General features: G+C 41.4%; 4 protein-coding genes across 7 annotated transcripts; 1 reads left to right on the plus strand and 3 right to left on the minus strand.

Annotated features, from left to right (window-relative positions):
• Window positions 1-11232: 11232 nt before the first annotated feature.
• Window positions 11233-52887, plus strand: nhsl3 (NHS like 3). Of its 4 annotated transcripts, none has more exons than XM_065471193.1 (10): window positions 11233-11321; window positions 11901-12302; window positions 44238-44396; window positions 44597-44640; window positions 44750-44885; window positions 46816-46923; window positions 47016-47179; window positions 47290-47460; window positions 47593-51028; window positions 51425-52887. In XM_065471193.1, exons 2-10 carry the CDS (start codon window positions 12071-12073, stop codon window positions 51463-51465), a joined length of 4491 nt encoding a protein of 1496 aa, XP_065327265.1. In that variant the 5' UTR covers window positions 11233-11321; window positions 11901-12070; the 3' UTR covers window positions 51466-52887. The 4 variants fall into 4 exon arrangements, with proteins under 4 accessions (XP_065327265.1, XP_065327267.1, XP_065327268.1 ...); XM_065471195.1 differs by having other exon boundaries at window positions 47293-47460; XM_065471196.1 differs by lacking the exons at window positions 11233-11321; window positions 11901-12302 and adding an exon at window positions 24364-24768.
• A 113-nt stretch (window positions 52888-53000) lies between these two features.
• yars1 (tyrosyl-tRNA synthetase 1) lies at window positions 53001-58508 on the minus strand. The gene is made up of 14 exons (XM_065471198.1): window positions 58398-58508; window positions 57729-57802; window positions 57499-57645; window positions 57235-57410; window positions 56988-57117; window positions 56765-56845; window positions 55210-55302; window positions 54957-55092; window positions 54758-54843; window positions 54534-54669; window positions 54326-54444; window positions 54043-54236; window positions 53803-53944; window positions 53001-53687 (listed from the first exon to the last, which is right to left on the minus strand). The coding sequence occupies exons 2-14, from the start codon at window positions 57783-57785 to the stop codon at window positions 53577-53579; spliced, it is 1608 nt and encodes a 535-aa protein (XP_065327270.1). The 5' UTR covers window positions 57786-57802; window positions 58398-58508; the 3' UTR covers window positions 53001-53576.
• A 5189-nt stretch (window positions 58509-63697) lies between these two features.
• On the minus strand, window positions 63698-64922 carry LOC135932386 (SOSS complex subunit C-like). Its single transcript, XM_065469860.1, has one exon. It carries the CDS (start codon window positions 64726-64728, stop codon window positions 64417-64419), a length of 312 nt encoding a protein of 103 aa, XP_065325932.1. The 5' UTR covers window positions 64729-64922; the 3' UTR covers window positions 63698-64416.
• Window positions 64923-68185: 3263 nt separating this feature from the next.
• Window positions 68186-82585, minus strand: mfsd2ab (MFSD2 lysolipid transporter A, lysophospholipid b). Its single transcript, XM_065471199.1, has 14 exons — window positions 82349-82585; window positions 79203-79325; window positions 78114-78238; window positions 74284-74407; window positions 73881-73959; window positions 73622-73797; window positions 73412-73502; window positions 72929-73047; window positions 72610-72693; window positions 70991-71074; window positions 70744-70856; window positions 70495-70638; window positions 70037-70213; window positions 68186-69944 (listed from the first exon to the last, which is right to left on the minus strand). The coding sequence occupies exons 1-14, from the start codon at window positions 82436-82438 to the stop codon at window positions 69890-69892; spliced, it is 1584 nt and encodes a 527-aa protein (XP_065327271.1). The 5' UTR covers window positions 82439-82585; the 3' UTR covers window positions 68186-69889.
• Between the last annotated feature and the right edge of the window lie 36353 nt (window positions 82586-118938).

Genomic DNA, 118938 nt, shown 5'->3' on the forward strand with positions numbered 1-118938 from the left:
CAAATGAGAGGAAGTGCAACAAGATAACAGTATAGTTTGATTTACACAAATGCGAAACAGTGTTTTGTTCATAAATAGTATAAAAGATGGATGTAGGTAGCTACTGTGAAGTCCATCAATATTCATCCGTCAACTGAAGTACAACTACATATTCAGTGGGACGGCTGCACATGTAAACATAATTTTGGCACAAATAGGACCCCATACAGGACAGATAATGGGCTTTCCAAGTAGAAATGTGGAGTTTATTAGTTCTCCCATTTTAGACTTTTTTTTTTTAAAGTTGTAGCTGTTTTATTTTCTTGAATTATTCAACATAATCTTGAAAAAGTCTGCCTTATTTTTATTTGCTGTTGTATAGTAAAAACAAGGCCACCAAACTCCCAGGAATCTCTTAGTCTTGACACCTTAGAGATCAGGGAGTGTAGATGCATCCGTTACGGCTGCTGAGAGGCGTGGGCATGTGTTTATGATGAAAGAACACGGCTCCAGGATTCCACCCGTGCCACCTCATTATCGAAAAGTCTTTAAATAGCTGCCTGCATTTTTCTGGCTGTTTCCCAGAGGAGGATCGGTTTCCATCTAAACTCCTGACCCCCAACAATCAACTGGCGGACAGGTGCTGCTCCGGACGAGCAGGGAATGACATGGATACAGATTATTTGAAAATATGAGGCAGATGAAGAAGAAATGAGATGATGGCGATGATGCAATAAAGAGAAAGACAGTGAAGAGCAGATATTACTGTGACCTAAGCAGCAAAGAATTGTTTTGTGGTTTTTTACACCAAAAACTATTATTTAAATTCCCTTTGAGTGACTTTTCTTTTTATCTAGCACTTAAAAAATTAATTCCCTTTATGAGTTTTTTGTATACTGTTTTATTTTGTCAGATTTTATATCTTTCATTTTACACTACTCATATAGGAGTACTTTCGTATTACAGCTAAACACCACTAGATGGCCTCATAGCTTAATTTGAACTTTTATGACCCTGGGTAACATTATAGAAAATATTTAAGATTTTCTATTATGTTAGGAACAGCTGTTTTATGTTCTTTAAATGCAGAAATGTACTCCCAGCTGCTACTATACCATACTGTGGTTTTTCTCTGTTTCTCGTTTCACATCATCTCAGCTTGCTCAAAACAGCCAGAAGAAAAAGATGGACTCAAACTGTCAAAGATTAATTTACCACGTATCCCCCTGTGATGTGTATTTACTTGACCCTGTCTACTAAATATACTTCATGTGCAGTTAACACCCTGTAAAACAGTGACGGTCGTTCCTCTGAGATCGTGATTCAGTGTTTCCATTGCAAATGTATGTCCCCTGTGCTCAAGAGAAGATGTAATGTTTATCTAATTCACCCTCCTCGACCGCTTCAGCTCTGTGTTTTGGCAAGTCCCGGCTTAGGGAAAGAGACGGTAATTTACGTGACGTTATGTCCAGGGCTGATCTGTTTCAACACATTGTTTAACACTGGGATGATGCACACCCACGCAGCCACTGGGAGAGAGGCTTAGTGGCGCTCCCTCTCTTCCTCAGTTCCTTGCCTGAAAAATGATTAGAGTATAGATGGAGAGGTGATCAGTGTGTGTGTGTGTGTGTGTGCGTGGGTGTAGAGTAAGGCAAGGGGGAAACCAAATATTCAAGGGGGTGTGGTGGTTGGAAGCCCACTGTCCCACTGAGATAGGCCATATGCTGGACTTGCTGCTCCAAACTGCAGTACTTTCCAAACTCACCAGAATATCCTGTCAGTGTGTCGTCCTCTTTCTTCTGTTTCTCCTTTCCTTCATCTCTTTCATTTTCTCACAAACAGCGGTAAGGTGTCACTAGCAACAGAAAGCTGAACTAGCTAAATATACCTCTTAAACAGCTGTTATATTGTTATATATTTTATTTTCCAGGGTTTCTGGAAGTACATTTTGTTCTATTTCCTAAACACTGATGCCATTTGGAGGGAGCAGTTCAGTTTGTTTGGCTTGCATACAGACCTGCAGGACCACCTGTGTGACACGAGCACAGTGGAGATCACCTGCTTTTAGGTTTTCTCACTCCTGCTCCTGAACTGCATTAACTTCTTCTTTGTAATACACCCAAATGTGCATTGTCAGCTGTTAAAAAAAAAAGGAAAAAAATCAGGACAGTTTGGGAAAATGTTTCCTGGTGTTTCATGTTGAAGTGTCCTATATAGGTCATTTGTTTGTGGTTGTGCTTGTGTTTGGGGGTCTGACCACATTTGGCATACAGGGAATTAATATTGTTCTTGTTATAAAGTCCAGATTGAAACAAAGCTATAGCACTGTGCAAAAGTCATGAAAAGAAAAGCACCATCAGATTTTGATCCACCGTGTAATATCACCTGGTTGCATTTGATTGGCAACAGCTTCGTTTTTTAGCACGATAATGATCCCAAACACACTTCCAGTGCAGTAGAAGCATGCCTGGATAGAAAAACACACAGTGGAACACTATCAGTCATGGATCGGCCTCCGCAGAGCCCGGTCCTCAACATTATTGAAGCCATGTGAGATCATCTTGACAAAGAAGGGAACAAAAGGCAGCCAAGATCCAAAGAAGAGCTGTGAATGTCCTTCAAGAAGCCTGGAGAGATATTCCTGAAGACTCCTTAAAGAAATTACACGAAAGCTTTCCTTTGGAGTTCAGGCTGTGTTGAAGCATAAAGTTTATTAGAACTGTTCAAACTCCGTTTTTACCTTATATACTGTATTTCTATTTATGCTAGCACATGTTTCCCATTTTCCAAGCAAAACTGAAGAAATAATGGTGGCTAAAGACTTTTGGACAGTATTCCTAAACCAACCGTTATAAGTAGTCACTGTCAGGCTCCTTGGGTTTTGGACCAAAGGTTTTGAGTTTTTGTGAGTTCATGATATATTTTGGTTTTATAGTCTTCTTTACAGTCTTTTATAGTCTTATCATTCGTTCCTTTATGCTTTTGAGTTTTATTGTCTCCTGTCTTAGGCCTTTGCCTGTCTTTGTATCTTTTGTGATCCCTGTCTGTTTTCCTAGTCGTGTCCTCGTGTCTGTATGGTGTCTCTGTTTGATGCCTTACTCGTGCCTCCCCAGTCATTCATGTGTCCATGTTTATTTACCTTTTCCCTGTGTCAAGTTTGTATGTCCTAGTCTCTGTCTGTGTTATGTTTCCTGTTTTACTTTGGTAGTCTCTTGTCACGTGTGTGTTATGTTCAGTTTTGCTTCCCTTTGTCTCATTTGTGTCGACCTTTGAAGTTACCTTTTCTCTCTGGAGTCCTGCACTGCTGTGTGGTAGGTGAGACTACACAGCTGAACCATGACAGTCATGGTGGTAGCTCAACAAGGTTTCATTTTGGAAAATATTTAATTAAGAAGACAATTTGAGTGGTTACAATTTTGTTTGGGTGTTTGTAAGCACAAGAAAAATTCAGCTGTGTAAAGCCAAAATAGAACCAGACATGATGCACACTTTTATGATGATAACACTTTTACTCAGAAACTGTTTATGAGGAACTGCCAGTAATGATGAAGTGAGTAACTAGTTGCTGCTTTGCCGGACTCTTAGTTCAGTGTCTTAAAATAAAGTTGCATAATTTGTTATTTTGTGGCAAAGAAAACTCAGGAAATGATGGATCCACTTCTCCCAATCTTGCCGTTACACATGGGTGTTCTCCTGAACATCCAGTCAAAGTGAACTGCTTTCTTCAAACGCACTTTAAAAATGTGTTCTTTCACAGCCGGTCTGGAGAGCTAAAGCGAAGACTATCTGTTGACAACCAACTGCGTCCTCAGGTTAGACTCCTGACTCGTGTTGTTCCTGCCCATCTGTCATGTCTTATAGTTGTGTCTTACTACAGCTGAGTGTGTTTTAATGACAGTGACCTTATGTTGTGTTTACTTTGAACAGAGTGCTTCCACTACGTAATTGTCATCTCTTTACCATCTTCAGTCACTCGCCGTTTGTACCAGTAGGCTTTTTATGGTCTTAAAGCATCACTTAATATGATGAAGTAGGCAGCCTCGTGACCTTTTTTCAGTGTGTTTTTCCACTGTTCTGGATTAAGCATGTTTCCTCCAGTTGAAGATGATGAACATGCTTACCTTTAAAAAGGCACAGAGCAGCCACGGCTTGTTTGACCCCTTTATTTATCTCACCCCAGTCTCCCTTCAAAGACAATTACTTCTCTTTCAAACAAAAGCAGATATTTTTCAGTATTACATCAGCTTGTTGTGACTGTCGTTCAGTGTAATCCGTGTAGGCTTCTGCACAGGCACAACCAGTTCCCATGAAGGAACGCTGCAGATGAAAACAGCTGATATGGAAAGATGACACAAGCTACGCTCATGTTGACAGTCAGGATCATTCAGTGGCGTTCAGTCACCGGTGACGGAGCTTCGGCACAGAGTGAACAGAGTCAATAAAGAAAATCATTATAGGATATGTTCAGCGCAGGTCTTGCGTTTTTAGATTTAGAGATTTTGTGTGTTCATGAGGTTGTTTGTCTGCTTGAGCTTGCATGTCAGCTTAACCTTTGCTGTAGGTGCGTGGAATTTTTAGCAAAGGAATTCATCTGATAAGAAAACATTTCTTTGAAGTGATCTGGATCAGCGATGGAAGGAGGTCACTCTGACTTATAGAGATGATGTCGCAAGAACTGGACTTGCAGCTCATTTGTTTTAGGGAAGTGTTTTTGTACTGTGAGCCGTGAAATACCTGAAGCTGACAACAGCAGCGCGTCTTAAAAAAGCTTTCAAATGACGACTTGCTGGGATGTTATCTAAGGGAGAGCATCCTCTGTTTGGACTGAAGTGTCATAACAGCAGTTAGTGCTAATACTACTAAACTACGACTCAGGATATCACTCATCTGCTCTCGTCACAAGAGGCTCAGTTGGTGCCACTGTTTTTCACAACTACAGTCATTTTAATACAAAAAAACCCCTCCCGCCTTTTAAAGGGTTTACATTACAGGACATAATAAAAATAATCTGTCCATAACAGGTGTTAAAATTAGATGACTACAAACCATAAAATATGACATATTATGCTGTGTTAAAATTAAACTGAAATGCCTAACAGTGTGTGGAAAGTACTACCTTACTGTCTCCATTGAAATTAAGAGGGTAGCAACCACGTTGTGCTAATCAAATGCAACTGTAATGTAACTGATCATCAGCAAGTGTGAGCAAATCTATAAAACAAAAGGTGTCAACAATCACCTTAGAGAAGCAGTTGTTGCTGGCCATCACAGCAGTCCATCGTTCTGCAGTGAGAAAGATTACTCAGAAGTGGAAAACATTTAAAACGGCTGCTGGGAGCAGCAAACTCACCTCACAGTCATTCCGCACAATGCTCAGAAAACTGCAACAAACCCCAGAGCTACATCTCAGACTCTACAGGCCTCTGTTATTGTGTTAAATATTAAAGTTCGTCACAGTACAATTAGAAAAAGACTGAGCAAGTTTGGCTTGTTTGGAAGGGTTACCAAGAGAAAGCCTTTTTTCTCTACAAAGAACATGGCAGCATAGCTTAGGTTTGTCACGTTGCATCTTGAACCACAAGACTGGAACAATATGCTCTAGACAGACAAGACCAATGTGGAGATATCGGACCATAATGCACAGCACCGCGTTTGGAGAAAACCAAACACATATCAACTTTCAAGCACGGTGGCAGAGGGGTGATGATTTGGGCTTGTTTTGCAGCCACAGAACCTGGGTACCCTGCAGATATTGAGGCAGATGTGAGGCCATCGCTCCGACAGCCGAGACTTGCCTGAAATTGCATCATACAGCAAGACAAGCACAGCAGCAAAGAATAACCTGATTGAAATACTGTGGACAGACCTTAAGAGAGCTGTGCATAAACGAATACCTGCAAACCTCAATGAACTGAAGCAACGCTGTAAAACGTAGGCCAACATGCCTCCACAATGACTGAAAGTCACAGAAAATGAGTCCTTTTAGTTATCCCTGCTAAATGTGGCTCTGCAAGCTACTGAATCATGTGGTGTACTTTATTTCTCACTTTTGTAGTTTTTGTTAAATAATTAATGAAACAGTGTAATATGTTATGTACTGTTGTTCATCCGAGGTTGTATTTAAACAACCTTTAGTGGGTGGTAGAGGCTAGATGATTATTTTTCAGTCTTTAACGAAACAGTTTGTTGTTTCGAGGCATTTAATGGTGCATATGTAATGCACATGACAATGCAAAGGTTAATAAAGATGTTGTGCAAAAATCTATTAATCCATATTTTTAGATATGGATTTACTAGAGAGTGAGAGACTACTGTTTTCAGCTCTCCTAATCTGATGTTGAGCAAGTGGCAATCCTGTTATTTTATTAGAGAACTGGCTGAGGTCACCTCAGGTTTCCTGTTGTGACGTCGGAGCCTCATCTGAACGACCCCCAGGGGACGCTCAAAACAGGCAGATGGGGAAAGAAAGACAAACGGGGAAAGAGAGACACAAAGAAAGAAAGAACGAGGTGGATGGAAAGCTGTGGCCTGTTTCTGTCCAGCCCCAACAACCCAGCGGTGACCACACCCTCTCAGGAATTCCTGCTGCAAAAATATTTCATGGCATGTTTTTTAAAGGAGTAGTTCATCCTTACAAATATGTCATTTAAAAAGCCTTCATATTGAGGTAATGCTGCCATATTCTGCATGCAAAATGTGATGCAACAGTAAAAAAACACAAGAAAAAATGAGGACAAAAATAACAGTAAAAAATTAGTTTAAACAAACTTGATGGCAGAAAATAAGGAGAATGATAAAGAGTTTCTAATGTAACTCAGTTAAAGTAGCGTGCTCTTGGGGCAGTAAAGCTGAAACAAAAATAGAACAAAAAGTAGAAAATTGGGTGTTATTATTTGAGTCAATTCTGCGTGTAAGTGTGTTTTTCTGTATGTGCGTTTGTATGAATTGCAGGCCAGATGGCTCAGTACACAGCCAGTGTGTTTTGGCTCTGACTGCTTCCAGATTCTGAGAAATACTTTGAAAACTACGAAAACAGCATTATCCCTGACGTTGGACACGGAGAGCTTTGTGTGTTTGCCTGGATCGTGTTTTATTATTTTACCATCTGCCTTTTATTTTATTTGCTTAACCCATGGCCATGTTTGTGTATTCAAGAAGGGTCATGTCAGCTTAAACTGGTCATCTTTACATGCTCCCTCTCACCTCCTTATCTTTATAAAGCATGAAACAGAAGTAAAGATCTTGGTTTAGTCACAGGTTTAGTGACAGTCATTTATAATAATGACAATACAGATATCCACACTGCAGCACTGAGAAACTGATTTCTTTCAGTTTCACTGTTTTTCGAAATGACCCCTCTTTGACCTGACTGTCTCCATCATTCAACTCTAAAAAAGTGTTTCCCAGAGGCACAATAAACTCTTCCAGCTTCATTTTCAGTAGGTTCAACCCTGTATGCAGTTCACCTCGTCTCACTTAGACCTCATACATGACTCAGTGATATTTCTGGTACTTTCCTTTTGCATTTAAAGGCAGTAAAATGGGCAGCTTCCTCTAGCTTTTACAATTTATAACCCAGTCTTTTTTTGCCTACATAAGAGTGGGGTAGTAACAGCGAGTTGTCCAAGAAGAAAAGTGACATGCCTGGAGAGAGAAAACCAGCATTTTTATTACATTCTCCTTCTTTTTCTTTGCACTTTTCTCCTCTCAGCTTAAATTTCTTTATTTCCAAAATCCCTTTTCAAACTGAACTCATTGCCAACAGAGTCTCTGACTTCTATTATAACCATAGACTGGTTAGACAAAGCTTCCTCTGTACAGAGGAATCCCTTCTGCTCCCTTCACAGCTGAGTATCAACCTGGAATCTCTCCCCATGCTTTAAAACTATTATTACTTATCACAATTCTCTCTCTGTCCTCATGGCTTAACATCATCTTAGCTGGTTGATGTTATAAATAATTGGACTGTGGAATGTATTTGGGCTTTTTTTTTGGTCTTTTTCACTTCTAAATTAATTCCTAGAAATGTATTCCTAGATGACGGAAATGCACATGTTAGATTAGAGTAGTTAAGACCTATTTTGGTGTTTGGTTTTATTTTGTGTGTTTAAATGTTGTATATGCCTGTTTGAGAACTGGATAGAAACAGAGAAACAGTCGGTGCAGAAAGAATGCGTCTGTCGCAGGACAAAAGCGGGTCGAGAATGATAATGCCGGGTCGAGAGAGCTGGGCTTATCCCAACCGGCAGTATGGATTTCCTGCCTGCAGCCTCCTTTCAGTCACATCCAACACAAACACTCGCACACATACACACAGGTCACTCACAAAGTGTTGTGCAACTGTGAAATTAGAAAGTAGCTTCCAAAACTTTTTCCAATACCTGTATACTGCTATAGTGTTTATTAAACTTCTCCTCTTGGTGTTCCATTTCTACAAAACAATTCAACAAAATAATTTACACTTAAGTTGCATATTTAGAAGTCATTTTGAGTAAGATGCAACTCTATACCAGTAGCATTCTCTCAGGGCAAGCAAGGAAAGCAGTACTTGTCCAGTGAAAGCTAAAAATATACATCTATTTAAAGTACCAGAGTGCATCTCTTCTCATCACATCTCAAACTGCATTCAGAAACCGTCTCACCTGTGTCTATCCTTTAAGTTACTGCCACCTTGTAGCCGGCAATTGGCTATTGTCTCAGGAAGCAGGCTTAACTCTGCTTCACTACAATCCTATTGAAATCTGTCTGTTGGGATTTTGTGTCCTATTAACAATGGCTTTAGCTTGTCACACTCACAGGCCGGCAAGCTGTTTGTCATTTATCATCTTAACATATTAACAAAATTTATTTTATTTAGTTATTTAATAATTCTTTTAGCAAGGAAACACTTGATGATGGCGAGGGGAACTCCTTTGTCCTACACCATGCCCAGTTTAATAAAAGAAGTAAAATAAGCAGGCACAGGTACATAGAAAATGTTGAATTCAAGGAATGACATAATTGTTATTGTAATGTAATTAATACATCTAGTAAAGTAACGAGCGAGTTAACTCCCAGCACTGGGGAGGAGTACAGAAGTGGATTTACTCTTTCAGCATATATAAAAGAGTAAAATGAATTGTAAAAATATTACATTTAAACAAATTGTTTCAACTTAAGCTTTTTTTGCCCTTAATGCCATAACATTATGAGTTTTTGAGATGTCGAGTAAGACCATCATCACTTCACTTGTCTCTTGTAATGATTGTTAAAGAATAGCGGAGCGTATGTAGCTGCAGTTGTTACACAGAGAGCTACATATGGGAACAGAATGAGGGAGGATAGGTGACACATTACCCAGCAGGATCATGATGTTCTCGTGGTTAATGATTTTTACTGCACATGCACATTTCACGCAGGCGCTCCGTAGCCCGCTTGCAGACATATTGAGGGTAACTGTTTTCTCTTGAATTGCCATAGAAACCTTAAAACATTTCAATCTGTTAGGCCTGAGTGAACTAAATGATGACTCATTTTAACCCCTCCCAGGACTCCAGCACACACATCCTGCATGGACCCCTCCACCACTCTCTCCCTCTCACACACACTCACCAAGCAAAACCTCATCATGAATCATCTCACATTCATAACCAGCACACAGGTCGAATTTTTGAGAGCAGCTAACCGACTGCCGCCCTGTCTTTACTGCAACACAAGTGACACGGTGCCTCAAAGCAAATTCCCTCCACATGTTTTAATTTACTTTTGGCTCGCTCTTTTCCATGATGTGAGACAGAGAAAGACCTCTGACGAGCGCTGACAGTACATGATCGGCTTGAGGGATGACGGCCATTAAAGCTGTTAAATATGAGAACCATGTGCTGAAAGAAAAAAAAAGCTGACTGACAGCGATATCTTTAGATCGTGTGCCAGAAATAACCCAGGAATCCTAAGAGACAGGTAATTCAGCTGCCTCATCTCAGGAGCTAAATCAAGACCGTGGCCCACAGCTCATGATGAGGCCGACCATGTGAATAAGAAAGACTTTAATCCCGTGTTGTTGGGCTACTTGCGTGTACACGTGTACCTGAGGAGCCTTCTAAGATCTGCATCACAATTATACCTGCGTTTGGCATGGGATGTATTAAGTGATGTTTTTGCTGGATCTCTGCTCTAACCAGCATGTTTACTCTTGATGATGATGAGTATTTGTGTGAGTTACAGGCTACAAAATACAAAAGGTTGGTTTGGGTGCTCATAGTATAAAATGCCAAAATTACAGTAAACTCCCTTGTTGCCAATTAACCAGATGCATGCAAGACTGCAGTCACAGGCTTGCCTCAGTCTGTTCCCAGAAGGCTGTGACACCACCTCCTCCACCACCTTCTGCTTCCTCTTCCTTACCCTACTGGGTCTCCTCCACATTCAAACCAGACGAGCCAGTCCCACAACACAACAACATGCTGTTGTCGGCTCGGCTCGTTCCCCACCACAGTGAATTTTGAAGCTGAGGTCAGGTTTCTGAGGTGAGTACAGCTGAATGCTGCTTAAAGGTGCTCCCCTGTGACTTGCCTTATTGCCCTAATTTCTGTGTGTGTGTGTGTGTGTGTGTGTGTGTGTGTGTGTGTGTGTGTGTGTGTGTGTGTGTGTGTGTGTGTCACCTTTAACAAGTGGTGTCAAGTTTCTACCTAGCCAGAAAGAGGTAGAAAAGAGAAACCCTGTCTTTCATGTGAAACGGCTGAATCACTTCACCCTTGACAGGTGACTGTTCGGTAGTCTCCCCATGGAGCTTTCCTTTTCTCCAAATAAATAAGACAAAATGAAGCCCAGGAAGGAGGCACAGTAGTGTAGAGCGCTCTATTTATGGTTACACGGCTCCAAAGGGTGTATTTTTGTTTCAAAGCTTCAATGATGGATCATCACACCAGGGTTCCTCTCCAGAGGGAGACGACTGAACCTGATCCACAGAAACGAGGCTGGGAGGAAAGACAGAAAGAAACCTAACTGTGCAGCTTCAAGTAAAGGACTCAACACGAGAGCTAAAATGTGAGAGCCGGCTATGAACATGAAGAGGAACAAGCAGCGCTGTAATGGCTCACTCCTACCAGCACTGTAAGAGGGTGGAGGAGAGGCTGGCTCCGATACAGAGGGAGGGACTGAGTGTTCAGAGAGCATGGAGCTTCATTCACTGTGCTAAACACACACACACACACACACACACACACACACACACACACACACACACACACACACACACACACACACACACCTACACACACACACACAGACACACATGCTCTGTGAAGCTGTTCTCAGGCGGAGAGAAAGGAGTGGAGCAGAGGAGAGGACAGCACGCTCACGCTGTAAGTTTACAAATGTTTGATTGTTTGTTAATGTGACAACACGTAGAGGAAGCTTGTGTGTGTTTTTTGTGTGTATCTCTTTTTAAAGTAAAAGAAATAGTTGACTTTTAAACTTTTTCTTCCACTGAGCCTCTTTCTCTTCTCTAACTCAGCCGTACGCACTTTTCTGCTGATGTGAACCACATGGCTCACATGCATGCACACACATACAGAGACGCTGCAGAGGTCTGGAGCTCCCGTAGGGCCAGGACATATACAAGAAAAGTGAGAGAATAGAAAAGGGAGAGTGGAGGCAGCTGAGTAACAGGAAAACTATGGGAGAACAGCGTAGAAATACTCTCGGTACACGGTTATACTTTCTTGTTTTCTCTTCTTTTCTGTTTATGTTTTATTTCCATTCCATTCCTGATCATCTTGACTGGGTTTGGATATTCTCATTAACCCAGCCTTAACTTTGTTCCTCTGTTCTTGAGTTCCCATGCCACTCTGTCCTCCCTCTGACTTTCATTTCCAGCCTATTTATATATATTTCTCTTCTGCGCTCTTTCTCTCATCCTGCTGATCTCATTGTTGTCCCAGGTGGTGACAGACGGGGGAAAAAAGGATAAACGGACACTAAGAGAGGCCAAACAGGGACGGGAGGTTTCATCAAACCCGACATACCAGGGAGGTCCCAGATCCTGTGACAAACAGTAAGACTTGATCCAGGTGGAGGTACAGTTCCTTAGCCTCCAGGACCAACCTCCAGGATGTCCCGGAGGAGGTCTACAGGTGACCTGGTGCCCAGGGACATCACTGAGATCTTAGCCCGTGAGGCGAAGGCTCAGCGTGGGCAGAGGAAGCCAGGAAGCTCCCTTGGAGGCGCTTTCAGCTGGTTAAAGGGGAGCCGGCGGAAAAAGAACGCCGGCAATGGACTGAACCGTAATGGGAGTGCTGTGACAGATGCCAAACTGGGACACCAGAACCATGAGCCTGCAAAAGGTGAGAGAGGAGTCATTTTGAACTTGACCTTTTTTAGGTGCTGCCAAACACAGTAAGACTAGAAGATATTCTAGTTCATAAACAGTTTGCTGGGGGACATTTAAAGACTTTGAATATGTGTTTTCTTAATATTTCATTGAAATAGTTTAAAATTGATTATTAATAAGGGCTAATTAAGTAAAAAAAAATTGTTCATCACACGATGACTGATAGCTTTAAATCAGAATAATTTCCTGTTTCTAGTACAGTTTGCATTTATTATTGTAAGCAGCATTTATACTCTAATTATATGTTTGCACTAACAGTGGATCAGATTATATTTCTGTTGTTCGATTATAAGATGTTGCTTGTCGTGACTAACCTACACAGACTCTGTAGTTCCCCTCAAATCTGTGTAGTGTTTTATCATCTTTTAGCTCGTCGTTTTGGTTTTACGGCATGCAGCTTTCCCTTGTTACCACAGCAACATGCTGTTTTCTGAAAAAAACACACCAAACAAACCCAGAGACAAACAAAAAACAAACCAAAAAAACCCCATCTGAAGATTGAGACAGTTAGCTACTAGCTTGTGAACTCCCTGTTCCTACCATTTGAAGTAGTGTTATTGTTCCTAAAAAGGCAGAGAGGACTGTTTTAACTTACAAGGACTAATAAAGTCCCTGTTTGGAAGCAGAGCCTTCAACCAGCAAAATATTAGTCCGAGTTACTTTTTCTTTCACTGTCTGTTTACTTTTGTTTTTACTCAAAGTCTGGTTAGCTTGAGGCACAAACCCCCTTGCTTGCTGATTGGTTAGTGCAAAAGCACCTTTCAACATTGCTGAACATGCCAGAAAGTGTCAGAGAAAATTCTTTACCTTATAATCTAAAGTGTGCTGAGATAACCCTCTTTGTGAATTTATGTGACGTAGGGGGAAAAAATCAAGGCTCAGCATCCTGAAGCCACTTTTGGTTTGTCTGGTGAGTCTGCCGTATAATTTTGTCCTGTTTTGTTTGTCATGACCGCAGACTTCGTGGTCATGATGTGTTTTTGAGGAATGTTGACTTTCAGATTAAGATGGAAAGTTACAAGAGATTTTGTTATCATCGGGACATCAGTCTGTAGATTTAAAACCTGGCAAAACCGACACACACAAAGTCTGACTCCGGGGTCTAATCCCCTCTCTTCTGTTTACTCACTGTTTGCTTGCTCTACAGCACAGAGATTACCCACAGTTCCCATTTCCTGTTTTTGTTCCACCTCTAAACCCATCCCTTTCTCCTCTGTCATTGCACTTGTGTGTGTTACTGTAGCAAGTCTTGGAAACCCAGATTCCGAGTCTTTTAAACTTTCTTGGTCACCTCCTTTGTGGTTTTTGTGCTTCTTCTGCCTAAATAGGGCTTCCACAATCCCTTACCGTGCCTTGCCTATGACTACTGGATGGGTAACAGACAGTGACTTCATTTGAAAGCAAAGATTAACTTGTAGTAGTGCTAATAATTCCCGGGCAAAGGATGTGGTCAAAGGCTGATGCGAAGAATGTGTGGGAACCCTGTTTTTGGCATCATGTTTTTTTTCCATTATAAAGGCTAAAAAGGGAGTGATGTGAATATGAGAAGACACAGATTGCAAACAGAAAATGAGCACACATATTGATGCAGCTTTGTGTTCACTGGCTGTGTTCTCTTTGACTTCAGCTGGTTAAGATGGACTACAGTGGGATCGTAATGCAGCTGCACATGTGTTTATTATCATCTGAAAGTTTCATTTGAAAGAAATCCATGATATCTGAAAAGCAGAAATTGGAGCATTGACAGGACACAGTTCCCTGTTCTAATCCTCCAAACATTGCTCAAGCAGCTGTTTAAATTAGTCAGCATCTATTCAAAGTTCACATGCATTCACCATGCACAGGGGGTCTGAGGCCTCTGCACTTCCATCTTATTCTAAGAAAAAAAAAAACAGTCATGCTGTTTCACAAGCATGAACCGCAAGTGCTTTCTGTCTCACCTGTGGTTGTGTGTGCATGAACACATCGTTAGGCTTGAACTGCTTTTGCTTTCTTTGGCACTTGGTTTCCTAACTGTCAGTAATCGGTGCATTGCACCTTTACTTTTCTTTCACAACAGTTCATTCTTTCAGAACCAGCTAGGTGACTTTTTCAACCTGAGGAAACAAAGAATCAGTCTCCACCAAGAAAAGTGCACTCACACACAAAGGGACACATGAATACATTTTCATACTGACCTTGTCCACTGACAGTGGCTTATACTGATGGCCATGCTACTAATTCTTAGTATGGTATGTATCTAACAATAATAACAACAACAACAATAGCAATAATTCAATTTATATAGTGCTAAATCACAGCAACACTCATCTCAAGGCACTTTATTTTATAAGGTACAGACTCTTCAATAATATTGAGAAAACCCCAACAATCAAACAAACCCCTTTTAAGAGGCCTTGGCGACAGTGGGAAGGGAAAACTCCCTTTTAGCAGGAAGAAACCACCGGCAGTGGAGAGGCGGAGTGGAGTGGTGTGTAAGCACAAGAATAATAATAACAGTTGAGGCTTGAGGTTTTTCCAACTCGTACTTTTGTGTGACTGTAGGGGTAGATAGCCTAATAATGATAATCTCAGGCACTCTAGTTTTTGGGTGGTGTAGCTGCCGTCATAGGCAACTCTCGCATTTAAGTTCATTTTATTAGATATTTAAGGTTGAAACAATTAGAAGTTGAAATATTAAGAAATAAGAAATAAATAGTAATTCATGTTTTGTTGATTAGATTTATATGTTTAAATGTGTTATTTGTGCTAATTGTGCAATTAGATAGGAACTTTTTCTACAGTTCCGTCTGTTGTTGCTAAGAGGGCATTTTTTTGGCTGTCACACTCAGCAAGCTAATTAAGAGACGAGCCACGAGGTTTGCACGTCTACAGAAAGATAAATAAAAGAGTACCTTTTTTGGACCTCCCCATGACGTAAAGATGAAAGTTTTATTCCCTTTAAGTGAGGCCAATGACGTAAATGTTTTATTTTGTTTATTATCGTTGTATGTAAATACGCGAGTGTTGCGTGATATTCCAGTGCAATTACTGCAGTGTGAAGTGTAATGTGTATTTTATTGATCCTTTTGTTGGAATGTTTCGTTATATATAATGCTTAAGGACTTTATTAAGAATATTCATTTAAGTTTGTATTTCTTTTTAGTTCTGACGGCAATGTATCGGCTGTGGTTGGACATCATTACATGTTAAGACATGTCGAAGAATCCTCCTGTCCGAAATAAATGTCAGTTTAACCGCAAAGAACAAGTTGAGCTTTATTAAGACTCGAGGGGAGTAACAGGTGGGTTTCTTTCTCATAAAAACCCCACCCAGATTGTGTTTGCGAAGAGCAGCCAACCAGAAGAATGTTGGCTTAAATAGGAGCTAAAAAGACTTCACAGAGTGGATGAAGTAAGCTGTGTTGGGGTCATTACAAAAAAAAATTCAATTCAATTTTATTTATACAGCGCCAACTTACAACAACAGTCGCCTCAAGGTGCTTTTTATTATAAGGTAGAGCCTACAATAATAGATACAGAGAAAAACCCAACAATTATATGACCCTCTATGAGCGAGCACTTTGGCGACAGTGGGAAGGAAAAACTCCCTTTTAACAGGAAGAAACCTCCAACAGAACCAGGCTCAGGGAGGGGCGGTCATCTGCCGCGACCTGTTGATAAAATAAAATAAAATCAATATAATACACATTACTTGTTACTTTTGTTATGCATCATGTTACTTAATTACTGCTTGTAAAAAATAATGTTACATTATGTTTGCATCACTATGTAACATGGCCTGTTAATTTAATAATATAATACTAAGGCTACAGTGCCACACACTGACACAAATTGCCATCTTAATGAACATGCATACAGTCTTTGTTTTAGTGTTTATGTCTGAACACAATGCAACACTGAATCCCAAAGAAGCTTTAAAGTGATCACCAGTGTAATTCCACTGTAGAAACAAGTAAGGTAAAAATGGAGGCTAGAAGCCTAACTGCTCTTTACTGCTTCTCTTACCTACTAAGACTAAACTCTTGTTGCAGGGCTGAGGTCCACATACATCCAGCATCATTCCTGGTTCTTCCCTGGCTTTGTGCTGGCATGCTGTCTGTTTTTTTTAAAGGGCAAAGAGTTGTCCTGTTTGTTTTTGTCCTGGGCGCAGTTTTCACGTTACTGTCGCGCTCTTGTTCTTTAGCTCACAAAAAATAAAAGTTATCTTTATATCTCCACTCCTGAAAAGTTGCACACCGCTCCCCCATTTACTTCATTTCATTTTTTCATTGGTGTGTCAGATTGTGCATTATGACAGTAAACATGAATGTTAGTACTGGTTTGTGGATGAACGTCTTGAAGCCTTGCGTCTGGCTTCAAGGTTGTCACAGTCTTGTTGTTTGGCCATATTTAGTTAAGAGGTTATCGGCTGATGCTAGCTAGCTTGATAGGCAAGGTACATACGTAAACTGCATAGGTGAATCGGACAGATGTCTGCTGACATGTAAATAAAATACCCTTTGAAGAGTTCTTAATGGAATTATTAGGCAAAAATAAATGTAGCTTGCTGTGCAGTGAATACTATAAACAGATCAAGCTCAAAGCCACCATGACATTAAAGCCTAAAAAAGGTCAACTTATTAAAAATTATTTGTTTTCTCAAAGGAGTAAATTAAGTGTAGAAGAATAAAACAGTTTCCTGAACCCGGTTGCAAACATCTTTTTTTCTGCTTTCTGCTTCTTTTTTTTTAGAGTTGGGTGCGTGGTTGAGACAAGGGAGCTAATGGGGAGTGAGTTGCTTTTGAAGCCAGCTTTGTGTGGCCGCAGGAGGGACTGAACGAACCAGTCTCACGTTGCGTCTCCACTGCATACGAACGTTTGCTTAAAATCCCACAACGTATTTGCAGTTCTTGTAAATTACAGTGTTTCCATTTGTCTTTGTTGATCTGCTGCACTTTGCGTCATCCGTGCACATCTTTGTTACGTCCCCCCGTGCGGCACACTTACATCTTTGTTGGTTTACATTAGCTGCGTCATCCTTGCATGACTGTTTCAGATCGTCTCCTCTGAAAGCCAGAGCCATTTTACAGAGACTCCTCTTCTTCTTAAAAAAACAAAAAACAAAACTGTCTTTGATGTGCTGAATTCCTGGGAGTCTTGTATCACAGCGGATTGTGTGTGTGTGTGTGTGTGTGTGTGTGTGTGTGTGTGTGTGTGTGTGTGTGTGTGCGTGTGCGTGTGTGTGTTAGCCTGGATGCCAGATTGGGCCTAGAGTTATGTGATGTAGAGGAGAGATTACAACGAATCACAAAGCTCCATTCAGCCTTGAGAGGACTCTTCGGGAACACTCTCTCAATGCTTTTTTAATTAGAGCAACGTCTCAGCACACACACATACACTCAGACACACACATCTCTGTGTCTCCTAGGTTTTTCAGCCTCTTTTCACACTCGTTAAAGAATATTTCTATCTTCTAATCAGTCCTCAGATTGCTTAACACTCTTTTCAGCACCGCTGTGGGTGTGTTGGCCTTCGCTGATTGTTACTGTGCAGTCAGCATGTGTTTATAGTTGGACGTCTGCTGAGCTGCGTGTGAGGGCGTGTGACCGAGAGCTGCCCTGTATCAGAGGGTATCTCTGTGTTTGTGTGTCAGCAGCATATTGCTGGGCTTAGGGCGGCGCCAACATTCATTACATCACCTCCACAAAGAAACACACACACACACACATTCGAGGTTGAGTAGAGCCCCCCGCAACTACCTGCTTTGTCCAGCACAGCCCATCTTTGGTTGCTGGCTTTTTGTGCAGTGAGGTCATTTTGCGCAATCCCCGGGATTCCACACGAGTGCGTCTGTGTGTGCAGTCATTGTTTTCTGCATGTGTACAGCCCCGTGTGAGCCTTTCCTTTTTCTTTTTCTTTTCTTTTTTTTTTTCCATGTGGCCTTGTAAATATGTTTGCAATGAATCCCACTCAGTACTTGAGTTTCTGGATCTGCTATGTGTGTGTTCGGCTGCCACATCACAGAACGCAGTCAGGGTGTGTAGATTCACAAACTGGGATGTAGATTACAGACCTAGCAGGGTAATAGAAGAGCAAACATCTCATTACATTGAGAACATTGTATACAGCCCACGCTTTATTACAGGCCACAACTCAGGGCTGGTTTAATGCAGTTTGACAGGATGAAGGCAGTGAGTGTCGGGCAACGAGAGGGTGTGAAAGTTTAATGCATCCCCACTGCGTCCCCCCTCGAACATCATTCATCACCAATGCGTGCACACTTTGATGAGTGTGTGGTAATTTCACCTGGGTAAGCAGATACCTCATCCATCACCACAGACCTAAAGCCATGTCGCTGAGGTAAACGTCTCCTAGGCAGCGACATTGTGAGGAACGCGTTGCTGTGGCAGCAATAATAGGGTGATGTTGTCGTGAAACATTAAGCATTTTCAGGTCGCGGTTAAGGTGAAGCGTACCTCATATTTTTTTTAGAGGTTCACATTCCTTGTGAATTCCCATGAGGGTCACATCAATGCATTTATATGTACGTAGGAAGAGGTTCCTAAAATTACTTGTGATCATTACCCGATGTGTTTGCAGGGGTATGTTTATGGAATAAAAGGTAATGGTTGTTTTATAGGACATGGAGTGTGTTTGATGTGGTGGGGAAGCAGCTGGAAGACATCACTGTGGACTAAGGGAGTGGGCGTCTGTATATACAGGGAAATACGACTGATTTACCCTCAAGAATATGCGTGTGTGTGTGTGTGTGGTTCCAGTTATGTAATGTGTTGTAACAGATACACCTGTTGAAAGCTGTTTACAGGATACAGCTGCGTCTTTGTCCATTTTTATTTCTGTGAAGAGAAGAAGACGATGATAGCACAACTCAGAACTCAGCGAGCCTCGAGTAAATTAAAGACTATAAAGTTCTGATAACTTTCACTTGATGAAAGACTTTGGAATAATAACTAATGTCACCAATGTTTGTTTCTAATCTAAGCTGTTGCCAGCCTCTTGTGGTGCAAGCTTAGATATTTACCAGGCTGCAGTGTTGTCAGGTTGTTATCCCACATCGGCACTTGTGCTTGGCAAAAGTTGATCTGGAAATACACTGTGGGGTCAGGTGTTTCTCATTGCGACTTTGACTAAGACATGCTAACTACTTAGCTTGCTATGCTGACTGCCTGTTGGTTTTCAGAGTGTAGCTTCTTTTTGCTGAGATTAACTCTCTTCATCCCATGCTTTGTTGTTAAAGTTAGCACGTGGTAGATGGTTTTAAACAGATGATTCATCAAACCACCTGCCAAGTATTTCTTTGAAACTCCCAACTCTTCTCAAACAATTTACAAGGCCCACTTCCACGACGCTTGTGTGAGCTTGATATTTACTTAGTATCTCCAACCATGAGGAAAGTAAGCACAAGTGATGAGAGTACATAAAATACTTGTTTCCTACATTTAAAGCCAAATGAAATTCTAATATGACACAGACTTTGTACTGGAGAAATCAACACCAGCATAATGTTGCTTTTGAATATTAAGTTCTGTTTGGTTCAATGAATTGTCAAAATTGGTGAATTTCATTTCTTTTTCTTTCACTGGTTTTCTTTGAGCAAACAAACATGTACAAATTAATCACTATACTCTTATCTCTAGTAGATGTGAAATAGCACACAACTGGCCTGGGCTTAACTGGGCTTAATATTAACCTTTTTCATTTAGTTATTTCATAAATTTGACCAAAGAACCAAGTTTTAGTTGTTTGGAGCTTTTGCTTCACCAACTATTCTAGCAGTGACGTGTGTTGACTCTTACAGAAAGGCAAGCAGAGACATTTGTGCTGTCTGTCTGTATGCTACATGGACATGTTCACCTTTCTGCACTCTTTCATGGCTACCACTATAGTTAAATAAATATCTAGTAAATTATCTGTTACCAGCACAAATCATTGAAGCTGGTTTACTTGCTAATGCTAGCTGTGTTTCCATATGAAGCGCAGGTCGTAACTTTCTTTAGTTCACAAAAAATAAAAGTTATCTTCATATCTCCACTCCTGAAAAGTTGTAGACCGCTCCCCCATTTCACTTTATTTCATTTTTGGGGGGTGTAAAGTGCTTTGAAAAATATTAGATTGTGCATTATGACAGTAAACATGAATGTAAGCACTGGTTTGTGGATGAACATCTTGAAGCCTTGCGTCTGGCTTCAAGGTTGTCACAGTCTTGTTGTTTGGCCATATTTAGTTAAGAGGTTATCGGCTGATGCTAGCTAGCTTGATAGGCAAGGTACATACGTAAACTGCATAGGTGAATTGGACAGATGTCTGCTGACATGTAAATAAAATACCCTTTGAAGCATTCTTAATGGAATTATTAGGCAAAAATAAATGTAGCTTGCTGTGCAGTGAATACTATAAACAGATCAAGCTCAAAGCCACCATGACATTAAAGCCTTAAAAAATTTCAACTTATTAAAAATTATTTGTTTTCTCAAAGGAGTAAATTAAGTGTAGAAGAATAAAACAGTTTCCTCAACCCGGTTGCAAACATCTTTTTTTTGCTGTACAGTTGGGTGCGTGGTTGAGACAAGGGAGCTAATGGGGAGTGAGTCGCTTTTGAAGCCAGCCTTGTGTGGCTACAGGAGGGACTGAACGAACCAGTCTCACGTTGCGTCTCCACTGCATTCGAAGGTTTGCATACGAAATCCTATAATGCATTTGCAGTTCTTGTAAATTACAGTTTTTCCATTTGTCTTTGTTGATCTGCTGCACTTTGCGTCATCTGTGCACATCTTTGTTACGTCTTTGTTACGTAAGCGCAGCTCAAGGCTCCATGCACACATGCACACAATAACTAGCAGGCGAGGAGCTTTATGACAGTGATGTCTGAGATGAAAGGAGAGAGATCGCTTTACTTTGATAAGTTTCCAATTATGTCTATTTTTAGATTTGACACGGCAAGCACTGCTTACCTTGCTTGTCCCGTTGGAATGCCAATGAGTCTAGACACTGGTTGTAGTGGAAATGAGGCAGGTGTAGATTTGAATGAGGATCTCTAGGTGACCAGAATAAGGTGAGGCGAGTCATTCCAGTCAATGTAAAAGGCAGAATGGCAGAAGAGAGCTGACATTTAAAACACACAGAATAGAGGCTGACTGGCTCACAGAAGGTAGGATTGAAAATGATTAGACCAGATTGATGACGACAGAATGAAAAGTGATGTAAAGAATAGACTGGCAGGAATGCAGGCTGACACAGGAATAGATATCTCTCTTACTTAACTTGCCCATAAGCTTGAGTTTTACATTTTGACACTTGCCATTCGGTTTTCTGTCTTTTAAGCTGGACATGGCCATATTTGGAGAAGACAGTAGAGCTAGGGAGTTACAAGGGAAAACATGTATTTCCCAACCAGTTGACAAAAACCTCCCTGATACTGCTAACACCAGCATATTGTTGCAGTTGTACTTTGAAAGGAAGTAGAAGACTTGTCAACAAAATAAGAGGAAAAATCTCTGAAAGCTGTAGTACAAATGTGAAAAGTGCTACACAAACTTTTTGTCCCCCTTTTTCAAGGTTTGCTACCACTTGGCTAGTAAGTGTTTGAAGACAAACATGAAAAAGTAGAGGCAACCCTGGCGATCTGCTAGCAACCAAAACAGTCAGAAGGAGTCTTTCGTGCAACACCTTCTTTACAAACGATTTCACCCAACCACATCCAGGAACCTCTGCCTGACAGTTTCCCAAGCAACTGGTGGTTGTATGACATCCACTATGGCAGACAACTCTTGAGCGATGTGCTCATGACACCAGCTCAATGCCAAAGAAAAATACTTCAGTTGCACCTGCTTTTTTAGTCAGCAGATGTCACCGTTTAGACGGGAACTTCAGGATCATACCTGAAACTGTCACCTTCGCTAGTCTGCAGCTCTGCAGCTGAATGTTAATGACAGAGTGCTTTTGCAACACCAGCGTTGTTTGTCCTCAGGGGTTTAAATAGTGATAGCAGAGCATTGCCACAAGATGGAAGTGCTGGGCTGATGTTGGCAGAATTATTGAGCGTGAGGATTTCACTCTAAATACTCGCGCCACGGTGAAGGGATAGGATCAAGGTCATACAGCGCAACAACGTATCATGACGAGGAGGCTTTTAATTTGCAACTTCTTTAAACAGATGCTGTCTGACGGGGAGCTTTTGATGGGACAGATATGCACGCACGCACACACACACACACACACACACACACACACACACACACACACACACACACACACACAGACACACACCAATAAAAATGTAAACAGTAACATTTAAAGAGAGATTCCTTAGTCCTGTTTTGAGACTCTGGTGATGGTCTCCGTGACAACAGCATTCCTCTACACAAATGTCCTTTAATGTACGCATGCGCACGTGCACGCACATGCACGCATATCGACTCCCCTTTGCATGTTTCTCTTTTTTCAGTTCCCTTCAACTGTCAGATCCTCAACTGTCTCCTGACTCTGACACACGCTTTCATCACGCTCATATTGAAATGTATCTAGGGCACGTTTGCCACTATGCTTTGCTGCTCACAGGTGAAGGCATGTTACAGAGCATCATCCCTGTGCGTGACCTGAGTGAGATCTCATAGTTTTATGAGGGATGAGACGAGGAGCTCAGTGTACTCTACCAGTGCAGATGCACTGGGTGTGGCTGTGTTGGGGATGCATTAGGAGGCAGCACATCGTTCTGAGTGTTTTAGTGAAGATCGTTTTACACTCTGCAACAGGAAGCTTGCTGATATCATGAGCGCACTTCTCTCCTTTCTCCTTCCTCTGTATGCAGACACAATCTAACACACATATAGCATGAGCATTCATATTTCATATTTGGAAATTCCCAGTAAGTCCTCCTGCTCCTCAGAGCCAAATCGATTCCTCTTGTAGAAAAAGAAGGGATTGTAAATTCTTTGCCCAGCAGCTCTCCCCATCCACTCTCCCCTCCCCTCCCCTGACAGTAAATCTGCTTTTTTCTTTTATTGGAGCCTTTTTTTATCTTCTTCTCTACACATCTGAAGGAGCAAGGGCTGGAGGGCTGTGCATGAACAGGGCTTCGCTCATGAGAAGTGCGCATTTTTTCTTCACCGGAATCTCACTTTCACCTGATAGGAGCACCGTGCTACGTGGTGATGGTGGTGATCATCATCACCATCTCTTTCTCTCCACACCCCTTCCTCTCTGACCTCCTTCTGAACAACTGCAATCGATCCACAGGCTCTGGGAATGGTGTCATTCCTATCTGGTGACAGCAGAGGTCATGACATCATCACTCCAAGACACATAACCTGCCAAATCATCACTCGGTGTTCATTTTTAGGGTTAGACGGGAGGTGGGAGGAGCCAGAGGGAAAGGGAGCACAGGGAACGAGGAAGAGGATGTTACAGGAAAAGATTGGACTCAACACAAGTGATTTAGTTTCCCCAGAATTCCCCATTATCCCTATTTCTGTAACTCATCTGTCTGGCTCAGCATTTGTATTTCCTCTAAGTGTAGTCGGAGTGATCTCATATCAAAACAAGCTTTGATCCTCTGACTATAGTTTTTATATTCGGTTTGTGTTTGTGTGGGATGAAGGGGAATTTCAAAGAGTGCCAGACAGAATATCTTCACCTGTCAAGATCGGCTGAATTATTAAGCATCCATATGCTGTTCTAAGCCCACACTCTTTCCTTTATTTCAGTATTTATTACTTATTCTGTGTTACTCATTCCCAGGCAGTAAATGCTACAGACCACCCTTCTCATCGGGCAGCTTTTGGTTTCTGTCTGCGTGTGAGGCTCGAAATGATGGAAATAAGTCTAATGTGGTGCTTGTGTGAATCCTCTGCTTTGGAGCACAGCGATCACAGTGGGAGGGGCACACACACACATACACACACGATTCCACGCATACATCCGTACACACCCACAAACTGAGGCTTGTCAGTGCTGAGTGTGTCTTCAGTGGCTGTGCTTGACTAGCAGTGGAGAACGGCAGATTTGAGTGGACATTTATGATTTATGGATTGTTTGTCGCACAGGAATGGTGTCAGTGGGTCTTTAGCAAAGATAGTCCACACTGTGGCATGTGTGTGTGTGTCAGCAGGACTGAATCAGCAGGAATGATTTGAGCTTTATTGACTTTGACTCAGAGTGTATGCTCATGCTGGAGTGGAAAGGATTTAAGAGTAAGGATACAGATGTAACGTCACAGTAGGAAAACATGGTAGACCCACTCTAGGGGCCAGAGGACTGCCCCCCTTTCTCAGAAAAAAAAGAAAAAAATGGGAAACGGTATCCAGAAGAAGAAGAAGACAGAAAAAAGCTCATCTTCCTCTCCATCCTCGTGCTTGAGTCCCAGTAGGGAGAAACCTAAAGGCGTCTGGCTGTTTGGGCACGCGGACAAACTGACAACAGGTAAGGTTTTGTCATGTGCTTATTGTCATTTTAAAACTGAAGGACGAGTTTGAGAAGAGATTAAGCTGACTTGTAGTTGTGGCTACTCATGCGAGGTTGTGCAAATTAGTTCCCAGAGTAAGCTTTTTATGTGCAGGGTGAATATTCCCATGTTGACTTCACCTTAGTCAGCTGCAAGGGTTCCTGCTTATTGCACAAGTGTGCACAGGAGGGCTGTGTGTGGGTAAAGTTGTATATTTGTGTTGTGGAGATTTCTTTTCCTGCTGACAAATGATCAAGTTAACAGAGCGTTTTATTTTAGCGCTAACTTTACTCTTTTTGTTCCTCGCTGCTCCTCTACCCCACCCTTCCATCCATCCTGAACCACCCTCAGTGTGTGTGTTATCTTTGGGCTGAGAGTGGGGATTATTTTATGGCTGTCTGACCGCTATACCTGCTGTGGAAAATAGAGCTTGGCCTGTCCCACGCTGATCGTTGTCTCTGTTAACTGTCCCCGAAGCAAAAAAAGGAAAAAACCCCCGACAAACAGGTTCAGCCCTGACACAAACAGATAGATAGTCAGATAGCGCTCTGCTACTGAGATTTGTTTTTCCACCAGGGCGCCATGACATAATCGTTTTATTTATTCCTCTGGAGTGGCTTTGTGTTTCATGCTTTCTTCCCTGAACCAGTCCTATTTTTATTCTGCTGTTTGTAATGGTGACTGATAAAATCTGGTCACTTTAGCTTGTCTTCTTCTCTGTGTCTGTATTTTTCTTTTAAAGTTAAGAACAAACTAGATCTGGGGTTGTTAGGTTACAACACACATCGTTTTATTTTGACTAAGCCTGGGTCTCCTTCATAGACTGTATATAAAAGATGGACACATCCATTGTGACATCATTGACTGGTGTCTGGCTCCACAATTTAGTCACCAATATGTTTATTTATTTATATTTTCAGACTATAAACATGTTTTTTGTGCTGTTTAACATGGGAATCTATGGGGGATGGAGTTGCTTTTGGAGCCTGTCTTCTTTTTCATTATGGGGAGATTAAATTGTCAGTGTTGACCTTGCAAGATCAGAAACTACAAAAAAAACTTAATGAAGGCAGCTGGCTCACAGTCTTGTAGACATCCCACTCTCAACAAACCAAAGTGTTTTCATGCTTGTTGCTTTTAAAAATTTGAACAAACTGTGTAGTTTACTGTGTGCTTGCATACACGTCTGCGCTCAGGGTGGTCAGTGTCTTTGCGAACGTGCGTGGTTATCGTCTTCTGTTCTCCTGCTCTCATTCATGGGGGGTTTATTCAGAAAGACTGTGAATGCATTCCTACATTCCTGCTGATTTACTTATGCATGAGCACTCATCCTGCACACAAACCCACAATTTTCAAGAGCAAGTCAAAATGAGGCTTCTGAGATGATTGTAGCTACCCTTTGCAACACAAAGAGGCAAAATAAAAACAGCCTAGAGAGAGAGAGAGAAAGGGAAAGAGAGTGTTGTATTGCATACTGTTGAGCTCTGTGTTGTAGGTGTAAAAGGGAAACACACAGAAGATGAACTTGGTTAACTATGTTTCTGTCTCTGTGGTTCTGGGTACGTTCCAAACCGGAGCCCTGCCTCGCTTTCATCTAACACCTGACAGCTTTATATCTGGGATTGTGGCACCCGACAGAGTGAGAAACGACTGGATGTCACACCTACACCACCTCACTTGTTCTGTATTTTTGATCAAGGTCATCAACTGGAATGTGTGATGGTTCCCAAGGCTGGTCAAACTCTGTTAAACATCTCATACTACATAATGTGAGAAAAAGCATTTGCCCCTATCCTGAGTTCTTAGTTTTTTGCTTATTTTTCAAACTTACATGTTTCAGATTGTCAAAAAAAAATCTAATATGATAAATTAAATAATCCAAATAAATATAAAATGTAATTTGTAAATGATGAGTACATTTATTGAAGGGAAAAAAGCTATCCAAATCTGCCTGGGCCTGTGGGAAACAGTAATTGCCTCATATTGTTAAATCATGAGTTAACTGTGACTAGCAACACCCAATCAGGAAAGGGGCAAATGCTTTGTCATGGCACAAGATAAATATATATGCACTGTCCTGCACAGCCCTCAACCCCTTGAGCCAGCTCATCACTAAAACTGGATATAGATTTACGAGTCGAGTGACCATCAGCCACCTCCTGTATATGGATGACATCAAGCTGTACACCAGGAACAAACAAGGCATTGATTCACTGATCCACCTCACCGGGATCTGCAGCAAGGACATAAGGATGTCACTCAGGCTGGATAGGTGTGGCTGAATGGTTGCAAAGAGAGGGAAGGTGATCCAGACTGAAGGGGTGAAGTTAGCAGAAAGCAGAATAGCAGACTTACAGGACAGCTCCAAGTACTAGCAAGCTGAAGGGTGGTAATAAGATTTGAGTTATCAATACAAATGCCATACTGGTCATCAGATTACTCTGCTGGGATGATAAGCTGGCCACAGGAGGACATAGATGTCACTGATGTCAGGACACCAAAACTCCTCAAAAGAGCCTACAAGAGGGCCTCAGGCAGCTGAAGACGGATGGTGATGAGGAATAGGAAGAGTAACATCATGGAAAAACAAGCCCTTTGTACTACCAACAGATAAAGTTCCTTCAAGAAGGCACCAGATCCACAGGGACAGGATCTATCAAAAACGAGAGGTTACAGGTACAGACTTTGTAAAGCTTTCCTGGAGACAGTCCAACAAATAGTAGCAGATGTAAGATCCATGTTGGGACAGCATATATTGAAGAATAGAGAAGTACCTGGGGCTGGAACAGCTGGAGCACTGGTGCAAAGTTGAGTCCAAAGTGGTCCCAGTGGTAGCAGGAGTGTTAGTAGCTGTAAACCTGAAGCTGGAAGAGTGGCACCAGCAGATTCCAGGACGCCATTCCTGAAGAGCGCAGTCCTAGTTACAACTAAGATACTGTTCAGAACCCTCAGTCTCCAGGCCTCTGGTAGAGGAACTGAGCATGAGGGGGCGACCATGGTTCAGGGGGTTGGGAAGCTCATCTTGTAACTGGAAGGTTGCCGGTTCGATCCCCAGCTCTGTCTGTCTTGGTCGTTGTGTCCTTGGGCAAGACGCCTACTGCCTACTGGTGATGGCCAGAGGGGCCGCTGGTGCAATATGGCAGCCTCGCTTCTGTCAGTCTGCCCCAGAGCAGCTGTGGCTACAACTGTAGCTTGCCTCCACCAGCATTTGAATGTGAGAGTGAATGACTAGTGGAATTGTAAAGCGCTTTGAGGGTCTTGAAAAGCGCTATATAAATGCAATCCATTATTATTATTAAACACACTTTGTTTCACACTGCCCAGGAGTGTGAAACAGAGGTTTTTATATACAGGAAGGATGGATATAGCCACCACTGCATCGTGTACTGGTTAGTAAAGTCTCACGGTGAAGTCTTGACCTGAGAAAGGGAGGGATACTGCAAAGTCACAGGGTAGTGACTAGTCAATTACGCACTTAAGTCATACCTTGTTCTACCTGACTTTTTGGTTTTAACAGGAATCATAATTTACAAAATAAATGTAGTGTTCTTTTCACTGGATTTCTTTTTGCAACCAGAGGACCAAAATAAACCATGTCGGTTTGAGGCACTTTTGCTTTGGTTTCATTTTTCACTCCCATCATTTAAATGCAGTCTGTGTTATTAAGTAATTCAATTATTTTTTTCTTGGCTTTATCAACCCTGACAGAACATATTACAAGAAAGCCGTTGTAGCAGATTTATGGCACATCCACTGTACATCCACTGATGTCAACTGTAGGGCAGTGGCTACAGTGGATTAGGTTAAATCATACACACACACACACACACACACACACACACACACACACACACACACACACACACACACACACTGACTGCTGATGGGCTTGCAGATGTTTCATATTACTTTCTAATAACTGTCCACTGTGCTGGAAGAACCTCACAGCTGGCTTTTATCACGGGGAAGTCTGAGTTCATCTTCGCTAGGATGAGGTGTCAAATAACACATGGAACAAACTGGTATTACTGTAAATTTCAAATATCAGTACATATCCTTGAACCACACCACTCCTCTGAATCTTAGTTCCGCTTTCACTCCTCTCTGTTTGGTTATCTTCTTAACCTTGGACTCTTGGCGAGTTATTTATCTTAGCATTGAACGGACAGATATTTACCCTGGACTGGGCAAAACGGGAAAAGAATGTGGTGTTGTGGCTGATAAAGGCCAGAGAAGTGAAATGACAAAATTAGGGTGGGAGAATAGAAAGAAGGTTATGCTGGTAGAGGATATAATTGGGACAGGAGAAGAGAGGAACACATTGTATAAATTCGTGACTAAGGCTTACAGTACATTTCCCTGCCATTCTTATTACAACTGTCTTGTGCGGGTAGTGATATTCCATATTCCATTATCCAGCCGGGTAAGGCTTGCCTAAGCCTTTTGATTTCTGTAAGTGGGGCTAAGACGCTTTCTTCCTGGTCCTCCTTTGAAGATCTCATTTACTGTGCGCCACTGTCAAAGTCATGGACTCCCTGCAGAGGAGCTTAGCAACACACAGTTGGATAAAGACTAGATGACTCTTCATCTCCACTATCTATCCCTCCTCTATCCTTCTCCCCATCTGATCCTTCAGCACTGATCGGTTACATTGTGCTGATGTTTCTGTGTGCATCTCCTCTGGTTTACATGCAGCTAAGTTACACAGATCAGGTTATATTTATAGTTCACATCTATTCACTTCCTTTCAGTTTCTTTCCTGCTCTCTCAGAAGCTGCGTTTCCCACCTTATGAGACAAAACAACGGGGAGAAACAGGCTGATATTGCCATTCTTAAATCTCTTTCCTCTCCACCTACAACTTTGTGTCTGCACGTCAGTACAGTTTGCAGAGACAGACAAACCCCCGTGTTTCATCACTGTTCTCCTCCTTCCTGTGAGGACCGAGGATTTTCTCACAGGTATTACCGCCTTTTAGTGTCTGCCCGTTTTAGCAGCACAGCTTCCCACCTGTAACATCATGTTTTAACTTGTTGCACAAAGTGTCACAAAAGTGATGAAAGCGGATCATTACCTCCTTCCTTTAGCCCGTCCTCCCATGCCCTATAACGGTAGAAACGTTTGTTTTCTCGCCCTGGAGGAAGGGACAGTTTCGGCAACATACAATTGTGGCAAGTCTGACATTTCTAGCCCTAGATGCCATTTCCAGAATAGTTTGAAGCAGGCATGCTAACTGATATAGAGCCAGTTTGCAAATGCTTTGCATGCAAAAAGAGAGAGGAAGTGCAGTTGGTTTTGATTTGTATCACTGTTTAGTTAAGTTTCTGCAGTAAAACTGTTTGGCTGGAGTTGAAAGACACTATTTATACCAGTGTTCTCTGTAAAGGGGGACGAGCACACATTTTCTATGCACTCGCTCATTCTCAGGGCTGCTAGCTCTCTGTAAAATACAGTTGTAGGTCCTAACAATACCCTGCACAAATACTGACCACTGCAGTTACTTTTAGGGGAAGATCATCTCGAAATCTTACATGAAGTCGAGGCACATTCAAGTCATTGCTAACTGATTGATGCTCTTCCTGATATTAGTATCAACACTGGCTAGAGCTGATGTATATCACAGTTGAAAATCTTGTCTTGTGACTACATGTCACACTGTCTCTGAAGCAGAGAGTTGAATAACGAGGGTAACATCAGAGCTTGTAGCAGAGAAAAATAACAAGATGTTTAAGAAAAACTAAACACAATTGTTGCAAATTGCATTAATAAAGTTTCACATGTCCTTAGATACAGTCCTAATTCATGAGATTCATAACTACTACTTAGAGTAAAGGACGGCACGTTACTGATGCAATAACACTCACTTCCAGAAGGGGGAGACAAAATTGGCTCTTAAATGCCGTCATTTCAGCCGTGCTAGCATTTTTATAATCACTGCTGCAGTCGTCTACAATCCTGCATTAATAATAACTAAAATGGTGTGCATCGTGTCTAAGAAGGCCCTGCAGTAACAAACCCACAGAGAGTTTTCACATGGCTCTGCAGTTCTTCACTGCTTAGGGCCCGTTTTAGTTTTCTCATAATTGTCTAACCTGCAAAAGTGAGTTGAAATAACACAGTTTCCTGAGGCAGCGTCTGACTGTTTGTTGTTGTTGGGTGTCTTTTTTTCAAAAACTTGCTCAGCACCGGCGTCGTGTTTCACGCGGTCCAAAAACACAACATTAAACAAATGCTTATGCTTCACTGTATCTACACCGAATGTGCGAAATGGCAATTATTCCAACAACGAGTGGTGATTAATGTAATGTATTAATGAGTAATTAATGTTGTTTTCATTTGGAGAAAGGGCAATACTTTCAATGTGTTATGAGGAAAAGCAGTGTTGACATTGTTGGTTAGAGCTGCATCTCTGGATTTTTGAGTATATTCTGAGTAACAATCATCGGGTTGCTAAAAATCTTGTAGCTTCAGTGCAGCTGAGTGATCCCTCTGTCTCCAATGCAGAAAGAGTTCATGCATTAAAACATAAATTCAGTCAAAGTGTCTTCATCTGCACAGACAAATGCAACCCATGGTGTGTGTGCGAGAGACATCGTAATTCAGAGGTCCGTGTTTCTGCTTCAGACGTGATTGTAGAATTGATGGTTTAATGATCACCTTTTTAAAATAAGAACAAACTCATCTTTTATGCTTTCATTAAGCCTCGCTTTCTGACATCACTGTGTCCGATCTTTAATTCAAAGCTTGCGACAGTTTCATTAAAGCTGGTCCTGCCGAGCCAATAGATGAATTTTCAACTTCACCACAGTGGCTTTAATTCAAGTTAATCATCCGTGAAAGGGGCTCTTTCATATAGATTTGTCCTCTTATGTAGATAAAATAAATCTGGTTTGTAAGCTGCTACAATTGCTGCTGGTGAATGTTCTGTCCAGAGTTAGAGGACTAACATAGAAACTTGGAGTTATTTTGCAAAAGCATCAAGAAAATTTCACCAGCAGCTCAAACAAACTTCAATTTCTTCTCCCTATCCAATTAAGTGTGGGCAAACATTGATAATATAAATGTTGCTGATGTTGGACACATGTGAGACAGCATGTGAAAACTACTACATTAATATGCAAAAAGTCAGATGTCATTCATCTGTTTCTGTGTATTTTCTATGAATTTTGAACTTGAAGATGTCAAACTGTGTCCAGTCTTTGATTTATTGTGGTTTGCCTATGATCCAAATAGATAAACATTCATTTGTAGCAACAAGAAAAAATGATTAAACCTTTGATAAAAGCATAACAAGGTTTACAAGAACCCGTTATCACACGGCATCATCAAAAGTTGCCAGTCTCAATAAGAGCGAGTACATTGGCTAATTTGTGGTGTGTGTGGCTGCAGTGAGTGTGTCGCTTTCCCCCTGATAACTGAGAGTTTTACTGAATGAGGATTTTGAACAGAAGTGAGCTGTTTGTTTTTAATTTATCCATCAGAAATTGTCCAGTAAACTAAAATTTTTCAGGCATAGTTTTGAGGGATATTTGCAAACAGTGAAAAACACTGGAAATTTTGGAAAGGACAGTTCTTTGTGATTGTGTCATTGCTTTGCTGTTTATTGTGGACAGTCGGGATCCTGCGTCTGAGTGCATCTCTTTTCCCTTGCTGTGCCACATATACAGAATGTTAGGATAAAAATTTACTGTTTTTACCCCTCGGCTGTAAAAGGACGTGTTGGCGGACGGGTGAGCGGTGAGGTCACTCAAGTTTGTGAATGAAAATAACTTGAGAATGAGGATAACTTCAGAACGATGTAGGATTTTGAAATTCATACCATAGATGCATCTACAAAAAATCTCAGACAACTTCGAATCTCAGTGACCTTGAACTCAAAGTCAAGGTCAGAGGTCAGGTCTTCTGAAAATCTTTGAATGTGATAACTTGTGAAGGATTTTCAAATTTACACCATATACTTGCACCTACTAGCAGGCTGACGGGAAGCACTGGCAGCTGCCAGCAGGGGCGCCACCAAGGGGGGACCGGCAGGAGGCACTTGCCCCCCCCGACAATACTGCCCTATGTTGATAATTTTAATAAACGTGAGCACAAGAGAGAGGGAGATACCCTACAATGAGCTGAAGCATTAGCTTATTCTTTATTGTTATTTGCAAATTTGACCACTTAAACAAGATGACGTGTGTGAGGCATCATTCTTTACTTCTAACACTTGGTAAAATAAAAAATAATTATTTGTGGCTGTAACTAAAATGCAAGCATTTTGTGAGCACCATCGCTTCATGCTCGGCTCTCGGGGTTCAGTAAAGCTCTCTTATTGCATGTTCATGGCGGCAGGATGGATGTTCACAATTAAATTTATTTCATTCACAACCAATTCAGTCTTCATGTTTTTGATCAAATTTTCCCCCGTCTGGTCGCCCAATTAAAAAATAAATAAATTCTAGAAATGCCCCGGGTCAGGAGACCTTGGATTCATGCAGGCACAGGCGTTATACACTAAAGCAGAAGGCGGTGAGGCGGTGCCAGCTTCAGCCTCTTTTTCTACTCCAACATTTGGCAGCAGGTTTACTCAAACGCCTTTTCACACACATTTAAAAGTGTTTTCAGGCCGATTCAGTCCGAGCGGTTCTGACTTGTTTACGAAAGGGAGGCTTAGCTCATCGGCCGTGCATAATGGGATTTCGCAGAGGAAGAGTGATGAGCAAGAGAGAGTGTTTCTAAGACTTTAATGAAGGCTCACAGCTAGCAGAATGAGCTGTTGTTCTCAGTGGCTAGAAGTCACTCGCAGAAGTTAGCAGACACATGCTAGACTCATTCTCTGCATGTCTTTCTCTCACACACACTCTTATATTGCTAAGCTTCCACTGCTGGTACATTTACGTGCGTGTTTATCACATGTGTGTTGTAGTGTACACTGAAAAAAGGCTGCGTCTGTTCAAGCCTAATGCGAACGGTGTGATTCGGATGACGTGCACTTAAATGAAGATGTCCGCCCCCTCGTTGCACCTCGCAGCCCTCTGTGCAGGATGTCAGCAGATCCTCTTATTTATTTATTTTTGCTCCATGTAAACTCTGCTTTTCACATTTGATGGTGGCAATACAAACAAGTTTATCTAAAGTATACCACAATGCCTTGGCATATTCCACAAGTGGACTTGAAACACGGCTATGACATTTTCCACAGCTTTGACAGCCTCTTTCACAGCAGCTACTGGCTAACTCTCATGCATTTATCCATCATAACAGACTGATGATCCATTTAGAGGAGAAAAACAAGGGGTGATTGTTTTGAAGAAAAAGAACTCCTTTAACTTCTCGAGGAAAATAAGTGCCTAAAATGATAGAAGTGGCATTTTGGTTAAATAGGAAAAAAAGAAAAGAAATGCAGACATAGCTTTTGTCAACCGATGAGTCAAGCCAGAGTTTGACATTTACATTTTGTGGCATTGCTGTCATTGAGAAAAAGGGTCGAAGAGGTTGGGAGTTTGAACAGCTGCTAAACGTCAAGCAGTTTGCTCTTTATCTCGGCTGAAGTTTTATTGTGAAATTTCAGGCAGGATCCTTATCTGAGACAGCGGTCACGTTATCCTGTGAGCTTTCCTTTTGCAAGCGAATTTTGGGAACGTTCCGAGGAAAATGATAAGCATGAACATGAAACACAGGCTGTGACAAAAATCAGTTTTCTTTGTAAAGCTTACAAATTCAGATAAAGGAAAACGAAAAGAATTATGCATCAGAAACCTGCGTAACTGTGGCCATACCATTGTGCAGGAAGATGGTGGGCTGCCCCCTACAGGTGGATAGCGAGTTAAGTTTACCACTTAAATTGATTTCTGGTGTCTTCGGGCAAACCCTGCAGATTTGGACCTTGGTTTTACTTTTTTGTTTTGTATTTTTGCTGATCTATTTCATTTGCAATCACATTTTACTGTACTTTGCTGCATTTGGGTAGGTTTAGCCATTAACAGTTGCTCGGTTAGTGTCCGGAAAAGGTCATGCTTTGGGTTAAAATGCACCCATTCACAACAGCAAACCACACTGAAAAATTATGATCCAGCCCTGCTCAGAGATGAGTCCTGACTCCTCACCATTACAGGTGTATGGGCTCAAACAATCTGCCTCACCTGTTTCCGTTTTCATATCCAGCTGTTTCTTTCAGGTACATTAGAAGTAATAACTCGGTTTCACAACACACGAAACTCTCACTTTATGTTTAGTTCAACATGAACTGAATTTTGATCTAAACAAAAAAGTGGGATGCCACTTGTAACAGTGGAAGAATTTTCCAAGATTTTAGCTTCTGTGCAGTTGTGGTTTTGTCGGTCCATTGGCATCCACCTCTGTGTGACTGCACACTGGGCATTATTATTGCAGTATGCTTTACACACTTGCACCCTTTTGTCTTCTCCCATGGCAGATTTCTCTGGAGGCCCACATTGCTCTGCAGGAGTCCGGGGTTCCCCTGCACTTCCTCCCACACACCAGTTGGAACGAGATAGATTTATTATCTTATTTGGAGTTTGTAGATGAATGTGGCAAATAGCAGGTCAACTGTGAGTGTGCTGTGAAACATCCATATGTGTTTATAGAGCTTTCAGTCTGACTCACAAAAAGCTTTTAAATGGAAGCGACAGGCAGCACAAACAGCTCACGACTCCTTCAAGAAATATATGCACAATCCCCTTATCTGGTTAAGAGAGACAGAGAAGAGACAGAGGGGGGAAAGAGGGATAATTACAAAAAGAGTGACGCTTTCTATTTTTAAGCACAGCGGCTGGTGTGGCTGCTAAGTTTGGTTCTGTGTTTGTGTACCCTGCAGAGGGTCCTGAGTCCAATCACCTCGGCTGAGGTTTACACCTGCTTCAGGTCGGGATTAGGAAGAGAAACAAATACAGGATTTATCTCCGGTAAATAGGCACCGGTGGGTTAAGACGACACATGAGCTAACAAGGCATCGCATTAATTTAATTGTGCTTAAGCTAAGTGCAGAGAGGGTCTAAATGAACCAATTTTACATTTCAGAACCTGTATTAGTATTTGTTTGAGATCTCACCTTTATTACATGTTTTTTTGTTTATCGTTGGCCCCTGAGTCCTAATTTGTTAAGTGATCAGTGCTGGTAAAGCACCTGGAAATATTCTATTACTGGCACTCACTAAACCTTCACTACAATATTTCAACTATGAGTAAAAATTTTGTTTTGTACATAAAACCTATTTACCAACTAAAATCTTGACGTGCAACGGCTGAACAGTAGCACACTATGGACTTTGCATTTTAAAGCACCAGCATTAGAGTCTTTCCAGCAATGATCACTGGTTGTAGTTCAAGTTATCCGTATTTGATTAAGTTTGGTTAAGTGTAAAGTTACCAGCTAATCCCATCGAGACTGGTTAGCAACCTCCAACCATAAACTGCCATAAGATCAACACAGACATAGATACTTACCAATTAGCGCTAACTTACAGACTAATAAAATACTAGAATTTCATGTACAAAAACCAAAATCCAAACTTCTATGGCAGGCAGAACCACACAACAAGCCATTATTTATCAGATAATTCCTTTAAAAATGCTCGAATAGGTACCAACATCACCAAAATAATGATAGCTAGTAAACCTAGCTGATAGCTAGCAAACCTAGCTATCAGTTAGTGCTACCTGTGTTGGTACACATGCTAGCTTTTAGCCTTAGCAAAATCCAAATGTTACAGAAAAAAAAATCACCCACCTCTTCTTCATAGAGAGCTAAATCATTGTTGTACCTGGTTGTAAAAATGCTTTTCTGTAAGTTAGTCATTAAACTACCTATCTCATATCTCTGAGTCACCAGTGATGCTGACAAATGGGAGTTTTTGCCTGCCTGGCATAAAACCTGGGCTCATTATTGATGTTTGTACCTAACCAAATAATCTGTAGTTAAATGATCTAGAAACTGTCATACTCTTTCAATGACATAATTTTGATCACAACTCTTCAGATCCTTGTTTGCTTCAGTGTTTCCTTTGCCCTTCTCATCCTCCTCACCACATCTATTCAACCCACTGTCTTCCTTTCATGTTCCCTCTTCAGCTCACCACCTCTGTTTCCCACCCAGAGGAAATCAGAAATGCGGGTGATTCATGGGTAGCGACATTTACCGTACACGGTGATTTATGTCCTCTCCATATCCTCCTGCCCTCTTCCCATTTCCTCCGCCCCTCTCCACCTTCCTTTAGTCCTATTTTCTTTCTTCTGCTGTCATCTTCACACAATCCCCATGATTTTTTTAGTACAGGTTTTCGTTTTTGTCTGTTTGCATTTTTTTTCGTACTCTCTGAATGTCAAATGTAATCAGATAAATAAAGTGATAAATGAGCACAATATAACAATGCAATGTTTCCAGACACATTATCACAACATACATGAAATATTCCAATAGATATGTGTGTAAGGGCTGTCGGGCTAGCCTTCATCTCTCCTTCGCCCTGGTAAATACTGCACAACTAAAAGCTGAGGGGAGCTCATAACTCAAGTCCACCACAACAACCGCTGAATACAAATCAGGAGTGTAGCAGCCAGCTTGAATAATGACACCTGTGTGTGTGTGCTCCTGTGTTGGGGTGATTGGAGGTTTATTGCTGGTCACACTTTAACCCTCTCTTCCTGTACTGTGGCAGCTTCATTTGTGTGTACAGGGATGGAAAGATTAACCTTAGAAGACTCAATCGACTGCAAACCTTACACTTTCTATCTGCTGATAATCACTAAACGCTGAATCATAAGACAAGGCAGGTGTCATCTAAAGTCCTGATTGTGTTACTCTGTGGTATAGAGTTCAGTTTTTGTCCACAGACTATTCATTGAAAAAATACAGATCCATGTGTTTGCACTGGCTGGATGCTGGGCTCTATGTAGTTTAAGTCACACACCACTGTGCTCCTGTAAATATTTACTACTTCAGCAAACGTATATTAATCTGACTGAAAATAGACTCCAACGAAAACTCTGTTTACTCCAGCTTGATTATCTCTGCTACAATCTACTGCTGAAAAATGAATGTTTTGTATCTGTAACTCAAAGGGAGCCTATCATGATCATTTTGAGCCTCGTGTTCTTGTTGTTGTTCTCTGCTAGCGTAGCTTTGTGTCATTCACATTTCAGAGTCATCCTTATTTATCCTGGACTGGACTTTGGAGCAGCTCCTTAGTTAATTCACTGTCTAAAACAATCCATTTTTAAGTCCATTGCTCCACCCTTTGAGCTAGCTGTCTTCTAATTGGTTACTTTTTGTTAAACAGAAGGTTTGAACAGAAAGTGGGTGGGGCTTCTGTGCTGACATCATACAGAGCCATGAGTGCAAAAAACTGCCTGAAAGAAAGCATTTAGAGACTCAGATCTGATTTTTGGCTAAAAGCACTTACTTTAGCACTTACCAGGCTCAATGCGCGTACATTGAGCCTGGTCCTGCAGGAGGTTTCTGCCTGTTAAAAAGGATTTTTTTTGCTTCCCACTTTCACCAAGTCCTTGCTCATAGGGGGTCTTCTGATTGCTGGGATTATCTTTCTAATATTGGAAGGTCTTAACGTTACAATGTAAAGTGCCTTGTAAAGCCACACACAACCAGTGGAAAACATTACTTCTACATGCCACTGTCACCTGGTGTCCCCCCCTCTTTTTTTCTAATGAGCTCAGTGTTAATGTAGTGAACCATACACCCAGTAATAAACAAAAGCAGTTTTGAAACCCAGCCAGGCATGAAGTGGAAACCCTGTACCTCGTTGTGGTCCAGTGGCCCATGTGCTCACCTGATACGGATTTTGAGGTTGTGACAAAAGCAATACAGCTATCACTTTTTAGTCTCTCCCTTTTTCTCTATGTTGTTCTCTTCTCCTCATTTCTGCAGTGTGCAGCAAATGAGAGGGTGAGCCGAGGATGTGTGATGAACCACTATGAAATTATAAAATTTTCCATCAAGGGTGTTTATTTCTGTGTGTGTTAGCATCCATGGTTGGGCTTGGTCAGCTCACTGGGAGTCATATTTTATATTCAGCTGCTTTTCTTTTGCCACTATCAATACAAAGTGGCCATGTGTATTTGCTATAAACATCCTCATCGAATGACCTGCTTTTTTTTGCAGTCTCATACTTGCAGTCCAAGCAGAATCAGAGCTGATATAGCACTCTCTAGTGGAGCAAGACGTTATATGGGTGTGTTACATGTTTACCAGAAACCATAAAAAGCTTATGTCTGTGTGCTGCTCTGAGAGATAAGGTAGCTGTGTATAGTAACATTGTTATGCTTGCAGCTTGTAAAGTAGGTCAGTTTCGAAGTTTTTAATAATTTATTGTCTGTTTTGTTTATTTTCATATTTGAAGTGATTTTTTTTATTACAAACGGGCAACTTTGGATAAAAAGTAGGGTTAATTAATCTCATTAGTTTGGATTTAAAGATGCGCTACAGTTGTAATACACATGCATTTCATTTAATTGTGATTAGGGCTAATCTATCTGCTCAGATTATAGACTTTACACACAATATCTATGAAAATAGAGGCTCTAATGATAGTTTGGGAATTGAAGGAGTCAATATTTATTATTTATTTTGTTCCCGACCTAAAACCCTGTGTAGTTTGAAAGCCTTGTGCACTTCTAGGATAAAAAGGAAATAATATTGCCAGGACTAGAACTAATAATTGTTTTCCTCTTAAATAATCAGTTGTTACATCACTAAACAAAGCTGCTAATGTAGCAGCTAACAGCCCAACTTAGTTTCCTTCCTTGATAATGTTATCAGTAGTTAAATATTATTTAAAGACATATTGTAATTCAGTGTTTCTGCCACTTTGGAGTTTGTGTTGGAATTGTTTGTTGATGTTAGTGGTCAGTACTGTTTCTAAGCTAGCTAGTGTTGCTCACTAGCTAATGTTAGCTAATGTTAGCTAATGCTGCTCACTGATTAATATTATTCATTTCCAATTTAAATTAACAAATAACACATTTAATTAATTGTTTGAAAATGTATTTAAGATTTTTTCATGTATTTTGTGTTAAATACATAAAAAAGCTGAATCAACTTTTTGGGATTTCTTTACCTGAATGATTGAGCATGCATCAAGACACATGAAAAATGTTTCACGTGGTTACACAGAGAAACTTTGAATGTGTGGTTTTATTTGATCAGCAGTCAAACATCTGTAAATAACAACCCTATAGGAAGGTTTATTATGACAAATGAGCGTGAGAAGAGATCTTAAAAACCATAAAATATTGAATTTAAATATATGAGTTTAAAAAAAATGGCATGTTCAAATAAACAAATAGACATTTTTCTTCCAAACTCCACACACTTTACCTTTTCAGCAGATCACACACCTGGCTGGAGCTCTGATACAAGATCAGAAGGCAAAAGGAAAATAACATCCCAAGTCGTTATCGTTATTTTAAATGTGACTGTTGCTAATGAAGCATGGGCTGTATTTTTGTGCCTGTGACTTTAACAAGCAGGTTTTGTTGGCTGTCTGAGCTCTGATTATTCTTTCACAGACTATTTGACCTGCAAACAAGCCCAACAGTCTGGCACTGGTGATTTATGATATTATCTTTAGACTCACAAAGACAAGGCTGTAAAACAACCTCTGATTGTCCCCTAAAAGGCACACCAGTTGATTTAAAAGTGCTGAAGGAAGTAGGCTACTTAGCTCTTTACAAGTAAATATTTGGCTTTTTTTTCCATCTTTTGACCTGACACCTTGAACTGATTTGGAAACCTGCGTTAGAAAGGCTTTAGTGTCCGTTATTTCATCCTTTGCAAGTTTCTGTTTTGTTTAGCTTATGCAGTGGAATGGTTTGTTGTGTGCACTGAATCAAAGGCCCTCGCTTCCCTCTGCCCTCTCCACCAGGACCAGATGGTGTCTCTTTAGGCATTCTAATGAATATTGATATGAGGGGTCTTAGTTAACAACAGGGGGAAGGGTGCATATGTTGGGCCAGAGACCCCCAAAACTGGCATGTAGTAAAGGTCTGTGGTGAGGGGAGTGGGTGTGCAGGGGATTTATATCTGAAGAAAAGGAGCGTTTGCGACTTGCAACAAAGCTCCTTTCTCATGCCCGTAAGCTCTCTCTTGTCTTATATTGGTAAGATATTAATATGGATTAGACAGTGATGAGACTGAATTAGTTGCCTGGTGATGTCATCCAGACACTTGAAGATGAGATGCAGAGCAAAGATGTGGTGCAAAGTGTGATATGGCATAAATGGGTAAGACAGAGAGATGACAAAGGTGAGGCAAGTGGGAGCACGAGGTGAGGAGACAGGTGAGGAGACAGGTTAAGCTGGTGGCAGAGTAAATCCTCTGGCACGGCTCCCAGGTCTAAAGCTCCTGAATGCCTCTGTGTATTCCAGCCTCGGCTCACCACACTGAGGTTGAACCACTGCCAGCACCCCGGGCTGGGCAGTCTGACCCCGGGGCACTGGGGTGCAGATTTCTTTACGGGAGAAGCTCCACTTTTATTTTACCAGTGCCAGGATTCCTGTATGTGGAGGGATAGCAGGTGAATGATTGAAGGTAATTGCATTACTACCCTCCAGCTGGTGCAAGCCAGCTGTAGCCCCCTGCTGTGACCCTGTTATTGGGGGAAAACACCCATTCAGGGGGCAAGAGAATCAAAGTGCTGCATCTTCACCAGCAGGAAAGCGATCCCAGGATGCAGTGCTGATTGTATGTTTGGCACCGAATCCACATTAACTGAGTTGTCCTGAAGCCGTGTTATATTTCATACCCTCTGCAGTTTGTCAGGAAACATTAGCAGGAACTCATCCGCAGACAGATGATGAACTGAGGCGCTGTCAGCTATTTATAACTCAAATTAGACCTTTGTTAGATATAAGGCTAAAGGGGCAGGCAGGAAGAAGGAAGAACTATAGAAAGATGTAAAGGAGTTGAGATTGGCAGAGACAGGCAGGGGAGTGAGGGTACTGGGAAAAAAGTGATGGAGGGAGACATAAGAGAATAAAACATACAGAACGCTGGAACGGCATAGCTTTTCAGCGTGAGGACACAACCTTTACTGTCAAATGCAGCCCCTGTAGCCCTTAGATAATGAGACACAGTGTCAGACACATGCATACTGCTGAAGGCTTCCAGTAGGGATGTAGAAGCTTCACAACTTTAGATTATATCAGTGACCAAGCGGGTAGTTTTAGAATCTATGGTAGAATATGCAGAAATTAGCTCTCTTATATTGGAACATTTTTCATGGGTAGCTTTGTTTTAATTAGCATAAGGAAGCTTTAACTGGGTTTGCACTGGTGGAGTGTGTGCACAAAGCTCCACACGTGTCTGTCTATACTGAGTGAAGTGGGGGGCTGGTCGCCTCCTGAAAGCCAAACTTTGACAGCCGTCTTGCTGGCGGGAGGGGTTCATCATTTGACAATGGTGAGGGAATAGCAATGGAGGGAGCCTGTGTGAGCAAAACAGACACGAGAGAGAGAGAGCGGCGGGGGAAGGGAGGAGGGTATCAGACTCGGGGATAAGGCAGCTGGGCTGAAAGCAGATCTCATTGTGCGCTTGTCCTTCCCAAGTCCCTCCAACTCTCTGCAGAAGCACCTGCGATCACTGCTGTCGAGCTCTGCCTCCTCAGTCGAGGCATGCGGATCTCAATCGCAGGTCAAATTGACAGAAGGACGACTTGTTAGACTCTGTTTTGCTTTACTCTGCCGTTCTGAGTTTGGGTTTTGTTATGGCACTGGTGTAGGCATGGTTGTTTACTTGAGGAAGAGCATCCACTCTCTGCTGTCCATCTTCAAGAAGAAGGGTGAGTGCCGACTCACGTGGAGGCTGCAGTAAATCTCTGTAACTTTGCTGTGATTGATTGTTTAACCAAGCTTTTTATCATACTAAATATACCTTAAAAGCAAGTACTGTTTTTCATTTTAACTGACATCTACCTCAACAGTTCACAAACACAGACACACCGATGTGTAAGAATTACTGTTGAAGGTAATTTGGAGGTCCTGTCTAATGAGATAAAGCTCTTTGCTGACTTTTTGGGGGGGAATCGTATTAATCAACCCAAATCCCTAAACCTCCTGCAGGGGTCTGGCAGAGTATCAGGGAGGGCTGCTTCTTCGGTTATTTGTTGCTACTGGTTAAAGTGTTACATATGTGAGTAATTGTCATGAGATGCTCACAGTTGTCAAGTGGAAGTTTATAGACTAAACTGAGTGTAGTCCATCCTAACTGGGAACCAGTGGGAGCAATAAAGGAAGGAAAAGGAACACCTCACGCTGACCCTTGCTCAGCTAAGATTTTAGCCAATTTGCATGACTGATTTCCCATGGAAATGACTTCCCAGTTCATACACAGTTGTGCAGATTTTCATGAATTTGTGGTTCAGAATCCTAGATGTAGCACTGTGATGTAGCTGCCATCACTGTGGTTTACACAAGAAGGCAAGAAGCCCCAATTTTATCCCACATGCCAAAGACATGCATGTTTGGTCAGTTGATTCTACGTTAGCTAAAGGTTTGTATTATTGCTTTTCTCTCTTTTTGTTTGCCTTGTGATGGACTGGCAACCTGTCCAGGGTGCCTCTTACCCAGTGTCAGCTGGGATCAGCTCCTTAGCTGTCCTTTGACGTTGAGCAAAGCAGTCCTGCAGAGAGACAGAGCTCGGTCCAGTTCCCACACAGGAGGTCCTGCCAGCAGGGTTTCTTGCAGCATCCTTGCATGCGGACAGATTATCTGCAGTAATCCCTGCGGGGTTTACAAGGAAGCAAGATACTGCAGGAGATTAGCCAGGCCATAGTTTACTGCCGAGGGCCTGGCCAGACTGGGATGTCTGCATGCCAAACTTGGATGAGGAGACTTAATAAGTGCGCTGCATTAAAGGTGCGCTGATAAACGCACATTCTTATCAGGTGGAAGTGAAGCAAGTTCTCTGTCAAGTTGATAAATGTCTGTATTTATGCTAACGCCATTGCTGTCATTGGGATAGTGCAAAGAGTTGATGTCTCACTATTGTTTTAATTCTGAATAATTCTGGATAAATGCTGTTGCCAAAATTAGTAGTTCTGATGTTAAAATATGTGTGAATAAAGGTTCTGTCACACAATAGGGTTCCACAACAAAATGTTCCACTAAAACAAATTGGTAGGTACTCGATATAACTCCAGTTCTGTGAGTGTGTAGCCCCTGCTCTAACAGGCATAAACCGGTGGTTTTGTGCCTTTGTTGTTAGCTGTGCCATCCGATTGACCATGCCCTTGAGCAGGACAGTGATGGGTAGACATCACAGTTGTTGCAAGACATGGTTGGAGTGCAAAAATCGTTTTTTATAATATACCTGGAAGTTTCAGTGCACGTTACAATATTAAGACCATTCTTTTTGGTGAATTTCAGGCATTTAAAGGTATAAAATACCAAATAGATTTGACCTTTACTATTTTTTCTTATTATATCAACAGCTGGTCCCAAGGTGAATGAAGACCAGAAGAGGTTGACAGTCCATTATACAGCCTCGCAGCACTACCAGGAGAATGTTTTCATTGAGGGCAGCAGGCCTCAGTACTTGGAAGACCTGCACACTGAAGCTCAAGAGGGACTCAAGATACAACAGCAGGAAGGTAAGGCACATTCATTTGATTCTTGATATCAATATGACATAACATAACATTTGGTTCGGTCCCAAACTGAAGATTTTTGTATATCCCACTTTTTAAAAAAAAAAAAAAATCTATGGTTACATAAATGATTTCATGTCTATATAAGAGTGATTGTATATGGAGCTTCAGTTTTTTCAAACTTGTCTGTTTGGATCTCTCAGAACACAAGAATGGAGGGAACTTTCCTGACAATGAAAGCATTGCTGTAAGTGCCCTAAAAGCTCTGTGGATCGTTTTACTCGTTATTCCTCAAAGCAAAGACAGCTACCTAACTACACATCTCTGTGTGTGTCGGTGTGTGTGTATCCCTGCAGTCCACAGACACTCTCCATCCGGAGGATATCAACTCCAAGGACGGAGATGCATCTCCAGAGTCAAGAGCCACCTCTGGGAATACTGATAGCACAGTAACCTTTGCTGCGGTGACTAGACCTGCACTTACCCGCCAAGGCAAGAAACAGCTCTGCTTGTGTGTGTAGAACTTGGAAAGGAGGGATATGTATTGCCTTCATCTTAGAGGAATAGGAGCTAATCATAGTGCCCATGAGAGCAGTTTGAGCTTTGTTCCTGAATTTACTGCTTTATGGTGAATCATAGGTGGGTACTTATTTAGCATGCACGTCTCATTCCAGCTGCTTGGTGCCTCTGCAGTTATGGTGTGAAATCAAAAGAGGAGGAACTCAATACACAGACACACACTCATACTAACATACTCTTATGCACAACTGAAGATTTTTTTCTGTAACTCAAAGAGTTCTAAACATCTAAAGACATCACAGCAGCTCTACACATCACAGCTGAAGGGAAAAGCGTGCCATTCTGTGTGTGCATGCAGGGAGTCTAATTGGTATTCGGATCATATATTTATAAAAAACCTTAAAAATTATCAAGAGAAGAAAAGTGCCTAATATATTTTACTTTCACTGCTCCCAGTATTTAAGCACTGTTCTTACTGGCCACTTTTTTGGGTGCACCTGTTCAACTGCTTGTTAAAGTAAGTATCTAATCGACCAATCATATGACAGCATTCCATTTAGGCATGTAGACATGGTCAATATGATCTGCTGAAGTTCAAGTCTCAATCTCTGCTGCCATATTAGGATTGTAGGGTCAGAATTTGGCATAAATAACATGGAAAGCGTGGTTCAGGTTGGTGGCAGTGGTATAATGGCGTGTTGGATATTTTCTTGCCACACATTCTTGCCCCCTAAGTACCAAATGATCATTGTTTAAGTACCACAGCCTCGCTGATTATTGTTGCTGACCATGTCCATTCCTTTATGACCACAATGTGCACTTCTTCCAACAACTGCTTGCAGCAGGATGAAATTCCATGTCACAAATCATTTAAAATGGATTTCCTTAATATAAAATTGAGTTCATTGTACTCAAATGGCCTCTAAAGTGACCAGATTTCAATCCAGTAGAGCACCTCTGGGATATGATGAAGTGGGAGATTTGCATCATGGCACATCTGCAGCAACTACGTGATGCTATCATTTCAATACTGAGCAAAATCTTTGTTTCTAGCACTTTGTTAAATCTGTGCCACAAATTAAGGCAGTTCTGAAGGCAAAAGATGTAACTATTAAAGTGTCCAATGAGTGTACAACTTTTTTTAGTCATGCCAGCAATCTGGCCCTAAGATTGATCATCTCCCTTAAATATGTCAGTACATACTGGAAACATTACCATTAATCCTATATAGATATTCATGGCGCCTACATATGTTGTTGAAACACTGACTTTTCCTTGAGTGCCATCATAAAATGTGCATACATATTTAGAATAAGCTGCTGAAACTGGCTGCCAGCTCGGAATATTTAGGTATTAAGTATTTTTCTTAAATTTGTTTTTATTTTTCCAGAATCTGTTATGTATTACTTGAAAAACTAATGACATTTCCATCCATTTTATTCATACTGTTTGGTACTAATTGTGACTCTAATGGGCTACACCAAAAAGTAGAAGATTTTTAACCGCATACTTGCATCCCATTAATATGCTAGGATAATCATTATAGGCATGCTAGCATGTTGGTGGTAACATTTAGCTTAGGTAGAGCCTTAAAGAGCTGCAAATATGAAAGAAGATTCTTAGGAAGGATTAGCATAAACTTGCTCCTTCTCCCTGGTTGTGGGAATACCTGAAATTTGCTGCCACATTTGTCATAATGACCACAATTAATCACTAAAAAGGACAGTCAACAGAATTTCAATTAGCAGTTAGCATGAACATGAGATGGGCTTTGTCAGTTCTACAGCACAACCTGCAAAGCAAAGAATTCACAATTCAGTTTTTTAATGTGCGGCGAAAAATCAGACAAGAATATTGAAGCCTGAAATGTGCACATGTGAAAGTTTTGTTTTTTTACTTACAGGTTCTACATTCAAGCCCCTGAATCCAATCAAAAGACAAGATAAGAGCAGGAAGAAGACCAGGAGGACCACCATCATGGGTATTCCCAACCAGGTCCAGAAAGAACTTGGTGCGCTCAAAGTATTGTTCTTTGTTGATGATGAACTAAAACTATATTACCATGTTACTAATGGTGCTAACAGTGATATACCTTCTTCACAGGCCTAAACAGGAACTCCACCTTTCAGCCGCTTGTTTCTACTGAGGTCTCTGCCAACACACAGATCAGTAACAGCCAATCATCAGGTGTCGTCACCATTTCTACAGATGATGGGACTCCAGTGGCAAATAAGTTGGGAGCAAGGGTACATGTTTCAGAGCTGGAGGTAAAGAGTTATTCAGAAAGAACCTATTCATTGTAAATAGCTTTGATATATGTTATAAGTTTAATATGCCTTTTATATTTCAAGAATGGTCCACTCCACTCCACTCTAAGCAGGCATTCAGAGGTGAAGAGCTGGTGAGGAAGCATCTCCAGGACCACCAGGACTTTGGTTCCCATCTCTTTCCCACCTCCAACCTAAGACCCAAGTCTCTTGCAGTACCTGGCATGACAACATCCACCTCTTTATCTCCTTCAATGTTTAATTTCCTCCAGGAACCCCAGGTAGGAATTAAATCAAGCTGTTAGATAAGAAAACTGTCTTTAAATTAGTTGTGTGAACTTTGTTTCTAATTCCTAGTTGATTATTGGCGATTTGTCACATTTACATGTGAAACATTTTCTGTTTTCTTTCAGGGGCCAGTGATGTCTATCTCTCCACAGGCCACTTACTTGTCTACAATCATTCCTAATGCTGTAATGCCAGCATCGATTGAATTCATTGAGATTGACCGCAGTACCAGCCGGACTCGTGGCAGCAGTATCAATCATGGCAGCAGTGTCAACCATGGCAGCAGTGTTCGCACTGTAAGCAAAAGCAGCCTGGCATCTGGGGACTCGGCAGTCAGCCCCTTGCTATCCAGAAGATCAGATGGTGACACTTCCCAGACAAACCATTATCACAATGACTCCACACTGGCCACATCAGCTTCAGGGTCAAACTGGAGTGAGTCAAAGTCTTCTGAGACCATTATTTCAAACTCATCCCCACTGTCCTCCAAGGGTAGCACACAAAGCAGTAACTCTTCACAGAGAGTATGTCTAAATGGGCAAACCAAACAAACTGCGGGGGATCAGGACCTTGTTAGTTTCCGTAGCTCAGTTCATGCGATTAGCAGCCCTAACAGTAAAGGTGAAAACCTTGTTACAAGACCAGCAACAGAATCTGGTGAATCGGGGGCGGTGGCTGCTGGAGAAGAAGCAAAGAATAAAAAGAAACGTAGCCTTTCAGTTATGAAGACCAAGCAACCTCCAGCACCACCACGTAGATCAAACTCTCTGCACAGTAATAAGATTAGAGGTAACTCCAGGGTGGTTCTTGTGGATAACAAAAGTCTTAATGACTCTGCTTCTGGGGAGGTGACATTTACTAGAGAAAATATTGTACCAGAGGATGAGACAAAGTTGGTTTCTACAAATAGCACTAAGATACCCGAAGATGTATCAAACTTCCTTAGGTCAAGCTCTCCAGATTCTTCCGCCAATCCTCTGAGTTCTGCTAAGGCATCTTCAAATGAAGATGGGCTATCTCCAGAATCTAGTTCCTCCCCACAGAAAGTTCCACCAGAGGATGGGAAATTTGAACGGACCATTTCTCCATCTAGTGGCTACTCTAGTCAGAGTGGCACGCCAACGCTTTCTCCAAAAGGGATCTCCCCAACCTCCCCAGACAAGCAGAAGAAGAAACCAGTCAAGCCGGAAAGATCAGCGTCGCGAGCCTCATCCTCAGCAGCATCTCCTTCATCCTCAGTTACGTCTTTATCATCTGGAACATCTGAGCTTGCCAATACAGAAGTTTCCGTGTGTACCCTAAATCAGCCTCCACAGGGATCTTCACCAACTGTTGCTACAAAAGCCCTTGCACTGAAGAACAATACCTCAACTTTTAGAGAGGAAGTAAATGAGCTATTGAACATCCCACCACCTCCTAAAGTCAAAGCACCATGTCCTCCTCCTCCAGAGACATGGGTCCACAGCAGACGCACCTTTGAGCTCCTCTGTGGGCCTTGCCCTAATGTTAAACAAAAAGCAGCACAAGTACAGGAAAGCACAAGTAACGACACAGGAACCCAGACTGAAACTAGGAAAGAGATGCAGGTTTTGGATCAAATTCAAACAGCTACAGACAAACCTATCATAGAACTGTCCAAAACTCAAGCAAAGCCTGAGTTACTATCAACAATGCATCCTGACAGAGTCCATGTGGTGCAGGAGGGTAAGGAATATCCAGAACAAGAAACACCTTTCGTCCAGGACAAAAGAAAGGCAAGCGTAGATGTTCAGCAGCAAGAACAGAGTAGTAGCTTTGTAATGAAGGAGCCAGAGAGTCAAGGGACAACTCCAAAGAAAGATCCCCCTCCTGTCATGAAGAAACCCATGACACTACTGCACAAAGGGGAAATGGTCTTGGCGGAGAAGTCAGTGGAGAAAGAGAACAATGTAACGAGTGGCACAGCAGAGGTCACTATATCTGTGGAGAACTACACGTCTTTAGAGAAAGGTGTGACAGCTTTATATGACGAGAGCAAGGCTGAGACGGACAGAAGTGAAGTCCAGTCCATGCAAACACTTTCAATAGAGGTCCCCAGAATCAATAAGTTTTCTCCGCCACCTACCCCTCCCCCAGCATACCACCCAACACCACCTCTATCAAGGAAAACACCTCCCTCAGCAGTATCTACACCTCCAAATGATTTACAAAGGGTACAGGAGGAGATCCACATTGTAGAGTCCTCCTGGCCACCTCCACCACCTCCTTTGGAAGGGGACTCTGTATTTGATGGAGTGGATGAGGTTGACTTTCCTCCGCCTCCTCCTCCATCCATCATAACCGACAGTGCACCAGATGTGCTGGCTGGTTGCGTCACAGATTTGGGCAACCCTAATGTGCAGACTGTACAGAGTTCGGATTTGCACCCAACTGTTCCACAACCAGTTATAAATGACACAGAACCAGTGGTTGACGTGCAGGTTCCAAAATCTAAAGCTTTTGAAGAGATTTCTTCATCTGTTTTAGAGACTGTCTCGCCTCCACCAGTGGAATCGCCTCTTATACCAAGTATGAGAAGAGCAGAGAGCCCAGTACCAAACACAGCTGTAGATCCTCCCAGCAGTTTCCAGAAGCGAGCTTCTCTGCAAATTGAAGATCCCCCTGTGTCCACCAGTACTCAGTCTTCAGCTCTGACTGTGCCCGTAGCACCTCCTCTACCGTCAGATAATTTAACCCATGGAGTTAATTTCAGAAGACATTCCAGCCTAGCAAATCGAGATGCCAGGACCAAGGAGCTCCTCTCCCGCCACAAAAGTGTTCCCATTCCCAAAGAGGATGCTAACATACCTCTTGTCACCCCTTCCCTGCTTCAAATGGTTCGCCTGAGATCAGTCAACATGACCGAAGATCAGGTGCAAAGTCCGCCAGAGGACAAGTCCACAAATGAGGAAGCACCAGTTAAGGATAATTCCCCAGTTTCTATCCAAGGATCTCAAAACATTCCTCAAAAACCCATTCGCAAGTCTTTGTCACTGAAATCTCCCCCTCAGGCCATTAAATCATCCTCTGTGACAATGACCAGTCCTTCAATGCGCTTACAGGAAGCCATACGAATGAAAACTGCAGCAATGTCTTCAAGAGATGGTCTGCCCTCCAAACTGGGTGTGAAATCACCGACATACAGCTGTGTCAGTGACCCAGGAGCTTTGTCACGGAAATCACACGAAGGATATGACATGCACAAGTCTCCAGCTTCTACTGCTAGCTTTATCTTCTCTAGGAGCACAAAAAAGGTTGTCATAGAGACTGCCTCATCCCCCGACGCTCAGGCAAATCTAAAGCAAAGCTTGGCAGCTGAGCTCATGCAAGTGTCCGATCAAGCCAAGGCTGCTGTGTTCACATTTGATGGAGTGAAGTGTGATAAAGTTCCTCCACCTGTAGCCAAGAAGCCGACGCAAAGCAGCATCAACTCTTCACCGAGTCTTCCGAATTCTTTGTCAAAGATGGAGGTCAACGTCAAAGGGAATGGAGCAGTAGTAGGAGGAGAACATAGGAGTGGAATAAACCTGTCTGAAACAACAAGTAAGTTTATCATTATATTTGTGCCTTCATTAGTGTTTTTGCTGCTGAGTTTGCAACAGCTTCAAGGTTTATTCTGTACCAGCATGAATAAATAACTCTTCGAACTCTTGCCATGAAAAAGCAGAATGCAATGTCCTTGTTTGTAACAGCAAAGCAGAGGTTGCAGAATAAGAGTCACCTCCTGCACAAGCCCAGTACAGATGCTGCTGGTTTGCCTACAGACTTTTTTTTCCAGTTAAATGCGCAAGCATGTGCTTTAATTAACCGTAACCTGAAGCTCGTGATCATGTCTCAGTAATTCAATTAGATTAGGAAGGAATACTCATCAAGCGTGTTCCTGTAACTGTATTATGGTGATACTATAATGTCTAACCACCACTTGTCTTCCCCCTCCAGCAACCAGAGTAACAGCGGACACAATTGAAACACTGTTCTGAAAGACTTCTTTGGTGATTAAACAAGAACCAGGCTGATACCAGAGGAACAGAAAAAGGACAACTCACAAGAGAGACTGACTGACATTAAGAGACATTAACTAAGTGTTTGTGTGTGTTTCCTCCAAAAAGCCTTAGCCTGTATTGGCCTTCCTTAATATTTATGCAAAAAAAAAAAAGTATCACTCCCAATTTCTTAAAATAGCTTTATTCTGGAGTATTTTTCTAAAAATATAGTTTATGTCCTACTGAGGCCCCTCAGGGTGAAGCACTGTACATTGGCTGAATTGCAAATATTTAGCTTGTGTTAGATCGCCTCCCAGAGGTTCCATTAGGTAGTTGTAATTTCAACTCAGAGAAAACGATTTGTCTTCGAAAAAAAAGCATTTCTGTACATAGATGGTCTGTTTCCCCCTCCTCTTGTATTATATATATTGCAATATTGTCTGACAAAAGCATCCACTGTAGGACAGGATATCCATTCCTTACTTAGACTGAGTGAAGAAATTACTGAGCTTAGCATCATTCCCGCTTTTTGGTGTGGAAAGCATTTGTCAAAAAGGGATGCAGCATACTTAAGAATTCAGTGTTTTTGTTTTCCCGAGATGCACTTTTGTAAACAACATATGCTAAACAGTTCAGACTTAACAGAATAAAAGCATCTAAATACGGGAGTAGGTGAAATATCAAGTAGATGCTTTTTTTTTTAACAATTCTCATCAGTATCCTATTTATTTATGTGTGATTGTTTTCACCAGTAGCACTGTCAGTCACCTTTTCCTACCAAATATGAAATATTTAAGAATCTATTTCATCTGAAAACCACCTTTAGGGCTATGACTGGGGTGACTGGCCCTGGAGGACCATTACACTGGAGCAGGATGTCAGTGTTTTCAAAAGCGGACCTATTATTGTAATCCCTGTGAACCAAAAGCTCAGACATCACGCCTCAGTTTCAGATGGCATTTTTTAGTTTTGGATGTTAATGTAAGTGAGAGTGGGCCTGTTAAGGAGCAGCCAATCAGGAGAATGTTTGCTTAAACTGAGGGGAAAGAGACAAAAACAACATGTTTCAGATGGTTGATGAACTGAGGGGATGAATTAAAGCCTGGGTTTAAAAAAAAAAAAGCATTATTATTTTGAACTGTGAATCATGCAAACTACTTCATCCATTGATAAAGACATGCAGCTGAAACTGAGCACGATGGGTCCACTTTAATACATGTTCTGTAACTCTGTAAGCCTTTTTATGGTGGAAAAAAAAATACAGCTCAATATATTTGCACAAAACTTTCCCCCTCTCAGAATCATTGATGAGTGAATTATACTGACTCCTCACACAGGGTCAAAAAAATCTATGTTTTGCTGATTATAGAGAAATATGTGCAGTTATTACTTCTATAAATAAAATTTAAGTGTATTAAACCGTTTCCTGTGTTCATAGTTCAAAAACTGTCTCACTGATCACTAATGATATTCTCACTCAGACTTCAACCAGTGTTTATTACACATTAGAGATGAATATGCATGGTTTGATTATAACAACTAATGTTCAGATCTGGATTTCTGTGCAACATTAGTCAAAATACAACCGTCATATAGTACAAGGCATATTGATTTTTATATACATAGGATGTTGGGAACCCATAAAACTATACTTAGTAAGCAGATTTGGCAGATTGGCCACAGTCCTGATGTTCACATTTACCATGAAGGCAAACAGTAAAACAGGTAACTAAGGAAACGTTCAGTCCCTTTTAGGAAACCTGAGATATTTTTCATTGGCTACTTCCACGAATGAGCTATAAAGACCAGAGTCCTTTAATTGAAAAAGGCCCTTTCTTCCCCCATATGTGTACTAGTAACACTAAACAACTTCAAAGAAAGGAAAAGTAATGAATCAGGTTGTTAATTACATAATTTTTATCTTTCATATGCTTTTCCATTGACGCGTGATAACAGAATTTGTCTAAGAGTTTAAAACATGTAAGACAAGGCATCATGTGCCGTCACTCTTCAGGAAACATCCAGACGAAGCTTGATGCTGCTGCCATGGCGACTTGATGAAAGTACTGTTGCTGTGGCGAGCGGGAGCAGCTTCAGCGTTTGTGTGTTTAACTGATGTTGCCTCCTTTGAGCGTCTTACATGTGATCTGCCCCAGTTTGGTCATCAGCTGCTTGTCTTTCCACTGAGCTATACACTCGTCTGATATCTTCAGGTCAACCTAAAATACCAGATACCACACATGATTTTATAGTCTGTACTTTAAATGTTAGATCTTTAGTAGAGGGGGAAAAATACAGCGGTTTACCGTTATAGAGATTCACAAAGAAACATACCTGGAGTTTCTCCCACACCTTCTTCTTTGGGTTAAGTCTATCATCTGGCTTGCCTGACTCATACCCTTCCACAAAGACCCTGTCCCCTGGCAACGAACCTTCTGGAGGATCCAGGGGCTCCACCTTTCTGGGCTCGCCCTCACTGGAAAACAAGCAGAGATCGGAGGAGTTGGAAATTGAAGCTAAATTTCACTTTGTACAAAAAAACAAAACAACCCAGCGCCCAAAAAGGAAACTCACATAGAGGCACACAGCAGCATGGCTTGAGACTCGATCCCACGCATCTTCTGGGGTTTCAGATTGCACAGCACCAACACCAGTCTGTCCTGCAGGTCCTCCTGTGAAATGTAGGCCACCAGCCCACTGACTACCGTCCTCGGCTCAGGCTCTCCTACATCGATCTTCTCCAGGTACAGAGAATCAGCGTCTGGATGCTACAGAGGGGGGAAAATTATTTTTAAGCTCCACAGTGATTATCCAATGATGTAAAAGTTCTGATTATAATGAAATGACAATAACTTACCTTCTCCACACTGAGGATCTTTCCCACTCTGATGTCCAGTCTGGATGGAGCCAGCTCATCATCCTCTCCTCCACCACCACCTCCTCCTCCTCCGGCCTTAACGCCCTTCCCTCCTGCTTCTAATAACACACAAGTAAGACAGCATTAAGTCTCAGTATGAAGCCAACTCCCGCTTTAAGCCACAGCAGCCACACGGTTTGACACTGACTTGTCTTTGAGGGATCGGGATAGGCGTTGCTGGTAAGTTTACGGAGCTCAGGAGACTCGAACTTCTTTCTAATTGGCTCCAGTAGCTCATTTAGTGCAACCTCCACAGAGGCCTTCAGGTCTCCAGGGTGGATCATCTATAAACAGCAGTTAACTACAGGTTAAATCAGAGCTCATTACGGGAAGACTTCATTGTTCAAATAAACCAGTTAAGGCGTCCTTCACCTCTGCAGCGAAGTCCTTCTCCACTTCCTCAAACACACTGTAAACTTTGTCTCCGCCCCACTTTGCGTCTCTCTTGATGGAGAACACTGAAACACAACAGTACAAATGATCAACTCATTTGATTATTCAAATTGATTTGCTGAAAAAAACAGGAAGTCTGAAGCCAGGTTGCAGGAAGAGATTGAAAAATAGTTTCTACCTCCTCGTAGAGGGAAGAGGACATATTTGACAAAAGAGAGAACTCCATTGTTCTGGATGTTGCCCGGCTCACAGAAAGCCTTCTTCAGCTTCTTCTTTACATCCTCTTTGGAGTCCAGGAGATCGATTTTTGATTCCTGGAAGCAAAAACAGATAATAAAATGAAGATAGACGGAGTGTTGAGAAAATTTCCCGTCGAAATCTTGAACTCCAATCACTTCCTTCCATGACAAACTAAGTTTATATGACCTTACCTCTTCTGAAGAGCTCATCTTAGCCCCTGTCAGCCCCGGCACCATCGGGTTCATCAGGTGGGCACGTTTAGCGTAGCCGAGAGAGGGCAGGTACTGCAGAACAACACAGGTTAAAAGCTTGAACAGCTGCACAAACAGCTGAATGTTATCAATTCTGTACTAGTCTGTTATCACACTTTCACATGTAACTGAATATAGAAGCTGACATGAGAGAAAACCTTAAAAGTCTCAGAAAGGTAAAGAACTGGATCTCACTCTCTGATAATAACAGAATAAATGTTCTACATCTTCTATAACAGAAAAACTCGTTTGGCTTTTTGTGAGAGCACCACGACCTTTGAAGCATCAAAGTCAGGCCAACTTCGGGGTTAAAAAAGTAATCCCTACAGCACCCTACATTCATAAGAGTGCAGGAAGAGGAAAGTAAATGAACTTCCCATTCCTCTCTGGATGTAAAGGACTGAATACTGAGCACGGGACTGCATAGCTAAGGACCTAATGAGTCTCAGCCTCCACAAAAGTCCGAGCAGGTGTAAGTAAGCGTGGCCAATGAAGCCTCAAAATTATATCACAATGATTCAAGGAAATTTGCTACTTGCACTGATGACAGTCTAACTCATTCAAAGCGTGCACCACAAGGTGCCGATAACATCAGCGACAGCAGTAGAGTGCAATAGCAGTGACACAGCATAAATTAAAACATAAGTAAAAAAGCAGGTATTACAAAATATGAGATTTAGCTCTAATATATACAAATAGCTCAATTATGAATATCCAGAATATCACAGAGATGAAATATATATGACTGACACTTAACTCTAACCAGTAAAGTTGGTTATTTGTTACTTTCACTTTAGAACATGTGTAAAAAGGGTGTAACTATTGACTTTGTACTGTGCCTTAGATGAACGAGTTGTACTGGGATATAAGCCACAAGCAGGAATGATTTCTTTTGTCACTCAGTGGTGCATTTGTGGAACCTCAGTCTCTCGTTGAACGTGCTCCTGTGACTAGCCAGCACGTCATGGAGTGGGTGGGAGGTATTGTCCACTATTTTCCTTATCTTATATAAGAGATATTTTTATATCTCTCCAGCATTTCCTCCTTCAACTTTGTCTTCATATTCTCAGTGCGTTTTTGCATCAAGTAGTGAAACCGGTTTGATGTTTACCGTTTTCTTTCATAGTTTGCAAAGTGTGTGCCTCTTACAGTCAAACCACTGCCACACTATTGGTGTACAGCTGCTCCCTTTTTAGGTAACAAATCATCATTCGAAGCTCACACACTGCTCTCGCACTCAGACATAAGTGGGCTTAGGCCATTGCTGCCCACACTAGCAAACAGAAATGCACCACTATATCACCAGTTTCACAAGATGACGCTTTTGTAATCGCGTGAAAATTATACCAGTGTTATTGTGGAAGGTATGATAAGTCACAGCACTAATGTACTGGATTTCTTTAGTCGTTAGCAGCTGTGCGCTGCTGTGAGGCTGCAGAGGACTTGAGCTAAAACTAAAGGAAAACCTCTGTAAATGTGCAAAGGTGTAGGATACCTTCTCTGCCAGAGTGAAAATCTTCCTCTGGTCAACACCTCCAAACTGAGCATCCACTTTCAAGTACTCCTCATCCAAAGCCTGAGGGCATGAGGACACACACAAGATACGGTTACTGTGATTAATACTAAGCTGTGACATGGACACATCTGAGAAACTTCAACTATTGCGTTGTCACAGTGTGATGACACCAGTGGCTCAGTTCTATGAACAGTGTTATTACCTGTAGGCCAGGGTACAGCAGACCACTCAGGAGAGGATGCTCCACCTGTTTCACCACCTCAGCTCCAGCCTTCTTAGCATCGTGCTCTGTCACCATGGAGGACAGGCGGTACACATCCAGAGTGTACTCCCTGGAAAACATGGTAACACCTACATGTTCAGTATGAGCTGCAGCTACAGACAAGTTTTAAGAGACTGTAAAGTTGAACGAGTGGATGTCAGATCAGCCTCTGAATCAGCAAACAGACCTGCTGAGCTGGAAGTCAGTTCCTTTGACAAACTTGAGTTTATCCAGAGGCACACTGATGCTCTCCAGCATGGCCTTGATAACCTGCTCGTAGTATTTGACCCTGAGCTCCAGCAACTCCCAGGGAGCTTTCATGTTGTCTAGGTAAGCATGCAAGTCTGCAAACAGAACAGTGACCTAAGGAAAGGTAGAAGAGGGGGTAAAAAGGCTGTTTTAATTTAATAGCAACTACAAATAAAACCACAGTGCGCTCTGCCACACCCACCTCACATCCAGCTTTGAGGAAGTCTGCTATCTTAGACATGGGGACAAAGTAAGCTACGTGGGGTTTGCCAGTGGTTGCTGTGCCCCAGTAAACCCTGAGCTCTCTCTCCTGAAGGACCTGCTTCACCTTCTCCTCTCCAAGGACCTCCTGCAATACACACACACGAGCAGAAACATGTGAGTGTGACCTGTATGCTCCAGTAACAATGAGCAGCTGTCTGCGTGTCCCACCTGGAGGTTCCTGGTGATGAGGTTAAATTTCTCATCTGGACTCAGCTGATCTGCCATGGCGCTGGGTGCTCCGACTGTAACACAAGCACAGAGGTCATCCTCCTGGGGTTTTTAATAAGGGAGTTCCAGTTAAATCGCTTTCGGTTTATTGTTGATCTTAGCTACAGACAGGTATGACTAACATTCGTCTGACTGCCATGTTTTTTCCATTGAAACAAAACAGTAATGCATATTAATTTTGCGCGTTTTACAAAGTTAAAAACACTGCAGCTCAGCTTGCGGTCTATAAGCCGTATTCATTTAATAAACTTCACTTTGTTGCTCCATAGGCTGTGCAGCCTAGCCAACAAACACAACGGTAGTTTTGAATAAGACGCAATTAGCCAAAAAATTAAAAAAAAAGCACATTTTTCTCTCCGGTAAATTTGCTAAAATTCAGCATGTAGCCTACAATTTAGCCAACTTAGAGAAATACTGGCTACCTCACCGGGCAGCTTCCACCGATGAATGAAGGAGCATATTAGCGAGAAAACCATGTGCAGCTAACGTTACCTAGCTCCTGCGGTTATAATCGATTCAGCTGCTTTTTTCTAATTGTTACATTTTTTTGTTTATCTCACAGCAATGTCGTTCTACTGTAAAAATCACACTGCACAGTAGCCGACTTACCTCAAAACCCGTCTTCTTTCAAAGAGTCCTGGGTGAGAGAAACCGGCTGAACAGACCTGTCAGTGTTGCATCAGCGACAGCCTCCGCTCTGCTATCGACTCTAGGCGGAAGTAATCGAGTTCAGAGTGCAGGTCCTACCGGTTAGTAAAACTTTTTTCTTTTTTGCCCTCCAACATCCTTACACTAGGAAATGAGATTTATTGAAAAACAACGATGATAAATCATTACATTTCATATAATGATCAGAGTGTTAAAAGTTAAGTGTTAAAAGGCTCTGTCCACTTGTTTTGGGGTTGTTGTTGTTGTTGTTTTTGAAGAATTGTCTAATCGTTGTCTTTAATAAACTGAAAGTTTAATTCCTGTCAGAGTAGAGTACTCACTTATATTCGAATTTTTCTTCTACTCTTGTCAAGCATTTCAGAGAAAATCTTGGGAGTGATCAGGTAATTATGATCTAATTACAATTGTGATACTTAATAATTTAAAGACAATGGCAAAAAAAACTTGTTAGAACTCGTTAGGTAGATGGATTGTTGGGGAAATGCTGGCAATAGTTCAATGCACCAGAAAAGAGTCGCTGACACCCAAGGCAATAGCAGTAGAACCTGAAAGATTCCTCCTCTTTAACCCTGGAGAACCCATGGGGTCAGAGCCGACCCCATTGGTTTTCTAGGGAAACCAATGGGGTTTCCCAAACAAACAAACAAAAAACAGTCCTTGTTAGGACTGTAGGAAGCTTTTTACACACTCACAAAGACAGACATATGAATGAACAGAGAAGCGTTCCAAGTAAAACTGGTCTACTAAAGTTTCTGACATCTGAATATTTGCTTAGACTCAGTTCTTTCTGTTGTCAGATAAGTCTAAAGGGCCTAAAGAGTTCAGTCTGCCACTTTTAGATCTGTGCTTGTAGTAAAATTAAGAACTCATTCTGCTGTTGGAATTTGAACTTCAGTCACCTCCAGGATTTCTTGGGTGCGCTTTAAAAATGCTCCAGGCCCTTCTGTCACTGGCTAAGGCACTCGGTGTGTTGTGTGTATGACCAATGTCACCCTTGACTTTTAGTGAACTGTTTCTGGAGTTCACCTGCAAGAAAGAGGCGGAGCCCCGACCTGACCTGAGCGTTATTAGAAGATAAAATGGGGGAATGTTGCTAAACAACACTAAAAGTGTCTTTGGTTTTATTGATTCAACATCTTTGTTAGACATACACCTCCGTGGTGGTACTGAAGTCTTCAGCTCATCTCTAATAGTGAGATGGGTCCATCTCATTTTGCTTGCACATGCCAAGTCTTACTGGAAAAGTAAATAAGCTTGTCAACAGATGGAAGCATGCAGTGTTCTAAGGCAGATGGCTGTGCTAACGAGTGATAACCTGATAAAAACTCAGTGGGACAATCAGCACCGAAACCAACAGATGCCATGGGACCCCAAATAATCACAGACTACAAAATCTTCACTGCCTTATCAGACAGGCTGGCAAGAAGTCAAGCTTCAAAGGTTAAAATAATGCTTTGAAATTTCGCAATTATAAAAGTTTTTCTATATTTTATCATAAATAAAAGGTAAGTTTGTCACTGCCGCTTTTTGCTCTGCGTCTATAGTGAAAGTGAAAATGCTTGAACATGAACCTCCTGGAGTAACCTCCTGCAGGTCCTTTCCTTTTTCGGTTTGGGCTGGTGTTATTTTGCTGGTTTGACCAATGAGAATTTCCCTTAACCTCAGTCGCCTTGTGTTACTAGCCAAACACAGATCTTTTTAGGTTGACACTCTGTGGCTCTCTGCAGCTTCCCACCCGCTCTCGCTCATCGTCACATCATTGCGCCTGTGTCACATCGTCACGCCTGTGTCTCATCTTTGCGGCTATAAAACTGACTGCATCACAGCGAGGGGGTGACGTGGTCTCATGTGGGAATGCGGCTCATAAATCCGCACCTCTTTTCCAGAATGCGAAAGATACACTGGTTGTATCCTCCGAGGCCGACGGTGTTCCAGGATTCATTACGCGCACTTTGCTGTCACATATTTTTCCCTGAAAATGACGGAAAGCTCAAGGAAAGCGACCGGGGAATACACTTTTAAACGTAAGTACTGGGTTATCGAAAAAGTCTACAATGCAAACAACAATCTAATCACAAAGTGACTTTCACTTTCAGTCTTGAGATGGACGAAGAGCAGATATGTGCGCAGTATGATGACTCATTTCATTAGAAAAAACAAAACAAAACTCTCTTGTCCGACAGCTTTTGTAATCAGAATCATGATCTGAATGCACTCTTATGCCAAACATTACTTTGCCAAGACGGGCTCTATAAGCTAATCTTTGTGGTGTTTCTTTTTCTTCTTCTTTTTATTTATTTCTTCTTATATAATTATTATTTACATTAATACACGTGTATGATGGAGTATTAGGGCCTGATTCAGAAAGAAATATTGGCTTTCATTTTGACATTAAACTCAAAATACTATTTTGAGTCTAAATGTGGAGATTTGTCGACCTTTCATCACGTTAGAGCGTTTATCTAATCCTGTGGGCATTTTATGGATATTGACTACAAACTCAATTCGAAAAAAGTTGGGAAGCCGTGTAAAATGTAAACAAAAACAGAATGCAATGAGTTATCAAGATTATATCACGTGTTTAAAGTGATGAAATTTACAAAGTTAAAAAAAAAATGAAGTAATTTAGGTTTTAATGACAGCATTTGTTAGTAATAGAAATAGCTGGAGAAACGCTAAGTTTTCCAGACGTAAAGGGAGATAAATTGTGTAACAATTTCAGAATAATGTTCCTCAATGTAAAATTGTGGAGACATTTAATGTGGAGACATTTAATGACATTTAATGCATCAGAAAACCAGACCACAGTCCTCGCCCAAAGCTCCAGCAGCTGGTCTCCTCAGTTCCCAGACATTTACAGACTGCTGTTAAAAGAAGAATGGAAATACCACCTGAGCCTGTAACCTTTGCTTTAAAGCCCCAGTACTTCTGTACATTGGGAATCTGTCCTGCCCCGTGTTTCCACCTTTTCTTATTTTTTTTCTCTGTAAGGTTTTTATTTAAAAAAAAACTACAAAGCATGCACAATTTGTTTTTAATCCTTCAGGTTAACAAACTGACGATTTCTGCCTTTTTGTTAAGTATCACGGTTGATTTCTCTTGTAGGTGTCCGGGGTCAGGAAGACTGGGTTAAGGGTGAAGTGTTTCAACAGGCGAAAGAAACACTGATGACACGCCGGCCTAAATTCAGAAGTTTGTGAGGAAGACGAGGAGAAGCAGGAGCCAACCGGCTGAGACAGAGCGAGACTGTTCTCTCTTTACTTGGTTTAACCAACTGCTAAATATATCAGTTATCATCTGCACAGGGGTCATTTCAGCCATTTCTTACATAAATCATAACAGAAAGAAAAGTGACAGAAGGTCAGGGCTGACACTATCAACATCTGCCATATTAGAAAGATGTTACATGGAAATAAAGCATTTTATTAATTAATAATAAATCGTGCAATAAAATATTAATTACAAATTAATTTACAAATGAATTTTTATTGTCTATTTATTTAGTCATTATTTAGCACTTAGTTCCTCCTGCGCCGAGCGGCGCATCGGACAGCTAACGATCTCCATCGATGTCGGTCAGCGGCGACTGCTTCAGCTTCGTCCCAGGCAATGTCGACGGTTCTGTTTAGACTACCAAAGTACTTACCAAAAGTAATTTACTGTTTGATCATTTAATGGGCAATAACAAAAATGGAAGATGAATTATAAATATTTCCAAGTCGTCTGTGCATCAATCAATCAATCAATCAATCAATCAATCAATCAAATGGAAAGCAGATTATCAAAACAAAACAAAAACATTCAACACTCAATAAAAACATCTAAAAAAAAATCAGGATTAAAAAAGTATATTTTCAAAATCTTTTAAAATGTGGTTTAAGAATAGAAATAGGTCAACAGATTCAAAAATGAAATTAGGAAAAGGGTCAATAAATATTAAGAACATTACGAATAAAAAAAATATTCACTGGAATGACTCTCTCTGTAATGTGATTCACAGCATCATGCTCAGTGAATAACAGTCAGGGTTATGGGTGATCAGGAATCAACGATCAGCTACAAAGCCAGAAAACCCAAGTACTGATCGATTGAGACAAACTATGAATGCCTTGTTCTGTGTTTATTATGGCGCACTGCACTACATGCAAACTCAACGTGCTGAACACAGAACACACAAACATAGAAACCTGTGTAAACCTTTACGATGCCTTAAGGCAGCGAAAGCAGCAAAACAAAACACTTAAGTATCGGCCTGTGTGAATAAAGAGGTTTTGGGTCTGTTTTTTAACGTGTGCACAGATGTAATAGATCCTTCCAAAGAACAAGACCACACTTAGATCTAATTCTGGGAACAGTTAAAACATCTGCACCTGATGACCTGAGAGGCCTGACTGGGTTGTAAACTAGAATGATAAAGAAGGGTACTGCTTTTGTTTCCATCTATTTTGGTTGTTGCCTTTTTCCATATTTTCTTTATTATAGAAATATATTTGGTTGCTATGATTATTACGACAAAGCCTCTGCAGCATTTTTTTCTTATCAGTATAATCCTACTCCTTGACAAATTTTGTATCTATAAATGTAAATTTGCAAACAGAGCATACATTTTTGTATCATAAAGAAATAAAACTGATTTCTTCCTCACGCACACAAGGAAAGATGGTCATATATGCAACATTTTTAATGAACTTGTTGCCTTGTTACGTTTTTGTGGTTCTGTACTCTGGTGCTCAAAAATGAAGCCAACAAGGAAGCGGCAAAAACGAGAACTGCAGTTCCTCTTTAAGCCACTTGAGGCTGTCTCAAAAAAGTGACAGTGAAGTGAGGGGAGTGGTTGCTTTGATTGACAGGTGTGTTGACACAGGTATGTGTGTGGGCACTCGCCCTCTCCATCGCCTCCATCAGTCTTCTCTGTGGCCCTGCTCTTTTCCTCCTGCCCGGAAGCTCCACCTTCAGCATCCTTTGTACCACCGCCTCTGTACACACATCCCAGCAGGTCTAACTACTATCTTGTAACAATTCCCTTTCACTCTTGCTGCTATCCTTCTGACACACCCACTCCACCCTCCCTTCTCTTCTTCACCTGTTGGACACTGTCCTTCACTTTTGGATATCCTGATAGTCTTCTGTGTTAGTTGTTATTCGAAGGTTTCAAATCTATTTCTTTGGAATGAACATAAAATGAGAAAATGCAAAAAAAAAAAATTGTATAATTAAACATACGAATTATGCCAGAATATGTTTAACAGTTTATTTAAACGTATCTCATGTTTGTGCTTCCATAGTAAGTAATCTGTTGAGGGATTCGGGGCAAATAACTGTTGTAACCCACACAGATCTTATAGATCGCAATTATGAGCCCAGATATTCACAAACCAGTCAGTACCCCTGGGCTGAAATGTGCTATGTTAATAATACTGTGACATATGAAAGTACAACACACATTTTTAAAAATGGCTCTAAAATACCAGGGACAACAAAATGAGTTGGTGATGCAACTGTATGCAGTAAACTTGGGGTTTTCAGGCTCTTCCAGGACGTCGGTAACTGTTTCCATCTGGTTATCCAGACTTGCATCTTCAGTATTCAGTTCCTTTCGGAGACACAATTTCTGAAACTCGTTTTACATCCTGTTGCTTCTTTGGATTTTTTCCGACTCTCATAGATGAGAGCACCTTCCACATAAAAGCTGTTATTATGCCAGCAGCAGACTTCTCATCCTGACTCACACTGATCTGAGTGAAACAGTCATAATCGCATAATTAAAGTAGAATAATCTGTGTGAGGGCTTAACACGGGTCATTACGCTCAAATATTTTATTTTGTCTGTGACGTGTTTTAGTCTCCCTGGCAGAATAAAAAATATAATATCAGTCATCATCAGATCAACGATACCATAAAATAACAGTTTAAATGTCTCTGTCCAGCTGGGCTTAGGGGTCGGGGTCAGTATTTAGAGTCAGAAGTCGGGCTCCAGCCGGGGGAGCACCGGGAGGATGAGGTTCCCAAACGAGGAGTCCTGGGTGATGAAGAACCCGGAGGAGTGGACGTGAGCGTGCTGAAGGGCGGCCTTCTGTTGGGCTGCGATGTGCTGCTGCTCGGCGCTGTCCCTCACCTCCTTCAGGCTGGGTCTGGACGACAGCGGGATGTTGGCTCCGGGGCTGTTCATGGACTGGCTCTGCAGCAGCCGCCTCTTCTCCTTGTCCAGCTCCGCCAGGATGGCCACACGGGTCTTGTTCTGAAAGCCCTGTCCCGGCGGGTTAGCAGCCATGTTAGCTAAGCAGTTAGAAAACACCGGTTTCACGAGTCCACGAAGCACATAAAGCCGACTGCCGGGATTGCTTCTTTAGGGTATGTGGTTATACAGAATGTCTTCGCTATGGAGAAACACAAAGCACGCCCTGTCAGAGATAAGACATGAAATACCGCCTTTAGGCAAAGGAACTGGACAACTTCCGGCTAATAGTTCCCCTTTCAAAATAAAGGTTCACGGAAACGACATCAGTTTTTTATCGTTTTATCTTACGGCAACACGCAGATGACAACGGTTAAATGTTTATTTATGTAATGATGTAAAAAAAGAAAATAGTATGACTTCTACCGGGAAGAAAATATTCATACAAAAGTCACCGTTTATGTGTGCGAAATAAAGCCAATGTTTACCAAACAGTTATTGCAATTTCGTGACTGAACACTAGATGGGATCAGTTCATTATGAATCATAAACTATGTGAATGTGAAAACTGGGTTTCACTAGAGCGACACCTGAAAATACGAGGACTCTCGTCATAGTTGGAGTGCAAAGAGTGCCCAAATTATATCACTAAATACACCATTAAGCAATTAATTAAGTGAATGAGAAAGTAATTAAAAATGGAAATAAATAAATAGTGTATTAAATACATATGTCAATTAATCTTTTTTAAAAACATATTTTATTATTTCACAATTTAATTGATTATTTCATGGCTCCTTTGCAATCTGCAATCTGTCAACCTTACCCATTAGAGCCAGGGCACAGGGATGACGCTGATCTGGTCAAATATTTCAGCAGGTGTTTCTCAATACTACAGGGTGGGCCATTTATATGGATACACCGTAATAACATGGGATTGGTTGGTGATATTAAAGTCCTGTTTGTGGCACATTAGTATATGTGAGGGGGCAAACTCCTCAAGACGGGTGGTGACCATGGTGGCCATTTAGAAGTCAGCCATCTTGGATACAACTTTTGTTTTTTCAATAGGAAGAGGGCCATGTGACACATCAAACTTATTGGTAATGTCACAAGAAAAACAATGGTGTGCTTGGTTTCAACGTAACTTTATTCTTTCATGAGTTATTTACAAGTTTCTCTTTGTTCACAGCCATTGACATGTCGAAGAGGTTAACACGTGAGGAGCGGATCGAAATTGTGTTGATATGTGGTGAACGCAGTAACCGGGTCATTGCAGCAGATTTCAATGCAAGACACCCTACGAGACCACCCATCTCCCATGCTACAGTTAGCAAACTGCTTGCTAAGTTTCGTGAAACTGGTTCAGTGTTGGATTTGCCAAAATGTGGACGCAAGAAAACTGTCACTAATGAAGAAACATCAGTGGCTGTCCTAGCTTCATTCAGCAAGAGCCCACAGCGTAGCACTCGCCGCATGTCACTGGAGAGTGGCATTAGTCGAACATCCCTTCGGCGGATATTAGCTACTCACAAATGGCACCCTTACAAACTCCAGCTACTGCAGCATCTCAACGAGGGTGACCCAGATCGGCGCACAGAATTTGCAGAATGGGCAAAACAAAAATTGGAACAGGACCCTCAGTTCACGAGGAAGATGTTGTTCAGTGATGAGGCAAACTTTTATGTTAATGGTGAAGTTAACAACAAACAAAACCACCACTATTGGTCTGACACTAACCCACATTGGATGGATCCCTCCAAGAGTGTTGGAACAACAAAAGTGATGGTTTGGTGTGGTATATGGGGTACAACAATAGTGGGTCCATTCTTCATCAGTGGAAACCTCAAGGCCACTGGATATTTGAAATTGCTACATGATGATGTGTTTCCCTCTTTGTGCACTGAAGCTGGCACGTTCCCTGAGTTTTTCCAGCGAGATGGTGCACCACCACATTATGGGTGCCAGCATTCCTAGAATTTCTTGTGACATTACCAATAAGTTTGATGTGTCACATGGCCCTCTTCCTATTGAAAAAACAAAAGTTGTGTCCAAGATGGCCGACTTCTAAATGGCCACCATGGTCACCACCCATCTTGAGGAGTTTGCCCCCTCACATATACTAAAGTGCCACAAACAGGACTTTAATATCACCAACCAATCCCATGTTATTACAGTGTATCCATATAAATGGCCCACCCTGTAAGTACACACAGTTTGTACTTGCATACTTGCACACTCGCTTCCCCGTTTGAGGACCGGAAGACACATCTTGGAGGCAAACAACACAGCTGATGACATAAGCTGGGCCTCACTGTGTACTTTACTCCCCTTTTCCCCTTATGATAAATATTTACAATAAAAATGGCAAGTAACAGCCTAATTATCTGTTATATTTTAAAAAATATGCACAATCATATGAGTACAATTCTCAGCTAAAAGTCTCATTGATGTCAAATTACTTTGAAAGGTCATAAATTGATTTGAAATAAGTTAGTAAAGAACTGTGTATCATTATATGATATTAAACATTACTGATTAATCAAGACGAGACGGTTCAGCAGATCTCTCTTAAAACGCTTAGAATACAGTTGAACAAATATCGAAACAGATCATTATATCATTTCCGGAGCAGATTTGACCTCATTCTTCAGCACCTAAACTGCAAACAGCTGCCTCGGGCTTCTCTATGCCCATCCACCCAGCTCTGGTTATTTTTAGGCTTCGCACTGTTAAACTGCCTAACGTTCATTCATTCGCCTGCTGACACACTGACTAACATTTTTCATGGAGTTTATGGTGTGTGTTTTTTTCCTTTTTGGTTAATAAATTAGTATAATTTTGACTGATGCTGTGCCTCTTCTGTTACCGGTTATCCCTCATGACTTTTTCCACTATATATAATATGGGACTGATTTCTTGTGCAGAGTTGGTAAATGCTCCTTGACATGTTTGACCTGCTGCTGAGCTGTGTAACCACTAGATGGTACTGCTGCATTGTGTTTGTATATGTGAACGCATCGTGTCAACACAGCTGGGGTGACTTTGTTTGGACAGAACTAGGTATTATAAATTAAACTTATTAGTGAAATGTTGTATGAAGGTATTGCTATCAATTCCACTGTCTGGTCCTCATGTTTCCCAGACCTGAATCCTTGTGAGAACCTCTGTCACATCTTCTGTGTCCAGTCCCCAAACAATGTAAAGCCACACTCTCCTAGAGCTCCCTGATGCTATAATCCATGTCTGGGAGGAGATCCCCTAAAACACCATCCACCGTCTCATCAGTAGCATGCCGAGGCATTAGTGGGAGTGCATCAGGTCATTATTACCAGAGGCCAAAACCAGTGTTTGTGCTAGCTGTAAACTTGTTTCAGCTCTACAAAACCTGGACCAGAAAGACCAAAATCCCCTCCGATCATAGAGGGAGACAACTGATCAGCAATGCATCTTGGAATCTCATCCATCCACATGGGATGTGTGGATGGAGAAGAAGTTCCTTATTTTTAATCCACACGAGGAAGTAAAGACTACTGACAATATTTTTTGCCCCACAGTGCACAACGCACATTTATCAATTAGTGTTTATTAACATCTTTTTCTCCATCACAGTATTTTTTTCTTAAATAGCTACACCACAGTGTACATGGGTTCATCCCACTTGCAGACACAAATATAACAAAGATATATACACAAGTTTACATAAAGTATATACATATGCACAGGAGGTGTCTGTGTGCCTTTGTGGGGATTAAAGCTTCACACATTTGGCTACAGCCCCAGTCAAGAGTCAATAATAAAAAACAAACTACATGACAAATTAAAACAAGACGGCATTTACAGGATGTACAGTTACTACAGGTTTAGTCCAAGGATGTACGTTCTCCGTCCTCTTCAGCAGAGGATAAAGAAAACAAGCATGAATGAGATAAACATTGGCAACTCAGTTGTCAGAATCAAATGACGAAGATGTAACATTATGTATAACATATGACACTGAATGTACACATTTCCATATCGACAGATATGAAACATAATCCTCGTGATGACAGATTGACATGTGCTTCTCCAATAAACACATATATACAGATAAACATAAACGCCCATCGATAAGAGCTCCGCTTTCCATCTTCTGATCTTTTTTCCTTCTTCTTTCTCCAAAATGATGTGTTTCCCTTTTATAAAATGCATATGAAGCAAAGACAGCAGAGGAGGTTAAACCTGACTGCCCAGTTGGCAACAGCTTTACAGGCCTTAAATAGAGTTAAATAATCCAAGAAGCATGGCTTTCTAGAAAACATGAATTTGAAAAGGAAAATTAAAACTAATAAATATTTAAATAATGATATCACTACATTACAGGTGCCTGTAGTAACTTAAATTTAAAGCAGTGAGAGAGAAAAGGTTTTTCCTGCCATCAGCAGCTGTCCTTATAAATAATGGAAATAATGCAGCTGCTGAATAAACAGACGTCACAGTTATGTTTTTGAAAAATAACTGCTTTCACTCCTATAGTGGTTTCAGTGTAATGGTGGAGTACTATTAGAAGCCCTTTAGAGCGCAGGTGTTCCTGTTTGGCCACAAGTTCAAACATCCCCATTATTTATAACCTCTTATAGGAAAAGCCAGTGGGATGGGAATAAGATGAAACAGGCTGGCTGATTGGTTTGTGTAAACTATGAAGTGAAAATGTAAAATTACAATTTGCATTTTAAAAAACAAAACAAAAAAACCCCCTGACATTTGCATCAGCTTTTTAAAGCCCCGTAAACGGGGGAACAAATTAAGGTTGTATCGCTGTTCAAGTTCCTCGTGTCGAACGCTCACATCTCAGAGCCTCCTGAGGTCGCTAACGTTCGACGTGCGTATATAGCACCATTAATACTAATGAAAACATGCTCTTAATGCTTTTCATGGTTCTTGTGTGATTTCGACTCAGAGAAAGACCAACTAAACAAAGAAAATGAAAAGGATCTTTTCACAGTACATCTAAAAAAATAAGGCTGTTTTTTTCCAAGAAAAAAAGAAACAGAAAATTGTGCCAGGAAAACGTCACAGATTCACAGATGGTAGGGTTGTCTTTAGAAAAGGCCTCAGGGTGGCTGAAACAATGACACTTGAGTGAGTCAAGTACTTCTGGAACAGCAGCAGCAACAGCAGCATTACTGGACAAGGCAGTGATCCGACAGGCGCGGGTCCGTTGGTCCCGTCCGGTGCAAAAGTGCCATTCACCCGACTGGTCTGTCTGGAAAATGAGCTAGACCACGTTGGCTAGTTCTGCTGAGTCCGTTTCAGAGTCCGCCTCATTCTCCCTGTGAGACAAGAGACTTCGGTTGGAGGGTTACCTCACACAGATGCAGCACACACACAGAAGACGGTGAAGCGTTTGGGTCTGTGCACTTACCTCAGGTCCTGTAGGAATTTGCGGTTAGCTTGCCTCTTCTCCTCATTGATCGGGTAAGAGTAAATTATGGACAGGCCAATCGCCATCAGAGCTATGGGTGCAGCCGAAACCAGCAATTTCAACGTCAAGTCCACTTCCTTAGGTTGAGAGCAGCCTCGGCTGATGTAACCCGCAAAGCTAAAAAGAAGAGAAAGAAAATTATTAGCTTTTAGCGCAGCATAGATATTGATGTGAAGGAAAAGTAACAAATTACTCATCAAATAGAAAACACTGCTGTGGTTAATCATGTGATATATGTACCCACATGCACTCTATAGCCTCACTGTAATCTAATGGAACAGAAAGGAACTCCTTGCTTTGATGTGGGATTTTGGGTGCTGAGAAATTCAACTAAACAAATAGCTGCAGAAACTCTAAACGAATGGCTGCAAATGCTTAAACTTGGTGTGAGTGCTTACTCTAAACTAAGAGTAGAGATGCCGAGAGAGACTCCAGAAGCAAACTTGGTGAAGAAGACGTAGAAGGAATAGAAGAGAGCTTCGTGGCCGGTGAAGTCGGGATTTTGCACTTGGAAGTCGTCGACGACATCGGGCAGCATAGACCTGAACAAACACAAAACGTGAGGCTTGGTCATTTATGTGCATTCCTGATAAGAAAAACATTTTTATCTATAAAGTCATCAAATACAAGCCAGTTGAGAGGCATACCAAGGTAGCAAGAAGGCGACAGCCACTCCAACGCCAGCAGCAAAGGAGCAGATGTAGGTGACAGCCAGGTTACTCTTCAGGGACACCACTAGGATCATGAAAGGAATCACAGCCTGGAAATGACAGCAGTGAGATTTAAATCCCAAAACAAGTCTCTTATTGACACTGCATCAGTTTTCCAAAGAAAGAAAAATTCCCCTAAGTTTTATGGTTTGTTTATACTTTTAACAAGATTTCAGGGACTTACCAATGTGCCAACGTAAACCGCTGTCTTCTTTCCAAAACGAGTCAGAAACCACTGCCAGAAGGGAATGGCCAGAGTAGCGGAGAGCTGAAAGAGGGGGAAAAAAAACAAAAAAACAAGTTTGGTTAACCAGCTGTTTTACCAAAATTCAGAGAAGTTCCTGTAATTTTCTCCAATGCCCCACTTTATTCCAGGACAATAACAGGAAAAAAAACCAACAAAAAACAAAAACCCCTCACTTCATCTGTGTTACATAAAAGAGGAGCATGTTAGACATCTGATGCCGTCACAAAGAACTTCAGATATCATCTGCCCTAAGGAGGACATGAAGAGGCGGGACTGCCCCTGGATCATCGTGGGCTTTGACCAAGGCGGTGAGAACACCTGGCCATTGTGCACAGTGTTCTCGGTATTTCCCCACCTTTTCTTCTGAATGCCTTCTATAGGCCCAAATTTCCCATCACCTCAGTCTCTCTGTGCAGTCATCTGTAGCTTTCAGACTTATTTCATGTAGTTTCACTTTAGTCTACATGCGCACACTCTGTTTTTAAATGTATGCACTTGAAATTAGTCTTGCTGTTCTGCAAACACTTCTGTCAAACCTTCGCCCCCATGAGCCTCGCCGTTTTGTTTTTTTTAGGAATCAAATATCAACATCGCACATCAGCTTTCATCTTCTAAACCAACTTTGAAGTGAGTTTCACACAAACTGACTTCATTGAAACTGAGCAGCACGACATTCTCATACAAACATCCTTAAGAACGACTGCAAGTGCTGTGCATCTAAGCTGGAAAACAGCGAGTACCTCACATGAACAGGCGTCACACAGGAGGCTTTTTCTGCCTTCCTCCTCCTCTCTCATGTTTTCATTACTTTTGACCTTTGCTTCTTTTGCTCCTTCGACTGACAGCTAGTGTGAGGTACATGTGCTTTTATAACGCGTGCCGATTTGATTTGGTTTATCTTATCATTGCCGTTATGAGATATGAGATCAACCTGACACATCATCAAGGATTACCATCTCTCAGTGCTGATTAAACAAAGTCACTTCAGCGACTGCACGTACTGGTTAATGGTCACTACATTGGCTACATAATCCTTCCCGTGAAGTAAAGGCTCAAAGCATCTAATCTCTTCACCCTCGCTAACCTGCACTTTCTCACCCCGTACCAGTTGTGCTGAGCTCACGCAACGCACATCTGTGGATTAATTAGCTTTAATGCTCGTCAGGAAGTTTGAGTGACTCTTTGATATGAAAACTTTTTGTTCCCCTTCTTCCACAGGTTTATATAAAAGAGACATGAAAGCAGAGGTGACTGTGGCTTCTTTACGGTCTGTGGGAACGCGGTGGCATTCAGGCCGAGCATTCACACATCACTGAAACAGCCATGCAGGTGCCTTTCTTTCTGACCGAGCACAGAATGGATTTTGTAATTGAAGACCATTTACAAGAGAAGGCTTTTGTCTGCACTCTGACGCTAATGGCTCATTTTATTCCACACAAACGGGCTGCTCTGGGTTTCATCTGCCAGGGGGAGCTGGAGTCATTTCTATGGGAACAGTGCGCCTAGCTGTCTGTGTCTAACCACCTCTTGGTCACCTCCTCTGTGTCTCTACTCACCATAATGACCAGCAGAATATTCTGGAAGTCGTTCCTGAAACCCAGCGTGGAGCTGCAGAACAGGGCAAAGTTTCCCTCCAGGAGCTGCAGGATGAGACAGAGAGGTCACTCAGTGTACTGCTTGAACACACAAACACATGCACACATGCATATGGGGCCAAGAAAACTCTGGCTGAGAGCGCAAACATGCGAGAGACTAAACAGGCTGAAGTTGGTGACTGAAAAAGGCAAACGTCACATGGAAAGTTATCCTGTACAAAAATTTATTTAGACTAAAATATAAAGTGAGTGTGCGTGTTGCTCTCTTTCATGTACGCACCATGAAACCTAGTGAGGTAAAGAGGAAGCCCATGACCAGTTTGGCATATGGTCCATACCCCATCACCAGCTTAATCCCCTGAAAGAAGGACATGGGCTCAGACCTGGGACGAGAAGACTCTGAAAAGAGAAAAAACACGAGGGAGTGAACCAAGATGCAGAATTCACTTTGAAACGTTCTGATGTCCCGTTTCTGAGCTTTTTTACTTTATATGACACTTTTCATGTGCAGCTGCCTTTAAGCCTCACCCTGAAATAGCCAGACATCTTATTACGAGGTCACAAGGCTTTCACTTTGAGCAAACTTTGTGTACTTCCTCAGCCCATAATCATAGAGCTACAGCTCTATGATCACACGAAGGAAGCATACATGTGCGGCCTATCGGGAATCTGACATCAATGATTTTGGCTTTGGATAAAATCTTAAACGAGTCTGTTAAAGGACCCAACGACAGAAGGATGGTCGACTCTGATAAACGCTCACCTTTTTGTTCTCTCACACCGAAGAACAGCACAACAGCACAGATGATGTAAATCAAGCAGATCACACCCGACGCGATCATGTAGGCCGCTCTCTGCACAGGAGGAACAAATGCGCAATTAGTATTCAGAAGATTTCACAATCCGCCGTCATCAGCTCGTGTCTAATTAGACGAACTTGTTAATTAGCCAACTAATAAATGCGTCCGGTTACCGTGTGCTCCAAGGAGATGACAGGTTTAGACTCATTAAGTCCAGCGGACACGGAGAAGTTGCTTGGCTCCGCCAGGATATCGGCGGGCCCTGGGACGCAGGGAGCGTTCGCCAAGCCGACGATCTGGCCCTGGATCGCCGTACCGAGCACGGTGCCCAAAACCTCCACCGTCATCCCTGATGAGGAGACAAAGAGGCATCGTAAAGAGGCGCCAGGAGGTTTATCTAAGAGGACGGCGCTTTAACATGCCGATACTCACTGTAGGCAGTCGCAGAGTCTCTCTCTTTCTGCTCTGAGCTGATGAACATGGTGAGGGCTGAGTATGGCACATGGAAGCACTGTGGGAAATCACAAAGAGTATGAAGGTGAGAGAACAGCTTCAACAAATGATCGACACTTAGATACCACAATCACTGCACGAAGACAGGAAACTGTTTTCTAAATAATCCAAATATATCAGACTTCTAAAGAAGTTGGGGTTGATCTTCCCATGAGGTGCTACATACTAATATTATATATACACGGAAGAAGGAAATACAGAGGGGAACATTCTTTCCCTCCGACATCACCAAAGACTACAGTTAGACTGCAGGCCATACTCTGAGAACCCTACAATGAAAGGTTATAGTAGACATGTTTGTGCGTGCACATGTGGTACTCACAGTCTGGAGGCTCTGGAAGAGGCAGTAGAAGAAGAGGTACCAGACGACTTTGCCATTCTCAAAGGGAGGAACGTACCATATGAGGAAGTAGGAAATCACAGCCAGAGGGGTTGACAGTACGATCCTGCAGATGAGATAAAGCAGGAGGAAGGGGGAGGGAGGGGAGTGGAACAGGAAAACATGACAACAGCAACAGCGTCAGTCGATGTAAAACGTGATCTATTCAAAGTGTGGAACATTTCATTTTGTAAACAGTTTCCAGGCCTAAAAATCTCTCATTGCGTAACTACTCGTGGCTTTTCTATTCTGCTCATGGCAACACTTCTTCAGTGATTCTGCACTTTAGTTAACCGTCTCCTGATGAATATCATGTATCTATGTACTTTACATGCAAGGAGGCTGAGCCTCAGATATGGCCTGATCTGAGGGTTACTAGAGGATGAATGACTTGGGAATGCTGCTGAACGACATTAAAGGCACCTTTTGTTTTCATGAATTCACACCTATATCTAACATACAGGAACTTTAACTGAGCGTAAAATCCCACAGAAGTGAAATTCTTTTGCACACTTCCTGCCCTCCAGTCACCTCCTTCCTATGGGCAGACAGCTACAGTCCAATGAGATGTGAAATTTCGCCCTGCAGTTACGCCTCTGTGGATGCGTCACATTCCAAGAAATACACATGGAATATGACACAGTTCGTGGCATCCTGCCAGGCCATTCACTCTATGCAAGAACCTTTTCAGACAGGATGCGAAATCATGCTCGAGTCAGAGTGGTCCAACAGCTAGAGCAGGCCTAACTTCTCTCCACAGTGCTCGGAAAGCTGAACAACTCGCTGCCAATCAATTCGAGCCCTCGCGAACAATTCATAATCATGCGCCGCAGCGAGAGTTTGAAAGAGAGAAAAGGTCCAGCGGAGCGACGTGCTGTCTGCTCTCTTGCCCATGTGATGTGATTAATTGTACCCTTGTTTGAACACAGTGCGGGAGTGTACAGAAAGGGTGGACAAGCTGGAACACATGATCCATCCACATGCAACAATGCGCTCAGGAATGCTTGCTCCTTTTTTTCCTCCTCCTTTTTTAATACAGTAATCAACTCCAGCCCATGAGAGATGAACACAAACGCAAGGAATGTCATCCACACAAGTCACCAGCAGAAACTGTGTTGCTTGGTTTGTTTGTTTTTTTAAGGCACGTGTTCACTGTCTGCAAGCCTAAGATAAGTTTTGCACCGTCCTTGCAGAACTCCGGAGGCACACTGGGCCATACAAGCATTGACCTACATCACATTTAAACATCTTCTGAAACAGCCGTGCTGACAAGAGCGAGCGTTATCTACTTTGTCAGCGAATTAACTCAGCGAGTGGCAGCTTTAAGTCTATCAACAGTTTAGTAAGAGTGAAAAGCTATCTTAAGAGCTCCTGCGTGTGAGAGTGACACAGTTATCTCTCCATTTTCTCATTTTTGGCTTGGCGGCTGAAGCAATAATAGATTTTAAAAATGTAGTTTTTGACTTTGTGCTTTCATAAGTCAGAAATCATCCCCCGCCCCCCCCAAAAAATAAAAATAAAAATAAAATAAAATATATCACTCTTTAGGTGAAAGTCTTCAAAACTGGCTCTTCATACTGTAGCCCACTGCAGAAGCTGACAGTGATATAAGATAAGCAACAGGAAAGCCCTCGGTCTGAAAATTCACTCTGCTAGAACTTGAACTCCAGTAACCTCCTGGATTCCTCAGGCACTCTTTAAAACGTAATACAGGCACTGAAAGCTGAGCAGCTATTGGCTAAAACTAGTGGTGTGTTGTGGGCAGGACCAATGAGAAGCTCGCTCAGCTCCGGTCACCCTCCCCCCACTGTGGCTTCCAAGCATTAAAGACAGAGCAGCTCTGACTGCATCTGCAGCTTCCTGCCTGCTCTCTGCACATGTGTCTGAAATGAACTGAGCCATAATATAACCAAATATGCCAAACCCACCCCCGCTACAACCAAAAGCCCACGCCCCATTTCTGACGAGAAGTGAAGGATGCACTTTATCCCTCCCCCCTTCCTCTGTGACCCACTTTTGAGATTCAAACATCAGCATCTCAGCAGTAATTACAGTAACGAGATAAAATCCATCACCCTCTTGCACATTTGCTTCTCAGTCAAATTTTTTTGACAAAGAAATAACTCTTAATATAATTTTTACATCATCAAGTTCAGCACTCCTTTACAGGAACTCCCATTAACGATTTCATCACTGGAGAGGAACATTTCTATCACCGTCAGCTCTGCGAACCTCAGTCTCGCCAGTATGACATTTCTTCTGCATCAGTCATGCAGGTCTACTTGCGACATACACGCCCACGTAGGCTGCAAGATTAAAGCTGAAATTCACAGCCACAAATACTTAGATTATTTACCACAAACCTTCTTTGAATGAGCTCTAAAACCATGGCCGTTTAACTAGAATTCATTTGAGCATCAAATTACAAAAAGAAACTGTCTTTCTAAAACATTACATGGCCTTTACCTCCTCTAGAAGATATCATTTCTACAGGCCCGAGCTCAACTACGCGGTGACAAAAGTAGCTGCGCTCCACTTGTAACAAGCTAAAATTAGAGCTGTACAGGAAAAATTATGGCAAAAAGGAATTTTATCCTGATTATCTGCTTTCATAGCCTTTTGCTTAATCTCACACCATTTACCAAGAGGTTGCATTAACACAGGGAAAGACACTAGTGGGCAGGCAGGGGACCCTCTCCTCCCACTCGTGCCACTTCCTACCCAACGCTCATTTCCTAACCAGCTTGGGAAATTATACGTTTAATCAAGGAGGCAAGGGAGTAAATACACAGGTGCAGCACACACCCCACACCTCCTCGTGGTGGTTATTAAAGAGATGCCTTTGCTCTCTGACACATGTTGTTCTTGACATATCCTCTCTCTCTGATACCCTTTACCTCCGGTGGCTTATTTCTACCCTCGTCACACTACAGAGTACTGCATGTACTGAAGGGACAGTGGCTCTAAAACGTCTTCTGTGCTGACAGCTCTATAACTAGCAGCTCCGCTGACACCCCAGTAGTCTCTTACATCAGCGGAATTATATGAATTACATCTCCGTTGACACAGACCACAGGTGTGTAACGGTGTGGGGAATAGGGGTTTAAAAGTCATTAGACTTTAGAGCTGATAACACTGTGCAAGATGCCCATAGACAGAACAATGTGGTGGTGGGGGGTGGGGGGTGGTGGGTGCGGGTCAAATCTGAAAAGAAAAAATGATCAGCAAGCCTTTTCAGGCATGCTTCACAGCCCTCCTACACAGACAAAGATCCAAGCTGAATTCAAACCTAAATACAAGATGGGCTTTCATATTATTCTCTGTATATTTAAGGTTTTATGTCAAATAACCACACAAATATGACTTCCAAAGAGTCTTTGTGAATGAGAGACGGGGGAAGGAGAGTTTGAATGGCACATGCTAGCAATGAGGAAGTAGTACTGCAGCAATAGCATGACGCGTAGTAAACCCTCCTGAGAGAAGTCTCTGGCTTTTCAAAAGTAGAGAACAAAGCCCCGCCCTGCCCCTCCTCCCGCCCCAAAAACACTGACATCATACGGTTGGAAAACTTCCACCAGGGCTGATGGGAGACCCTGTGATCACATGCTCCAACAGCAAATACGCAACAAGTGTTTGAACTGCGTAACCCGGCTTTATCAGTAAGGTAAAGGAAACAGTTTGTCAGAGACCTCACTAAGGAAGTCTATTTGTTATGTACATCAAATCAAATGGACTGTGTAGCACCACGAAACTAGGAGGGAGTAAAAGCTCACCAGGGCAGCATGCGTCCAAAACGCGTCCACGGGCTTCGAGAGACCAGGAAGCCCACTGTGGGGTCCGTTACGGCGTCCCAAGCTCGCCCAACAAACAAGATGATGGAAGCATAGAAGGGATCGATCTGTAAAAGCACAAGAAAAAGATTAGAGATGTTGACACGTGGCTGTTATACACATGTACAGCTCAGAAACCACATTAAATGTTAAGCTAATAAAGTCTAACCTGTGCTAAATGAGCACAGGTTATGTGGTCGTATAGTTAAACAGTAGCAGTGAAGCTGTAAAAATGGGCATTACACTTCGTATTACAGTGTGAAAGGTTTAGTCACTATCTTTTTTTAAAGGCAGCAGTGAGAGGGTAACCCTTAACACAAATTAGTTGCCAACTGGCTGTTAACAGAGGGGACAAACTCGGACAGGGTGATGAATGTGTGACTTCTAAATGTACAATCTGTACCACGCTGTGTCACCCCATAGACTGTTAATTAATAGCCATGGAAGGCGAACAAGGCCGAACCCTGGGAAGCCTTTGACTATCACTGCCATCATGGCTATGACCATCAGATTACTGTCAGAGCTCATTAATGCGAGCTCCCCCCTTTATATTGTGCCACCACTGTACCCCTCCCAAAGCTTTTCAGAACAAGCTCCTGTAAGCCTCTTAATACACTGGAGCCCCATCATCGAGTCAATAATAGCAACAAGGCAGAAACTTTTTCCACAACTTTGCTCTGATCTGTGTAAAGTCCTGTATGAGGGCTTATAAGAGCAGGGCTTTAAGGCTCAGGATTACTACATTACAGAGAACAGACTGCACACTTTGCTCTCAATCCCATTTAACCTTGTGAAGTCTAACCTTACTCCTATCCCTTAATGTTTTGGACACATATAGGGTTAGGCTTTCTTACTGGAAAATTTAATAGTATTTAATGTGTGTTAAACTGAACATATATGTATTTCTTTTCCCCCTAATTGTCAAAATTGACATATTCTGAAAGCACAGGTTCAGGTTACTTATCACTGATGGTGAAGCCAGGTGGCTTCATTTATCTCTTTGGAGTTTGGAAACAATTTCAACCTCCTCACCTGTGCTACGTCCAGTAGATAGATCTGCAAAAAGAAGCCCAGGGCGCATCCTGTGATCTGGTACGGAGCTCCCCCGATGGCATAGCATATCTTGTTGCAGACTGATAACCTGTTCTGCTCATGCTGCAAGTAGGCAATAAAAAGAACAGAAACACAGATTTAGAACGTGCTCAAATACATTGATCGTAAAAACAAAAGTAGGATAAGAACATTTTGTTCAACAGGCACACCTAAGAGCAGGCCTGAGACCTGCTCGTCATCTGGGAGGATCTCGCTTGACAAGAGGCAATAAACGCCTTCAATGATAGCCAACTTTTGAAGAAACTGCCCTCGGGTATTTGCAGCTGTCTGCAAACGTTTTTGGACTTCAGCAGGGCCAGGTTTTTGTAATTATAGGAGAGGCCACTTCCCCGGAGTGGCCAGCAGCAGCTTAAGCCTTACACAGCCACTGCAACACACCTACAAACAATTACACTCCCCCTGTCCCCAGAAGAAAAAAAAAAAGAAGCAGATTATAAATAGGCAACTTTCTCAATTTCTGTCTGAAGACTTAATCTGCAGACTTGCTTCTTTCTCACCAGTCCCATTAAACAATAAAACATTTTTTCCGAGCCTCATGAGGAACGTGGCCTAAATTCTTAATCGCCAGAGGGTCTTAAGAGCTCGTGAGTTCAGCTGGCAAAAAGCTAACCACAGTGTAGTGTATTTGGAAGGTGTCGGGGACAGCCGCCAGGGAATCAAGAAACCCTTGGTTTGGTAACAAGCGCTTATTCTTCAAGAGTTTCTCCGCTGAACATGTAATCATTTCCTCAACAGACAGACTCCAAACAAATCTCCTAATGGCAACACAAATCCGCGATTGGTGCGAGAGTCTGACTACACTATGGTGTCACTCACCCCAAAAGCCAGGGCGACAGCACCTTGGCATCAGTTTGAGATGGCTTAATTCCTCAGTGGATGACTGCCACTGTTTGACCAGAGCTTTGACCACTGCTGCCCAAAGAGAGGCGAACACACACCCTTATCCCCGACCAATCGAAAGCTTGAGTTTCCTGCTGCTTAGTCTTAGTCTCTCTCTTTATTTATTTATTTATTTTTTTTAAGGGGGGGGGGGGGGGGGGGGGGATTAATCACTGGTGCTGAATGAGAAAAGGGCTCTTGCTGATAACCTTAAGCAGAAGAAGCAAAGCAGAAAACCTATATCAAGGTACAATCTGTTTATAGTAACCTTCGGCATATTTCACCACTTCTCATAAGGATCAGGAAAAGGACACGGAAATGAAGCATTGCTGTCATTGCATGCAAATAAACCAGTCTTTGCCCCACTGATACGCCCAGCTCTGCTTTTCTTTAGGTCAAACACTCTTCGCTGCAAGGACAAACCAGCAGAAGAAGCAGTTTTAACCATAATAGCTGGAAATTCAGTAGCTCTGGTGTCCATGGCAGCAAATGCAAAATCTCAAGCATCTCTCACCTTACATAACTCCCCTGAACCCACTCTACCTGAATGCAGAGCACTGACTGTACCGACACAGGCGTGTAACCATCATGTAACTGCCACAGGAATGTGTTAATGTGACAGTGTATTCGTGTCACACACATTTGCATGGTTGTCAGGCAGTCTATTTAAAACACACAACCATAATGGATCTTAACTCAGCTTGCGGCCACACGTGGACAGATGTCTTTGGCAATAAAAGAAAAAGAGAAAGGAATCTAGCTGAGTTTCATAAACAGGACACTGAATCTACCTTCACTGATATTACTTCCAGGGCCACACCTTCTGCTATCAGAGTTCCCACTAATGATATGTTACTACTGTAAACGCGTAACATGCGTAGGTGAGACGTTTTTCCTGCTTTTTGGGTTCACGTGTCACTCCCTTAGTTTAAAGGTGCAGACACACAAAATCCCGAACACTCATTTTGTAGTGGGTTTTCGGGAAAGGTCCTCTGCCTGCTCCTTCATTATCTGACACGTCGCCTTGGTGGGTGCTCCCTGTGGCGTTCAGTGCTCTCGGGAAAATTGTAAATTTAAAATTTAATGGGAATTTTCTTCAGCAGCCCATTTGGGTTTTTGGAGAGTTTTTTTTTTTTTGGAGGGGGGGGGGGTGAAAAATTAAAGCATCTGTTTAACAAACCATTAGTATATGAGGGAATTTAAAACATCGTGCAAATGAGCTCTACCGCATTTTTGTTACTACAATGCAAATCATCGTGTCGGATTATTCCAGCCTCGGAAAGCTGAGGCCTGAGTTTTTCTTCCTTGCAAACGCAGAGCTAGTGGGGGTTTTAACAGAGCCCAGTGAATGCAGCACAGCACATCTATCTGAGAATGCTTATTAAAACTGATATGAAGGATAAGATAAACCACGCTGGTGTTAGCAGACTATATTCTGCGACGTTTTTGGAAAGGCGATATCGATATTCCCAGCGTGATTTTAAAAAAAATTCGTAATTATTTTAGAGGCTTTAATTAAAAGTAAGTCACCGTTATGCAAAGGTTAAAACCCAAATTTAAACCCTAGCTTACAGATTCTTGGCTACTTTAGGGAACAACGTCAAAAATCAGCCGCACGTGACCTGAATTTGAGGAACTGATAAGACGTGAGGTATTACATTTTTAATTCAAATGTAGCTACACGTTGCTGGCGAAATAAGGGCACAGAAAATCTCGAACATTGCCTTCCACACACACAAACTGTGAATTAAACCCGTTTGTGTAGATGTAGCCCTCCAAAACCACGGTTTTTGGTTTAAACTATTTGAAGAATGCGTTCTTAGTATAATTAAGGATCAGAAGAAGGAGAAAGGGCTTCCCGAAGGCCCAAATAACACTCACGTGCCAAATAACAATAATTATATTTGATTAAATTAGGCGTTTATCCATTTTTTAAATTCCGTTTATATCGTTTCCGAGTTACTAATGAGACAAATGTTGGCCCGGAATGGCGCGCGCCTTATTTAAGCTAACGTATACATGAGTCACCCTTAAAGTGTCAGCTCGCCGGTATTACCCATTCATTTAAATGGTCGACACGCATTCCTATCAAAGCCTGGCCCTTTCTATTTTCGAGAAATCGTGTGAAAGCGGGCCAGAATCAACCCGCACCTAAAGCTAAATTTTGAATAAATGAATTTACTCACCTTTTTAGCGAGCTGGATGCCATCCGAGTTCCCCGGTTTATTCAACAAACTGGCGTTCGAGTATTGTTCAGCTCCTTCTCCTTTCGCCATGGCAGAAATAACTTCGTCCTCGGTTGAATTTGCCTCAGAAATAAATACACAAATAAACCACTATCCTCCTTTAACAGAAAGAAATACGGTCCGGTAGCGTGTAAACTCAATGAGGACTGATGAGATGTGGTGCTGGCAGCAAGCAAGCTCCACTGGATGTAATTTTTTTGGATGTCCCCGCCCTCTAACGTGAGCCATTCACACCACTACTATACCACGCCCCCTCGGGTGTGTCACAGTCATATGTTTCTTCATCAGAAGCCTTTCCTTGGAAATTCTTTGTATCTGTTTTCATCCAAGTGTGTTTACATTTACAAACGAGCTGTGACTGATCGCTCCTGTAACGCGCACGCCTACTAAAAATCAAAGCTGGTGTACATATATATATATATATATATATATATATATATATATATATATATATATATATATATATATATATATATATATATATTAGACTACTACGACTTCTTTTTCGTCAGTCTGTGAAAAATGAAAACAAAAATGTACTGGATTTAGTACCCAGAAGTCAAAACATAGCTGCTTACTAATTAAGTGTGTATAAAAATACGAAGTAAATATCTTGCGATGGTGTATAGGTTTGAGGAGTATGTGTTGACATTTCCAGCTATGTATATTTGCACTGACAAATAATTTTTTTCTATATGTTTCTATATTTTTCAGTTTGAGTATGTAGTGTGTTTTAATTTAATATTTTATTTATATGGCTAATCACAACTACAGGAACTTTATATTGTAAGGTAAAGACTACAATAATATAAAGAAAACCTCAAAAATCAGGGCAGAAGCTGCAGGCTCTGCCTCCCATCCTACTTTTAAACAGTCTAGGAACCATTAATAAGCCTGCAGTCTGAAGATGAAACAAGATGAAACAAGATAGGGCCTGATTATTTAAGACCTTGTAATTAAGAAAGATTTGGCCAGTACTAGAGAAATATGCTCTCTCCATGCGTTTTCCCTGAGCTAATCACTCATGACGAAACAGAGAGGAAGCAAAACTGGATACACTGGCGCAGGACAGAAGACAATCAAAATAAAACAGGAACACTCAGACAGAAACTCAAACTCAAACAAACAGCTGGTTAAAATGTAATCCACGACATTTAGCCTACACATTGCGTTTAGAGTGAAGCTGTGTCGTTCCTTCATATACAAACACTTCTTTTAGCAGCTGTTTTGTATACAGGGAATCAGCTTTGGGAAATCTCTCGTGCAACCTTACATGAGTCCTGTATGGCGATGTCAAAACTCAAAGTAACCCCCTATCTCTGTACTGAGCATCAGTGGAATCAGTTTAAAGGCGTTGATCACCGTCAAACATGGACACACGTATCTGCTCACTGCTAAACAGAGGCATACACGAGACGCCTCGTGTGTGGTAGAAAGAAAAAGTTTTGCTTGTGCGGTTGACTGCAGATCGCTCGATTACTGCTTGACGTGGTCTCGGATTCTCAGGTCTATATTTGAAAGGTGTTTTATCCTCCCTATTCCAGTATATATTCCCAGATTAGCTGAGCATACATTCCATAAAGCCTGCAGTATACATATGCTATACACACACTGCTACTGGTATGAATACCCACCTATGTAGCAGGAACCACTGGGCTGCTGGAGATGTAAACAAACATTTGCAATATTTGCTTATGTCTTTACACACACACACACACACACACACACACACACACACACACACACACACACAGATACTTGCCCTCTCCCCTAGCATTTGCAATGTAGCTTTATCTTCGCACTATGCAATATTTGTTTGCACACACCCTTTAAAAGGAGACTCTCCCTTTGCCTGATCAAACCTCTGGTTTGTGAACCCTAACCTTGCCAAGTGTGCAGTCAAGTTTAGACCGTTTGCACATGAGGTGCAAATCTGTAATGGTGCAGGCAGATCAATATGTGTCAACATGCTGCAGATTAGATAAGAATTTATGGCCAAACATAGGGATTGCTGGTAAATGTATGGGATGCTTACGGGAAAGAAATGAAAATATATCAAGAATGCTTTAGCAAGCCCTTCCCTTTGCACACCGCATTAATTGCAAATAATTGTTTGGTATCAAAATGCTGTTCCCCTTAACCTCATTTCAATATCACTAAAAGATCTGATGCAACGACTTTTGCAAAGATCAACCAGTTGCTGTAGAAACTTGTTGTGAAACTGGACAATTCCTAAATATGGAAATAATGATTTCCTCTTACAAATGAAATTAATGGACTCTTTGCTTTCACACAGTTCTTGAGTTTCAATCGCCTGCATCACAATGTGCAACATTTCAGTCGTTTGAGCATCTTAACTGGGCACAAACCTTTCCCCACGCTCGTATCCCGTTTAAATGTGCCACTCTTAAAGTAGGGCTAAGACAAACAACAAACTGTCCTAACTGATTACAAAGTACACTGTTTTGTGTGTTGTTGCAGCGAGACAAAGAGTGTACTCTGCATTTCGTATCTCAGGAGACCTAACTGTAACCAACACATCACTTTCCCATGGATCGCCTTACTCGAACCATTTCTTTTAGCACAGCTACCGAAGAACGATCCAGAGTAATTAAATGTACTTCAGCAGAGGAAAAAAAAAGAGAAGATGCTTGGATTTCACTTGGGGTGCTTTGTTTGTAATCTTGTTCAGTGAGTGCAAGCAGAGACAGAGTTACACTGGAAAAGCTTGAACCAGACAGTCGCACGTACCAAAGTAGCTTGGCACATGTTTGTATATGTTTATAAGGGCACAGTTGTGTGTGCGTGTGAGGAAAACTGCACTCTTTGTACTGGAATTCTGAGATGCTGGTGCTGCTGAAGTCACCGTAATGTAGACTAAATGTCATGGTGGCACATGTGATTACTAGTCTGTGTACGAGTGGATAGGGTACAGTGGCTGTGGCTCAAGAGGTAGATTGAGATTAGATGGTCAATCTCTGGCTCCTTCAGTTTGCTTGTCTAGGCATCTTTGGGCAAGATAATGGACCCCAAATTGCCCCTGATCCATTTTTGTGATTGTGTGCATGATAGTTAGAAAGCACTTATTACATGCATAGAATAAAAGCTGTATGAACGCTTGGACCCATATGGACTTGTTAAGCACTATGTAGTTATCAGTCCATATGTGTTGTGTGTTGTGCAATGTGTGCCTGAGGGGAGAGTATGACTGTGTGTGTGTTTGTTGCCAAACACAGCGTGAAAATCTGATTGCACTGCCGTGAATTCAGAGGCCATTCAACACACTGAACTTTGCATGCGTCAACCAAACAGCGGGGTGTGCATAGCTGTAGGTGGGATGGAAACTTAGGAGGGAGGAGAGTACACTCGCACAGGCAGAGATGGGCATCGGACTACGTGAGGGGAGTAGCAGGGGAAAGGGTGTCATGTGCTCTGTGTCCAAATGTTTGGTACATCTCTCCAATGCAGGGGGGGTTAAAATACCACAGATTTAACAGGAAGAAGTCATTCCCTTTCAAATAAGTTTGAATCAGTTGTCATTGTTTTGGGCCAAATGAGATTACTGTTAGTAGTTCTCAGTAAGCATATTTTTATGATTGCGATCAGTAATCCTCAAAGGCTCAAAGGCATATGCGTAGTAGTGAAAATGTATTATGTACCTTGCCTGTAGTGACTTGCATCAAAAGCTACCACCTACACCTGAACATTCCTGTGTTTACTCTGCTTTGTTATTTTGATACAAAACTCACTGCAGATTAAATTGGCTCATTTTATCATTGTTAAGATGTCTGAACTTGGGTAGTACAGACAGACCTTATGTGCCAGGACTTCGTAAAACTAATCTGATCTTAAAATCTGGTAAATACAACTTTAGATGAACAACAACATAAGACATATTACGCTGTTTCCTTATTTATTTAACAAAAATGAGACCAAAATGCAAAATCAGTGTTTGAAAGACTGAGCACTCTGTTACTGCTTTGGTAGGAATTAAAAGAGTAAATAGCTGCCAAGCGCTGCTAATCAAATGGACTTGTTTCTATAAAAGCAGAAGTTTTGTGTTAACGCAATGCCAACAAGGGAAGACATCAGCAACGACCTTAAAGAATCTAGTTTTGTTGCTCAGTCATGGAAAGAGTCATAAAGCCATTTTCAAACAGTTTGGCATCCATCATTGTACAGTGAGAACGATTATTCACAAGTGGAAAACATTCAAGACGTCTGATAATCTTCTCAGGACTGGAGATTCCAGTAAAATCACCCTAAGGTTACATTACGCAATGCTCAGAGAAACTGGAAAACAATGACAGCACAATTAGACAGGATGGTTTATTTGATGGGTTGCCAGGAGAAAAGCCTCTTTTCTCTGAAACCAAACACTGACTATCAGGACAAACACTTCATACTAACTGTCAAACAAGGTAGTGGAGGGGTAATGATTTCCGCCTGTTTTGCAACCATGGTTACCGGGCACCTTGTAGTGACTGAGTCGACCAAATTCCTCCACAACGATGTTAAAGACTGATACAGTCATACAAAAATAATTACTTCAAGTTGTTACTGCTAAAGTTGGTTCAACAAGGTACTGAATCATGGGGTGTACTTATTGTATTATGTACTTATTGCGTTGTTTGCCAGTAAAGTAGGCCTAACCCTAACCCTATGCAAGACTGCACAGGCCTTAGTTATATCACTGGTCCTGTCTGGGTAATCTGAATCTTAATTTTTGTCCTGTTTGTTTGTTTGGTATGTCATGCATTGCATTTACCTCATTTTAAGAAATCAATACATACAGTAAAGTTCACAGACAAGTGAGCTAATGTCTCTGTAGTGACCCCGACTTCTAATGCAGACACAATCCATGTATACAAAGACACTGAGGTGACCGTGTCAAAGTCCATTTGTCTTGATGCTGTGGCTCAGAGCGACAGAACATTGAACTTTACTTGCTGTTATCAGGGAAGACTGGCCTTTAATAACAACATGACATTTAACCCAGTTTGGTGATGTCACTGTGTTTACGTTGGCAGTGCATCTACCTGCCCATATCCACGTCTCGCCACCAAAAACAGGCTTGAACGATCGTGCGTTGTGTATGTGCACAGTTACAAAAGTTGCCCAGAGCAGATAAGCATCCTCATCTATATCTGGCCAGTCTCCCCTTAAAGGTAATTTCTGGATCTCCTTCACTGCATCGCAACAGTGACAGCTAGCCCCCCGTAACCCTGGATTGGAATAAGCAGAAGAAACAGGACAGATGGATTGATAGATGGGTGGATGGGAAGGAAACAAAGCTGTAGTGAGATAAATCTGGTATGTAGGTCCGCTGGGGACAACGATTATGTTATTATGGTAAACAAACTCTGAGCTGGCAAACATTGGTGCGCAGTTTCCACAATGGCACATGACTGATGTCAGGTCTTTTGCACTGAATGCTCTGCCTTGGATGCCTTATGACGTTACAGCAGAGCCCAGCATTAACAGAGTCACCCTCAGGGACAAATCTATGATGCATGCCCCTAGATGCACTCCTGTCCTGATGCGCTGCCTTTGGGTTCAGAGATGCAAATCTTGTAACAACATGTGCAAACGAGCCTTGATGATATCAATGGCCATGTCTAGGCAATCAGAAAACCCAGTATCTAGTTAGACAAAAAGCATCTTAATTTCAGTCCTGTTTGTTTATTTGGTATGGTTGAAAGACCTCTCTACTTCTGCTGCAGGTTCTGCAGAAGGAGTCGTGAAGTACAGGGTACTTAAATAGCTTCTGTCCACAAACAGAACTCCATTAACTCCCAGCAGAAAAGCATGCTTTGGTTAAACACGTGTGGCATTGTTACATTTCTGGTCATTAAGTAAACCTTGAATTATCTTCCTTTGTGCAAGCCTCTGTGACAGTAATGATGTTGAAAAATTCTTGACTCATGCCATTTTACTTAACCACTGGATGTTTGGCAACTTTCAACAAAGATTGCGTGACAGGGGACAGTTAATGATGTGGCACACTTCCTTGCTGGCATACTCAGGATGGCTAAGAGAAAGTGTTGTCTTTCAAATGTAAATCCCAGTTAAAAATTATCCAGACATTTAATTTGTGAACTCTGTTTCTGATATTATCCAATATTCCTGGTTTCGCATAAGCCTAAGTCTACACACACGTCCATCCATCCATCCATCCATCCATCCATCCATCCGTCCATCCATCCATCCGTCCATCCGTCCATCCATCCATCCGTCCATCATTCTCTTTTGCTTTTAGTGTTGGGGTGGGGGTGGAGTTCAGCTGCCACAGGGTGAGAGGCAGAGTACGCCCTGGACAGGTTTCCAGTCTGTAACATGGCCAACATTGAGAGACATACAACTATTTACACTCATGTTCACACCTATGGGTAATTCAGAATAATCAGTTAACCTAACCCGACTAACTGAATGTCTTTGGACGACTAACACACTTGGTCTTAGTTAATGTCAAAAAGCTGAAGCTGGCTTTGTGTGAATGACACTGAAAAGATTTGTGATCAAAAGCTCACTTTTGATCACAGCAAAATAAATTTGATGTGAATTCACAGATGTGCAGTTTTATTACAAAGCTGTCCTTCCTACTCTACCTGACAGTGCATACCTGTCGGTTTAGCCTTTGTAAACACATACGGGCCGCAGTTATGCAGTTTATTGCCACGATACCACTGGGAAAGCCCCAAGGAGAAGACTAAATTAATAGTCTTGTCAAACTGAGCTGATTTACATTTATGTTCAATGCCACACAGCCCGTCAGCAATTAAATAAAGCATCTGTTTGATTCAGTTTTTTATTCAGGGAACAGTCAGATGTTGCTGTAGTGATAACAGCTGCCTCGAGAAGTCCTTCACAGGAAGCAAAACTATACTAGAAAGTCCCTCATAGAATGAGATGCAGGCCTATGCAGACTGACTGAACAATGGCCAGTTTAGCTGCAGTAATTTATGTGAGTTCCAGCACTTGATCAGGGCCTAGTAGACCTTGGCCTTGGTGTGTAAATGCTTTGCTCTGAGTGCCCTCATTCACAGAAAGGCTGGAAAGTTGCCCTAGATTGTAACAGATCTTTATATGCATTGAAAATGGATTTTATAAAGGAGAAAAAGGCATTTCATCATCAGCCACATGGTGAAAACTGAATTTCTGTTTCTGAAAACACACACATGGATCTGTTTTTTGGAAATGGTCAGATAGGAATTCTTTGAAACTCAGCTAAATGGGACTTACATTTGTTTCTGAGCTGGGAATTTTATAAGCCACAGACTGGCTAATGTGAGGCGACTGTGTTAGGAAGAACTACATAAAGCTTCACTGGTATAATCACACACTGATCATATGATGGTATGCTAATATGCTGAATTTGTACTTCTTGAAGCCTTTTAACTGACCTGAAAAAGAGGGACTATAAGCTGGGGGAGGAGAGTTCAACTTTCCCCGTTGAACTCTCACATACTGTACTGATACACAAAATATTGCAATGCAAACTCAATGAGCCAGAGAAAAGTTCAGACTTGAGACAACAGTTCAGGGAAGATCAGGTTCTCATCCATGAGCAGTAGAGTTCGCATCATCTCCAGTAAGTTTTCTGCGCAGTGAGATCCATACAGTTCTCAAGGAAAGTAGACGGCATCAAAATACTATAAAAGACCATAGAGCAATAATAAAAACACACACCGGGAGATATCTGTAACACAGGTTGTGTTTTTAATGTCAGCATTGACGTGTCTGCACACAGTGCTGTATTTTGATGAATATATCAGATAGCAGGGAAACTCCAGGGATTTCCAGGGACCTCTGAGGGGAAAGAATGCAAAGATGAGAACTGTGAGAAAGCCAAGAAGACAACAGCAACAGCAAACTCACCTGCACACCACAAAAAGGAGCCACAGCCGGCTCAAAAATAAAAAGTGACAACAGCAGCAGCACAAATATGGAGGAAAACATAAGGTATTTAGTACAAGTGGAATAACACTGCATAGCTAGCAGATTTATTAATCAAATGATTTGTAAATGTCTTTTTTATATACCACTGATTAAAACATAATCAGCATAATACTTGGTATATCTCAGCATTGCGTGCTGTCTGCTCTTAAAATATTTGACAAAACTGGACAAGTGGAGGTTCAAAGAAGAGGTGGGAGGCCTAAAATACTTCTGACAGTGGGTGAACAGTGTCTGAAAGTCATGCCCATTTGTATGGTGTGATGAATCCACACTTTTGCTTCAAATCAGTATGCACAGAGGAGGTCAGGGAGAGGTACAACAGTGAATCTACAGACATCTATAAAACACAGCGGAGGCTCTATCGTGGTTTTAGGCAGTGGTGTTAGAGATCTTGTCAAAACTGATGGAATTATAAATGCAGAAAAGTACCATCAGATTTTGATCCACCATGGAATACAAGGAAAGTGGAAGGCGTTTGATTAGCAGCTGCTTCATTTTCAGCATGACAATGACCCCAAACACGCTGCCAATGCAGTAAAAGCAGACCTAGATAGAAAAATGCACAGTGGAATCATACATTTCAGAAAATCGCTGCATCTATTTGCTGTTTTCCTTGCAAAATATAAAGAAATAAGCACTGGCTCTAGACTTTTGTAGAAGTTTGTACACATTCATATGTAGAATGTGTTAATGACTGAGGCTATGATTTTATTGATTTAGAAAGTCAGCTGCAAAGAATAAACAAACACACAGAAATAAGTCATAAATAGGACAGGGAATAAAAGTACATAATTAACAGGAGAATTTGAATTTGGGCATAATACAGGACTTCATGCTCATGGTTTAATTTGATAATTGAACTCATATTCACCCTTATGTCCTCATATTGTTGTTACTGGCTAGTAGCAAAAGCTAGGCTAGTTGTTTCCCTCAGGACTTGGTATTAGTGCTAAACTAAGCTAAGCTAAGTAGCTTCTGTTTGTAGCTAAAGACATAAACACACAGCTAAGATTAGACATTAAACACCTGTGAAAAACAAATGAGTGCAATTTCTGTATGAAGAACCGTCCTTTGTGAAGTCAAATTAACCGTCAGGTAAGAGGATAGTTGCTCATTTGAAATGTCTCCAGATCCCGATGCCAAATTTCAGCTAACAGCTATTAGAATTGTAACTGCAGGTATACTGTAGTGTTTGTGCTTGGTTTAATCTGTAGTTTTGACACTGATTTCCAGGAACATATCATAAATTCATATACAGAGAAACAAAAACGGCTGCAGAGGACTCGGGCGTTATATATCATAACTTCAATAACACAGACATAATCAAAAAGCTACAGGCCAAGGTCCAGCTGCATGGGCGAAAGAATAGAAATTCAGGTGTTGTGCCTAAAAAACAAAAGTTTACGCTCACTTTTATTTTAATTACAGTCTTCAGACGCAATAAAACTAAGCCATTATATCAATAAACTCAGACTTTATACCTGCACAGGCCAAATCATTGGTTCTTGGCTCTGTTTCTGCCAGCACAAATAATAGGTCAGATCTTTTAGTGCCACGTAGACACTTTGGTATGACTGTGTAATGATTTATCTACAGGTCACCTCAGGTTGCTGAAAGTCACTTTGACTCTTAAATACTTATAGTACTGCAGGTCAGAAAATGGATATCAGTATGGTATCGGTCAGTGTCACCTGACACATTGATTCATAGGCGAATATCAGCCTCAGACTTGTCTGGTGATCCATCAGATGATGTGCTGGTGTTAGCCGGTGAAAAGACGTTATTAAATTATTCAGAAACACATCATCGTGTGACTCTGTATAGCATGCGAACAAGAAGAGCTATGGTTTCATAATAGACCTCATACAGCTTACTGTGTATAACTGTGCTCTAAGAACATCAAAGTTTATCTATGTTTAGAATGGAAATTATGACGGGTGTGTGTCTCTCTCTGGGTGGGAGTGTGTGTGTGTGCTGCACCACTCCAGTGGCTTCTCTCTCCCTCTGGAAAAAATAGACAAGGGCAGACACAGGAAACTGGAGGTCACAAGTTCATTGCCAGCCCTTTGCCTTGTGAGTTCTTTTCATGTACAAGTTCATTTAAGAAGGTCTTCAAATGATAAATCTTCAACACTTGTACCACCTGTTAACACTTGTCAAGTCATGGGGGACCCATCCTGGGTTAGGTTCTAAGCTACATGCTAAAGCTTTACCTATCAAATGAAGTGTCATACATTTTGGAATTGCAAGATTTTCTGATAAAAGTTTGATTTGGGTGGCAAAAAATCTATAAAAAGAGTTGCACATTAACAGGATCAAAGCCCTTGCAGGGCTCGCCAACACCTAACTGATGTTAACAGGTTCATTTCCAAAAGGGCCTTGAACACACCTCTGTATTTCTTATCTCCAGTAGAAAAGCATTATCTAAAATCATTAGCCATTATCTCTTTAATCACTCTAGAGATATTTCAGCCATTACTTCCTGCTCTCCAAGACCATATATCTTCTCTGGAGCAGTGTTTCTGAAGCAAGCATCTGTAAAGTGCAGCCATCAGTTAGAGGCAGAGCTTCAGTGAGTGAGTGGGAGTGAACACAGCTAATGGATTAAATGAGCAGTTGTGGGACGATCTAAAGATTCTACATGTCTTTGAAATGTTAAAATGATTATCTATGGATACATTCTCCAGGACTGTTAACAGGAATAGAGAATGTATGATTCACACGTGTGATTTGCTGTTTTTACAATTATTTATTTTTCTGATTTCCTGGTAGTCTGGAGAGGTTCAATCAATCTGGAGTAAAACGCTCTCTCACTGCCTTTTAACAATGCTACAGACTTTACGAGCATGTGACTGTAAAAGTGTCTGACACTCATCTAAAGTTATTAGCCACTGTTCAAAATCTGCTTAATGTAGTAGTACAGAGCAATGTATTCTAGAGCAGGGGTGTCAAAACATAAGGCCCGGGGGGCCAAAATCGGCCTGCCAATGACTCCAATCTGGTTCACTGGAAAAAATATGAAGGAAGAGATACATTTTGGACTTTTGACTGTGTTTGTTTTGTTTCTTCCTGATATAAACCTCCCTCATGGTCATCCATACTACACCAAAGTAATAAAGTAACAGATAAGCAGGTAAATGAGAGCAAAGTTCCCATTTTTTCACTTCATACTTGAGAAACTGTTTTTTTTCTTCTTCTTTTTTTCCCATTTTTACAGTGGTTCCAGTGGAACTTTTTCTGTGATTTCACACATTTATTTCTTTCAGTTTAAGCCCAAAGAGTCGCACTCACAGGTTCCTTTCAATTACTACAGTAGCATTTGTTTATCATGTAGTAAAACTGAGAGGTCCTGCTGAAATTGTGCTTCTTTTGCTTGTACTGAGATATTACTGGGATTAAATGTGCAATGAAACCTCTTTACACTGACAGAAAGGGCAGTTTTTATGAGTGCATGTGGCTCACAATGTAATGGTTGACATCCCAGTAGACTGACTGGGGGTGGGTTCCTTACATTTTTGCCACTTTGCTTCCACCTACTGGAAAATCTGTGTCTGTGACGCTGAGCTTGAACGCAGCACATAAATGTGTGCTTTAGGGTCAGATTTAGTAGAAAGCCTTCTTTTGACCCTAAAAATCTGCAGCTTTTGTAAAAGAGGCACAGAGTCAGTTGTTTGACTGAAAGTTGTGTTTTTGCGGCTGGCCTTACGGCGTATGTATTTTTAAGCATTTCACCTTTGGGAGAAGAATATTTTAATGAATCACACAAATGTTAATTAAAGTCTGTGACTCACAATTTACTGCAGATTGTACGTGTCGGTGCAGTCATACTACGGGAAGAAATACTGGTCTAATAAACACATTTCACAGAGGAATAATAACACGTGGACTCTGTTGTTGGTGGAACACTGAAAAAGACGCCACTTTACTCAACACGTGCGCACTCATACATCGCATAGGTCAAAGTTGCTCGCTTTTTCTTGCCTTTTCTTGTAACACAATCCGTGTTTCATAGTTCCTTTTAAGCACCTCAACACATGCTTAGCTGTTATCCAGTGTTGTTCTTTTGGGTCAGATAGGTATTGTGATAGTTTGCTGACAATCTCACGATATTTCTTTGAATCAGCAGGTTGTCTAAGGAGCTTGGAAAGAAAAGCGTCTGGACTTCTTTGAGTTGCTTGAAGACGTTTCACCTTTCATCCGAGAAGCTTCTTCAGCACAGCACAGAAGCACAGAAAAGAAGATCAAACACCAGCGAGGGAGGATAAGAAAGACAGACGCAACAACATTATCATCCCCTATGTAGCCGGTGTATCAGAGAAACTCAGGAGAGTTTTCTCCAAACACGACATCCCAGTGTACTTCAGACCCAGCAACACACTCAGACAGAAACTGGTTCACCCGAAAGACAAAACTCCTAAACACAAACTTAACAACGTGGTGTATGCTGTACAGTGCAGCGAGGAATGCCCAGACCTCTACATCGGAGAGACCAAACAGCCACTTCACAAGCGCATGGCACAACATAGAAGAGCCACCTCCACAGGACAAGACTCAGCAGTCCATCTGCATCTAAAGGACAAAGGTCATTCTTTCGAGGATGCCACCGTTCACATTTTGGACAGAGAGGACAGATGGTTTGAAAGAGGAGTGAAAGAAGCCATTTACGTCCACTGTGAGCGACCATCTTTGAACAGAGGCGGTGGTTTACGACACCAACTGTCTGCCATCTATAATCCAGTTTTGAGATCCCTTCCCAGACGCCTTAACGCCCACTCACATCCTGGGCCATCTGACCTCAGGAAATCGCATGATAAGGTGGGGCCAGGTTTCACAATGAGCTCACCCGAAACCCTGGCTGATTGGGACCCACACCCACTTTCACACCTTGGCTCATGTGATTAGGTAGAGGATCATCAGGGGGTCCTTTGTCCCTCTTTGGGGGAAACTCCCACTGGGTTTAAATCTGGGACTCTCCACCACTGACCCTTAGAACTGAAGAAGCTTCTCGGATGAGAGGTGAAACGTCTTCAAGCAACTCAAAGAAGTCCAGACGCTTTTCTTTCCAAGCTCCTTAGACTACGATGACCTGGATGACTGAGAACCTTCACAGACGAATCAGCAGGTTCTGCATCACCATCAATGTCTGGCTTTTGTTCACATGGAGCTGATCTACCCTTGCAGTCAGACATTTCAATCCTCTCCAGTATCGTGGTTATGTACCTTGCAGTCTATTGGAGTATGCAGATAAGCTGTTTTAAAATAAGTTGGGCTCCAAGTCATACTGGGCAGTCAGTTGCATTAAGCTCCGGACTGACGTCATATTCACAGTGGGAAAAAGTCTCCTTATAGTCTGTTCCTGCCACTTGCCTGTAGCCTTTTGGAACATATCTAGCCTTATATGTTTTAGTCCCATCTGAGTTTTCTTTAATTGTATGAACCCACTTGGCCTCGACTGTGCGTTTGCCTTCTGGACGTGTGATCAATATGAATGTGTCGTTTACGATAAGCAAATCCATTTTCCTGTGGTTTGAAATCTCTTGTGATATCGCGAGTCCAGGCAACTGCTACCACTCTTTTTGATGCATGCTCAATCATCTGGGTAAGTAAATCCCAAAGGTTGATTCATTTCATGTGGACGTAGCGTTTTCAGTGGGAGAAACGTTTCGTGAAGTGTAACAACCATCCAGTTTCACTTTTTTGAGTGTAGATGAGTTAGCGAAATATAACATGAGAAGGCAATGTCAGAAAATAATACTAAAATAAGTTCCTACCATTATCACAGTTATTTTTAGGGGTGCTATGATGAAATTTAGGGTTGTATGAGCAGCCCAACAAAGGTCTACTTGTGGGTGCCGGTATTGCCAAAAAGGTTTCAGGGGCCAAAGTTCAGCTCCACCCTGGAGCATCTCCTTCGTGTCATTCCCGCTATTCTCTTTCTATGTTTTCCTGCCTGCTCCCCTCTGCTCTATCTCTAAAAATACATTTTTTAATAAAACTTGTACTTAGTAGAAGAATGAAAAATGATCATTCATATAGTCATTGTCTGCTGCTCATTGGTTTGTGGATTATCTGTGTGATTAATGTTAATGAAAGAACAAGAACGTCTGGTTGCTGCAGTAAAGTTTATTTCATTGTTGTACTGAGAGTTAGAAACTGAGTAGAACAGCCAATAGTACACGGTGGCAAAGGAACCCTTCTCCAATTTGATAGATGGAGACATCAGAAAAAGCACAATGACTTTCTTAGCTGAGGGTGTAGGTGAAATAGAGATATCCACCTGTTGAGAGACGGCAGATGATCTCACGAGTTCCCTTCTTTATATATGTAGCACAGGTTCCCAGCAGGTCGTCAAAGATCACATCTTTGTCATAAACACTAAGCTCCAGGTAGTTACCTGGTGAAGCTCCATAATAGTGTAACTCTTCATGCCATTTTGGGTTTGGGGTGTTGAAGACAACATGTGTTGTCGTGGATACAGGGCCACAGGACATCCTGACATATCCATCTCCATTATTATTGCCCGGGTCAGGGCGAATACCTCTGGCATACACATTGTACACCCTCAGGCCACACTGGGCGACATTCGGACCGCACAAGATCAGCAGGAGGAGACAAAGTCTGGAGGCCATGACTTCATAGAAGGCTGTGGAGAGGAAAAACAGCTAGCTTAGTATTTTTATTGTTTTTAAATGTTATTATTTTATTTGTTTTTTAAACATTTTATTTTATTATATAGAAAGTGATTAAGTAGATAATGACGTCTATATCTCCTCAGACCACTGTAGTGTTGAGATACATCTCTGTGATTTTGTCTGTAGCAAGTGACAGCAAGAGTTTCTATAGCAGTAGCTCTACAAGTAGTACTTGTTATTGATACTGCTACTTGTATTAGTATCAGTATTAGCAGCATTATTAGTATTATTAGCTATAATTAGTATTATTTACCGCTAGTATTATTATACGAGCATGCTGTAAAAATGCAGATTCAGCAGTAATCTGAGAACAAGATTGATTTGAAGAAATGAAAAATGTTCAAAGCTAGATGTGAAGGCTTACCTGTTTCTAGACACCTTGCTTCTGCACTCCTTGTCTCACGCTCCTTGTTTTTATAGACCAGCGGAGCACGTATCAGATGGATAAATAAATAAATGAAATATTTGCTGACGCACAGCCTGCTGAGCCTCATCCTTACACAATAGACAGACAAAGTTTGACCTTCATCAAATGTAGTAACCTTGTATAAAGAAACAAATTATTGCCTGTGGGCTGGTTTTCTATGCATGCCTGAATGAAGAAGGATCAGTTATGATATGCTGCTTAGTGTAATACTCTGTCTACTTTACTTTGCAGTCTCTATTTATTGTTGAGTTTGTGTTTGTCTGTATTCTAGATGCACTTAACATGTCCATCTGATATGGGCATTGCAAATGAACAAAGTCTATAAATCCTGTCGTCCGTGGTGTAGTTCACACAACATACTAACCCATCTTTTACCTACACAAATAAACATAAAAAAAAGCTTCATAGAGCTCCAGCAGCATTGAGGTGGATTGCAGTTGAGTGTTAAATAGCTGGAAAGCAGTTCCTCAAAGTCTGACAGAATGGTTTTCAGGTAAGAAGGGTGGATGTGAATGTGTCGCTAAATCAAATGCAGGAGTTATAGTAAACAGGCAAACCACAAAAAGCTCGACATGGCTTAGCAATCTGAAATGTGAAGCCACTGGTTCAAGAGAACAAGACTTCTTATTGCGTTAATGTCTATAGAAAAATGTCCATCAGCCCCTTTCTTCTGTGGCCTCACTAAACACTTTCCTGATTACTTCATGGGCTTATTCTCTTGTTTCAAAGTCACATTGAACTGAATACAAGATAAAGTTCATTTATTAAATTATGGTCAGAAAGGAGCATAATCTGAGGTGTGGTCATTAGTTAAAAATCTCTGGGTCTTAGCAGCACAATCCAACCTTCACTTGTTATGTCCATTTTCAATGCACCAAACTGGCAAAAGTTATAAACAGCTTCATAAATGAACTTGTTTTGTGTTTATATATATTTATATACACACATGGGATTTCATACTGATGGTTTAATTACCGCCACGAAGGAGGCCGTGTTTTTGGTGGCATTTCATGTGTGCGTGTCCTTCTGTCTGTAAACACGATAGCTGAAAATGTTTTGAATGAAGCAACAGAACACTGAACTTTACTCGCTGCTGTCAGGATTGAATGTCCTTAATTACAACATGAAATTTAACCTAGTTGTGTGACGTCACTCTGTTTGTGTTGGCAGTACATCTTACTTGCCCATTTCCAGGAGACCATCCCACCAACACAGAGAAAAGAAACAGCATAGTAATAGTCATAATAATCTGAATGAACGGGACCTTTTTTCAGGACTCAAATCTGTTCCATTAACACATGAACAACACTCATGGACATACTCTGCTGGGCCTTTACTGCAGTGGGGTTCAGTTGCTGTTTGTAGGCCCTTATGTCTGAAGTTTATTCTTCAACAACTGAAACGCATGCTCACTTGGGTTAAGATCAGGCGACTGACTTACCCATTCATGACTATTGCACTTCTTTGCTTTAATAAACTCCTGGGTTGCTTTGGCTGTATGTTGTGGGTCACTTTTCCATCTGTCTTATGAAACTCTGCCCAATCACTTTGATTGTATTTAGCTCGATTTGAGCAGACAGTTTGTCTCTGAACACCTCAGAATTCATACTGCTGCTTCTGTCCTGAGTCACATCATCAATAAACACTAGTGTCCCAGTGCCACTGGCTGCCATGCATGCTCAAACCATCACACAGTCTCGTGTTTTACAGCCGATGTGGTACTATGCTTTGATCCCACGGCTTCTCCATACTTTCTCCTTGCCATCATTCTGGTAGAGGTTGAACTTGGTTTCTTCTGTCCAAAGAATGTTTTTCCAGAACTGTGCTGAATTTTTTAGTTGTTTTGTTTTTGTTTGTTGTTTTTTTTAGCAAATTCCAACCTATCCTTACTATTTTTTAGGCTTATGAGTGGACCTTGCAGTGAACCCTCTGTAATTGGTTTTGTGCATTCCCATTTACGGTAGACTTGGATATTGATATGTCTACCTCCTGGAGACTGTTGTTCACTTGGTTGGCTGCTGTGAACAGGTTTGTCTTTACCATGGAAATAAATCTGTGATTATCCACCACTGTTGTCTTGCATGGTGGTCCAGGTCTCTTTGAGTTGCTGAGTTTACCAGTGCTGTCTTTCTTTCTTATGATTTACCAAACTGGAGAGTTTTTCACTCCTAATATTGTAGCATTTTCTCAGATGGGTTTTTTCTGTTTTCACAGCTTAAGCAGGGCTTGTGTCACCTGCATGTAAAGCTCCTTTGACCGCATGTTGTCTATTCACAGCAAAATCTTCCAAATACAAGCACCACACTTCCAATGAACTCCAGGCCTTCTATCTGCTTAATTGATAATGACATAACGAAGGAAATGCCCACACCTGCCCATGAAAAAGCTTTTGAGTCAATCTCTTTAAAAATAGTCTGGCACATGTTAAAGAGCTGAAACTCGTAAACCCTGCATCCAATTGAAAAGTGGATACCCTGAAATGAAAGCTGAGGGTCTACAATTATGTCCATGTACATTATATAACTATAATTGGAATATGTTTCAGTAAATAGCTTAAAAAAAACACTTGTATAGAGAAAGAAGAGCACTCAGAGAGCACATCCACCCAAAAAGTGCAAGGCTTATACTAAAACTTCAATGTTTTATGATTTTTTTTTTTATCACAACATGCTGACGTCAACCTGTTATGGCATCATTGTGACCTTGTATTGAAAAAATAGCAAGTGTGTTGTACAGCCGTATACATGCCTTTTCATATGATATGTTACTTGATATGGTTTCTTGAATTTTTTTTCAAGGTCAGCTTTGAGCTTGAAAGTTAAGGTCAGGCGATTAGCAAACCCAGGTACACGTGTCCCCTAATCTCTTCTATATTGATGTAAAGTTTAAATTGTGGGTAATATAAAGTTTTTACTGATTTTCACCAAAATTAACTCAACGTGAGCGGTTATTGGGCTCTACCGTCACACAAAATTTGAACATGATATCTTGAAAACTGTGGATGCTAGACTGCTAACAAACAAACAGGCAACCAAACAGAACTGATGACATACTCTGTTTGGGAAAGAATGAGGGAAGGCTCAAGACTTTTGCACAGTCCGTACACATTTATATGCAGCATCTGAGATTAGTACACTATGAAGTGGAAAGTCAGCTAATTTGTAAAGCTGAAGAATAAACACACACACAGAGACAAATATGTCTTTAATGGGACATTTGACATTTTGGGATAACATAAGCTTGCTGATGGTTTAATTACCGCCACCAAGGAGGCCGTGTTTTTGGTAGCATTTGCATGCGTGCGTGTCCTTCTGTCTGTAAACACGATAGCTGAAAATGTTTTGAATGAAGCAACAGAACACTGAACTTTACTCACTGTTGTCAGGATAGATTGGTCTTAATTACAACATGAAATTTAACCTAGTTTGGTGATGCCACTGTGTTTGTGTTGGCAGTACATCTTACTCGCCCATCTCCAGGAGACCATCCCACCATAGAAACCATCCCACAGAAAAAAAAAATCTTAGTAACAGTAATAGAACAAGACTGAAACCATTCCTAATTGAAACATAACAAATCTGATCTGAAGTCACAGATTTTCACTTTAATAGAAAGCAATTTATTAATGTGGAACTCCTTTCCATTATCATTTTAAGTTGATTTAAAGAATTATTTTTATGAAGTGTTCAACAAAGTATTGAGTCTGGTTAACATAAAAGTTTAATGGATTCATAACAACTTTCACATAGTTGTCATCCTCTTATCTTCATCAGGGTGGGGGATCGTATCCCAGATGTCACAGGGCCAGAGGCAGGCTACACCCTGGACACGTGGTCGCCAGTCTATCGCAGGGCTAACATAGAGAGACAGACAAGCATTCATACATATGGGTAGAATTACCAAGTAAGCTATAGCTGCATGTCTCTGGATTTGAACTCAGGACCTTCTTGCTGTGAGGTAACAGTGCTAACCACAGCACCACCACGTCGCATCAATCCATGCTTTAAAAAAGTAGGAAAGCTATGATGACAAAGCTTGATACAGAATTTTTTTTGATATTTTTATCCTTGACAGGTTAACCACAATAAATAACAATAGCATACATGTGGTGTGTGTATGCTTTTCTGCCTCTTATAACCCAGTGATTTTCCTGTGGTTTGAAAGCTCGTGTGGTCTTGGGAATTTGGTGAGTCCAGGCAACTAACCACTCTTGCTAGATTGAATCAGGTCATGTCAACAAGATTAAATTAATTTGTTGAATTTCATACATGATTTAATTACATTCACCATGGAACCATGAAATTATTTTGTTCAAATTACAAGTTAGACTCTAGTAAATGCAACAACCACCCAATTTCATTTTTTGAGTGCAGGTAAATGTACACTGCGTTTGTGTGTATAGAAAGAGGTACATATTAACAGAACTCAAACCCGACACAGGTCACTAATCACCTGTTTGTTGTTACCGGGTTCATTTCCAAAAGGGCCTTGAACACACCTCTGTATTTCTTATCTCCAGTAGAAAAGCATTATCTAAAATCATTAGCCATTATCTCTTTAATCACTCTAGAGATATTTCAGCCATTACTTCCTGCTCTCCAAGACCATATCTTCTCTGGAGCAGTGTTTCTGAAGCAAGCATCTGTAAAGTGCAGCCATCAGTTAGAGGCAGAGCTTCAGTGAGTGAGTGAGTGGGAGTGAACACAGCTAATGGATTAAATGAGCAGTTGTGGGACGATCTAAAGATTCTACATGTCTTTAAAATGTTAAAATGATTATCTATGGATACATTCTCCAGGACTGTTAACAGGATTGGAGAATGTATGATTCACACGTGTGATTTGCTGTCTTTACATTTATTTATTTTTCTGATTTCCTGGTAGTCTGGAGAGGTTCAATCAATCTGGAGTAAAACGCTCTCTCACTGCCTTTTAACAATGCTACAGACTTTACGAGCATGTGACTGTAAAAGCCTGACACGCATCTAAAGTTGTTAGCCACTGTTCAAAATCTGCTTAATGTAGTAGTACAGAGCAATGTACTCCTGATGACACCAGACCAATGGATGCCCTTTTTAACTGTATTCTAGATATAAAATCTTGGATGGCAGAAAACTTTTTACAGCTTAACCAGGACAAAACTGCAGTTTTAATCATCGGTCCTGAGGCTCAGAGAGAGAAACTCCTGTCTAAATTACAGGCATTTTCACTATGCCCTTCACTACAAGTGAAAAACCTGGGTGTTATTTTTGACTCTGAGCTTGGTTTTATCTCACATATTAAACATGTAACCAAAATTGGATTTTATCATCTAAAAAAATATAGCCAGAGTCCGCCCTATTCTCTCTCGGGCCAACACAGAGATGTTGATGCATGCTTTTATTACCAGTCGCATTGATTACTGTAATGCCCTGCTCTCTGGTCTTCCTAAAAAGAATATTTCATCTTTACAACTTTTACAAAACTCTGCAGCTCGTGTGCTGACGAAGACCAGAGGGCGGGCCCACATTACACCGGTTTTAGAATCGCTGCATTGGCTCCCCGTGTGTTTCAGGATCGATTTTAAAGTTCTTTTATTGGTTTTTAAATGTCTTAATGGTCTTGGGCCTTCTTATCTTTCAGATCTGCTTTTACCATATGAACCCTCGCAGACCCTGAGGTCCTCTGGTACTGGCCTTTTGATTGTCCCTAAAGTCAGGACACATACTCACGGAGAGGCAGCTTTTCAGTGGTATGGTCCTCGTCTGTGGAACAGCCTGCCGGAGGAGCTCAGGGCCGCAGAGAACGTACATGTTTTTAAGGACAGGCTCAAGACCCACCTTTTTAATTTAGCTTTCACCTAACGTTTATTTATTTTATGCTTATTTATTCTATCCTGTTATTCTATTTATATTATTAATTTAGGTTTTACCTAATATTTATTGATTTTATTCTTATTCATTTTTTATCTTCTTACGCTATTTATATTTATATTTATATTGTATCCCATTCTTATTTATTTTATCTCTTTATCCTGTATATATATATTCTTATTAGGTCATATCTCCAGTGTTTCCTCGGAGGGGGCTCTCTGCACCGGGGCTGTGATCGACCGTGGCTGCTGGGGCTCTGTGGGTCCTCTCAGCCTGGCTGGGGGGCTTCTTTGCCTCCCTCCCCCTGGCTAATGCGTACCCAGCCCAATTTTACTCTTTAAGTGTGCGTGTGTGTGTGTCTGTGCGTGTGCGTGTGCGTGTGCGTGTGCGTGTGCGTGTGCGGGAGGGTGGGTGGGGTGGGCTGCTTTTAACCATGTAAAGCACTTTGTGCTACATTTTTTGTATGAAAAGTGCTTTATAAATAAAGATTGATTGATAAAGATTGAATGTATTCTAGAGCAGGTGTGTCAAAACATAAGGCCTTATCGGCCTGCCAATCACTCCAATCTGGTTCACTGGATGGCTTTGGAAAATATGAAGGAAGAGAAACATTTTGGACTTTTGACTGTGTTTGTTTTGTTTCTTCCTGATATAAACCTTCCTTGTGGTCATTCATACTACACCAAAGTAATAAAGTAACAGATAAGCAGGTAAAATCTTATTTTTTTCATTTTTCACAGTGGTTCCACAACCTTAAAAAACAAAACAAAATTCTTTCTGTAAATTAAAAAAAAAACAACTTGCTCCTTTATAATTACAAGGCAGTCTGGGTACTTGGAGCTGCCAGAACTTTTTCTGTTAATTTTGCACATTTATTTCTTTCAGTTTAAGCCCAAAGAGTCGTGCTGACAGATTTCTTTCATTTACTACAGCAGCATTTGTTTATCATGTAGTAAAACTGAGAGGTCCTGTTGAAATTGTGCTTCTTTTTCTTGTACTGAGATATGGCAGGGATTAAATGTACAATGAAACATCTTTACACTGGGTGAAATTTTTTTCTTTAGTTTTTTGCCTCTTTGCTACCACCTGCTGGAATATTTGTGACTCATCCCAAAAGGTGAAGCATCACTTCACTGAACTGAATCACTGAACCGCCTCAGCTTCTGCTACTTTGGAGTCAAAAAATTAAGGATAATCTTGTTCATACCTCAAACCTATCTAAGCTGCTGTGTCAGAAAAAGATGTGCTGGATCTCAGCACTGAACACAATAAACCCCAGCTTAAATAGTTTCTTCTTTATATGAAATATTGTTTTACCGTAAAACGTGTCACCTCAGTCTGTTTTAAAACTTCTAATTGTTAAAAACAGTGGATGGATGCTGGCAGGGTGAAGTGTTTCCTCACAGTCTACATTTTTGTCCCTTTTGTTCTGCCTACTGGAGTATTTGTCCAATGACAGGTTCTGTGAATGCAGCATTGAACCACAGTACAAGAACAAATCGGTTCAGTCTGGACTAACCCACAGAGAGCTTGTTGATGGCTTCTTCATTAAAACTGACCACAACCGTGATGTGTTCAAAGTCACTTAAATCATCTTACTTCCTTATTCTGATGCTCAGATTGAACTTCAGCAGGTCGTCTACAGGCCTAAATGCACTGGGCTGTCTCTATGTGATTAGCTGATTAGGTATTCGTGTTTGGACAGCTGTAACTAATGAATGTTCGATGAGCCTATAAATCACTGAACACTGCAGTGATACTTGTTGACTGATCACGTGTGCAGGGAGACAGCACGGCCAGTAGGGTGCAGTAAAGGTCTGTGTTGTGGTGATGGGCGTCTACTTCAGTTAATCAGAGACTATACAAGATAAACATCCTTCTCCAGATAGTCCAGACTAAAAGCAAATCAAAGGCCACAAATAGTCATTAATAGGAAATAACCTATATGCAACGGACAACCCTAATACTGCAAAAAGTACACAAGTGGGCATTAATTTTGTGAATGTCACTGATATAATACCCAGTCAGATCCACTTTTTCCTCTTTTTCCTTTTCTATGTATTAGACAGGCACTCAGCTGACCACTGAATGGCTTTCTCATGGACAGTGACCATATAGGCACCTATTTCTATAGATTCAGGGTCTCAGAGAGTCACATTTTAAGAAGATTTTATGTTAAATATAAAATTCAGCCCGAAACCAGGGTTTTTGTGTACAAGCATGTAAAGCAGCTTTTATTTATTAGGGTGATTTTAATTATTATTTATTTTATTAGTCTTTAACATAACTTAAAAAAAATTCTGGTGTGTTTTGATGTAAAGAATGTTTGTATTTTACAAGAATAAAATGGGGAAGATGTGATAAGTGTTGTTTTGGATCGCTCTTTAAGTACTTTTTTTGTTCATATTCAGGACAATATGGAGAATCATCTTGTTCATCTACCTTATTCCCAGCCCGCAAAGCAAATTATGCCTTTAAAACCTTGCTAAACTCCTTTGTCCTCCCTTAGTTACGTTGCGAAAGGCCCAGACTACTGGGGGCTTCCCATGATGCACTGTGTTGCTTTTTCACTCACTATGTGTTCATACACCACTCCCCTCACCCCGAGCCGGTCACGGCAGATGGCCACCCATCCCTGAGCCTGGTTCTACTGGAGATTTCTTCATTTAAAAGGGAGTTTTTTTCTTCTCACTGTCACCATGTGCTTGCTCATAGGGGGTCCTGTGATTGTTGGGGTTTCTCTCAATTATTGTGTGGCATATACCTCATAATATAAAGTGCCTTGAGGTGTTGTTGTGATGTGGTGCTTTTTAATTAAAATTGAATTAAATATTGTAAAGTGAATGCAAGAGAAAGTACGTGCAACTTCTTCACGCACCGCTGCAGAGGACTTTTTTATCTGATTTCTTTTCATCGCTGAGCTGACCACCTCACTGTGTTTCTTTCAGCAGAGGAGGGGAAGTATTGGATAATGTCACTGCTACCTGTCTGAGTGAGTGAGTGATTAATCACCAGAGGGCTCACAGTGGGCGGAGAGGGCGAGGGGGATCGGATTGGAATGAGAGAGGGAGGGGCGCGAGACCGATCAATCTCCGTGATTGGCAGGCGCGATCTGAGGACCTGCCTCCCCGGAGGATACTACATCAACCAAAGTCAGGCGGGAGGTATAAACATGCAAACAGGGGCACACACTCGGGAACCTCGCATAGACAAAACCGAACAGTTACACACAGCCAGCACGCGCTGGCTTAAAAACATGCACCTGACATGGAAAAGTGCACACAAAGAGACTCAGGCACATGCAAGCAAACTGCTGTAATCTCACACACCCACCCATGATTATCATTTCTACCTCCAACTGCTCGCTGAGAAAGTGTCAAGGCTGGAAAAATATTCCCAGGTACAGGCTGGATGATAACAACCTGAGCGTGGATGGATTTACTGCCATCACACACACAAACACACACACACACACACTCTTTATGTCAGCAACACAGTCTGACCGTAGTTGCTCCATGTAGGTAGAAGGGAGTGGAATTGCTAAAAGAGAACTCAAGGGAAACCATGTAAACTGCAATGCTGGATTTACCATCACCACATCCAAACATGTGCACAGATAAAAATGATAGCCTCACACATTTTCTTTTAGAAAAAATACATTAAAATTTGCAACAACAACAACAATGGCCCTCCCCCTACACACTTCTGGCTTTTTATCTCTCCTTCCTGTTGTAAACGCCCCTCCTCCTGCTGTTACAGTGTCGCCTGATGCTTAGTGGCATTAGTTTTCCTGTTTCAGAGACAGAGAGCAGCATCTGTCACTAGCTAGGACTGACACATGGAATCCCACCCAGAGCCCCGAGGCGAGAGCCTGCCACCTGAGAGCCCACCATCAGAGAGCCTCTCCCTGGGGGCCTGATGACCCCTTCCCCCATTAGTCACTTTATCCAAACTCAGCACTTTTGATCCATCCTTGTCTCCTTTTTTCCGAGCTTGCTGAATTTCTTTATTGCCGCCTTTTCACTTGTTTCTGCTCATCAGTCACATTTTCACAGATATATATATATTTGGCCAGAAACATTTGAATTTTTTTATCTTTCCAGTTAAGATGTAACACATGCCTCCCACTTAATTAAACCTGATGAGTTTAATAAAAAGCATGCCTACAGAGGCTCGCACAGTCTCCACGCTTTTCACCGCTCGAGCTCAACAAAGTCAAGGCTGCTTTTTATGTTTTAGCCAGTAGATTTGAACTAATGTTGTATTTATTAAAGCAAATTTCTGTGCATCTCTACGTCTATTACAGCACATCATAGAACACATGATGTTTTATATTAGCAAATAAAGAAAGCATCATGCAAAAATGTAAGCACTTGATGTGTAATATGGTTGTGTCATGCACACACCTAAACCCTGCTGTCTGCGAATCAAAAGAAAGGCTACCTTAAAGAGAGAGGAGCTAAAATTGGAGCTAACGCTAGTTCCACCATAAGATAACAATTATTTTAACTCTCTTTCCCCCCATAAAGACGACATTTGACGACCTCCCTTCTACACTTAACAACAAATTTTGACACCTCAATAAATACGTAGTTTGACGACCGTTAGTACACGTTCCTTGTTTTTCCAAAGGAGACCACTCTCAGTAACTTCTGATGCAAAACCAATCATTTTACTCTATAGGCAGGTCTAAAACATGACAGGCTTTCAATGGGTAAAGAGTTAAACTCTTTGAATTGCGCAAAGATAAAGCTGGTGGTGTGGATAAAATTGTCGCCTCACATCAAGAAGGCTCCTGTTTGAGTCAGCTGGAGCCTGGAAACTCGGGCTATCTTGCAAAGACATGCGTGTTAGATTAATTGGTACTTCTGAACTGGCCGTGAATGTGAGGTAGATAAAGTGCCTGAAGTGTATAGAATAAAGTGAAGTATGAATGTATGGTTAGACAATGTGACTTGCAGTTAAAAGCACCTTGAGTCATCAGCAGAAACTGGAAATGCGCCAAATAAAAGTGAGCACCATACATGTCCTTTTAAGCAGCATTACCACGAAGCTGGCTCACAATAAATTCTACTAACGAAAGAAAATAAACATAAAACATGGCCAAGTATAAAGTACCAGAAAATGGAAATAGCCTGTGTCTACAAGCTGTACTCAAAGCTGCAATGATTCAGTTACTGGATGTAATTATCTAGATTATATTCTAACTTTAGGGTTTCCCACAGCCTGAGAGCGTATTTCAGATTGACTTATATTTCATGCCTTTGTTTTGAATTTTAGTCATATTTAATCAGCCTCAGTGTTGCTCCTCTTATGTGTGATATTTCCAGTTTCCTGTCATTGAGCTGCAAAGATGTTAGATGGTACACATAGTGTAGCATTTCCAGCTGTTTTCTCATTTTACTGGAGAACAAAACAAAGCTAAAAGAAGAGTGAAAACTGGGCAAGCATCGTGACCCTAAACACTGCTGTAATCCAAGAGATTGAGGCTAACATGGCTAAAATCTGAGTGCATCAAACAAACAAACAAAAATCCCATCTGAATGAATGCCCATGTGTGCCCGCACTTTCAAGTACGGGCGCTTTAAATTTGTTAAGGGAAAAAAGAAAAAAAGGAAGATTCCCAGAATGGTTTGAATTCCTTTTAGCCACTGACCTTCTGCCTGTGATGTCAGAAGGCCATATGCTCCCCACACACAATGAGCGAAGGATCCAAACACATTCACACACACACAAAGTGGCTGCCTGGTTACATTGTAGCAGGAGCTGCCTGGAGGAGGTATTGTTAATGTTAACTATTGTGTCTTCCTCAGCAGGGATGACGGGTGTGTGTGTGTGGGGGGGGGACGGACGGACGGACAATTGCTGCTTCTGGGGGAGTGGAGGAGGATTTAGGGGGGTTGAAGGATGAGCAGACAAGTAAAGAGCCAAACACATTAAATGAATATAAACAGAAGACTGAACAGTGTGTCATTCAGAAGATGCTTTAAGCCAAATGTTGGACAATGAAGAAAATCTCCCCAAATATAACACTTTTTATCAAGAGTGGTATATTTTTTAAAAAGCATCACAAATATTACAGTATATACTGTTGCGTATATATGCTACTGTTTCAACTACACGATGTTCTCGCCCTCAGCACACCTTCTCTCACTGACTTTGGGGACTACCATCACACTCACGCCACGGTTATTCTATTGGAGAGAAGAGGAAGAAAAAAGCGTTCTCCTCTCAATGATCAGCTGCCATTACTGAAAGAGAAAATTGGATTTTCCTCAGGCTGCTCGCTGAAAGAGATTGGAATTTTTTTGATTTGAGGTGGCCTCTAGTCTTCCAGCGTATGAAAACGGGAACACCGTCTACTCTCTAGTACTACCTCATATGCATACTTGAGTTATCATGGACTCAGAGCAAATCATACAAAATAATAGACCTCTTTTCTGGGTAGTATTATGTTTTAGAAAAGTGCACCGGAGTTTTCTTGGTTTTTAGACCGTCTTTATGAAACCACTGAAGCAAGAAACGCAGGATTTTAAACTATTTTAAAGACGTATTTTAATCTGATCAAAGGCTGTACCTAAAAGATGGCTATAGCTAACGTGATATCACACATGGAAACTTCCAGTCAATAGGCAAAACTTTTTATTCCACAACTAGTTTGCAAGTGGTGCACCACAAACGTGCATGGAAGACACTGACCTGTCTGCAAACACTTATTAACTAACCACATAACGGCAGTGAAACTTGAAAACGTGCAACCTTCGAGTGAAAGTTTTCCTCACGGCTCAAACCAACATACTTAAACAGGAGCAAACTTTTACTTTGAAGGGGAACTCTCTCCGTTTCTGGTCTGTGTCATAGTCCGCACAGTTTCATTAGCACTCAACGAGCAGTTAAGCAACTCATTGTCTTCCATACAAACTACTAGTAACCGCGACAGCCTGATAGTTACCAGAGCAATCACAAGGAGCACCATATACCTGTTTTCAGCCAATTTCACCTAGCAACAGCAGCCAACCTCTCACAACCACTTGCCAATTAGTTGGATAATATTTTCCAAGTGACTAATGGCTACAAGGGATCACTGACTGGTCTGTAGGCCAGTATGATCGGGGGGTTTTAGCAGTTGATTTCACAGCAGCTGCCAGCCACCTACAGCAGCGATCCCTAACCTCTTTTGTGCCACGGACCAGTTTATGTCCGACAATATTTTCAGAGGCCGGCCTTTAATGTGTCACGGATAAATACAACAAAATAAAACCAGTACTGGTACCAAAAGAAAAGAAGATTTATTCATAACACATGGGAAAAGACCCAGGGAAACAATTAAAAAATAACGCTAACGACCAATAAAAACCCTTAAAAACATGAATTTCACACCCGAGCCTCAACTCTTGCCGCCCGGTACCAAACGAGTCACGGATGGGTACCGGTCCGTGGCCTGGGGGTTGGGGACCGCTGACCTGCAGCAAGCACTTACAACCAGTCTCTGTGTGAGTGGGGACTTAAAACAAACAGTGTAAACTTCATGTGAGTAAAAATTGCAGTTATGAGGCCTAGCAGAGAGCAGTTAGCCCCAAAGATTGCTGTTTGGTGAGTACAATTCATACTTCAAAGAGGGCTGTCCAAACTCATATAATCTGGAATGACCTTTCATACTAATAAAATGATCCTGATGATGTTGTCAGGGTTAAAGCCAAGTTATTGAAGCCTGCAGATCTGGCAGATCAGTGAGCAAACAGTTGCTCTATGCATCCAGCAGACACAGAGAAAAGTCTGCATGCATCTGAATCATTTATGTGAGCCTACAGACGCGGTCAAAAGCATAAGGGGAAAAGCCTATATTGTTTAGCTACATCTAGTAGTCCCTGACTTAATTTCCCTGCATTTGATTAAGAATGTACATTAGCTTTTTTGCTTTTAAGAAAAAGCAGAGACATCTGTAAAGGAGGTAACTGAAAGAGTAAAGGTGTGGTAGCTGCAGCACTGTACAGCTAAGCTTTTAAGACTCAAGCAGTATCCACTGCTAATATACAAATATTGATTATTAAATAAAACATTTGTGCCACTTGGTTGCTGCTTACCTTACATCTGTAAATATGCTTCCACTGAACGACTGCTAAAAAAAGACTTGCAGAGCTCCTACTGTACTGCGAGTGAAATAAATTAGGCGGAGAAGTATGAGAAAACACGGAGGAGATTGGTGTTGACAGTCGTGTTTTATTTGGAATCATCCCTGTGTGGGAAAACACAGCCGCAGGGCAAATAGGCATCGCCATTCTTCTCCAAAATGCAATTAGCCCTAATTAGGAATGATTACGAAGAGCAGTTCCTTTCTTCTCCGCCCATCTTCCTCTGCTGTGTAGCCAGCTCTGGTTATAGTTTCTGACATAACCTGTGGAAAGATCTCACTTGATCTGGTGATCTTGAAAATGAGATTTCAAGTGTTGCTGCTGTTTGGATGTGTTAGAAAAAACACAACTTTTACTGCTTCCAGTTAATTGAAAAAGCAGTGAAGAAGGTATTTTTTATATGCGACAGATATTTTTATTTGTTTGTTTTTTGTCCTGGCTTTTGTTTTGACATCTCCTTATCAGGTTGTCAAGGTTACATCTTCCATTGTGTTCAAAAGCCAGATGAAGTGTTCGTCCCCGTCAGTGAGCGGAGCGCAGGTTCAGCTTCAGTTTTCACGCTTTTCTCTGTAAGTTCTTAAATAAAATTGTACTTGTGTTGCAGTGTGCGTAGGCTAATTCAATAGTTAAAACTGTGTTTTCTTTAGCCTTGACAGCAGTTTGGCCTTTTGTGGTTAGAGCTATCCACATTTTGTACACGGCTTATAAAACACAGAGCAATGGACGATAATGCAGTTGAATGCATGGGGAGGGGGGGGAGACATGTAGACTAAACAGAATTGCTGTCTCTCTGCATTTTCAACTTCAAGGCCAGTGATCCAGTCAGGTAGTCACGAGTCAGAACATCAGTTCTCACCACAAGATGTCTGAGTGCTGAAAACTATGTGGTGAGTCGCTGCAGAAAGGAAACAAACCAAAGGACACGTACAAAAAGCTGCAGTTATACAGAAATGATGTATATGATGTGTCTCAGTTTAACATGAACTCATTTTACCCACCTTTTAATTTACTGTACTCTGCAAAAGTCTCAATCCACCCTTAGCTTCTTTATGTTTTGTTAGGAAAATGGAAATGAGGGCATACAGAAGATGATTTGTGTGTTACCACAAAGCTGTCAGAAAAGTTGGTTGAAAACAGCCGATAGAGCATTTAGCAGAAAAACATTATTGTGACTGTGATTCTAGGTCAGGAAAGACCACGTGTAGAAATAACTGAAAGAAATAAAAACAGCTGCTTTGCTGGAGTTGATATACACACACACTTGAGTCTCATTCTGAGTCTGAGGATCTCCAGCTGCTAGCTTTATGTTAGCATTATGAACTGTGTAAAAGTCTAGCATATTGTGTTCACTGTAGCTTTTAGTTTTTCTGTAATGTTCATAGTGACTGTTTACTCTTTGCCAACACTTGTGATTACTTTGGAAAGCATTACAACCAACCCTGGTCACAGTAGACTGTATGTAAAAGATGGACATAACCAACAAAGTGACATCAGCCATTCATTCTTAGACGATGGATTTTCAAGCCTCAGTATTAGTATTTAGGCTGGCACCATGTTAACTTTTTGGAATCAGTACTTATGTTTACTTCTCTGCAGAGAAATGAAAGATTATTCAGCTTCTGAAGCTCTAGAGGTTGCCACTTGATTGCCGTGCACTGAGCATATCTGCAGCTTAAAACTGATCTAACTGGTATAGTATATTAAAACAAGGTTGAGTTACTAAAGTAATTGTACAAGTTTTAGTTTGATATCTCTTTATCTTTCCTCCGCCTTTCTGCTCTTTCTTTTTTTCGCTGTACGCAAATTCAAATTTTTGTTTCAAATTTGCATTAACCAGCAGTTATTTGAGAAAACCAGGCATTCATGTGATGAACGGGCAAACCCGTGATGGGCATCAGAGCAGAAAGCCAGAAACATTCAAAACAATCAGCTGTGTTGATTAGAACACAGAAAGAACTTCACACTCACACACACTGACAAATTCCTGACAACAGTTATGTAGCACAGACACAAAAACAGAAGGTGATTTATCAGCAAAAACACTCGCAGGCTATTAGCGTGTATTTGTTTACTTCACTTTGTGTGCATCTATGTGATATTATCTGTCCTCTTGTATTGACTGACTGGGATCGTGCGCATGCCCGTGTTTGTGGTTGTGTGTGTAGTCGTGAGTGTGAGCAACGTTTCAAGAATGCTCAGAATCAACGCCCTGCCAAATCAGTTATGCAATTGCATTGTTTTCTCTTCCTGTGAACTGCTATCACATCGTATCCCTGATTTCTCATTTTCTCTCCCCTCTCTCCCTTTCCTCGCTCACTTGATGGATAATAATTTTTTTTTACCCAATCGCTCATTTCACCCAGTCCTGTCTACATTCCTCCCACCCTCCTGCTAACTCTTTATTTTGCACAGCATCTTCCCCCTCCATCCCCCACTCCTTTTATACTCTTCTCCTGCAGACCCTTGTTTATTCCCTTGCTTTCTGGCACATCCCGTATATCCCTCTCTCTTTGTCACACTCACGCCCTCTCTCTTTTTTTCTGTGTGCATATCTTTCCCGGGGTACAGTCTGTGCTGACAGGCTGTTCCTCCAGAATTGATTTTGACCAAGAATGCAATAAAAGTCACTGAAGAAAGAAGCGGAGCAGCTGAGTAACAACTGCTTGTCAATCAGTGCGGATGGCTTGCAGGGAACAGACGAATGTAAGGAGCAGAGTTCATTTATATGTCCACACGTTACACCTGAGAGCACCTTTGGTATTTGTATTATAGCCTCACAAGGTTGTATGGATTTGCTGTCACCTCCATACCTTTTCTGTAACTGATAATCATTAGCTGTGCTGCCATGTGATTAAAATCAATTTCTCATTTGTTTACGCAAAGTTGCTGTTTTTTTACACACTGCTGTGGTTATATGGTGACGGGCATGAGACACAAACAAGATGTTGTGTAATTTACTCTGTCAGTTAGTGAAAATATGACGCTTCGATTTTCTAGTTGAAAGGAAATCATTCTCGCACTCACTGCTGGAAAGTCCACAAATACACAGGCCATGTGAGTTTACCAAATCCTCGCTCAATGTAACTGTAGGTATTCAGAACTGAAGGAGCAACCTAAAAATAAAGGTCGTAAAATAAAATCTTTATGGGCCTGGATGGAGTTTAACACTCAGGAACTATTCATGATGAATGTGGTGGTAGATTGATTAGGAATGATTGACACATTGAGCAGTGTGAACAGGCGCCCCTGGAATTATCACCTAAAATCCCATAACCTAACGCAGAAATGCTAAAACTGCAAAAAGTGACTCACACACTCCCATAGTGTTAAAAATATTTCTATAACTCAGCCATTCATTCAAACTGCATTAAGGCTTAAAGTTATCTATGATTAAAGCTGTGGCTGCACTGGCCAACCATATGTTTATGGAGCCAACACAAGCAGCTGGAGCTGCTAGCTGTCTGCTTTGAGTCTTTTAGCAGAGTCATTTCAAGCGTGTTTGTGGCGTCCGTCTCTTCTGCAACGTTTTTAATGCATTTTTCAAATAAATAAAACTGATTGCTGTGATAGAAATTCCACTAAAGAAGTCTGTGAAATGCTTGCATAGCTTTAGTTCTATGTTAGCATCATCTGTATGTGCAATGTGCTTATGGATGCTAATTGCTAACCAGGCCAAGAAGTGTTAGCTGGCAAGTTGGCACCTTACCAAGTACAGTCAGTACTACAAAAAAAAAATAGTGCTGTCAGTGTTAATCTTGTTAAAATGATGTTAATGCCATAACCGCATTAACGCGGCAAATCTCCATTAGCGAGTTAGCTCGGATCGCCCCGTGCATGGGGCTGCACTTCGTCAACGTGTTAGCGCAGTTAGCTCGTTAACGCTGACAGCACTAAGAAAAATTTAAAAAGCCTTTTTTTAAAAGGCTAAAAAGTTAAACACAGGAATAGGAAATTTGCAGAATGCCAAAAGGGCTGCTTCTCCCTTTAGCAGGCTTGTAGCCCACTTTAGCATTCACACTTAGCCACCTGGCTAACAGTTAGGCCAGTTAAGCAAACAGACTTTCATCAGATATGAAAAGCCAAGTTAAATATTGCATCATTACTATTATTGTTAATATTATTATTATTATTATTATTATTATTATTATTATTATTATTATTACATAACCATGCCAGAATATTGTTTGATCTGTAGTTTTAGTTAGTTAGATTGTTGCTAGCCACAATGACTTCATAATATATCAAGCATAAAATAATTCTGTGCTTAAAAATTACATGTTGCAAAACTGAACTGACAACATGCTTTTGTAAAGTGTTACACAGTAGATAAACTGCAAATGAGTCATTTTAGCTCATTGGTAGGTGGTTGCCAGACACATATAGTGGTCTAAGATGTATCTGCATGCTAGGTTTGGTTCCTCAGCTCCTCATCCTCCTCCTGTAGGAGGAGTTCACAGACAAACAGAAAAATTGTGCATTAAAGTATTAAAGATTTGAGAAGATTTTCTGCATATACACTTTGTGGACATATGTCTGTGTGAAATAGTTCAATGTAATGAGCATCTGGACCAAAAGGCAATCCTCTCACTCTGTGTTGTGTGTGTGTCAGCAGGAGGTCAACACCATCTAGCGGGTAGCAGCTGTCACTTTTCCTCTCCTGTCTCACAGATTACATGAAGTGAACTTGCGGACGCCACAGACACACTGATGGTTGGAATCCAGACTAGGTGCTCATTGATCAGTCTGGAAGGTCAGAGTCGAGTGCAGCGGGGGTGGTTACAGGAATGACGGGAAGGGTGACCCAAGAAAGGGGGGTGGTGTTGGTGACTTGTTTTCCCGTCTCTATGCTCACATTCCTGGCCATCATTTGCTATCCAACTCCATTTCATTTTTTCTCTGGGGTTTTTATCTTTTACTTTTCTTTCTGCGGTACAATAAATCCTTCCACTGACATAATTACCTGTTCCATAAATAATCGTATTCCTGACAGAAGATGACTTGATTGGTGTATTTAGTAAACAAACCAAACCACAGCATGTGTTATTTTCTGATACATCATTGCCAACTGCTCGGAAACTGAGTATATTGCAGCAAACGTATCCATGTGTAAATCTAATAAGTTCAAATAACACAAGTTTATTTAAGGTAGCCTACGCTGATTTATTCACATCGCACTAATATTCTACTAAAGAAATTTTCTCGCTCTCTTTGCATATTAAGTGTCATCGTTTTAATAATCTGCATATTCTGTATGATAAACTCATATCGTTTGCTGCTGCTCCAGCAACCCCATGGGGATCGTTGCGGCTTTATTTAATCCAATTTAATCTAATGATTAGAAGGAACCAAATCACATTGAAATAATACCCTGTTCTATGCACAGTATGCCATAACAAAAGCTGCAGGGAGCGTTTGAAGAAAAAGAATCAGATGTATATGCACTAGTTATGTGCGTGAAGACTTACAGGAGGCGATGCAATGGGTAACTTCACTGTTCTTTATGAGTCCACAGTACATAGATGTAATACTTCATTAGAAGTCAATGCAGAAGCCCCGCCCACCTGTTGTTTAAATTTATGAGAGCAAGGGGAAGCCAGAAAGATGGCTTTAGGGCGGAGAGGCTAAAATGACATTTCAGGTGGTGGGTACTTGGTAACAGTGGAAGTTTCCTAATTGTTTACTTTAATGTTTAATAACGTGATTTTATTTTTATTTTCTTCAGGAACTGCCTTAAAAAACACTGTTTTTGAGCATTTTCCAAAGCTGTTAATACAATAATTCTCCAACACAAATTACTCTAAAGTGTAGATATGTCTCTTCCCTGCTGATGCAAGCCATAGGCACTGATCCTGAATCAGGCTTTAGATAGCTTTGGGCTCAAAAACAGCTTGGTTATGCACAAGAAAACATGCTGTTTTATATTAATATGTAAAGTGCATCGCAACACTATGAGTGTCCCTATTCTGGGAGAAGATAGCACTTAATTGGGACCTTGTGAGTAATAACATTTCAGTAATCCTATGAGACTGTCTATATGTATCAGGAAGATCAGTCGCAAGCTACCCCTCCTATTTTCATGCAAAAAGCTTCACAGATCCATAGGGGAACTGGTGCAAATGAGTGTTTTCCCACTGAGCCTCACCACAACACATCCATGTAGGGATCTGCCTTTTCCCCAAATCAAATTTACATACTGCAATTAAATGTTGTCTTTAAATAAGACAATTTCTTGTACATGTAAATGATGAGAACCACAGGGACTCCTTAAACTCACTTATTTTATCTAAAAAGACATTTCTTTGTACACTTTAAGGAGCGGGTTCTTGCTCTTATTCACGTTTGATGATTAATTCAAAGAGGAGAGGCAGATTAAACATTTCAAAGTAGGAAACAAGGCAGAGGGCAGAGAGGAATGAGATGAAAGCGGCAAGAGAAGGAGATATCAGGGCACGGATGAGCTGAGAGAGAGAGAGAAAGCGATGCAGAAGGGGAAAACTGAGAGATTGCTGCTTCTGTTTCTCCAGTCTGTTAGTACTGTGTCTTTGTAGGGAATCTTCTGGGAAAACGGAGCTATAACCCTCTAAAGCCTCCCGGCTTCATGTAGGGTCAAAATCTTTTTGATCAGAGGTGACTGGGAATAAAAGAGCATGAAGGAGGTCATTTTGAAAAGTAGGCAGGAAGAACTGAAGACAGATGAATAGAGGATGAGTGACAGAAGATGGGGTTTGAGATTAAAAAAAAGAGGAGGGTGGTGTCTGCTGTGTTTGATGGAATGGTGAGGTGGACAGACTTGGATTTCATGCTGTCTGCTTCAAGCTGGAGGGGGAGCTGAAGAGGGGCAGTTATGGGAAGGATGTTCTTCAGTCATCATGCTCAAGAGAGAGTGTGCGGTATGGTTTCATGACTCCAAAATGGCACTAGCGAGTTGGTTTCATATGACAAGAAAAACAAGTGTCAGCAGTTGTCCGAGTGTGTGTGTGTGTGTGTGTGCGTGTGTGAGAAGCTCTCAGAGGGGGTGCTTTACATCATAAGTTTGATATTGATTACACAGACTGTCAGATGCACGGTCGACACCAGATACTGCAGCCATATGTCCACATGAAGGAAGTGCGATTGCACACTCAGACGTACACACACACACATCAATAACTGCTTGCCCTTCACTGTTGCTGAACTTGCCCATCCATATTATAGCCCTTTATTTTTTTAACCAGTGGGTCTTTTTTACATCCCGACACATGAATCAAGAGTTCATACAGCCATAAAATCTTACATTGTGATTCACACGGTGTCGTGATCTTACGTAGCAGCTGTACAGCATCTGGCACAGTGCGCTCACAGGCCAGTTCATAACCAAGTCGAAGCCAGAAGTAAAAAAGGAGAAGGAGAGTTTTCCTCAAAAAGTCTGAAAGCCAAGGAAGCTGTGACTTTAAAAGTGTTCTGTTACTTTAACCAATACTGTAAAATTG

Source organism: Pelmatolapia mariae, linkage group LG22 (assembly GCF_036321145.2).
Source record: "Pelmatolapia mariae isolate MD_Pm_ZW linkage group LG22, Pm_UMD_F_2, whole genome shotgun sequence".
Lineage (NCBI taxonomy): Eukaryota > Metazoa > Chordata > Actinopteri > Cichliformes > Cichlidae > Pelmatolapia > Pelmatolapia mariae.

Bases quoted from the DNA above. Each gene is read 5' to 3' on its own strand.
- nhsl3 (XM_065471193.1), top strand. From the start codon at position 12,071: ATGTCCCGGAGGAGGTCTACAGGTGACCTGGTGCCCAGGGACATCACT. The intron at 47,180-47,289 runs GTAAAGAGTTAT...CTCCACTCTAAG, and splicing joins TACATGTTTCAGAGCTGGAG to CAGGCATTCAGAGGTGAAGA. The intron at 47,461-47,592 runs GTAGGAATTAAA...GTTTTCTTTCAG, and splicing joins ATTTCCTCCAGGAACCCCAG to GGGCCAGTGATGTCTATCTC.
- yars1 (XM_065471198.1), bottom strand. From the start codon at position 57,785: ATGGCAGATCAGCTGAGTCCAGATGAGAAATTTAACCTCATCACCAGG. The intron at 57,118-57,234 runs GTCTGTTTGCTG...CATGTTTTCCAG, and splicing joins ACTGACTTCCAGCTCAGCAG to GGAGTACACTCTGGATGTGT. The intron at 55,303-56,764 runs GTATCCTACACC...GTTGTTCTGCAG, and splicing joins TTTTCACTCTGGCAGAGAAG to TACCTGCCCTCTCTCGGCTA.
- LOC135932386 (XM_065469860.1), bottom strand. From the start codon at position 64,728: ATGGCTGCTAACCCGCCGGGACAGGGCTTTCAGAACAAGACCCGTGTG.
- mfsd2ab (XM_065471199.1), bottom strand. From the start codon at position 82,438: ATGGCGAAAGGAGAAGGAGCTGAACAATACTCGAACGCCAGTTTGTTG. The intron at 78,239-79,202 runs GTGAGGAGGTTG...GTGCTTTTACAG, and splicing joins ATCTACTGGACGTAGCACAG to ATCGATCCCTTCTATGCTTC. The intron at 70,214-70,494 runs GTAAGCACTCAC...TCTTCTTTTTAG, and splicing joins ATCTCTACTCTTAGTTTAGA to CTTTGCGGGTTACATCAGCC.